Source organism: Myotis yumanensis, unplaced genomic scaffold, assembly GCF_028538775.1.
Source record: "Myotis yumanensis isolate MYYU_CA2020_CCGP unplaced genomic scaffold, mMyoYum1.0.hap1 SCAF_19, whole genome shotgun sequence".
In the NCBI taxonomy this organism is placed as follows: domain Eukaryota; kingdom Metazoa; phylum Chordata; class Mammalia; order Chiroptera; family Vespertilionidae; genus Myotis; species Myotis yumanensis.
This window is the reverse complement of record NW_027223770.1, coordinates 25,964,161-26,105,599: the sequence shown is the minus strand read 5'-3', so window position 1 is coordinate 26,105,599 and position 141,439 is coordinate 25,964,161. Positions and strand designations below refer to the sequence as shown.

The following is a 141,439-nucleotide window of genomic DNA, read 5'->3' as shown; positions in this document are numbered from 1 at the left end:
ATCGATCAGGGACCCCTGAGGGTCTTGTGTTACTACCATAGATGAGGAATTTGGGGGCCTTTCCTGGAACCTGTTGGTACCAGGACACATAGTCACCACGCCCAACGTTGGAGCTGCTTCCAGTGCAGGAGATGGTGACCCTCTGGCCCGGGGACCCCGACACTGAGGATGGCTGAGTCAGCACAGACTGGGCCCAGGATCCTGCAAGAGGGGGAGACACAGAGATGGTGAGTCTGGGTCTAGAGACCAGAGGAGGAGGCAGGGCCCATGTGTCTTCCCAAGGCCCCTTCCCCGTCCCCTCATCCAGTCACCTGTGCAGTGAGCCAGGAGGGTGAGGAGGAGAGGGGCCCAGGCCATGGTGGAGGTCATCCCTGAGTCCTGCCTCCTGTGGCCCCACAGCTGAAGCAGAGCTCCCCACACCTCTCCCTTCCCCTCTTCATAGTCTGCGGGAGGGAGGGTCCTGTTATGCAAATGAGACCCCATCTATCTGATCCCTCCCTGGGCCCTGGGCAGGGCCCTCTGCCTCAGGATGGCCATTGGTGTGGGCGGGGGAGGGGCTGTGTGGGCCCAGGTTTGGGGAAGTCACAGCTGACAGCCCTGAGCAGAGGGTCCTGGGCTTTGTCAGGGGCTGGTCCCAGCTCTGAGCACCCAGATCCTCAGGAGCAAACCCCCAGCGCCCTCTAGTGTCCAGGCCCAGACACACCATTGAGTGACATGGGGGCCAGAACCCATGAGAGGCCACCTCTGCCTTCCCACTGCTCTGTCCACTGCCCCTGCCCCAGGGCCAGGCCAGGGTCCCCTCTATGGCCTCCCCTCACCTCAGGGCACCTTCAGTCTCTACTCGGCGTCCTCAGGGCGAGTCTGACCACAGCTCCCTGGGCTGGTCCGTGGTCAGGACTCAAGTGGCGGCTCCTGCACCCACTCTTAGACCAGGGTCAGGGCTCAGGTCAGGGCCAGAGCAGGCACAGCCCCGTGGGGGTGCGTCCCCTTCTGTGAGGGACTCGGTTCTGTCTTGTGTGGGATTCACTCCTGGTGGCGGGAGGCCTCCTTCCCGTGGACCCAGGGCCCCGAGGAGAAAGGGGCCCTTCCCCAGGGCTGGGCAGGGTGGGGAGGAAGCCCTCGTGGGCTGTCCTAGTCCGGGGTCAGGGGTCACTGTTATTTCCTGTCCATATTTCCTCCTCCTGACACCATCGTTCTCCATGAGCCGTGGGCTGTGGTCACTCCTGGGATCTGTTCTCAACGCACAGTCAGACGTTGGCATTTATCTGAGAGGAAAGGGGAACATGGGGGACTTGCTTGTCAAAAAAATGTTGACGTTTTCTAATTGCTGTGATTGGGTTTATTTAAAACTTTACACTATATTAGTCAGCACTCAGCCAGCTTCACATGTATGTATGTTATTACCTGTGAAAGTCACAATAAGGCTGATTTAAATATTCTAGGATGATGCATATTGGTGGAAACTGTGGGCGGAGGAATTGATGGAAAAGCATTGGTAACGGGACGCCTTCTGCTCTGGGTTGAAAGGAGTGAATTGACGTTTTCTAACATCACTTTACATTTCAGTGGTGAGTTGGGAGCTGTGCCCTGTGGTCGGGTCCTTATGGTTGGAAATCCCCAGTCGCTGCCCAGTGACCCCCACGAGGAGTTTCTAGGAGCTTCCATCCATCCCAGGAACAGAAACTCCTGCCGCAGGCAGAGCTCCCAGGACACAGCGGTGTCAGGCTTGTCTCTGGGCGGCACAGCCACAGTCACTGCCCCTGGTGTCCAGCATCACGAGACACTTAGCATATTAGGCTTCTATTATATAGGATATTTTCATTGATTTCATGGAAGAAGCGAGAGACAGAGAGAGAATCATTGATTGGTGCCTCACTGGGGATTGAGCCCAGGCATGCACCATGACTGCGAATTGAATCTGGGACCTTTCAGTCTGCAGGCGGTCACTCTATCCACTGAGCCAAGCCAGCCAGGGCTCAGGGCGTATGTAAGGGGATGGGCTTCTCCACCAGGCAGGCCCCCAGGTTGTCGGATGGGCGTGGCCTGCCCACCTGGAGACTGGGTTGCCCAGGCGATGGACAGTTTGCAGAGCTGGCGGGGGCCTGGCTGATTCTGTGTGGTGTGATTGTGAACATGTGTGTGTGAGTTGTGTGTGTGTGTGTGTGTTTCCCCAGGAGTTATTCTTCCTTATCATCACACAGCTGCTTCTGAAATGGAACCCATGACAATCGCAGGCTTTCTTGAAATGAACTCCGACAGCGCACACCCCAGCATCCCCTGGGGCTGTGTTCCCCCCACCCCCACCCCTCACGCTCAGCAGCTGGAGAGACAGAGTCACTGGCGTCAATGGCCCCGGCCTGGGGTCCTGATGTGGAGCCGCCAATGGGTGGGCCAGGCAAGTCTGATGCTCTGAAGCTCTGACTGCAGGAGTCACTCAGCTGTGGGGTCGGCGATCACCGTGGGAGCGTCGAGCACGCCTGGAGGCCCGGCTGCACTCCCTGCACTTGGCATGGAGCAGGAAGACCGTGACGTTGAGGGGGTCCCAGGAGACCAGCCACGTGCTGGACGCCAGCAGGTGTGGTGAGCGCCGTGCAAGATGTTCCCCCGGCCTCGCACGCTCAGTGCGCCCCGGGGAGAGGACTCGGAGCCGTGCGGGATGGGGGATTGCGAACTACGGGCGTTCACTCCATAAGGATCCAATGGAGAGGCTGGCTGGCACCTCCGTGGCCTTCAGAAGTGCTGAGTCCCAACTCACCGCTGAGCTTTCCGAGCTGCCAGGCTTGTCCGGGAGACAAGAGCCGAGGCTGCTACCCTCGCTGCAGGTCGGCCCATCCGGCCCACGTGGACACTTCAGAGACCAGACTGTATCTCTGGACCTTCTCTTCCCCCAGCCCCCGGCCCCTACACACCGCTCTTCTTTATCTGACATGTTCATAGGGAGGGGAGGGGATGATTGTAATTCCCTGAGCTTGTTTCTCCCAAATTTTGTAGGAAAGCTGTACCCAGATGTTCTGCTGGTTGCAGCGTCTGGCCCGGGCCCAGGCTGTGCATTCTGCAGATTGAGAGCACGCACTGATGTAGTATTTGGACTCAATCAGAAAACTGACGTAGGAAACACACATATGAGAATTGTCAAGGTGACCCCAGTAGCAATTCATGATTAAACATGGATCTGCGTGGACGAACGTGCAGAAACTGTGCCTGACCTTCATACAGGCATGGCATGGCCTGACATTTCAGAAGGAAGTGTGTATGTGTGTGTGTGTGTGTGTGTGTGTATGTGTGTATTTAAAATATATTTGTATTGATTTTAGAGAGAGGCAGGGGAGAGAGACATGGAAACATCAATGATGAGAGAGAATCCTTGATCGGCTGCCTCCTGTACATCCCCACTGGGGATCAAGCCCACACCCGGGCATGTGCCCTGACTGGGAATCTAACCGTGACCTCCTGGTTCCTAGGTCGATGCTCAACCACTGAGCCACACCGATCAGGCGAATGTTTGTCTTTATACGTTTTTGATGAAATACTGGTAGAGCATTTTTTCCATGTGGTAAAGGGAAAAACAACCAAGAGGGAGAAATTGCGAGTTTGGTGAACTATAAGAAGAGAAAAACGACAAATATGACACATCATCTCTCCCTCATAATAAATGTAACGGTGAACGAGGGAGACAGTAGAAAAACTGTAATCTAATTGGGCACATTGATGTCATGTTTTTCAATGACAGAATAGAACAACCACTTGCTACTTTTACATGAAAATGAATAATTCAATGATATACAAGTGAAAAGACGTGAGAGAAAAGTTTAAAATGCAAATATATAAATATGGACCTTGATTGAAAAATAGATAAAACGCAGATTTTCTTAGAAAAATAGAAATTAGAAATATTAGAGAAAACTAAATAAATGGACCAATATCCTTAGAAAAAACTAGAAAACATAATTATGGAATGAATCCACAAACATGCATAAAATACAGGTAGTTTCACAGAGAACACTGAGACGTCAGACACATGGAGAAGAAGATGAAGAGTAGCCACATTCTGCACAGGAAGGTGCTGCCAAGTACGGCTTGTACATGAACAGCTCATCTTACAATGGGCATCGGTCATGAGGCCCGTGGGGAGGCCGAGGTTTTTGTTCCACTTCCCCATCTGTGTGTGTCACTGTGGGAATCAGTATTTTCTCCAATCTGACAGTAATAGTCGGCCTCGTCCTCAGGCTGCAGCCCCGAGATGTGCAGGAGCCCCGCATTGGCCGAGGCGTCTTTGGATCCAGAGAAGCGGCTGGGGACCCCGGAGCCCTGTTTCTTACTTGAGTCTGAATGATAGCCCAGGAGGTACCGGGGACGGCTCCCTGGCTTCTGCTGGTACCAGTTTATCCAGAAAGCACTGAGAGGATAGGAAGCACCACTCAGGGTGCAGGTGAGTCTGGCTGTGGCTCCCGGAGATGAAGAGAGGGAGGGCGGCTGAGTCAGCACAGGCTGGGAGAGGGACCCTGCGGACACAGACACTTGTCAGTGATGGGCAGGGACCAGGGGACCTTTCCCAGGAGACTGAGCAGGAAGGGAAGGAGCCTGATCCCAGGCCTGTCCCTACCTGTGCAGTGAGAGAGGAGCGCCAGGAGCAGAGGAGTCCAGGCCATGGTGCTCACAGCCCTGAGCCCACAGTGGGGCTGGGCTGACTAGGCCTCCTTTTCTCCCCCACCCTCTGCCAGGGGAGGGGCTGCCATGCAAATGGGGGTCCCTCCAGGGACTGCCCAGCCCCTCCCTGGGCCCTGGGGCTGGAGCTCAGCTCACACCCCAGACTGAGGAGCATGGAGGTGGGCTCACCCCTGGGGGGGCCCTGGGAGGAAGCACCTGCTGAGACCACACACAGGGACCTGCTCAGAGGGCGCTGCCAGGCCTGAGAGGACACAGCTGCTGAGTCCCCTGCAGGTACCACAGGGCTCAGCCTCTGAGTGAATGGTCCTCCCTAAGCTGCAGTGTGAGGCCCACAGAGCGGTCCCCCAGCGCCCCCTGCTGGTCACAGGTCACTCAGCTTCAGGTCACTCTCTGTGCACATGTGTGAGGGCTCCTTCCCAGCTGCTGTCACCCTGACACACTGCAGTGATGACTGTGGTGGTTCAGTCCCGGGTCCTCTTGTGGGAAAGGTGCAAAGTGCACGTAAATAAAAAATAATTGGGTCTCACTTTCCATGAGGCTGTTGCAAAGCTAATGCACAGTGAGCTTCTCCCCCAGCAGCACAGGGAAGGGGCGGTGGGGCCGGTGTGAAGGGCTCACAGGGGCTGCTCACTGCGTTAGGAGCCGGGACCTGTGGCGGGAGAGGCCTCTGTCCCCTTTCATCCCTGCGGGGACACGACCCTCGGCTGCGGGGCCTTCAGGCCTCAGGAAGCACAGGGCAGGGTGAGCACCAGCCCCCCTGTTTCTGCGCTGACAGCACAGCCTGACCCCCAGCTCCCTGTGGCCCCCAGATCCTCCCTGGGGGTGGCAGGAGAGTGGGTACATTTACAGGAAAAGGGCTACTGCATGGGCTTCGCTAATCTGAGCGAAATGTGTGTGTGGGGACTTGGTCCTGACGATCTTAGAAAAGAGTGTTCTCAGGAACAAGACAATAGCTGCGTGCACCCCAAAGGGGGCAGGTAGGGCCTCGGGACGCGGGAGGAGGAGACAATTACATTAGTAGCTCCCGTGTGCAAACAGGCAAAGGAAATCGGACTCATCCTCTTTGGAAAAATCAGTAATTGTCCTGTCACATTGAAGAGACTGGCTGAGGCTGTGAGGAGCGGACAACCTCAGGTGGGAGGTGAGAGAGGGAACAGGACTCTGAAGGGAGTCGATGCTGATTAACTCCTGTGACTCTCCCTCCCTAGAGACGGAGGCCTGGGGACGGAACTGGAGCAGGAACTTGTCCCTTTTCCCTGAAACCCTCATGTGAGGATGGAGTGAAGAGCTGAGGAGCCCGAGGGAGAGGAAGGGATGAGGGAGGCAGCAGCAGAGGAGGGAAGAGGAGGAGGGAGGGTGTCACTGAGAGTCTGTGCTGGTTGTGACCAACCTTCTGTGGGTTTGATCAGAGAAGGAGAAGGTGGTGCCCATGACCAGGGTGAACACTAACATATCAGACATGATGGGTCAGTGGTGACACAGGGTTCACACACATGACATTAACCTGTGGGGAGCATGGCTGTCTGGGTGACCATGTGCAGGTGCAGACACAGGATGTGAGCTGATAGGAAACATACGCTGGTCTCGGCCCCTGGCCCCGGCACAGGCTCCTGGAGCCTTGTCACTCCCTGGGGGATGGGCGGGCCTTTGCTGATGAGGGGACGCTGGGTGGGCTCCTGGGTGAGGTCGGGCCACTGGAGAGGCTGGGGAGGATTAGAAGCTTGGAAGCCTCACACCTGCCCCCATTCGCTTGGAGAAGGGAGGGTTCAGGTGCTGTTAGCAAATTCATCAAACCCAAGGGAGGGATCCTGGGAACCTTCACTGTATCGCCAAGAAGTTGTGTGAAACCTGGGACCTCCCACCTGTGAGTGGCACCTGACCTGCGGGCAGTCAGGGGGACTGGCCCTTTAACTGTGGGTCTGACACCGTCTCTGGGCAGATGGTGTAAGGACTGAGTGCTGCTGTGGGACATCAGCTGGTGTCAGAGAACTGCTGTCGGGAAATCTTCACACATCGGGGACCAAAGGGGTCAGGAGGGAAGTTTTCTTGAGGAGAAAACAAGATACACATTAGAAAAGAACGTGAGTGAATGTTTAAAAATATTCACTGAGCCCGGCCAGTGTGGCTCAGTGGTTGAGCTTCGATCTGTGAACCAGGAGTTCAGGGTTGGGTTCCCGGTCAGAGCACAGGCCCGGGTTGCGGGCTGGATCCTCAGTGTGGGGCGTGCAGGGGGCAGCTGATCAATGATTGCCTCTCTTCATTGGTGTTTCTATCTCTCTCTTCTTTCCCTTCCTCTCTGAAAGCAGTGAAAATATATTTTTAAAATGTTTTAATAAAATTATTCACTCGGTTTCTTTAGCAATAAATGCGCTCCTGACAATGCCTATGAAATAGGGCTGTGCTGAGAAGGAAGCTCCGATGTAGAGTGAGCACATAGGAAGCTCTCAGTAGGTGCTTGTCCTCAGGATAATGATGAAGTTATTGCTTCTTTCAGTGGCATCTTAGGTCACCATAAAGGTCGAAGAGGATTCTGGGGTTTGGCTTTGATCTGTCCTGATTCCAAAGAAGATGAGCTGCAGCAACATAATTATATTCCTTCTTTTTGACTTCCTCAGATGCGGTGGGTGGCCTGGGCTCCATGACAACCCGCGTGTGCCCCTGGGACGCCTGTGCTGCTGCCACATCATGTGCGACCTCCCTCCTCCCGGGGACACAGGTCCCTGCAGAGGAGCCCACCTGACAGAGGCCCCCACGGACGCTCCTCGCTGAACTGAGGCTCAGAGCCACCACCTCGGGGCCCAGGGGTTTTTGTCTCACTTCCTCGTCATCTGAGACACTGTGAGTAATGAACTCTGCCCCCACTACTATAGTACACTGCACAGTAATAGTCGGCCTCGTCCTCAGGCTGCAGCCCCGAGATGGTCAGGAGCCCCGCATTGGCCGAGGCGTCTTTGGATCCAGAGAAGCGGCTGGGGACCCCGGAGCCCTGGCCCTTAATGGAGTCTGTGTGGTAGTACAGGAGGTACCGGGGACGGCTCCCTGGCTTCTGCTGGTACCAGGATATAACATGGCTGCCAACACTGAAGCCACTGCTCAGGGTGCAGGTTATTCTGGCTGTGGCTCCCAGAGATGCAGAGAGGGAGGGAGGCTGAGTCACCTCAGGCTGCTGGGAGAGGGACCCTGCAGACACAGACACTTGTCAGTGATGGGCAGGGACCAGGGGACGTTTCCCAGGAGAATGAGCAGGAAGGGAAGAAGCCTGGTCCCAGGCCTGTCCCTACCTGTGCAGTGAGAGAGGAGCGCGAGGAGCAGAGGAGTCCAGGCCATGGTGCTCACAGCCCTGAGCCCACAGTGGGGCTGGGCTGCCCAGGCCTCCTTTTCTCCCCACCCTCTGCCAGAGGAGGGGCTGCCATGCAAATGGGGGTCCCTCCAGGGACTGCCCAGCCCCTCCCTCGGACCTGGGGCTGGAGCTCAGCTCACACCCCAGACTGAGGAGCATGGAGGTGGGCTCACCCCTTGGGGGCCCTGGGAGGAAGCACCAGCTGAGACCACACACAGGTGCCTGCTCAGGGGGCTTTACCAGGCAGAGAGGACACAGCTGCTGAGTCTCCAGGGGGAAGTACAGGGCTCAGTCCTCAGGCCCAGTTGCCTCTGAGTGAAATGTCCTGCTGAGCAGCCACCCCATGGCCTTCTCACAGCGCCCCCTGCTGGTGGAGGGTCACACTGCCCCTGGTCCATGCCCTGAGAGCCCAGCTGGTGTCTGCAGCCCAGTGGGGAGGGGTAAAAGGAGAGAGGGGATATTCCTCTGCTGTGGGCACATGACCAATGGAAGCCAGGAGGGCCCTGGGGGAGGTTTGTGCTGTAAGAGCCAAGGTGGTGACCACAGAGGCCTGTCAGTCTCTCCTGGGGAAAGGATCCGATTGGCCATGGGAGACAGAGCTCCAGAAGAAGTAGCAAATGGGGTGTTGAGGGGGAGGACCCAGCTCCAACTTGGGGAGGACTGGGTGGTGAATGGTTGGTTTGAAAAGGGCTCACAGTGGGGAATGGTAAGGGGCATCCGTAATACTTCCAACAATAAAGATAAGTTTTTTTAAAAATGCCCAGCCCTTCTCCAGCCCGAGGTAATATAACCAGACCCTAACAACGGAGCTCTCTCTCACCCGGGAACATGTGCCCCTCACTTGTTCAGGGGGTCGCGAGCGGCTTTGCAGACCACAGGGGGGTCCCCCACCCCGGGCCTGGGCACAGGCGCCAGTGGAGAGCCTTCTGGAACACGACGGAGCTGCCAGGTGGGCGCAGGGGCGGAAGTGGATGCAGCTGTGACGTGGGCTCGACCACTGGCCGGAATGTCTGGACGCGGCCTGTGTCCTGGGCTTCGGGGCGGGCAGGCTGGACTCCTCCGGGGACAGATGGTGCCGACACGCCCAAGCGGAGCCAGGACGGTGCTGCGGTTTTGCTTCTACAGTAAACCTCACCCCTCACCCTTGTCCTCTCATATGGGGGTCCCGGGCTGCTCTCCTGCCACCCCAGGATGGAGCCCCACTTCCCCGGCCCCCATCAGACCCACAGGAGCCATTGGCTGCGCACCGGCTGCACCCAGAGGCGGCCGGGTAGGCGGCGTTGAATTAGAGGCACCGTGGATGGAGCCAGAGAGCTGATGGGCACACACAGGGCCTTTGCTTATTTCACGGGCCGGGGGGTGGGCACAGGGCCCGCGGCTGCTGGTACCAGCACACAGTCCCCCCAGGGCTGCCGCTGCCGTGGCTTCAGGAGACCGTGGCCTTCTGCCCCGAGGCCCGCCCAGCACGGGGCTGCGTCAGCACAGCCTCTGCCCAGGACCAGGGTAAAAGGAGTAACACGGAGATCAGCCCAGACCCCTCGCCCAGGGACGGGGGAGAGGTCCTGCTCCCGGTGACAAACAGGAGCCCCCCCAGGCCCCCCTCAGGCACCACCTGTGCCGAGAGCCAGGAGGGCGGGGAGGAGGGGAGCCCCATCCATGGTGGACAGGCCCCCCGACCCTGATTCCTGAGCCCCCCAGCCAGGCCGGAGCCCTCACCTTCTTATACGCCCCCCCTCTATGCACAGCTCTCCCTTAGGGAGGCGTGTAAGCCCCTCCTTGGACCCACCCAGGGCTCCAGCTGAGAAAATGAGAGCGTAGGGTGAGGGGCTTCAGCCCAGGGCCACCCATGGAGCCTGCAAGAGGGAGGGGGAGGGCGCAGGAAAGAGGAAGGAGGAGCAGGGCACCTCCTGGGGATGCAGGGGACAGGCAGCCCCAGGCAGGAGCGGGTGCTCAGGGCCCCTGCCCCCCTCCTTCCTCCCTCAGCTCCAGCCTTTGCAGATGGGCTCCTGTCACTCAGAAACAGGAGTGTCATGTTCCCCCATTAATCGCCGAGTCACTTTCGATGGTAGAGATGCGCACTGTTGGTTTATTCCTTCACCGGACAGAGGACATGTCTGTTGTGTTTAAGTTTTAACAAACAAATAAGAAGCTATAAACGTTACGTGGATGATCTTGTGTGAACACAGTTAAGTGATTTGGGTGAATACCTGTGAGTGTGGGTTCTGTACGGCACTACAGAAGAGGCCGTTGCCCAGCGGTGTGGCTCAGTGGTTGAGCGTTGACCTCTGAACCAAGGGGTCACAGTTCAATTCCTGGTCAGGGCACAGGCCCAGGGTGCTGGCTTGATCCCCAGTGAGAGGTGTGCAGGAAGCAGCCGGTCCATGATTCTCTCTCATCAGTGATGCTTCTATCTCCCTCTCCTTCTCCCTTTCTCTCTGAAATCAATAAAATATATTTTTAAGAACATAAAATAAAATTGAACCACATTTATTCTCCTCACCTTCTAAGGCTCTAGGAAATTTAAATTTTTATTAATGGTCTGTTTCAAGATGGTCTCAAAGAGCAAGGACATAGAGTTTCTAAGGCAAAAGGTGGTGCAAAGGTCTGTAAAAAACAAAACACAACAACAACAGCATTTAGAAACCTCCGCTTTTATTTCACAAGAAAAGGTTCACACCCATTGGACTGGGCCAGCGGAATTCTGGGACCCACGTGGGCAGCTTCCGTGACTATGAAGTAAAACAAAAGCAAAGAACAGCAAAATCTAAAGGCTGCGTGAGCGCCAGCGGCCGGGCGCCGGGGCCTGGTATAGGGGGGACCCAGTGACAACATCTGGGGGTGAAGGCAGGCCGTTCAGAGGCCACCGCTGGGCCCTGGCGCTAGCAGAGTGTCTGGTGCCCTCACTCCTGGCAGAGAGCCCTGGCATCAGGGTTAGCCTCTTAGTTCCTTTTCTTGTGTGGAGGCCAACAGTGCCCCCTGGAGGCTGGGAGAGGCTTGGGTTGCTCTCTTTCCTGAAAAAGTACATATTCACCTCTATGTCCTCTCACTCCCCTCTCCAGGTCTCACCTTCTGGTCTACAAAGCCTTTGTTGTAGAAACTTGTTAATATTTGTTAACATTGGCACCAATATTTGCTATAACCTGTTAGAGTCTCCATGGGCACCATGTGTAAAAATGAAAAGAATTCTAGTTTGGCACCATTTTCATCCAGAATGCCCAGGGCCTACGATCTCTCGTGATTATCAGTAGGATAATTAACGGCCTCTATATGGGTCAGAAGCTTGTAGAGTACTTGTCCAAGGGGTTTTTGTCCCACTTCCCCATCTGTGTGTGTCACTGTGGGGACCACTACTGTGTGAGATCATACAGTAATAGTCAGCCTCGTCCTCAGGCTGCAGCCCTGAGATGAGCAGATGCGCTGTGTTGGTGGAGGCGTCTTTTGATCCAGAGACTCGACTGGGGACCCCAGGTCCCAATTTCTTGTCTGAGTCTGAGTAGTAGTACAAAAAAAACCGGGGAGCGCTCCCAGGCTTCTGCTGGTACCAGTACATGTTATAGCTGCCAACACTGATGTCACTGCTCAGGGTGCAGGTGAGTCTGGCTGTGGCTCCAGGAGATGCAGAGAGGGAGGGCGGCTGAGTCAGCACAGGCTGGGAGAGGGACCCTGCAGACACAGACACTTGTCAGTGATGGGCAGGGACCAGGGGACATTTCCCAGGAGACTGAGCAGGAAGGGAAGAAGCCTGGTCCCAGGCCTGTCCCTACCTGTGCAGTGAGAGAGGAGCGCCAGGAGCAGAGGAGTCCAGGCCATGGTGCTCACAGCCCTGAGCCCACAGTGGGGCTGGGCTGCCCAGGCCTCCTTTTCTCCCCACCCTCTGCCAGAGGAGGGGCTGCCATGCAAATGGGGGTCCCTCCAGGGACTGCCCAGCCCCTCCCTGGGCCCTGGGGCTGGAGCTCAGCTCACACCCGACTGAGGAGCATGGAAGTGGGCTCACACCTTAGGGGGCCCTGGGAGGAAGCACCTGCTGAGACCACACACAGGTGCCTGCTCAGGGGGCGCTGCCAGGCCTGAGAGGACACAGCTGCTGAGTCCCCTGCAGGTGCCACAGGGCTCAGCCTCTGAGTGAATGGTCCTCCCTAAGCTGCAGTGTGAGGCCCACAGAGCGGTCCCCCAGCGCCCCCTGCTGGTCACAGGTCACTCAGCTTCAGGTCACTCTGTGCACATGTGTGAGGGCTCCTTCCCAGCTGCTGTCACCCTGACACACTGCAGTGATGACTGTGGTGTTTCAGTCCCGGGTCCTCTTGTGGGAAAGGTGCAAAGTGCACGTAAATAAAAAATAATTGGGTCTCACTCTCCATGAGGCTGTTGCAAAGCTAATGCACAGTGAGCTTCTCACCCAGCAGCACAGGGAAGGGGCGGTGGGGCCGGTGTGAAGGGCTCACAGGGGCTGCTCAGTACGTGAGGAGCCCGGTCCTGTGGCGGGAGAGGCCTCTGTCCCCTTTCATTCCTGCGGGGACACGACCCTCGGCTGCGGGGCCTTCGGGCCTCAGGAAGCACAGGGCAGGGTGAGCACCAGCCCCCCTGTTTCTGTGCTGACAGCACAGCCTGCCCCCCAGCTCCCTGCGGCCCCCAGATCCTCCCTGGGGGTGGCCAGGAGAGTGGGTACATTTACAGGAAAAGGACTACTGCATGGGCTTCGCTAATCTGAGCGAAATGTGTGTGAGGGGACTTGGTCCTGACGTTCTTAGAAAAGAGTGTTCTCAGGAACAAGACAATAGCTGCGTGCACCCCAGAGGGGGCAGGTAGGGCCTCGGGACGCGGGGGGAGGAGACAACTACATTAATAGCTCCCGTGCGCAAACAGGCAAAGGAGATCGGACTCTTCCTCTTTGGAAAAATCAGAAATTGTCCTGTCACATTGAAGAGACTGGCTGAGGCTGTGAGGAGCGGACAACCTCAGGTGGGAGGTGAGAGAGGGAACAGGACTCTGAAGGGAGTCGATGCTGATTAACTCCTGTGACTCTCCCTCCCTAGAGACGGAGGCCTGGGGACGGAACTGCAGCAGGAACTTGTCACTTTTCCCTGAGACCCTCATGTGAGGATGGAGTTAAGAGCTGAGGAGCCGAGGGAGAGGAGGAGGTGAGGGAGAGGAGGAGGTGAGGGAGGCAGCAGTAGAGGAGGGAAGAGGGGGAGGAAGGGTGTCACTGAGAGTCTGTGCTGGTTGTGACCAACCTTCTGTGGGTTTGATCAGAGAAGGAGAAGGTTGTGCCCATGACCAGGGTGGACACTAACATATCAGACATGAGGGGTCAGTGGTGACACAGGGTTCACACACATGACATTAATCTGTGGGGAGCATGGCTGTCTGGGTGACCATGTGCAGTTGCAGACACAGGATGTGAGCTGATAGGAAACATACGCTGGTCTCGGCCCCTGGCCCCGGCACAGGCTCCTGAACCCTTGTCACTCCCTGGGGGACGGGCGGCCTTTGCTGATGAGGGGACGCTGGGTGGGCTCCTGGGTGAGGACGGGCCACTGGAGAGGCCGGGGAGGATTAGAAGCTTGGTTTCCCCAGCAATAAATGGGCTCACACCTGCCCCCATTCGCTTAAAGGGGAGGAGGCTCAGGTGCTGTTAGCAAATTCATAGAACCCAAAGGAGGGATCCTGGGAACCTTTGCTGTGAAGCCAAGGGGTTGTGTGAAACCTGGGCCCTCCCTCCTGTGAGTGGCACCTGACCTGTGGGCAGTCAGGGGGACTGGCCCTTTAACTGTGGGTCTGACACCGTCTCTGGGTAGATGGTGTGAGGACTGAGTGCTGCTGTGGGACATCAGCTGGTGTCAGAGAACTGCTGTCGGGAAGAGAAATCCTCACACATCGGGGACCAGAGGGGTCAGGAGTGAAGTTTTCTTGAGGAGAAAACAAGATAAACATTAGAAAAGAAGTGAGTGAAAGTTTCAAAATATTCACTGAGCCCGGCCAGTGTGGCTCAGTGGTTGAGCGTCGATCTGTGAACCAGGAGTTCAGGGTTGGGTTCCCGGTCAGAGCACAGGCCCGGGTTGCGGGCTGGATCCTCAGTGTGGGGCGTGCAGGGGGCAGCTGATCAATGGTTGCTTCTCTTCATTGGTGTTTCTCTCTCTCTCTTCTTTTCCCTTCCTCTCTGAAAGCAGTGAAAATATATTTTAAAAATGTTTTAATAAAATTATTCACTCGGTTTCTTTAGCAATAAATGCGCTCATGACAATGCCTATGAAATAGGGCTGTGCTGAGAAGGAAGCTCTGACGTAGAGTGAGCACATAGGAAGCTCTCAGTAGGTGCTTGTCCTCAGGATAATGATGAATTATTGCTTATTTCAGTGGCACCTTTGGTCGCCATAAAGGACGAAGAGGATTCTGGGGTTTGGCTTTGATCTGTCCTGATTCCAAAGAAGATGAGCTGCAGCAACATAATTATATTCCTTCTATTTAGAACTTCCCCAGATGCGGGGGGTGGGCTGGGCTCCATGACCACCCGCGTGTGCCCCTGGGACACCTGTGCTGCTGCCACCTCATGTGCGACCTCCCTCCTCCCAGGGACACAGGTCCCTGCAGAGGAGCCCACCTGACAGAGGCCCCACAGACACTCCTCGCTGAAGGGAGGCTCAGAGCCACCACCTCGGGGCCCAGGGGTTTTTGTCTCACTTCCTCGTCATCTGAGACACTGTGTGTAACTGTAGCTTCCCCCACTGCTATAGTACACAGCACAGTAATAGTCGGCCTCGTCCTCAGGCTGCAGCCCCGAGATGGTCAGGAGCCCCGCATTGGCTGAGGCGTCTTTGGATCCAGAGAAGCGGCTGGGGACCCCGGAGCCCAAACTTGTACTTGAGTAGTAGTACAGGAGGTACCGAGGACGGCTCCCTGGCTTCTGCTGGTACCAGTATATGGTATAGCTGCCAACACTGGCGTCACTGCTCAGGGTGCAGGTGAGTCTGGCTGTGGCTCCCGGAGATGCAGAGAGGGAGGGCGGCTGAGTCAGCACAGGCTGGGAGAGGGACCCTGCAGACACAGACACTTGTCAGTGATGGGCAGGGACCAGGGGACCTTTCCCAGGAGACTGAGCCGGAAGGGAAGAAGCCTGGTCCCACGCCTGTCCCTACCTGTGCAGTGAGAGAGGAGAGCGAGGAGCAGAGGAGTCCAGGCCATGGTGCTCACAGCCCTGAGCCCACAGTGGGGCTGGGCTGCCCAGGCCTCCTTTTCTCCCCCACCCTCTGCCAGGGGAGGGGCTGCCATGCAAATGGGGGTCCCTCCAGGGACTGCCCAGCCCCTCCCTGGGCCCTGGGGCTGGAGCTCAGCTCACACCCCAGACTGAGGAGCATGGAGGTGGGCTAACCCCTTGGGGGGCCCTGGGAGGAAGCACCAGCTGAGACCACACGAGGGTCCCTGCTCAGGGGGCTTTACCAGCCAGAGAGGACACAGCTGCTGAGTATCCAGGGGGAAGTACAGGGCTCAGTCTTCAGGCCCAGTTGCCTCTGAGTGAAATGTCCTGCTGAGCAGCCACCCCATGGCCTGCTCACAGCGCCCCCTGCTGGTGGAGGGTCACACTGCCCCTGGTCCATGCCCTGAGAGCCCAGCTGGTGTCTGCAGCCCAGTGGGGAGGGATAAAAGGAAACAGGGGACATTCCTCTGCTGTGGGCACATGACCAATGGAAGCCAGGAGGGCCCTGGGGGAGGTTTGTGCTGTAAGAGCCAAGGTGGTGACCACGGAGGCCTGTCAGTCTCTCCTGGGGAAAGGATCCGATTGGCCATGGGAGACAGAGCTCCAGAAGAACTAGCAAATGGGGTGTTGAGGGGGAGGACCCAGCTCCAACTTGGGGAGGACTGGGTGGTGAATGGTTGGTTTGAAAAGTGCTCACAGTGGGGAATGGTAAGGGGCATCCGTAATACTTCCAACAATAAAGATAAGTTTTTTTAAAAAATGCCCAGCCCTTCTCCAGCCCGAGGTAATATAACCAGACCCTGACAACGGAGCCCTCTCTCACCCGGTAACATGTGCCCCTCACTTGTTCAGGGGGTCGCGGGCGGCTTTGCAGACCACAGGGGGGTCCCCCACCCCGGGCCTGGGCACAGGCGCCAGTGGAGAGCCTCCGGGAACACGACGGAGCTGCCAGGTGGGCGCAGGGCAGAAGTGGATTCAGCTGTGACGTGGGCTCGACCACTGGCCGGAATGTCTGGACGCGGCCTGTGTCCTGGGCTTCGGGGCGGGCAGGCTGGACTCCTCCGGGGGCAGATGGTGCCGACACGCCCAAGCGGAGCCAGGACGGTCCTGCGGTTTTGCTTCTACAGTAAACCTCACCCCTCCCCCTTGTCCTCTCATATGGGGATCCCGGGCTGCTCTCCTGCCACCCCAGGATGGAGCCCCATTTCCCCGGCCCCCATCAGACCCACAGGAGCCATTGGCTGCGCACCGGCTGCACCCAGAGGCGGCCGGGTAGGCGGCGTTGAATTAGAGGCACCGTGGATGGAGCCAGAGAACTGATGGGCACACACAGGGCCTTTGCTTATTTCACGGGCCGGGGGGTGGGCACAGGGCCCGCGGCTGCTGGTACCAGCACACAGTCCCCCCAGGGCTGCCGCTGCCGTGGCTTCAGGAGACTGTGGCCTTCTGCCCGGGAGACCCGCCCAGCACGGGGCTGCGTCAGCACAGCCTCTGCCCAGGACCCGGGAAAAAGGAGTAACACGGAGATCCGCACAGACCCCTGGCCCAGGGACGGGGGAGAGATCCTGCTCCCGGTGACAAACAGGAGCCCCCCCAGGCCCTCCTCAGGCACCACCTGTGCAGAGAGCCAGGAGGGCAAGGGGATGGGAGCCCCGTCCATGGTGGACAGGCCCCCGACCCTGATTCCTGAGCCCCCCAGCCAGGCCGGAGCCCTCACCTTCGTATACGCCACCGCCCCCCCCCCCATCTCTATGCACAGCTCTCCCTTAGGGAGGCGTGTAAGCCCCTCCTTGGACACACCCAGGGCTCCAGCTGAGAAAATGAGAGCATAGGGTGAGGGGCTTCAGCCCAGGGCCACCCATGAAGCCTGCAAGAGGGAGGGGGAGGGCTCAGGAAAGAGGAAGGGGGAGCAGGGCACCTCCTGGGGATGCAGGGAACAGGCAACCCCAGGCAGGAGCAGGAGCTCAGGGCCCTGCCCCCCTCCCTCCTCCCTCAGCTCCAGCCTTTGCAGATGGGCTCCTGTCACTCAGAAACAGGAGTGTCATGTTCCCCCATTAATCGCTGAGTCACTTTCGATGGTAGAGATGCGCACTGTTGGTTTATTCCTTCACCGGACAGAGGACATGTCTGCTGTGTTTAAGTTTTAACAAACAAATAAGAAGCTATAAACGTTACGTGGATGATCTTGTGTGAACACAGTTAAGTGATTTGGGTGAATACCTGGGCGTATGGGTTCTGTACGGCGCCACAGAAGAGCCTGAACAGAAACCTAGTTTGACACCATTTTCATCCAGAATCCCCAGGACCTATGGTCTCTCCTGATTATCAATGCGATTATTAACGGCCTCTTTATCTGTAGAAGCTTGTAGAGTACGTGTCCGAGGGTTTTTGTCCCACTTCCCCATCTGTGTGTTTCACTGTGAGGAGCATTATTGTGCCAGGTCGAACAATAATAGTCGGCCTCGTCCTCAGGCTGCAGCCCCGAGATGGTCAGGAGCCCCGCATTGGCCGAGGCGTCTTTGGATCCAGAGAAGCGGCTGGGCACCCCGGAGCCCAAATTTATACCTGTGTGGTAGTACAGGAGAAACCGGGGAGGGCTCCCGGGCTTCTGCTGGTGCCAGTGTATGGTTTTACCACCAACACTGACGTCACTGCTCAGGGTGCAGGTGAGTCTGGCTGTGGCTCCCGGAGATGCAGAGAGGGAGGGCGGCTGAGTCAGCACAGGCTGGGAGAGGGACCCTGCAGACACAGACACTTGTCAGTGATGGGCAGGGACCAGGGGACATTTCCCAGGAGCCTGAGCAGAAAGGGAAGAAGCCTGGACCCAGGCCTGTCCCAACCTGTGCAGTGAGAGAGGAGCGCCAGGAGCAGAGGAGTCCAGGCCATGGTGCTCACAGCCCTGAGCCCACAGTGGGGCTGGGCTGCCCAGGCCTCCTTTTCTCCCCCACCCTCTGCCAGAGGAGGGGCCTCCATGCAAATGAGAGTCCCTCCAGGGACTGCCCAGCCCCTCCCTGGGCCCTGGGGCTGGAGCTCAGCTCACACCCCAGACTGAGGAGCATGGAGGTGGGCTCACCCCTTGGAGGGCCCTGGGAGGAAGCACCTGCTGAGACCACACACAGGGACCTGCTCAGGGGGCACTGTCAGGCCTGAGAGGACACAGCTGCTGAGTGCCCTGCAGCCAGCACAGGGCTCTGCCTCTGAGTGAATGGTCCTCCCTAAGCTGCAGAGTGAGGCCCACAGAGCAGTCCCCCAGCGCCCCTTGCTGGTCACAGGTCACACAGCTTCAGGTCACACTGTGCACATGTGTGAGGGCTCCTTCCCAGCTGCTGTTACCCTGACAGACTGGAGTGATGACTGTGGTGGTTCAGTCCCGGGTCCTCTTGTGGGAAATGAGCAAAGTGCATGTAAATAACATAATAATTGGGTCTCACTCTCCATGAGGCCGTTGCAAAGCTAATGCACAGTGAGCTTCTCACCCTCCCTAGAGACGGAGGCCTGGGGGAGGGAACTGCAGCAGGAACTTGTCACTTTTCCCTGAAACCCTCACGTGAGGATGAACCCTGACCTAGGACCTGAGGAGCCCGAGGGAGAGGAGGAGGTGAGGGAGGCAGCAGCAGAGGAGGGAAGAGGAGGAGGGAGGGTGTCTCTGAGAGTCTGAGGATTTGATCAGAGAAGGAGAAGATTGTGTCCATGGCCAGGGTGGACACTAACATATCAGACATGAGGGGTCAGTGGTGACACAGGGTTCACACGTATGACATTAACCTGTGGGGAGCATGGCTGTCTGGGTGACCATGTGCAGGTGCAGACACAGGATGTGAGCTGATAGGAAACATACGCTGGTCTCGGCCCCTGGCCCCGGCACAGGCTCCTGAACCCTTGTCACTCCCTGGGGGGCGGGCGGCCTTTGCTGATGAAGGGACGCTGGGTGGGTCCTGGGTGAGGACGGGCCACTGGGGAGACCAGGAAGGATTAGAAGCTTGGAAACCTCACACCTGCCCCCATTCGCTTGAAGGGGAGAGGGCTCAGGTCAGTTAGCAAATTAATTCAGCAACGTAATCGCAATCACGGGAGTTTTCCTGGGAAACTTTGATTTATAGCCAAGAAGTTGTGTGAAACCTGGGACCTCCCACCTGTGAGTGGCACCTGACCTGCGGGCAGTCAGGGGGACGGGCCCTTTAACTGTGGGTCTGACGCCGTCTCTGGGCAGATGGTGTGAGGACTGAGTGCTGCTGTGGGACATCAGCTGGTGTCAGAGAACTGCTGTCGGGAACCATGTCCCCACACATCGGGGACCAGAGGGGTCAGGAGTGAAGTCTCTGGGTGAGGAGCAAACAAGACTCACAATAGTAAAGAAGGGGATTTTTATTTAAAAATATTAGAGCTCCAGTGGCGCAATCGGTTAGCGCGCGGTACTTACAAAAATATTCACTCAGTCCAGCCTGTATGGCTCAGTGGTTGAGCGTCGACCTATGAACCAGGAGGTCACAGTTGGATTCCCGGTCAGGGCACATGCCCGGCTTGCATCCTCAATCCCCAGTGGGGGGCAGTCAGGGGGCAGCTGATCAATGATTATCTCTCTTCATTGGTGTTTCTATCTCTCCTTTACTCTTCTCTCTGAAATCAATAAAAATATTTTTTTAAGTTATTTTCCTAAATATCTTCACTCAGTTTCCTCAGCTATCGATGTGCTCATGACAACATGAAGGATGGCTGTGGCGAGGATTAAACGCTCACGTACAGTGAGCACACGGTCAGCTCTCAGTGGGTGTTAGTCCTCAGGTTAATGAGATGTTATTGCTTATTTCCGTGGCATCTTAGGTCGCCATAAAGGACGAAGGGCATTCTGGGGTGTGGCTTTATTTATCTAATAAGATAAGCTGAACCCCAATCCCCTGCCCCAGATTTCAGTCTCGTTAGAATTTCTCCCGAGACAAGGTGGTCAGCTGGGCTCTGCGACCACCCGCGTGTGCCCCTGGGACGCCTGTGCTGCTGCCACATCGTGTGGGACCTCCCTCCTCCCGGGGACACAGGTCCCTGCAGAGGAGCCCCCCTGACAGAGGCCCCCACGGACGTTCCTCGCTGAAGGGAGGCTCAGGGCCACCACCTCTGGGCCCAGGGGTTTTGGTCTCACTTCCTCGTCATCTGAGACACTGTGAGTAACGAAAGCTGCTCCCACTGGCATGATCTGTAACGCAGTAATAGACAGCCTCATCCTCAGGCTGCAGCCCCGAGATGGTCAGGAGCCCCGCATTGGCCGAGGCGTCTTTGGATCCAGAGAAGCGGCTGGGCACCTCGGAGCCCTGGTCCTTATGGGAGTCTGTGTGGTAGTACAGCAGGTACCGGGGAGGGCTCCCAGGCTTCTGCTGGATCCAGCTTATGCCATAGCCGCCAACATTGAAGCCACTGCTCAGGGTGCAGGTGAGTCTGGCCGTGGCTCCCAGAGATGCAGAGAGGGAGGGCGGCTGAGTCAGCACAGGCTGGGAGAGGGACCCTGTGGACACAGACACATGGGGGTGAGAAGAAGGGTCGGGGGGCAGGTGCTCCGGGTCCCCAAGGCCTGTGGCTACCTGTGCAGTGAGTGAGGAGCACGAGGAGCACAGGGGTCCAGGCCATGGTGAGCGCAGCCCGTTCCCAGGACACGGAGCTGGGGCTGGTCTTCCCAGACCTCTTATCCCGCCCTGGCCACAGAGAAGGGGCTGCTCATGCAAATGTGCCCCCCCCACCCTCCCAAGGGGCGCTCACAGGGTCTGGGCCTTGTGCAGGGAGGCCAGCCCGGTGCACTGGTTGCCTGTGGGTGGGGCTGGGAGGAAGCAGCTGCTGGAGGCGCCCACAGACACGGGCAGGGGAGCCCACACTCCCAGAGAGGATGCAGGCCTCACAGGAACCCCAGAGCCAGCCCTGGGGCCTCTGGCACAGACCAGGTCCAGGCAAACCCCAGAGACGGTCTCACACCGCCCCGTGCTGGTCCCGGCGGGAACCACTCCTTCCTTGAAGCCACTCCAGCTCCTCCCCTTCACGTGTTTACTGGAGAACCCATGCTGAAGGGGGTCGCGACCCACGGGTTGAGAACCGCTGCATTACATGAAGGGAACCGTTTGCACAGGACCCACGTGCATGGCACCTGGAAACTCCGGGGAGTCCGGTCGCTGGGGCTCGGGGGGCGGGGTGCGCAGACGGCCTCCCAGCCCAGCTCCGGTCAGAGCACCGGAGAGGGACCGTGCAGCCCCCTGCAGGCGCTGAGTCTCGCTAAGCGGGAAGGGAAGACAGCGCGAGGCTGGCCTGTGCCGGGGAGAGGAACAGGGGACAGAGGAGGTGCTCGGTGACCATCTGCGGGATCCTCAGCCCCCACTTGTGCAAAGAGAAGGGGAGAAGGAGGGGACCCCAGGCCCGGCCTCGAGTGTCCTCAGAGTTGGGTTCCTACAACTTCCTGCACCTTCACAGTCCCCTGTCACAGCTTTGTGGGCTGGACCTTCATCATCAGAATGTTCCTGAACTTTACACGTCCCAGCTTCATGGGCACCTTGGCCCGACCCTTAGGCCACCCTAAGATGAAGAAGGCCCTGGCCGGCTTGGCTCCGTGGATGGAGCGTCGGCCTGCAGACTGAAGGGTCCCGGGTTCGATTCCGGTCAGGGGCACGTACGTACCTTGGTTGCAGGCTCCCGGCCCTGGTCGGGTCATGTGGGGGGCAACCAGTCAATGTGTCTCTCTCCCGTCAGTGTTTCTCTCTCCCTCTCCCTCTCCCTCCCACTCTCTCTAACGATCAATGGAATAAATTTCCTTGAGTGAGGGTAAAAAATAACAAAAAGATGAAGAAGAGAGGTGGCTCTTCCAGGACCTGCCTCGGGCGGGGAAGCCGCCCCGGCGACCCTGGCGCACAAGGAGGTCACACAGGCACCTCCCCCTCTGGAAAGGACTCTTTGCTTCCTCTCGGCGTCCCTGGAGCCCAGACACCTGCTTCCTCTGAGCCTCGGGAGGGAAGGAGCAGGACCCCCAGCCTGGCGCAGGGAGCAGAGGGAGAGGGAGGGCACTGTGCTGGGTGCTGGTCCCGGGAGATGAGTGAGGAGTCAGCGGGCCCACTGACCCACCAGGCGCTCAGACTGCCATGGTGGAGAGAGCTCCTCGGCCCCGCCGGTTCCTGGTGGCAGGGAGTGTCTTGGGTGCCACTGGATTGAGGATTGGGGTGCCCCGTGGGAGAATGCGGTGTGACAGAAGGTTTTATTCCCTTGGAATCAAACCCCTGGTCCCCAAGGCCCCATTCCCCTTCGTCCCGCCAAGAACCAAGGTCCACGTCCGGTTCAGCGGGGCCGGGTCTACGCCAGGGCCCGGATTCCCATCCACGTTGGCCACAGGCCCGGCCCAGCATCAGGCCGGCTTAGGCTGCTCCCCGCCGTGGGCCGTCCATTCCCTGCCTGTGGGTCTGCAGGGCCACGTGGATGGGGAGGGACGGGCAGGGGCAACGCCAAAGGAACAAGAGAGCCAAGAGCCGAGAGAGAGAGAGAGAGAGAGAGAGAGAGAGAGAGAGAGCTCCTTGGTCCAGGGGACTGTGTGCTCCCCAGTTTCTCGGGCTTGCATTGGCCCTGCCCCCTCTGGCCAATGGTTTCTGTTCCCAGGTTTGACAGACAGGCACCTTTGCTATGTCCCCCCAACATCCCTATCCCTATGTAGGTCTTTATCTCCTCTTTGCCCAGACACCGTCCCAGCCCCTCTCCCCGCCCCCCTTGGTCTGCAGGGAATGTGGGAGGTGCCCTGTGGAGGGCCAATGGCAGCCTCCTGGTGAAGGGCCTGAGTGACCGTGTCTGCTATGTCTGGCCTTCCCTTTGCTCCTTTCCCATGATTAATCGCCACCGAGTTGCCATGGTAGCAAGACCACCCACATCTCTGAGTCAGACTTGGACCCTGGGTGAAGCCCATGTTCACTCTACACATGGGTTGACACCAATATCATTGGGCTGGGTGAGGCCTCACATCCCCCTTCCGCATCCATCACCCCCAAGGGCGGGTGCAGAGCCCCGAGACCGGACTTGGGCCTGCGGGGACATGATGAGGGGGACAAGGTCTTAGCAACCAACGAATGGACATTGTGGAGGAAAATGGGAAGACGTTGTCACACCCACGGGTACAAGCCAAAGAGGTGCTGGCTGAAGGGGCGACAGCACATGTCACCCTGGGTGAGGCCGGGTCGCCGGGAGGAAGCTTGACGGCCCAGGCTGGGAGGGCACAGAGAAGTTTTAGTCTCACTTCCCCGTGACCCTGCAGCGCCGTGTGAGTGTTGGGGTCCTCATGCCACACAGCACAGTAATAGTCGGCCTCGTCCTCAGGCTGCAGCCCCGAGATGAGCAGGAGCCCCGCATTGGCCGAGGCGTCTTTGGATCCAGAGAAGCGGCTGGGGACCCCGGAGCCCTGGTTCTTATCTGACTCTGATGTATATCTCAGGAGATACCAGGGAGGGTGATCTGGTTTCTGCTGGAACCAGCGTATGTTATAGCCGCCAACACTGAAGCCACTGCTCAGGGTGCAGGTGAGTGTTGCTGTGGCTCCCGGAGATGCAGAGAGGGAGGGCGGCTGAGTCAGCACAGGCTGGGAGAGGGACCCTGCAGACACAGACACTTGTCAGTGATGGGCAGGGACCAGGGGACATTTCCCAGGAGACTGAGCAGGAAGGGAAGAAGCCTGGTCCCAGGCCTGTCCCTACCTGTGCAGTGAGAGAGGAGCACGAGGAGTAGAGGAGTCCAGGCCATGGTGCTCATAGCCCTGAGCCCACAGTGGGGCTGGGCTGCCCAGGCCTCCTTTTCTCCCCACCCTCTGCCGGAGGAGGGGCTGCCATGCAAATGAGGGTCCCTCCAGAAACTGCCCAGCCCCTCCCTGAGCCCTGGGGCTGGAGCTCAGCTCACACCCCAGACTGAGGGGCATGGAGGTGGGCTCACCCCTTGGGGGGCCCTGGGAGGAAGCACCTGCTGAGACAGCACAACTGTCCCCACTCAGGCGACTCTGCCATCCAGAGTGGACTCAGCTGCTGAGTCTCCAGCAGTGAGCACAGGGCCCAGCCTTGAGGCCCAGGTGTTTTGAGTGAACAGTCTTCACTGAGCTGCTGTGCAGGGATCACAGGGCAACCCAACAGTGCCCCCTGCTGGTCATGTAGAAATGGAAACTTGTAAAAACTGAGTTATAAAGTCTAGTAAAAATAGATAAAATATACACTTTCCTTGGAAGATACAAAATTGGTTCTGAAAGAAGTAAAGTAATTAAATGGACAAATTTTAGTAGAAAAATTAAAAATGTAATGTAACCACTCCACTGAAGAGCATAAGATACAGACATTTCAAAGGGAACTCTACCAAACCCTCACAGATCAGGATGTCATAGATCATTTGTTTTAATATTGATAAACGCAGCTTACACATAAATTATACAAAATGGGAAATTACAGACCAATAGTATTAAATATTCCTACACATGTTTAAAATGAAATATTAACAGATGGCCCAGTGCTATTATGAAGTATGATTTATCCCAATGATACCAGTTTTTCTTCATATTAATAAAATTTCAAATATAACACAACATACTAACCCATCAGTAAATATGATCATACTAGAGGCCCAGTGCACGAAATTCCTGCACCAGGGGTAGGTGAGGGTACCTTAGCCCTGCCTGCACTCTCTCCCAGTCTGGGACCCCTCGGGGGATGTCTGACTGCCAGCTTAGGCCCAATATCAGGGGATTGGCCTAAGCCAGCAGTCAGACATCCCTCTTATAGTCCGGGATCCCACTTGCAGTCTGGGACCCATCGCTCCTTACCACCCGCCTGCTCGCTGCTCCTTAGCACTTCTGCAGAGGCGGGGAGGCTCCTGTCACTGCCACTGAGCTCACCAGCTGTGAGCCCAGCTTCTGGCTGAGCAGTGTTCCACCCATGGGAGCGCATTGACCAGCAGGCACCAGCTGACTGGGACAGCTCCTGCCTTCAGCGCCTACCCCAAGGTGGTCAGTTCACATCATAAGTACTGGCTGGTCAGACAGTCCTTAGCCTTTTATATATATACTAGTGGCCTGGTGCACAAAATTCATGCATGGAGGGTCTCTCAGCCAGGCCTGCACCATCTCCAAACTGGGACCTCTTGGGGGATAACTGGCAGTTAGACATGCCTCTCGCAATCCGGGACCACTGGTTGCTAACCACTCATCTGCCCGCCTGCCTGATCATCTCTAACCACTCTGCCTGCCGGCCTGCTCAACCCCAACTGCCCCCCTTGCCATCCTGCTCACCCCCAACCGTGCCCCCGCCATGCTGCTCACACCCAATTGCCCTCCCATCTGGCCTGATCACCCCTAACCGCCTCTGCCTCAACCCTGCCACCATGGCTTTGTCCAGAAGGACATCCGGAAGGTCTGCTGGTCTAATTAGCATATTACCCTTTTATTAGTATAGACTAGAGGACAGAAGCACAAAATTCGTGCACTCGGGGGCTCCCTCAGTCCAGCCTGCACCCTCTCGCAGAAAAGGAGCCCTTAGGGCCTAAGCCGGCAGTTGGACATCCTTAGCACTACTATGAAAGTGGGTGAGGCTCCCACCACCTGCGCTGCACTCACCAGCTAAGAGCCCGGCTTCTGGCTGAGCCACACTCCCCCTGTGGGAATGCAATGACCACCAGAGGGCAGCTCCTGCGTTGAGTGTCTGCCCCCTGGTGTTCACTGGGCCTCATAGCGAAGAGTCATTCCACCGTTTGGTCAATTGCATATTAGCTTTTATTATATAGGAGAGATAGATCATATTATTACATCAACAGACAAACTCATATTATTTCATTCAAAATAATGACAGAGCCATTCACCAAATGTAAAACATATTTCTAATAAAAACACATACGGATGGAAATGGAGACGTTTACAATATGGAAACTTCACTCGCTCCACAGACATGAGACTTCGTCCTACAGCAGCTCTTAGCTAATGGGAGGGAGGAGGGCATCACCACAACCATCAGGAACAGGCCGTGTGACTCTCACTCCATTCTGAGTCAGCGTGACTCTGCACGTTTAGACAATGAAGGAAACGGGAAGGGATCAGTGGTTAGACCTCAGCATGGATGGGAATGGACAGGAGTCATTCCCACAGCCACAAGGGTCTGATACAGTAACCGGACAATCCATGGGCAGCGCGGCCTGTCCCTGCTGGAGCCAATTCAGCAGAGACAGGGAGGAATCATATGAGCGTTGATTCCCATCCTGCCGCAGCCTGGGAGAGCAGCGGGTCACCCACAGAAACCTGCTCTGCCCCCCATAAGCCCGCTGCTTGTATTGGGGAGAAGGACAAGGATTACAGGGACGTAGACCAAGGGTGTCCCAAATGGGCGGTTCACAGGTAATTCGCAAAGGCCTGTGGGTGTGCAAAGGGCTGGCAGCTCTGGGTTCTGCAACCAGGCTGGTCATCTTTCCATGATCACAGGCAGCTCCCTGATGGGGAGAACGGGTCACATTCCCAGGTGAGCTCCCAGGTCCCAGGTGCAACTCCCAGCCAGGTGAGAAGGTGCGTCCTTTAATCAGAACAAAGCAGTCACGGTGAACCGAGCAGGATTCCTATTTCTTAGAATTCCAGCTGGTCCCCTACATTCCATTTGGGCCCCTGTCAGTACAGCCTGGGACCTAGTGGACACTATGGATGTGCTCGACTCAGACACAGCTGGACCCTGGGGCCCTGGTCCTGCCCTGACCCATCGTGGACTCTGACCCAGGGCAGCTGCCCCAGCATCCGGGAGTTTCTGCTCCATTTGAGGAAATCCAGGCTGGAGGGGAGGGGGCGGAATGGAAAGAATGGGGACAGGTTTTCTAAACCAAGTTCCCTGAAGTGGGTCTCAGGCCCCGGTGTCTGGTCAAGCACAGGAAGCAGCTGGCTTGTCGGGGGAGTGGGGTCTGCTAGGGGAGCCCTGTTTATAGAGGGACAGCGGGTTTTTGTCTCAGTTCCTCACAGGCCTGGAGCACTGTGTAACCATTAAGAGTCTTGTCCCATGCTAAGCAGTAATAGTCGGCCTCGTCCTCAGCCTGCAGCCCCGTGATGGTCAGGGAGGCAGAGGTGCCTGACTTGGAGCCAGAGAATCGGTCCGGGACCCCTGAGAATCGACTGCTATCCTTACAGATGATGTATTTGGGGGTCTTTCCTGGGAGCTGTTGGTACCAGGACACAACATGACTCCCAACGTTGGAGCTGCTTCCAGTGCAGGAGATAGTGACCCTCTGGCCCGGGGACCCCGACACTGAGGATGGCTGAGTCAGCACAGACTGGGCCCAGGATCCTGCAAGAGGGGGAGACACAGAGATGGTGAGTCTGGGTGTAGAGACCAGAGGAGGAAGCAGGGCCCCTTCCCCGTCCCCTTGTCCAGTCACCTGTGCAGTGAGCCAGGAGGGTGAGGAGGAGAGGGGCCCAGGCCATGGTGGAGGTCATCCCTGAGTCCTGCTCCTGAGGCCCCACAGCTGAAGCAGAGCTCCCCACACCTCTCCCTTCCCCTCTTCATAGTCTGCGGGAGGGAGGGTCCAATAATGCAAATGAGACCCCAACTCCCTGATTCCTCCTGGGGCCCTGTGGCAGGTGCCTCTGCCTGAGGATGGCCCTGGGTGTGTGCAGGGCGGGTGTGTGGGTCCCGTTGCTAAGGGAACCACAGCTGTGAGCCCTGCGAAAGGACACCAGGTGGAGCCAGGAGGTTGGCCCCAGTCAAACCCTGCAGGTCCCTCAGGAGCAAGCCCAGGGCGCCCTCTAGTGTCAAGGCCCAGACACGCCATGGTGAGCCATGGTCACAGACCCAGGCAAAGGGACCCTTCCCTCCATTAGATTCACTCCATCCTACAAGTTTGAGCCAATGATGCAGGGACTAGTGTCAGGGACCATCGGGGACAGAGCCTGATGGGAGGAGCAAGAGGCCCCCCAGGTCCTGATGCAACAACCTGCCCGGCACTCAGGCCGAATCACATGGAGGGGGCTCCCGCCTCAGAGTCAGCAACACCCACAGGCAGAGGCTTCGGGGGCAGAGAGCCAGGGAGACCCTGAGGGTGAGTCGGGGCTGCCCCAGGTGAGGGGTGGGGGCAGCCTGAGGAGCTGTGGGTGCCAGTTGACATGAACCTTCTTCTTTCTTATAAGTATGCCATTCATGCAAACCAGTCCCTCCCACGGACTCTCCCAGTAACATCCTCTCTGCTGTGTCCTGGTCCTTGGGTGGGGGGATGGAGGGATGAGGAGCTGGGATAGGCCTGGTCTGGGGCTCCCTCGGGGAACCCAGGAACCACCCGGCAGAGGTCACCGACTACAGACAGACGTGGATTTCCAGCTGAGGGAGCCCCTGGGGACCCTGTCCAGTGCTGTCTGACAGCGCCCCCTGCTGTCCCAGGCAGGGCTTCCTCCACCCGGGAGAGGGGCTGCGAGGCTCCTGCACAGAGGAACCACCTTCCTCACACTCTGCCCAGAGGCCCGGCCCCAAAGGGAACCCATTAGAGCCTCCCCTCCAGCTGCAGCCACATCCCCGCCTCAGCTTCTGTGGAAGGAAAAGGTAAGACCCACTTCAGGGACCTCTGTGTGGGTGGCATCGCCCAATTAGACAAGAGGAGGGAAGATCTCCTTTTTAAATTTAAATATGTTTTTATTGATTTTAGAGAGAGAGGACGGGAGAGGGAGAGAGAGAGAGAGAGAGAGAGAGAGAGAGACATCAATTGGGCTGGCAGGTGTGATATATTACAGTCTTCCAAGGTGGGCTCCCTATTGATCAGCCGTTAATATCCTATATCATATTATTAGCTCAACAGATAAATTCATGTTATCTCAATAGATATTCTGTCAGAGCCTTTCACCGAATCTGAAACATATTTCTAATAAAAACACATACGGATAGAAACAGAGACGTTTACAATATGGAAACTTCACTCGCTCCACAGACATGAGACTTCGTCCTACAGCAGCTCTTGGCTAATGGGTGGGAGGAGGGCATTGCCACAACCATCAGGAACAGGCCGTGTGACTCTCACTCCGTTATGAGTCAGCTTGACTCTGCACCTTTAGACAATGAAGGAAACAGAAAGGGATCAGTGGTTAGACCTCAGCATGGATGGGAATGGACAGGAGTCAATCCCACAGCCCCGAGGCTCTGACCCAGCCCGGGCCACTGGTCCCGGCCCAGCAGCGACGGAGGAGCCTCCGGGTGAGCTCAGACAACGGCTCCATGGAGACCAATGGGAGGATGAGGCAGCTCCGGAGGCTCTGGGACTAGGGAACTGGCCAAGGATGGAGACGCTGGATTCGTTGGTCACAGCCCAGGGCTGAGATGACCACAGGGAGCCACACCTCAGGCCCCGGCTGCTGTGCAGAGACCCTGTGTCCCTGTGTCCGCAGCTGACAGGGCCACGGGCCACCTGTTCCTCTGGGTCCCTTGGTCTGGGAGGAGCTGTGGTGGGTCACTGTGAGGACAAAGGGAGGGGAGGAGCCTTCACCTCCAGGTGAGGCCCCCACATGAACCTGGACCAGAGTGGCCGCAGCCCCAGCAACAGCAGAAGTCACGACTGAGCCCGAGCGGGCAGCTGCGGGGCCCCATCCCAGCAGAGCGGCAGGAGGCACTGGGGTGGGCTCCCCGCAGGCCTGCCGCTCGGCGGGCACATTGAGAAGCAGCCTCGCTCTCAGGCCTCAGCCCAGTGATGGACAGGAAGCTCCCTCCCCAGACTTGAGCCCGAGGGTCCATCTGAGACCCCAGGGTCCACCTCCACAGAGGAGCTGAGGATGGGGGGGCTGTTCCTGGGAACTGGTGGCCCCTCTAGTGGACACTATGAATGTGCTCGACTCAGACACAGGTGGACACTGGGGCCCTGGTCCTACCCTGACCCATCGTGGACTCTGACCCAGGGCAGCCGGCCCCGGCATCCGGGAGTTTCTGCTCCATTTGAGGAAATCCAGGCTGGAGGGGAGGGGGGCGGAATGGAAAGAAAGGGGACAGGTTTTCTGAACCAAGTTCCCTGAAGTGGGTCTCAGGCCCCGGTGTCGGGCAAGCACAGGAAGCAGCTGGCTTGTCGGGGGAGTGGGGTCTGCTAGGGGAGCCCCGTTGCAAGAGGGACAGCAGGTTTTTGTCTCAGTTCCTAATAAGACTGGAGCACTGTGGGACCACTCAGACTATTGTCCCATGCTGAGCAGTAATAATCGGCCTCGTCCTCAGCCAGCAGCCCCGTGATGGTCAGGGAGGCTGAGTTGCCAGACCTGGAGCCAGAGAATCGGTCAGGGACCCCTGAGGGTCTACCGTTAGTACCATAGATGATGAGTTTGGGGGCCTTTCCTGGGAGCTGCTGGTACCACTGTACACCATTACCACTCCCAACATTGGTGCTGCTTCCAGTGCAGGAGATGGTGACCCTCTCGCCCGGGGACCCCGACACTGAGGATGGCTGAGTCAGCACAGACTGGGCCCAGGATCCTGCAAGAGGGGGAGACACAGAGATGGTGAGTCTGGGTCTAGAGACAAGAGGAGGAAGCAGGGCCCATGTGTCTTCCCAAGGCCCCTTCCCTGTCCCCTTATCCAGTCACCTGTGCAGTGAGCCAGGAGGGTGAGGAGGAGAGGGGCCCAGGCCATGGTGGAGGTCATCCCTGAGTCCTGCTCCTGAGGCCCCACAGCTGAAGCAGAGCTCCCCACACCTCTCCCTTCCCCTCTTCATAGTCTGGGAGAGGGAGGGTCCTTTTATGCAAATAAGACCCCATCTATCTGATTCCTCCCAGGGTCCTGGGGTAGGTGCCTCTGCCTGAGGATGGCCCTGGGTGTGTGCAGGGCGGGGCTGTGTGGGGCCTGTTGCTAAGGGAATCACAGCTGTGAGCCCTGAGATGGGGCACCAGGTGGTTCCAGGAGGTTGGCCCCAGGGCACAGCACAGGCCCCTCACCAGTGAGCCCAGGGCGCCCTCTAGTGTCCAGGCACAGACACGCCATGGTGAGCCATGGTCACAGACCCAGGCAAATGGGACCTTTCCCTCCATTAGATTCACTCCATCCTACAAGTATGAGCCAATGATGCTGGGACTAGTGTCTGGGACCATATTGGACAGAGCCTGATGGGAGGAGCAAGAGGCAAGGGGGGGTGGGGGGGAAGGTCTTGGCTCGCTGGCCAGGGGGGAAGGGCAGCTGGAAAGACCTGAGCCTTCCCCCCAGGTCCTAATGCAACAACCTGCCCGGCACTCAGGCCGCATCACATGGAGGGGGCTCCCGCCTCAGAGTCAGACTCACCCACAGGCAGAGGCTTCCGGGGCAGAGAGCCAGGGAGACCCTGAGGGTGAGTCGGGGCTGCCCCAGGTGAGGGGTGGGGGCAGCCTGAGGAGCTGTGGGTGCCAGTTGGCATGAACCTTCTTCTATCTTATAAGTATGCCATGGCATGCCTCTAAGCCTTTTTATTCTTTTAATATATTCATATTGGATTCAGAGAGGAAGGGAGAGGGAGAGAAAGATAGAAACATCAATGAGAGAGAATCATTCATTTTGGGCATCTTGCAGGCCCCCACTAAGAGTCAGGCAGGGTCACCATCACTCTAACACGGAGGTTTCCTGTGCAGTCCAGGCTGTGTGGGCTCAGGCCCCTGGAATGAAGGGGAGAAAGACACCAGGATTGTGAGTCTCTGGGTCTAACAACAGGCTGGGCCCAGGGGGCAGGGCAGAGCCTGTGTCTTCCTGGGACCTGTTCCCAGATGTGAAGACTCAGGCACCTTGTAGTGAGGGAGGAGGGCCGAGGTGAGAGGGGTGCAGGCCATGGTGGGCTTCTCCAGGGTTCCCCCTTCTAAGGACCTGAGCTGGGAGGGAGCATCCCCTTCTCTCTTACCCTCCCCAGGCCCCAGGGATTGAAGGTCCGTTCATGCGAACCTGTCCTTCCCATGGAGTCTCCCAGAAATGTCCTCTCTGCTGTGTCCTGGTCCTGGGATGGGTGAGGCTGGGACAGGCCTGGTCTGCGGCTCCCTAGGGACTCCATGGCCACCAGGCAGAGGGCCCTGACTACAGACAGATGTGTGGGTTTCCAGCTGAGGGCGCCCCTGGGGACCCTGTCCAGTGCTGTGTGGCAGCGCCCCCTGCTGTCCAGGCAGGGCTTCCTCACCCGGGAGAGGGGCTGCCAGGCCCTGCACAGAGGAACCACCTTCCTCACACTCTGCCCAGAGGCCCCTCCCCAAAGGGAACCCATCAGAGCCTCCCCTCCAGCTGCAGCCACATTCCCGCCTCAGCTTCTGTAAAAGGAAAAGGTAAGACCCACTTCAGGGCCTCTGTGTGGGTGGCATCACCAACTTAGACAAGAGGAGGGAAGATCTCCTTTTTAAATTTATATATGTTTTTATTGATTTTAGAGAGAGAGGACAGGAGAGGGAAAGAGAAATATCAATTGGGCTGGCAGGTGTGATATATTACAGTCTCCCACGGTGGGCTCCATATTGATCGGCCCTTAATATCCTATATCATATTATTAGATCAACAGATAAATTCATGTTATCTCAATAGATATTCTGTCAGAGCCTTTCACCGAATCTGAAACATATTTCTAATAAAAACACATACGGGTGGAAACAGAGACGTTTACAATATGGAAACTTCACTCGCTCAACATGAGACTTCGTCCTACAGCAGCTCGTAGCTAAGGGTGAGAGGAGGACATCGCCACAACCACCAGGAACAGGCCCCTGTGACTCTCACTCCGTTATGGGTCAGCTTGACTCTGCACCTTTAGACAATGAAGGAAACAGGAAGGGATCAGTGGTTAGACCTCAGCATGGATGGGAATGGACAGGACTCATTCCCGCAGCCCCGAGGCTCTGACCCAGCCCCGGCCACTGGTCCCGGCCCAGCAGCGATGGAGGAGCCTCCCTTGAGCACAGAGATCGGCTCCATGGAGACCAATGGGAGGATGAGGCAGCTCCGGAGGCTCTGGGACTAGGGAACTGGCCGAGGATGGAGACGCTGGATTCGTTGGTCACAGCCCAGGGCTGAGATGACCACAGGGAGCCGCCCCTCAGGCCCCGCCTGCTGTGCAGAGACCCTGTGTCCCTGTATCCGCAGCTGACAGGGCCACGGGCCTCCTGTTCCTCTGGGTCCCATGGTCTGGGATGAGCTGTGGTGGGTCACTGTGAGGACAAAGGGAGGGGAGGGGTGACGCCCCCACATGAACCTGGACCAGAGTGGCTGCAGCCCCAGCAGCAGCAGCAAATGTCACGGCTGAGCCCAAGGGTTCGGCTGCGGGGCCCCATCCCAGCAGAGCGGCAGGAGGCACTGGGGTGGGCTCCCCGCAGGCCTGCCGCTTGGCGGGCACATTGAGAAGCAGCCTCGCTCTCAGGCCTCAGCCCAGCGATGGACAGGAAGCTCCTTCCCCAGACTTGAGCCCGAGGGTCCATCCGAGACCCCAGGGTCCACCTCCACAGAGGAGCTGAGGATCGGGGGGGTTGTTCCTGGGAACTGGTGGTCCCTCTAGTGGACACAATGGATGTGCTCGACTCAGACACAGCTGGACCCTGGGGCCCTCGTCCTGCCCTGACCCATCGTGGACTCTGACCCAGGGCAGCTGCCCCCGCATCCGGGAGTTTCTGCTCCATTTGAGGAAATCCAGGCTGGAGGGGAGGGGGCGCAATGGAAAGAAAGGGGACAGGTTTTCTGAACCAAGTTCACTCAAGTGGGTCTCAGGCTGCGGTGTCAGGCAAGCACAGGAAGCAGCTGGCTTGTCGGGGGAGTGGGGTCTGCTAGGGGAGCCCCGTTTCAAGAGGGACAGCGGGTTTTTGTCTCACTTCCCCACAGGCCTGGAGCACTGTGCGACTGTTAAGACTCTTGTCCCACACTGAGCAGTAATAGTCGGCCTCGTCCTCAGCCTGCAGCCCCGTGATGGTCAGGGTGGCTGAAATGCCAGACCTGGAGCCAGAGAATCGGTCCGGAATCCCTGTGGGTCTATTGCTATTACCATAGATGATGCATTTGGGGCCCTTTCCTGGGAGCTGCTGGTGCCAGGACACACCGTAACCATCCCCAATGTTGGAGCTGCTTCCAGTGCAGGAGATGGTGACCCTCTGGCCTGGGGACCCCGACACTGAGGATGGCTGAGTCACCGCAGACTGGGCCCAGGATCCTGCAAGAGGGGGAGACACAGAGATGGTGAGTCTGGGTCTAGAGACAAGAGGAGGAAGCAGGGCCCACGTGTCTTCCCAAGGCCCCTTCCCCGTCCCCTTATCCAGTCACCTGTGCAGTGAGCCAGGAGGGTGAGGAGGAGAGGGGCCCAGGCCATGGTGGAGGTCATCCCTGAGTCCTGTTCCTGAGGCCCCACAGCTGAAGCAGAGCTCCCCACACCTCTCCCTTCCCCTCTTCATAGTCTGAGGGAGGGAGGGCCCATTCATGCAAATGAGACCCCATTTTTCTGATTTCTCCCGGGGCCCTGGGGCTGGTGCCTCTGCCTGAGGATGGCCATGGGTGTGTGCAGGGCGGGGCTGTGTGGGTACTGTTGCTAAGGGAACCACAGCTGTGAGCCTTGAAGCAGCACCAGATGGTGCCAGGAGGTTGACACCAGGAGCTTGGCCCCAGTCTAACCCTGCAGGTCCCTCAGGAGCGAGCCCAGGGCGTCCTCTAGTGTCCCGGCCCAGGCACGCCATGGTGAGCCATGGTCACAGGCCCAGGCAAAGGGGACCTTTCCCTCCATTAGATTCACTCCATCCTACAAGTATGAGCCAATGATGCCAGGTCTAGTGTCAGGGACCATCGGGGACAGAGCATGATGGGAGGAGCAAGAGGCGTGGGGGGAGGTCTTGGCCCTCTGGCCAGGCGGGAAGAGCAGCTGGAAAGACCTGAGGCACCCCCCCAGGTCCTGATGCAACAACCTGCCGGTCACTCAGGCCGCATCACATGGAGGGGGCTCCCCCTCAGAGTCAGACTCACCCACAGACAGAGGCTTCGGGGGCAGAGAGCCAGGGAGACCCTGAGGGTGAGTCGGGGCTGCCCCAGGTGAGGGGTGGGGGCAGCCTGAGGAGCTGTGGGTGCCAGTTGGCATGAACCTTCTTCTTTCTTATAAGTATGCCATGGCATGCCTCTGACCTTTTTATTCTTTTAATATATTTTTATTGGTTTCAGAGAAGGAGAGAGAGGAAAGAGATAGAAACATCAATGGGAGAGAATCATTCATCAGGGGCCTCTTTGCACCCCCACTGGGAATCAAGCCCGAGACCCAGGCATATGCCCTGACTGGGAATCAACCTTGACCTCCCTGTTCATAGGTCGATGCTCAATTCCTGAGCCGTGTCAGCCAGGTGGTGGGAAACGTCTTGATGATGTTGCTGTCTCTGGTGCAGGTGATGGTGACCCTCTGACGCAGGGACCCCCCACCCTAACATGGAGGTTTCCGGTGAAGCCAAGGCTGCGTGGGCCCAGGCCCCTGGAATGAAGGGGAGAAAGACACCAGGATTGTGAGTCTCTGGGTCTAACAACAGGCTGGGCCCAGGGGGCAGGGCAGAGCCTGTGTCTTCCTGGGACCTGTTCCCAGATGTGAAGACTCAGGCACCTTGTAGTGAGGGAGGAGGGCCGAGGTGAGAGGGGTGCAGGCCATGGTGGGCGTGCTCCAGGGCTCCCCCTTCTAAGGCCCTGAGCGGGGAGGGAGCACCCCATCTCTCTTACCCTCCCCAGGCCCCAGGAATAGAAGGTCCCTTCATGCAAACCTGTCCCTTCCACGCACTCTTCCATAAACGCCCTCTCTGCTGTGTTCAGGTCCTGGGATGCGGGGGCTGGGACAGGCCTGTTCTGAGGCTCCCTAGGGACTCCAGGCCCCCTGGCAGAGGGCCCCGACTACAGACACACATGTGGGTTTTCAGCTGAGGGCGACCAGCAGACCCTGTCCAGTGCTGTGTGGCAGCGCCCCCTGCTGTCCAGGCTCGGCTTCCTCCACCCAGGAGAGGGGCTGCGAGGCCCCTGCACAGAGGAACCACCTTCCTCACACTCTGCCCAGAGGCCCGGCCCCAAAGAGAACCCATCAGAGCCTCCCCTCCAGCTGCAGCCACATTCCCGCCTCAGCTTCCTGTGGAAGGAAAAGGTAAGACCCACTCCAGGCCCTCTGTGCGGGTGGCATCGCCCAATTAGACAAGAGGAGGGAAGATCTCCTTTTTAAATTTAAATATGTTTTTATTGATTTTAGAGAGAGAGACGGGAGAGGGAGAGAGAGAGAAACATCAACTGGGCTGGCAGGTGTGATATATTACAGTCTGCCAAGGTGGGCTCCCTATTGATCAGCCCTTAATATCCTATAACATATTATTAGCTCAACAGATAAACTCAGATGATCTCAATCGATATTCTGACAAAGACTTTCATAGAATCTAAAACACATTTCTAATAAAAACTCATCAGGTAGAAGCAGAGACGTTTACAATATGGAAACTTCACTCGCTCAACCGACATGAGACTTCGTCCTACAGCAGCTCTTGGCTAATGGGTGGGAGGAGGGCATCACAACCACCAGGAACAGGCCGTGTGACTCTCACTCCGTTATGAGTCAGCGTGACTCTGCACCTTTAGACAATGAAGGAAACAGGAAGGGATCAGTGGTTAGACCTCAGCATGGATGGGAATGGACAGGACTCATTCCCACAGCCCCGAGGCTCTGACCCAGCCCCGGCCACTGGTCCCGGCCCAGCAGCGACGGAGGAGCCTCCCTTGAGCACAGAGATCTGCTCCGTGGAGACCAATGGGAGGATGAGGCAGCTCCGGAGCCTCTGGGACTAGGGAACTGGCCGAGGATGGAGACTCTGGATTCGTCGGTCACAGCCCAGGGCTGAGATGACCACAGGGAGCCAGACCTCAGGCCCCGCCTGCTGTGCAGAGACCCTGTGTCTGCAGCTACAGGGCCACGGGCCTCCTGTTCCTCTGGGTCCCATGTTCTGGGATGAGTTGTGGTGGGTCACTGTGAGGACAAAGGGACGGGAGGGCCTTCACTCCCGGGTGATGCCCCCGCATGAGCCTGGACCCAGGTGGCCGCAGCCACAGCAGCAGCAGAAGTCAAGGCTGAGCCCCTGCGGGCCGCTGCGGGGCCCCATCCCAGCAGAGGGGGGCAGGAGGCACTGGGGTGGGCTCCCCGCAGGCCTGCCGCTCCGCGGGCACATTGAGAAGCAGCCTTGCTCTCAGGCCTCAGCCCAGCGATGGACAGGAGCTCCCTCCCCAGACTTGAGCCCAAGGGTCCATCCGAGACCCCAGGGTCCACCTCCACAGAGGAGCTGAGGATTGGGGGGCTGTTCCTGGGAACTGGTGGACCCCTCTAGTGGACACTGTGGATGTGCTCGACTAAGACACAGCTGGACCCTGGGGCCCTGGTCCTGCCCTGACCCATCGTGACCTCTGACCCAGGGCAGCTGCTGCCGCATCCGGGAGTTTCTGCTCCATTTGAGGAAATCCAGGCTGGAGGGGAGGGGGCGCAATGGAAAGAAAGGGGACAGGTTTTCTGAACCAATTTCACTCAAGTGGGTCTCAGGCCCCGGTGCTGGGCAAGCACAGGAAGCAGCTGGCTTGTTGGAGGAGTGGGGTCTGCTAGGGGAGCCCCGTTTCAAGAGGGACAGCGGGTTTTTGTCTCAGTTCCCCACAGGCCTGCAGCACTGTGGGAGCACTGAGACTGAGGTCAAAGGACTGGCAGTAATAGTTGGCCTCGTCCTCAGCCTGCAGCCCCGTGATGGTCAGGGTGCCTGAGTTTCCAGACTTGGAGCCAGAGAATCGGTCCGGGACCCCTGAGGGTCGTTTGCTATCCTCATAGATGATGAGTTTCGGGGCCTTTCCTGGAACCTGTTGGTACCAGTGCACATAACCAAACCCAACGTTGGTGCTGCTTCCAGTGCAGGAGATGGTGACCCTCTGGCCCGGGGACCCCGACACTGAGGACGGCTGAGTCAGCCCAGACTGGGCCCAGGATCCTGCAAGAGGGGGAGACACAGAGATGGTGAGTCTGGGTCTACAGACAAGAGGAGGAAGCAGGGCCCATGTGTCTTCCCAAGGCCCCTTCCCCGTCCCCTTATCCAGTCACCTGTGCAGTGAGCCAGGAGGGTGAGGAGGAGAGGGGCCCAGGCCATGGTGGAGGTCATCCCTGAGTCCAGCTTCCTGAGGCCCCACAGCTGAAGCAGAGCACCCCACACCTCTTCCTTCCCCTCTTCATAGTCTGAGGGAGGGAGGGCCCATTCATGCAAATGAGACCCCATTTTTCTGATTTCTCCCGGGGCCCTGGGGCAGGTGCCTCTGCCTGAGGATGGCCCTGGATGTGTGCAGGGCGGGGCTGTGTGGGGCCTGTTGCTAAGGGAACCACAGCTGTGAGCCCTGAAGCAGCACCAGATGGTGCCAGGAGGTTTACACCAGGTGGTTGGCCCCACTCTAACCCTGCAGGTCCCTCAGGAGCGAGCCCAGGGCGCCCTCTAGTGTCCAGGCCTGGACACGCCATGGTGAGCCATGGTCACAGATCCAGACAAAGGGGACCTTTCCCTCCATTAGATTCACTCCATCCTACAAGTATGAGCCAATGATGCCAGGTCTAGTGTCAGGGACCTGCCCTGACTCATCGTGGATTCTGACCCAGGGCGGCTGCCCCAGCATCCGGGAGTTTCTGCTCCATTTGAGGAAATCCAGGCTGGAGGGGAGGGGGCGGAATGGAAAGAATGGGGACAGGTTTTCTGAACCAAGTTCACTGAAGTGGATCTCAGGCCCCGGTGTCTGGGCAAGCACAGGATGGCCCTGGGTGTGTGCAGGGAGGGGCTGTGTGGGGCCTGTTGCTAAGGGAACCACAGCTGTGAGCCTTGAAGCAGCACCAGATGGTGCCAGGAGGTTGGCCCCAGTCTAACGCTGCAGGTCCCTCAGGAGAGAGCCCAGGGCGCCCTCTAGTGTCCAGGCCTGGACATGCCATGGTGAGCCATGGTCACAGATCCAGACAAAGGGGACCTTTCCTTCCATTAGATTCACTCCATCCTACAAGTATGAGCCAATGATGCTGGGACTAGTGTCAGGGATCATCGGGGACAGAGCATGATGGGAGGAGCAAGAGGCGTGGGGGAGGGGGGGAGGTCTTGGCCCTCTGGCCAGGGGGGAAGGGCAGCTGGAAAGACCTGAGGCGTCCCCCCAGGTCCTGATGCAACAATCTGCCCGGCACTCAGGCCGCATCACATGGAGGGGGCTCCCCCTCAGAGTCAGAGTCACCCACAGGCAGAGGCTTCGGGGGCAGAGAGCCAGGGAGACCCTGAGGGTCAGTCGGGGCTGCCCCAGGTGAGGGGTGGGAGCAGCCTGAGGAGCTGTGGGTGCCAGTTGGCATGAACCTTCTTCTTTCTTATAAGTATGCCATTGCATGCCTCTGACCTTTTTATTCTTTTAATATATTTATATTGGTTTCAGAGAATAAGGGAGAGGGAGAGAGAGCGAAACATCAATGGGAGAGAATCATTCATCAGGGGCCTATTTGCGCCCCACACTGGGGATCAAGACCACAACCTGGGCATGTGCCCTGACTGGGAATGGAACCGTGACCTACTGGTTCATAGATCAACCCTCACTTCCTGAGCCACGCCAGCCAGGTGGTGGGAAACGTCTTGATGATGTTGCTGTCTCTGGTGTAGGTGATGGTGACCCTCTGACCCTGGGCCCCGACAAGGAGGTTTCCTGCGCAGCCCAGGCTGCATAGACTCAGGCCCCTGGAATGAAGGGGAGAAAGACACCAGGATTGTGAGTCTCTGGGTCTAACAACAGGCTGGGCCCAGGGGGCAGGGCAGAGCCTGTGTCTTCCTGGGACCTGTTCCCAGATGTGAGGACTCAGGAGCCTGTGCAGTGAGGGCGGAGGGCCGAGATGAGAGGGGTGCAAGTCATGGTGGGCGTGCTCCAGGGTTCCCCCTTCTAAGGCCCTGAGCTGGGAGGGAGCACCCCATTTCTCTTACCCTCCCCAGAACCCAGGGATAGAAGGTCCATTCATGCAAACCTGTCCCTCCCACGGACTCACCCAGTAACATCCTCTCTGCTGTGTCCCCGTCCTGTAATGAGTGAGGCTGGGACAGGCCTGGTCTGCAGCTACTTCCGGGACCCCTGGGGCCACCCGGCAGAGGGCACCGACTACAGACAGACATGTGGGTTTCCAGCTGAGGGCGACCAGCAGACCCTGTCCAGTGCTTATGGCAGCGCCCCCTGCTGTCCAGGCAGAGCTTCCTCCACCCAGGAGAGGGGCTGCCAGGCTCCTGCACAGAGGAACCACCTTCCTCACACTCTGCCCCGAGGCCCGCCCCAAAGGAAACCCATCAGAACCTCCCCTCCAGCTGCAGCCACATTCCCGCCTCAGCTTCTGTAAAAGGAAAAGTAAGACCCACTTTAGGGACCTCTGTGTGGGTGGCATCGCCCAATTAGACAAGAGGAGGGAAGATCTCTTTTTTTTTAATTTTCAAATATTTTTTTATTGATTTTAGAGAGAGAGGACGGGAGAAGGAGAGAGAGAGAGACCCAGAGGTCTGATACAGGAGCCAGACCGTCCTTGGGCTGCCTGTCCCCACAGGAGCCAGTTCAGCAGAGACAGGGAGGAATCATATGAGCGTTGATTCCCATCCTGCCCGCAGCCTGGGAGAGCAGCATATCACCCACAGAAACCTGCTCTGCCCCCCATAAGCCCGCTGCTTGTATTGGGGAGAAGGACAAGGATTACAGGGGACGTAGGCAATGGGTGTGCCAAATGGGCGGTTCACAGGTAATGGGGGCAGGAGATTTGCAAAGGCCTGTGGGTGTGCAAAGGCCTTGGGTGTGCAAAGGCTGAGGGCCTACTAAGGGCTGGCGGCTCTAGTTTCTGCAACCAGAAACGAGATGCTAGTCATCTTTCCATGATCACAGGCAGCTCCCTGATGGGGAGAACGGGTCACATTCCCAGGTGAGCTCCCAGGTCCCAGGTGCAACTCCCAGCCAGGTGAGCAGGTGCCTCCTTTAATCAGAACAAAGCAGTCACGGTGAACCGAGCAGGATTCCTATTTCTTAGAATTCCAGCTGGTCCCCTACATTCCATTTGGGCCCCTGTCAGTACAGCCTGGGACCTAGTGGACACTATGGATGTGCTCGACTCAGACACAGCTGGACCCTGGGGCCCTGGTCCTGCCCTGACCCATCGTGGACTCTGACCCAGGGCAGCTGCCCCAGCATCCGGGAGTTTCTGCTCCATTTGAGGAAATCCAGGTTGGAGGGGAGGGGGCGCAATGGAAAGAATGGGGACAGGTTTTCTGAACCAAGTTCACTGAAGTGGGTCTCAGGCCCCGGTGTCTGGTCAAGCACAGGAAGCAGCTGGCTTGTCAGAGGAGTGGGGTCTGCTAGGGGAGCCCCGTTTCAAGAGGGACAGCGGGTTTTTGTCTCAGTTCCTCACAGGCCTGGAGCACTGTGGCAGCATTAAGAGTCTTATCCCATGTTAAGCAGTAATAGTCGGCCTCGTCCTCAGCCTGTAGCCCCGTGATGGTCAGGGAGGCAGAGGTGCCAGACTTGGAGCCAGAGAACCGTTCAGGGACCCCTGAGGGTCGGTTGCTATTACCATAGATGATGAGTTTGGGAGCCTTTCCTGGGAGCTGTTGGAGCCAGTCCACAGTATAACTCCCAATGTTGGAGCTGCTTCCAGTGCAGGAGATGGTGACCCTCTCGCCCGGGGACCCCGACACTGAGGATGGCTGAGTCAGCACAGACTGGGCCCAGGATCCTGCAAGAGGGGGAGACACAGAGATGGTGAGTCTGGGTCTAGAGACCAGAGGAGGAAGCAGGGCCCATGTGTCTTCCCAAGGCCCCTTCCCGGTCCCCTCATCCAGTCACCTGTGCAGTGAGCCAGGAGGGTGAGGAGGAGAGGGGCCCAGGCCATGGTGGAGGTCATCCCTGAGTCCAGCTTCGTGAGGCCCCACAGCTGAAGCAGAGCTCCCCACACCTCTCCCTTCCCCTCTTCATAGTCTGCGGGAGGGAGGGCCCACTCATGCAAATGAGACCCCATCTATCTGATTCCTCCCGGGGCCCTGGGACAGGTGCCTCTGCCTGAGGATGGCCCTGGGTGTGTGCAGGGCAAGGCCTTGTGGGACCCGTTGCTAAGGGAACCACAGCTGTGAGCCCTGAGAAGGGGCACCAGGTGGAGCCAGGAGGTTGGCCCCAGGTCACACCACAGGCCCCTCAGGGACGAGCCCAGGGCGCCCTCTACTGTCCAGGCCCAGACACACCATGGTGAGCCATGGTCACAGATCCAGACAAAGGGGACCTTTCCCTCCATTAGATTCACTCCATCCTACAAGTTTGAGCCAATGATGCTGGGACTAGTGTCAGGCACCATCGGGGACAGAGCATGATGGGAGGAGCAAGAGGCATGGGGGGAGGTCTTGGCCCCCTGGCCAGGGCAGAAGGGCAGCTGGAAAGACCTAAGGCGTCCCCCCAGGTCCTGTCGCAACAACCTGCCCGGCACTCAGGCCGCATCACTTGGAGGGGGCTCCCGCCTCAGAGTCAGAGTCACCCAAGGCAGAGGCTTCGGGGGCAGAGAGCCAGGGAGGCCCTGAGGGTGAGTCGGGGCTGCCCCAGGTGAGGGGTGGGGGCAGCCTGAGGAGCTGTGGGTGCCAGTTGGCATGAACTTTCTTCTTTCTTATAAGTATGCCATTGCATGCCTCTAAGCCTTTTTAAAATATATTTTCTATTGGTTTCAGTGAGGCAGGAAGAGGGAGAGAAAGATAGAAACATCAAAAGTGAGAGAGAATCATGGATCGGCAGCCTCCCGGATGCCCCCTGCTGGGGATCGAATACACAACCTGGGCCTGTAACCTGACTGGGAATCGAGCCATAACCTCCTGGTTCAGAGGTCGAAGCTCAACCCCTGAGCCACGCCGGCCAGGTGGTGGGAAACGTCTTGATGATGTTGCTGTCTCCGGTGCAGGAGATGGTGACCCTCTGACCCAGGGACCCCCGACACGGAGGTTTCTATACCATATTATTAGGGCAACATTTGAACTCATATTATCTCAATCGATATTCTGACAGAGCCTTTCACCGAATCTAAAACATATTTCTAATAAGAACCCCTCAGATAGAAGCAGAGACGTTTACAATAGGGAAACTTCACTCGCTCCACAGACATGAGACTTCGTCCTACAGCAGCTCTTGGCTAATGGGTTAGGAGGACATCGCCACAACCAGCAGGAACAGGCCCGTGGGACTCTCACTCTGCTATGAGTCAGCATGACTCAGCACGTTTAGACAATGAAGAAAACAGGAAGAGATCAGTGGTTAGACCTTAGCGTGGATGGAATGGACAGGAGTCATTCCCACAGCCCCAAAGGTCTGATATACTAACCGGACAATCCATGGGCCGCGCTGCCTGTCCCTCCTGGAGCCAATTCAGCAGAGACAGGGTGGAATCATATGAGTGTTTATTCCCATCCTGCCGCAGCCTGGGAGAGGAGTGGGTCACCCACAGAAATCTGCTCTGCCCCCCATAAACCCGCTGCTTGTATTGGGGAGAAGGACAAGGATTACAGGGGACGTAGGCAAATAGTGTCCCAAATGGGCACTTCACAGGTAATGGGGCCTGGAGATTCGCAAAGGCCTGTGGGTGTGCAAAGGCCTTGCAGTTCTGGGTTCTGCAACAAGGTTGTTAATCTTTCCATGATCACAGGCAGCTCCCTGATGGGGAGAACGGGTCACATTCACAGGTGAGCTCCCAGGTCCCAGAAGCAACTCCCAGCCAGGTGAGAAGGTGCCTCCTTTAATCAGAACAAAGCAGCCACAGTGAACCGAGCAGGATTCCTATTTCTTAGAATTCCAGCCGGTCCCCTGCATTCCATTTGGGCCCCTGTCAGTACAGCCTGGGACCTAGTGGACACTATGGAGGTGCTCCACTCAGACACAGCTGGACCCTGGGGCCCTGGTCCTGCCCTGACCCATCGTGGACTCGGACTGGGCCTGGACAGTAGACTGGGCTTGTCAGGGAGTGGGGTCTGCTAGGGGAGCCCCGATTCAAGAGGGACAGCAGGTTTTTGTCTCAGTTCCTCACAGGCCTGCAGCACTGTGCGACTGTTAAGAGTCTTATTCCATGCTGAGCAGTAATAGTCGGCCTCGTCCTCAGCCTGTAGCCCCGTGATGGTCAGGGTGCCTGATCTGCCAGACTTGGAGGCAGAGAATCGATCAGGGACCCCTGAGGGTCGGTTGCTATCACCATAGATAATGCATTTGGGGGCCTTTCCTGGGAGCTGTTGGTACCAGGACACATATTCATCCCCGATGTTGGAGCTGCTTCCAGTGCAGGAGATGGTGACCCTCTGGCCCAAGGACCCCGACACTGAGGATGGCTGAGTCACCACAGACTCGGCCCAGGATCCTGCAAGAGGGGAAGACACAGAGTTGGTGAGTCTGGGTCTAGAGACAAGAGGAGGAAGCAGGGCCCATGTGTCTTCCCAAGGCCCCTTCCCCGTCCCCTCATCCAGTCACCTGTGCAGTGAGCCAGGAGGGTGAGGAGGAGAAGGGCCCAGGCCATGGTGGAGGTCATCCCTGAGTCCTGCTCCTGAGGCCCCACAGCTGAAGCAAAGCTCCCCACACCTCTCCCTTCCCCTCTTCATAGTCTGCGGGAGGGAGGGTCCTGTTATGCAAATGAGACCCCATCTCTCTGATTCCTCCCTGGGCCCTGGGCAGGTGCCTCTGCCTGAGGATGGCCCTGGGTGTGTGCAGGGCGGGTGTGTGGGGCCCGTTGCTAAGGGAACCACAGCTGTGAGCCCTGAGAAGGGGCACCAGATGGTGTCAGGAGGTTGTCCCCAGTCAAACCCTGCAGATCCCTCAGGAGGGAGCTCAGTGCGCCCTCTAGTGTCCAGGCTCAGACACGCCATTGAGTGACATGTGGACCAGAACCCATGAGAGGCCACCTCTGCCTTCCCACTGCTCTGCCCACTGCCCCTGCCCTAGGGCCAGGCCAGGGTCCCCTCTATGGCCTCCCCTCACCTCGGGGCACCTTCAGTCTCTACTCGGCATCCTCAGGGGGAGTCTGACCACAGCTCCTGGACTGGTCAGTGGTCAGGACTGAGGTGGGGTCTCTGACATAAACTCTACACCAGTGTCGGGTCCAGAGCAGTGACCAACCCCATGGGGGCGTGTCCCCTTCTGCGCGGGACTCGGGTTCTTTCCTCTCTGGTGGCTGGAGGTCTCCTTCCTATGCCTTCCCAGCCGAAGTGAGGGCATGGGGCCCTTCCCTAGGTTTGGGGAGGTGGCAGAGAGAAAGCCCTCATGTGCCTTCGTGGTGGGCGATGCTGGGTAAAACTTGATCACCTGTCAATATGTCCACCTGCAAGAAACCATCGCTCTCCACGAACCGTGGGCTGTGGTTCACTCCTAGGATCTGTTCTCAACTCTCAGTCAGACGTGGGCTTTTATATGAGAGAGGAAAACAGGAAATGCAGAAAATTCTAGGCAGAATTTTTAAATTTCTGTGCTAGGGCTTTATTTTAAACCTTTATATATTAGTCACCACTCACCCAACTTAAAATGCATGTATGTTATTATATGTAAAAGTCACAATAAGGCTGATTTAAAAATTCTAGGATTATGCAAATTGGAAATTGTTGTTAGAGGAATTGATGGAAAAGCATTGGTAACGGAACGCCTTCTGCTCCGGGTTGAAAGCTGTGAATTGACGTTTTCTAACATCACTTTACATCTCAGTGGTGAGTTGGGAGCTGTGCCCTGTGGTCGGGTCCTGCCGGTTGGAAATCCCCAGTCGCTGCCCAGTGACCCCCACGAGGAGTTTCTAGGAGCTTCCATCCGTCCCAGGAAGAGAAGCACCTGCCACAGTCAGAGCTCCCAGGACACAGCGGTGTTGGCTCCAGGCCTGACTCTGGGCGGCACAGCCACAGTCACTGCCCCTGGCGTCCAGCACCCGCAGGACAGAACGTGTCCTCTCAGCCCCCCAGCGGCCCTCTGGTTCTGTCCCGGGAGAACCCTAACTCATACACAGCCTTTCCCGCTGGCCTTTGCACTGGCCTGTTCTGCGGAACAGTCTCTGCTAAGGGGAAGCAAAGGGAAGTCTGTGCTCTGTGTCCTACACAGTCCCTGAGGGTCACAGTCACAGGAAGCGAAGGAGCAGGAATACCACATCCCGCCATGCATCCCTGCCCCTTCTCAATGCCCCATAGGCCAGGCCCCCTGCACCCCGTCTGTCCCCGGGGAGACCCCCACTCTACCCAGGAAAAGTCCGGGCAGATCTGGAAGTGAATGGTGGTTTTTCCGAGAAAGGCCTTCGACTTTCCATCCTGGATTCACAGACGCGGGTTCCCTTGACCAGCCTTGGGAATGCAGGCAGGAACCCCGAGACCAGTTCTGAGCCACTGGGTCGCAATCCTTACTCAGCAAGATGCAGGTCACAGAGTCCTACACGGGAGTGAGGCGAAATCACACACATGTCACCGCAGGTGCACACTGCAGGCTCCGCACCCAGGGGCACCCGTCTCGGGCCTCCTGCACCCACACACTGTCCCTCGGCCCTCGGGGCAGCGTCTCCCCACCTGGTCTGTGTCTCTCCTGACACTAAAGCTGCAGGCCTTGTCTCACCTCGATGGGTTCCTGTAACTTCGCATCTGCTTCCCCCGAGGCCCCTTCCCCAGGTGCCGGCAGGTCACGTGGAGCCAGAGGGTTACTCCCAGGACCATTGTTTAATTTATAGCTTTTCTTACAGCTTTCATGTCCCCGCTGAAATGTTCTACCTCATTCTTCACTGAAAGTGTGTTCTACCTGAAGACCTTGCAGTTATTATTTATTCAGTTTGGGGGGAACTGTTATCGTAACTACACTGAGTATATTGAACCACAAAGTGGGATGTCTACTTAAGTTTAATGTTCTTGCCCCGGCTGGTGTTCTCAATGGTTAGAGCATTAGCCCAAGCACTCAAGGGTCGCAGGTTCAATTCCTGATCAAGGGCATGTACCAGTGTTGTAGGCTCAATCCCTGGCCTGGTTGGGGTGCATGCGGAAGGCAACCAATGGATGTTTTTCTCTCTCTCTCCCTCTTTCTCTCTCCCCCTCCTTCCCACCATTACAATTACACTCTCTCTGAAAACCAATGGAAAAAATATTCTTGGGTGAGAGTTAACAAACAAAACATAGTTTAATTTCCTTGTCATGTTTTACACTTTTCATTATATAAGACGCCGTCCCCCACTCCCATATTTTATGTTGTTACAAATCACACTGTAACAAAACAAGCAGGTTCTCCTTCTGGTCACAACAAAAGCCAAACTAGGAGACAGGTGATGGTGCAAAAGGAAAGTGGCTTATTCAGGTGATGTGCAACCTGGGAGAATGGCAGGCTCCTGTCTCAAAAATCACCTCCACTTCCTGCTCAAGCCTGCCGTTCATCTATATATATAAAAGCCCAAGCCATCAGACTACCGGTAGCTATGACACGCACAGACCACCAGGGGGCACACGCTCAACGCAGGAGCTGCCAAGCTACAGTGACTTGGCAGCTGCGGTTTCGGGTTATGCAGCCAGAACCAGAGAGGAGGGAGCCTGATTCCGGGGTGGGTCACCCGAGAACTGCCCCCTCACAATATGGGACCCCCCGGGGGATGTCGGAGAGCCAGTTTCGGCCCAATCCCCACAGGCCAGGCCAAGAGATTACACCAGTGCATGAGTCCGTGCACTGGGCCTCTAGTATAGTGATAAGGAGGGGAAGTTGTGTGTTTTTTTGCTATCCAATTATCTTGCTTGCTTTCAGTGCACTGGGGGATGTCCATTCATGTTTCTAGCTCTTGGCATGCTCAGTGTAAGAACCTCTCCCGGAGCCATCTTGGCCAATGTGGGAGACTCCCTGGTGCTCCCTGTCTATGGTTGTGGGGAGGAGAGGGCTGCAGGAACCACCTCCAGAAGCTTGGAGATGCCATATCCCTCATCCCACCTCTAGACCCGGGACACGGCGCCTGCATAACCGTGGAGCCAGTTAGAGTCCATGGGGCACTCCTGGTGCTTCGTTGAGTCTGAGTAGTAGGACAGCAGGTACCAGGGAGGGCTCCCTGGCTTCTGCCTCGTGGAGGGAGAGAACTCTGTCCACTTTCATCCCACGAGCACACGCACCACAGCAGTGGGGTGCTCGGGTTCCGGAACCACAGGGCACGCGGCGGGCACACAGCCCCCTTCTTCCTGCAACTCCCACCACAGCCACCATCCGGAGTGGCGCCTGAGAGTGGCGCCTGACAGCCACCATCCGGAGTGGTGCCTGGTCCGGGCGTTTCCCTGGGGGTCATCAGGCTCACTGTCATTTCAAGAGAAAATGGGCAGCTCTGAGGTGTGATCACAGATGGATGAACAGGCAACATTTCAGCGTCGTCATGATTTTTTGTTGTTGTTGTATTTCTTTTTTTTTTTTTTTTAATGTATTTTATTGATTTTTTACAGAGAGGAAGGGAGAGAGATAGAGAGTTAGAAACATCGATCAGCTGCCTCCTGCACATCTCCTACTGGGGATGTGCCTGCAACCCAGGTACATGCCCTTGACCGGAATTGAACCTGGGACCTTTCAGTCCGCAGGCCGACGCTCTATCCACTGAGCCAAACCGGTTTCGGCTGTTGTTGTTGTATTTCTGTTTCATTTGTCCTTAGGCTTCAGAAACGGGCATGGAGAAATGGGAGTGGGCCCATCAGACGCAAACCATGCGTGGGTTAATAGAGTGTGCACACATGCGAGCTACTGTTAAATGTTTACGTGGTCACGAGACAAGCAGGCCGCAGTTTTTGTCCCACTTCCCCATCTGGGTGGGTCACCGTGGGAAGCGCCACCGTGGGAGATCAGACAGTAATAGTCGGCCTCGTCCTCGGGCTGCAGCCCCGAGATGAGCAGGAGCCCCGCATTGGCCGAGGCGTCCTTGGACCCAGAGAAGCGGCTGGGGACCCCGGAGCCCAAACTTGGACTTGAGGAGTAAGACAAGAGGTACCGGGGACGGCTCCCTGGCTCCTGCTGGAACCAGAGTATGGTTTTATTAACAGCACTGACGTCACTTTTCAAGGTGCAGGGGAGTCTGGCCGTGGCTCCCAGAGATGCAGAGAGGGAGGGCGGCTGAGTCAGCACAGGCTGGGAGAGGGACCCTGTGGAAGCAGACACATGGGGGTGAGAAGAAGGGTCGGGGGGCAGGTGCTCTGGGTCCCCGAGGCCTGTCCCTACCTGTGCAGTGAGCGAGGAGCATGAGGAGCACAGGGGTCCAGGCCATGGTGAGCGCAGCCCGTTCCCAGGACACTGAGCTGGGGCTGGTCTTCCCAGACCTCTCTTATCCCCTCCCAGCTGGTCTCCCAGAGGAGGAGCTTCTCATGAAAATGTGCCCCCAGGCCGCACCCCTCTGTCAGAGGAGGTGCTTCTCATGTAAATGTGCCCCAGGCCCCGCCCCTCTGTCAGAGGAGGAGCTTCTCATGAAAATGTGCCCCCGGGCCCCGCCCCTCTGTCAGAGGAGGGGCTTCTCATGCAAATGTGCCCCGGGCCCCGCCCCTCTCCCAGGGTCACTGCCATTTATGACACAGGAACAGCCTGGCCTGTGTCTTCCTGCCTAGACCCCAGTGCCCACAGCGTATCTCCCAACCTGAACGTACAAGGAGGGTGGAGGGCAGAGTGAGGAATATGAGAGACAGTGGGTCACATTTCCATCCTTTTCTGGTCCTATTTGGACCCCACATCTCCCAGCCATGGGGTGACATTGTGACCAAGCCCAGTTCCCACTGGACAGGCCCTGTTACCTAAACCAGCAGACAACCCCCTTCCATAGACCATGATGGTGGCGGGGAGGCGGTGTGAGTTATGGGGTCCAGTCACCTTGACAGCAGGGGCTCCTGGTCAATGGGTCCGGAAAGAGCCTCTCTTCCTGGGGGTTCGTTGTGTATGTGCGGTGCCCGCGACTGCAGAGACATGAGGTTCTTGTGCAGAAAGCCAGCGTGTACGGCCTGGCATCTCACCCGGGACCACTTGGCCCACTTCCTCTGGAGCAGGCTCAGCATTTCCCCAGCAACTGGGGAGCATCCCCCACCATCCCGCGGCCCCAGAAGGGATTTCCCGGGCTCAGGCCCCCCTTTTCCCCTTAGAGAAACCCCTTCTCCCTGAGCGCACGACTGGACACTCAGGTGCCCGGCAAGGTTACAGGTGAGCTCTGGTCCGGGAGGTCATCCATCCGGGGCCCAGTCCTCACTCAGCATCTCCCATCCGGGTTACCTGGCTCTGCAGCGCGGTGCTCCCCGGGCAGCCGGCCCGCATCGGCGAGAAGGGGGAGCCGGGCTCAGGTGCAGTGAGCAAAGGACTCCAGCAAACGAATGGAATCAAGGGAGGGACCAGGGGAACCTTCAATTTACAGCGAAACTAGCAAGAAACCTGGGACCTCCCACCTGTGAGTGGCACCTGACCTGCGGGCAGTCAGGGGGACTGGCCCTTTAACTGTGGGTCTGACACCGTCTCTGGGCAGATGGTGTGAGGACTGAGTGCTGCTGTGGGACATCAGCTGGTGTCAGAGAACTGCTGTCGGGAAGAGAAATCCTCACACATCGGGGACCAGAGGGGTCAGGAGTGAAGTGCTCTGGGTGAGGAGCAAACAAGACTCAACAGGAGAAAGGAGCTGAGATTCTGACTCAGAAATGGTCCTTCTTGAGAGAATTTCCCCCAGACAGGGAAGGTGGGCTGGGCTCCATGACCACCCGCGTGTGCCCCTGGGACGCCTGTGCTGCTGCCACATCGTGTGTGACCTCCCTCCTCCCGGGGACACAGGACCCTGCAGAGGAGCCCAATGACAGAGGCCCCCACGGACGCTCCTCGCTGAAGGGAGGCTCAGAGCCACCACCTCGGGGCCCAGGGGTTTTTATCTCACTTCCTCGTCATCTGAGACACTGTGTGTGACTAAAGCTGCTCCCACTGCCATGATCTGCATTGCAATAATAGTCAGCCTCGTCCTCAGGCTGCAGCCCCGAGATGAGCAGAAACCCCACGTTGGCCGACGTGTCTTTGGATCCAGAGAAGCGTCTGGGGACCCCAGAAAAGTGGTACTTATCTGAGTCCGACTTATATCTCAGGAGAAATCTGGGAGGGCTCCCTGGCTTCTGCTGGAACCAGCGTATATGGTAGTCGCCAAAATTGGAGCCACTGCTGAGGGTGCAGGTGAGTATGGCGGTGGCTCCCGGAGATGCAGAGAGGGAGGGTGGCTGAGTCAGCACAGGCTGGGAGAGGGACCCTGCAGACACAGACACTCATGGGTGAAGGGACAGGGACCCAAGTAAATATTCTCAGAATTATTGACAACAGTAGAGTGGGTTTGGGGCCCAGTGTCTCCCAGGCCTGTCCCTACCTGTGCAGTGAGAGAGGAGCACAAGGAGCAGAGGAGTCCAGGCCATGGTGCTCACAGCCCTGAGTCCACAGTGGGGCTGGGCTGCCCAGGCCTCCTTTTCTCCCCCACCCTCTGCCAGAGGAGGGGCTGCCATGCAAATGAGGGTCCCTCCAGGGACTGCCCAGCCCCTCCCTGGGCCCTGGGGCTGGAGCTCAGCTCACACCCCAGACTGAGGAGCCTGGATATAGGCTCACCCCTTGGGGGGCCCTGGGAGGAAGCACCTGCTGAGACAGCACATCACTGAGCACAGGGCCCAGCCACAGGCCCAGGCTCCTATTAGTTAAGGTCCTTAAATTGCAGCTGCATTGGGACCACAGGGCGGTCCCACAGCGCCCCCTGCTGGTGGCAGCACACACCTGCCCTTGGCCCAAAGCCCTAGGGCCCAGCTGCACCTGCAGCTCAGAGGAGACTGTCTCTGGCCACACATCCTGGCCTGGTCCCAGGGCCTGTGACTCTGATGCACTGGAGCCTCCCTGCAGCGCCTCACTCCCAGGAGGAGTCCCGTCTGTGGGAGGAGCCATCATGGACACAAAGGACAGATTGATTAGGTTTCCCCTCCAGTGAAGATGGTGCAAAAGTCAGTGCACAGTGACCCTCATGTCCAATGTCTCAGACCAGGGACACCTTCCTCTGGTTACTGGGACTCACAGGGCTGTTCAGGGAATTTCCCGGAAACACACTCAGGGGCAAGTTCAAAGGAGGACTTTCCACCAGACCTTTCACATCATGAGATGCATGTGCAGGTTCACAGAGATCTGATGCAATGGACTTAGACACATCATGGCTTTTGCAGGCCTCACATTGGCCAGTGGCAGGTGTCACGGCTCATTCATTTCAGGAACTGACTTTTTATCACGTGTGTGGTGATCTGCATTTCTGTGTCCTGTGTTTCTTGTTAGGATTTTCTTAGTTGTCCTAAAATGTTTTATATTTAAATAAATCTTTCCCTGCTGTACTTCCTGACTGATTGTCCTCTTTCAGTGACAAATGTGAGATTGTGCTGGGTGTGCAAACTCTGGGACTGTCTGGGCAGTTTACCGCAGAAACCTCACTGAATGAAAACCTCCGCAGTAACTTGTCACTTTCTTCTGAAACCCTCACCTTAGGGCCCACGGGTTTTGGTCTCACTTCCTCCACATCTGAGACACTGTGTGTAACGATAGCTGCTCCCACTGCCATGACCTATAGTGCAGTAATAGTCAGCCTCGTCCTCAGGCTGCAGCCCCGAGATGAGCAGGAGCATCGCATTGGCGGACGTGTCTTTGGAACCAGAGAAGCGTTTGGGGTCCGCATAGCCATAATACTTCTCTGAGTCTGATTTATATACCAGGAGATAACGGGGAGAGCTCCCTGGCTTCTGCTGGTGCCAGGCTATCCAGTAACCACCAACACTGAAGCCACTGCTCAGGGTGCAGGTTAGTCTGGCTGTGGATCCCAGAGATGCAGAGACGGAGGGCGGCTGAGTCAGCACAGGCTGGGAGAGGGACCCTGCAGACACAGACACTTGTCAGTGATGGGCAGGGACCAGGGGACGGTTCCCAGGAGACTTAGCAGGAAGGGAAGAAGCCTGGTCCCAGGCCTGTCCCTACCTGTGCAGTGAGAGAGGAGCACGAGGAGCAGAGGAGTCCAGGCCATGGTGCTCACAGCCCTGAGCCCACAGTGGGGCTGGGCTGCCCAGGCCTCCTTTTCTCCCCACCCTCTGCCAGAGGAGGGGCTGCCATGCAAATCGGAGTCCCTTTAGGGACTGCCCAGCCTCTCCCTGTGCCCTGGGGCTGGAGCTCAACTCACACCCCAGACTGAGGGGCCTGGAGGTGGGCTCACCCCTTGGGGGGCCCTGGGAGGAAGCACCTGCTGAGACAGCACATCACTGAGCACAGGGCCCAGCCACAGGCCCAGCCACTGGCTCCGGTTCCTATTAGTTAAAGTCCTTAATGTGCAGCTGCATTGGGACGACAGGGCAGTCCCAAGGTGCCCCCTGTTGGTGGCAGCACACACCTGCCCTTGACCCAAAGCCCTGAGAGCCCAGCTGCACCTGCAGCTCAGAGGGGACTGTCTCTGGCCACACATCCTGGCCTGGTCCCAGGTCCTGTGACTCTGATGCACTGGAGCCTCCCTGCAGCGCCTCACTCCCAGGAGGAGTCCCGTCTGTGGGAGGAGCCATCATGGACACAAAGGACAGATTGATTAGGTCTCCCCTCCAGTGAAGATGGTGCAACAGTCAGTGCACAGTGACCCTCATGTCCGACGTCACAGCCCGGGGACACCTTCCTCTGGTTACTGGGACTCACAGGGCTGTTCAGGGAATTTCCGGGAACACACTCAGGGGCAAGTTCAAAGGAGGACTTTCCACCAGACCTTTCAGGTCATGAGATGCATGTGCAGGTTCACAGAGATCTGATGCGATGGACTCAGACACATTATGGCTTTTGCAGGCCTCACATTGGCCAGTGGAAGGTGACACAGCTCATTCATTTCAGGAACTGACTTTTTACCACATGTGTGGTGATCTGCATTTCTGTGTCCTGTGTTTCTTGTAAGGATTTTCTTAGTTGTCCTAAAAATTTTTTATATGTAAATAAATCTTTACCTACTGTACTTCTGACTCATTGTCCTATTTAGTGACAAATGTGAGATTGTGAAGTGTTTGCAGACTCCGTGACTGTCTGGGCAGTTGACCGCAGAACCCTCACTGAATGAAAACCTCAGCAGAACTTGTCACTTTTCTCTGAATCCCTCACGTGAGGATGAACCCTGACCTATGACCTGAGGAGCCCGAGGGAGAGGAGGAGGTGAGGGAGGCAGCAGCAGAGGAGGGAAGAGGAGGAGGGAGGGTGTCACTGAGAGTCTGTGCTGGTTGTGACCAACCTTCTGTGGGTTTGATCAGAGAAGGAGAAGGTTGTGCCCAAGACCAGGGTGAACACTAACATGTCAGACATGATGGGTCAGTGGTGACACAGGCTTCACACACATGACATTAATCTGTGGGGAGCATGGCTGTCCGGGTGACCATGTGCAGTTGCAGACACAGGATGTGAGCTGATAGGAAACATATGCTGGTCTCAGCTTCTGGCCCCGGCACAGGCTCCTGAACCCTTGTCACTCCCTGGGGGACCGGCGGGCCTTTTGCTGATGAGGGGACGCTGGGTGGGCTCCTGGGTGAGGTCAGGCCACTCGGGAGACCAGGGAGGATTAGAAGCTTGGAAGCCTCACACCTGCTCCCCATTCACTTGAAGAAGAGAGGGCTCAGGTCAGTTAGCAAATTCATCAAACCCAAGGGAGGAATTAAGGGAACCTTCGATGGATAGCCAAGAAGTTGTGTGAAACCTGGGCCCTCCCTCCTGTGAGCGGCACCTGACCTGCGGGCAGTCAGGGGGACTGGCCCTTTAACTGTGGGTCTGACACCGTCTCTGGGCAGATGGTGTGAGGACTGAGTGCTGCTGTGGGACATCAGCTGGTGTCAGAGAACTGCTGTCGGGAAGAGAAATCCTCACACACTGGGGTCCAGAGGGGTCAGGAGTGAAGGGCTCTGGGTGAAGAGCAAACAAGACACAAGAGGAGGAAGGAGCTGAGATTCTGACTCAGAAATGGTCCTTCTTGTTAGAATTTCCCCAGACCCAGGAGGGAGGGCGGGGCTCCATGACCACCCGCGTGTGCCCCTGGGACACCTGTGCTGCTTCCACATCCTGTGTGACCTCCCTCCTCCTGGGGACACAGGTTCCTGGAGAGGAGCCCAATGACACAGGCCCCCACAGACCCTCCTCGCTGAAGGGAGGCTCAGAGTCACCACCTCGGGGCCCAGGGGTTTTTGTCTCACTTCCTCGTCATCTGAGTCACTGTGCTGCACGGTAGCTGCTCCAACCGCCCTCATCTGTAGCGCAGTAATAGTCGGCCTCGTCTTCAGGCTGCAGCCCCGAGATGGTCAGGAGCCCCCCATTGGCCGAGGTATTTTTGGATCCAGAGAAGCGACTGGGAAGCCCTGAGCGATGCAGCTTTTCTAAGTCTGAATTGAAAGTCAGGAGAAACTGGGGATGGCTCCCAGGCTTCTGCTGGAACCAGGCTATCCAGTAATCGCCAACACTGAAGCCACTGCTCAGGGTGCAGGTGAGTGTTGCTGTGGCTCCCGGAGATGCAGAGAGGGAGGGCGGCTGAGTCAGCACAGGCTGGGAGAGGGACCCTGCAGACACAGACACTTGTCAGTGATGGGCAGGGACCAGGGGACGTTTCCCAGGAGACTGAGCAGGAAGGGAAGAAGCCTGGTCCCAGGCCTGTCCCTACCTGTGCAGTGAGAGAGGAGCACGAGGAGCAGAGGAATCCAGGCCATGGTGCTCACAGTCCTGAGCCCACAGTGGGGCTGGGCCGCCCAGGCATCCTTTTCTCCCCCACCCTCTGCCAGAGGAGGGGCTGCCATGCAAATAGGAGTCCCTCCAGGGACTGCCCAGCCCCTCCCTGGGCCCTGGGACTAGAGCTCAGCTCACACCCCAGACTGAGGGGCCTGGAGGTGGGCTCACCCCTTGGGGGCCCTGGGAGGAAGCACCTGCTGAGACAGCACATCACTGAGCACAGGGCCCAGCCACAGGCCCAGACTCCTATTAGTTAAGGTCCTGAATGTGCAGCTACATTGGGACCACAGGGCGGTCCCACAGCGCCCCTGCTGGTGGCAGCACACACCTGCCCTTGAACCAAAGCCCTGAGAGCCCAGCTGCACCTGCAGCTCAGAAGGGACTGTCTCTGGCCACACATCCTGGCCTGGTCCCAGGGCCTGTGACTCTGATGCACTGGAGCCTCCCTGCAGCGCCTCACTCCCAGGAGGAGTCCCGTCTGTGGGAGGAGCCAGCATGGACACAAAGGACAGATTGATTAGGTTTCCCCTCCAGTGAAGATGGTGCAAAAGTCAGTGCACAGTGACCCTCATGTCCGACGCCACAGCCCAGGGACACCTTCCTCTGGTTACTGGGACTCACAGGGCTGTTCAGGGAATTTCCCGGGAACACACTCAGGGGCAAGTTCAAAGGAGGACTTTCCACCAGACCTTTCAGGTCATGAGATGCATGTGCAGGTTCATGGAGCTCTGATGCGATTGACTCAGACACATCATGGCTTTTGCAGGCCTCACATTGGCCAGTGGAAGGTGTCACAGCTCCTTCATTTCAGGAACTGACTTTTTATCACGTGTGTGGTGATCTGCATATCTGTGTCCTATGTTTCTAGTTACGATTTTCTTACTTGTCCTAACATTTATATATATATATATATATATATATATATATATATATCGAGAGAGAGAGAGAGAGAGGTAATATGCTAATTAGCCCGGACGCCTTAACAGTCACGACAGGTCATGTAAAGACTGCCTGTGCAGGAGAGGCCCACAGTGGACACTGACATGGGCCGGGGGCTGCTCCAGCCGCGGGGCACCAGCAGTTACACTTCTGCACATGAGCTGTAGAGGAAACACCTTTTTTGAAAGCTCATTGGTTAGCTCCCTGTACACCACTCGCAGTGTCTTCGTAACTTGGGTAATAAGAATACAAGAAGATGATCTAGGGTTTATCCACCCCACTCCTGGAGGAAAAAACGAAGGTCCGCTGCTGGAGGGGCTAAGAAATGTCATATCCTGACATTTTCATAGCCAGTATGGCTCAGTGAATAGAGCCTCAGCCTGCGGACCGCAGGGTGCAGATTCGATTCTGACAAAGGGCATGTGCCTAGGTTGCAGGCTCCTCCCTGGCCGGGGCCCAGGTCAGGGCTCATGCAGGAGGCAACCAATCGAAGTGTCCCTCTCACATTGATGTTTTTCTCTGTCTTTCCCTCTCTCTTCCATGCTCTCTAAAAATCAATGGGAAAATATCCTCAGATGAGGATAAAAAAAAAGAAGGAAAGAAATGTCATAGCCTATGAAAGAGAAATCTTGAAAATGTCTAAAGAAAGTTGTTATTTTTTCATGGTGAAGGGACTGGAGTCTGTGTTGATGAAAACACCTCGGCAGCTGTGGCAGCCGGAAGTGGCAGCGGCAGCAGGGTGATGAGGGTGGCACCTTCCCCTGATCAGCCGGTCACCTCCCACAGAGGGAGGCCACACTCTGGCTTAAGCCGTCAGTAGGACATTCCCTGAGGGCTCCAGGACTGTGAGAAGGGACAAGCTGGGATGAGGGACAACCCTCCAGTGCACAAATTTCGTGCACCGGGCCTCTAGTTTTAAATAAAACTTTACCTGCTGTACTTTCTGACTCATTGTCCTGTTTTACTGACAAATGTGAGATTGTGATGTGTGTGCAGATGTGGTGGACATCTGGGCAGTTGAACGCAGAAACCCTCTCATCCTCACTGAATGGGAAACACAGCAGGAACTTGTCTCTTTGCCATGAAACCACGTAAGGTGAACATGGAGTTAAGACCAGAAGAGCCCAAGGGAGAGATGAGGAGGTGAGGGAGGCAGCAGCAGAGGAGAGAAGAGGGGAAGGAGGGTGTCACTGAGAGTCTGTGCTGGTTGTGACCAACCTTCTGTGGGTTTGTTCAGAGAAGGAGAAGGTTGTGTCCATGACCAGGGTGAACACTAGCAAATCATATATGTGGAATCATTAGTAACACAAGGTTCACACACATGTAATTAATTTGTGGGTGAGCATGACTATCTGGGTACCATGTGCAGGTGCAGACACAGGATGTGAGCTGATAGGAAACATACGCTGGTCTCGGCCCCTGGCCCCGGCACAGGCTCCTGAACCCTTGTCACTCCCTGGGGGACGGGCGGGCCTTTTGCTGATGAGGGGACGCTGGGTGGGCTCCTCGGTGAGGATGGGCCACTGGAGAGGCCGGGGAGGATTAGAAGCTTGGAAGCCTCACACCTGCCCCCCATTCTCTTGAAGGAGAGAGGGCTCAGGTGTAGTTAGCAAATTCAACGAACCCAAGGGAAGAATTGTGGGAAACTTTGCTGTATCACCAAGAAGTTGTGTGATAGTTGGGACCCCCCCCCCCCCACCTGTGATTACCACCTTGTGGAACTGGCCCTTTAACTGTGGGACCGACACAATCTCCAGGAAGAGGCCCCCATAGACTCTCCTCGCTGAAGGGAGGCTCAGAGCCAGCACCTCTGGGCCCAGGGGTTTTGGTCTCACTTCCTCGTCATCTGAGACACTGTGTGTAACTGTAGCTGCTCCCACTGCCAATGGGTACAGCACAGTAATAGACAGCGTCGTCCTCAGGCTGCAGCCCCGAGATGGTCAGGAGCCCCGCATTGGCCGAGGCGTCTTTGGATCCAGAGAAGCGGCTGGGGACCCCGGGGCCCTGGTCCTTATTTGAGTCTGAGTAGTAGGCCAGGAGGTACCGGGGAGGGCTCTCTGGCTTCTGCTGGTACCAGTGTATCCTGATATCAACAACATTGAAGCCACTGCTCAGGGTGCAGGTGAGTCTGGCTGTGGCTCCCAGAGATGCAGAGAGGGAGGGTGGCTGAGTCACCTCAGGCAGCTGGGAGAGGGACCCTGCGGACACAGACACTTGTCAGTGATGGGCAGGGACCAGGGGACGTTTCCCAGGAGACTGAGCAGGAAGGGAAGAAGCCTGGTCCCAGGCCTGTCCCTACCTGTGCAGTGAGAGAGGAGCACGAGGAGCAGAGGAGTCCAGGCCATGGTGCTCACAGCCCTGAGCCCACAGTGGGGCTGGGCTGCCCAGGCCTCCTTTTCTCCCCTACCCTCTGCCAGAGGAGGGGCTGCCATGCAAATAGGAGTCCCTCCAGGGACTGGCCAGCCCCTCCCTGGGCCCTGGGGCTGGAGCTCAGCTCACACCCCAGACTGAGGGGCATGGAGGTGGGCTCACCCCTTGGGTGGCCCTGGGAGGAAGCACCTGCTGAGGCCACACACAGGTCCCCACTCAGCTGACTTTTTTAAGCCACAGAAGACACAGCGGCTGATTCCCCATCAGTGAGCTCAGGGCCCAACTGCCAGGCCCAGGCTCGTGAATGGTCCTCAATGAGCAGCTGGTGGAAGGCCCACAGCGCCTCCTGCTGGTCACAGGACACACACCTTCTCATGGACCATAACCCAGAGAGCCCAGCTGGTGAGTTCAACTCACCAGGTCATTGCCTCTATCCACACACCCATGGTTTGATTTCCAGGTACTTTGATTTTAATACATTGTCGGTGTATACTTCCTCTTATGTATTACTGAACTCTATTTTCTAATAGTATCTTCAGAGATTTTATGTCTTTATTTGTGAATAATATCTTGTTATTTTCATGTTTTTGTATCAGGAAGTGGTGGGCACCAGCTCTTGATCAATACATTTAAGAAGAATCAATATTGTAACGAAATTCAGTGTTTCTATCCACAGATTAGGAATACCTGTTTATTTATTCGAGTTTTCTTTCCTTTCTCTTGCAACGTTTTATAGCTTTCCATGTTTAACACTTTATTTTTCTCAGACGCACCCTGTAGCATTTCTCAGTTATATAACTATGAACGGTGTTGTTTTGTTTTTTAAAGCTGCAGTCAGCTCTTCTGGGGGTGTCTCTTCCTGTGCAGAAGCTTTTTAGTTTGATGTAGCCCAGTCTTATATTTTTGCCTTTCCTTCCCCTGCCTATGGGTTGAATTAATAAAATCTTCTCTGAGATCCATAAGCTTAGCATCTATGTTTTGCTCTATGCAGTTTATTGTTTCCGGCTTTATTTCAGGTCTGTGTGAGGTCATCTTTCAACATGAGGACAGCGGTAATCTGGCTTCATCCTCTGGCCTGTGGCTTTCCCGTTTTCCCAGCACCGTTGGTGGGAGAGGCTTTCTTTTCTCTCTTGTATGTGTTTTGCTCCTTTGTCAAGAAGCATTTGCCCGTAAACATGTGCGTTTATTATTCTGGGCTCTCCGCTCTGTTCCCTTGGTCTGTGTGTCTGTTTCTTTTCTTTTCTTTTTTGGTCAATACCGTGTTGTTCTGATGATCGTCGCCGTGTAGTGTAATTGGAAGTCAGTGTAATTTGTGAATGACAGCTCTGGCTTTGTTCTTTGTTTATCCCGATGGCATCGGCTCTTTGGGGTCCTGTGAAGGGAGGAGGCTGAGACCAACCTGGTCTGGGACTCCCTAAGGTCACAGGGGGCGCCTGGCAGAGGAACCCAGACTAGGAACAGGTGGCTGGGTTTGCAGCTCAGAGAATACCCTGCAGATCCTCTCCAGACCTGTCTTGCAGCGCCCCCTGCTGCCCCAGGCGGGGATTCCTCCAGGTGAGAGAGGAGAGGCCAGGAGCCCAGAGAGGAACCAGCCTTCCTCACACCTTGTCCACAGAGACCCCACCCCGACCCCAGCAAGGGGAACCAATCAACTCCTCATCTCTATGCTGCCTCCTCATTGCCACACCTTAGCCCAGCGGTTCTCAACCTGTGGGTCGCGACCCCTTTGGCGATCGAACGACCCTTTCACAGGGGTCGCCTAAGACCATCCTGCATATCAGATATTTATGTGACGATTCATAACAGTAGCAACATGACAGTGATGAAGTAGCAACGAAAATAATTTTATGGTTGGGTCACAACATGAGGAACGGTATTTAAAGGGCCAGAGGGTTGAGAACCACTGCCTTAGCTCGTCCTTCAAAGTGCTATTCCCTGAGCAGGCAAGCTTCCGGGCAGCAACTCTATCAGTTCACAGGCTGTGGGGTGAGCCATAGAACCTGCCCTGAGTGGGAATTTGCCCCCCTCCTGCATAGAAGAAGGAGACGGGATGGAGTCAGGCTGTTCCAGGCTCCAGGGGTTGGTTGGCCGGCACTCACCTGAGCTGCTGTTCTTTGGGCCTCACACCCGTCTGCAATGGGAACGGAGAGAGTGTAGAACTTTGTCATGGTTTTCTTCCTCTTTGCATCCCACGCTTGAAAAACCCCTCACGGAGGGAAGCAGTGAGAGGAGGTCTCTTATAGGTTCATGGGCTTTGTTAAAGGTTAAACATATTAACTGCACACCTGGTCTGGACAGAAAGTGTGCTCCACACTCTGGTCAGAGGAGAGTCTGTGTAGTGGGGTCCCGGGTTCTCTGACCTCACGCCAGTTCGATGTGGTTGTTTGTCTGACAGATGGGAGGACAGAGCACAGAGAGAAGCCACCTCGTCCCCTTTGTCCAGCTCAATGGCGTGAACAGGAGTCAAAGCCACAGGCCTCCTAGTCGCTGAGCACTTGGCGGTTCTCAGACCCAGGTGGTTCCCCTGCCCCGGGGGTCACTGGGCGATGTCTGCAGGAGTACGTGTCCGCCATGGCTTAGAGAAGAGGGTGCTACTGGATCCTGAGCCGGGGAGCACAAAGGATGTTTCTAGATGCCACACATGCACCTGACAGCTTCCCCCACAGGAGTGAGGGCTAAGAAACCCCGTTCTCACTAACTCAGCTCCGTGAAGTGAGCGCAAAGCCATCAGAAGACCGTCCATCAACACATGGAAGGACATGTTCACATTATGGAACTAAAATAGGGGAACTCATGAAAATTCACACTCTAGCATGGCGGCAGAGACAGGAGAGAGCCCGCTCCTTGTGGGTGTGGGAGGAGTGCAGCCCAGGACAGCAGGCTCTGAGGAGTTTTTGTCTCACTTCCCCAGGGGCCTGAATCACTGTGCTCATAACCAGACTGACAGTAATAGTCAGCCTCGTCCTCGGGCTGCAGCCCCGAGATGGTCAGGTGGGCGGCATTGGAGGAGCTGTCGATGGAGCCAGAGAACCGATCGGGGACCCCCGAGGGTCTTTGGTTATCTCTGTAGATCACCATGGTGGGCGCCCTGCCCGAGCGCTGCTGGTACCAGTGCAGATAGTTGTCCCCGATGCTGCCGCTGCTGCGGGTGCAGGAGATGACGGCCTTCTGTCCCGGAGACCCCGACACAGACGGGGGCTGAGTCAGCACAAACTGGGCCCAGGACCCTGCAAGGAGGGGGCGACACACACATCAGAGGGGACAGCACAGACCCCTGGCCCAGGGAGGGAGGGAGAGGTCATGCTCCTGGGTGACAGTCAGGTGCCCACCCAGAACCCCCTCAGGCACCACCTGTGCAGTGAGCCAGGAGGGCGAGGAGAAGGGGAGCCCAATCCATGGTGCACACGCCCCCACACTCTGCTTCCTGAGCCGCACAGCCAGGCTGAGCCCTCACCTTCTTATGAGCCCTGATCCCCAGGGGGAGGCTCCATGCAAATCTCCCCCTGTCTGCAGGCTGCTCAGCTCCTCCTTCACACTTGGCCTTGGTCCCACCAGAGAGAAAAGCCTGAGATGGGGCCTTATTCCCACAGAAGACCTGCCTGAGGCGGGGGGCGGGGCGGGGAGGTGACACAGCTCAGCTACTGGGGAGCAGCCAGCAGGGGAGTCTACCACAGCGCCCCCTGGGGGACACAGGGCGCAGGTCAGCCCTTGGGGAGTGAGAGGGAAGCATGAGGAGGAGAGGGTGCAGGCCAGGGGCACACATCTGGGTGAAGGGTGGACTCGGGCAGCCCTGCGCCCCCCTGGCAGCCTTGCCCAGGAAAGGGCTGGGCGTGGAGGTCTGGCCCCACTTCCCTCTGGCCGCCCCTCTCCCTGCGCAATAATAAGGCCCTGGGCTCCCTCTGTGGTTGGAGGAGGCTGACAGCTGGTCCCGCTGTCCCCTGGGAGCAGCCTGGAGAGGCCGCTGCTGGGCAGCCCCTGTCGGGAGGTGGGAGCAGGAGCTTCTGCTCAGAAGCCTCTGGGACCGCATGTCCCTCTGTGAGCACAGAGCTCAGTCCCGGGCTGGGCGGTGCCTGACCTACCCGCACGGGGCCTCCCTCAGACCCCAGATGGCCCCGCGGCTCCTGCCCCTCCTGCCGCGGTCACGCTCTGGCCTGTCCCATGGCTCTGACTTCCTGTCCTCTGCCCTGGCCGCGGGCTGGTCACAGGGATTTAGAAGCCTGTGTGGCCAGAGCTGCCACCACTTCCAATGGGCCTCAGATTTGTGTGTGTTTGTTGATCCTCACCCGAGGGTCTGTTCCCATTGATGTTTAGGGAGAGTGGAAGGGAGAGGGAGGGACAGAGAAACATCGAGGTGAGAGAGACACGTCGATTGCTTGCCTCCTCCAGGTGGACCAACCAGGCCCAGGCAGGGAGGAGCCTGCAATGGAGGTACATGCCCTTGACCTGAATCAAACCAGGGGCCCTTTGGTCATAGCCTGATGTTCTACCCACTGAGCAATCTGGCCAAGACCTAATGTGCGTAATGTTAATACAGTCAGTGTGCTGTAGACACTGACACCTTATAGGGGAATAACTCAGTAAATAAATCAGAAGCAAGTGGAACGATGCTGGAGAAGTGAGCTGTTGCCTGAGAAACCCTCCATTTAGGATGGACAGGGAGTTAAAAGAGCGGATTATTCCAGACAATGTTACCTCTTCTTGTTTTTTTACATTAAATATTTCTTAATTATTGAATTACAGCAGGAACTTGTCCCTTTTCCCTGAAACCCTCATGTGAGGATGGAGTCAAGAGCTGGGGATTCTGAGGGAGAGGAGGCAGTGAGGAGGCAGCAGCAGAGGAGGGAAGAGGAGGAGGGAGGGTGTCACTGAGAGTCGGTGCTGGTTGTGACCAGCCTTCTGTGGGTTTGACCAGAGAAGGAGAAGGTTGTGTCCATGACCAGGGTGGACACTAACATATCAGACATGATGGGTCAGTAGTGACACAGGATTCGTACACATGACATTAATCTGTGGGGAGCATGGCTGTCTGGGTGACCATGTGCAGGTGCAGACACAGGATGTGAGCTGATAGGAAACATACGCTGGTCTCGGCCCCTGGCTCCAGCACAGGCTCCTGAACCCTTGTCACTCCCTGGGGACGGGAGGGCATTTGCTGATGAGGGGACGCTGGGTGGGCTCCTGGGTGAGGACGGGCCAGTGGAGAGGCCGGGGAGGATTAGAAGCTTGGAAACCCCTCACCTGCCCCCATTCGCTTGAAAGGGAGAAGGTTCAGGTGCAGTTAGCAAATTCACTGAACTGAATGGAGGGATGGTGGGAACGTTTGCTGTATCGCCAAGATAGTGGTTCTCAACCTTGGCTGCACATTAGAATCACCTGGGAATCTTTAAAATTCTGATTTCTGGGCCTCGTCCTCTGGAAATTCTGTTTCTCTGTTACTAATGTTGTGGCCCCACCCCATAACAAAGAAACAGAATTTCTGGAGGATGAGGCCCAGAAATCAGGATTTTAAAAAGATTCCCAGGTGATTCTAATATGCAGCCAAGGTTGAGAACCATTGAGCCAAGAGGTTGTGTGATTCTTAACCCCTCTACCTGTGATTGGCACCTTGAGGGACTGGCCCTTTAACTGTGGGTCCAACACCGTCTACAGCAGAGGACTCCACAGAAGCTTCTTGCTAATGGAGGTTCAGAGCCACCACCTCTGGGCCCACGGTTTTTGTCTCACTTCCTCGACATCTGAGACACTGTGCGTAACGGTAGCTGCTCCCACTGCCAACAGGTATATTACAGTAATAGTCGGCCTCGTCCTCAGGCTGCAGCCCCGAGATGGTCAGGAGCCCCGCACTGGCCGAGGCATCTTTGGATCCAGAGAAGCGGCTGGGGACCCCGGAGCCTTGGCCCTTATCTGAGTCTGATTTATACCATAGGAGAAACCGGGGAGGGCTCCCTGGCTTCTGCTGGTACCAGTATATCCAGTAATCACTGATAGGATTGGAAGCACCACTCAGGGTGCAGGTGAGTCTGGCTGAGGCTCCCGGAGATGCAGAGACAGAGGGCGGTTGAGTCACCACAGCCTGGGAGAGGGACCCTGCAGACACAGACACTTGTCAGTGATGGGCAGGGACCAGGGGGCATTTCCCAGGAGACTGAGCAGGAAGGGAGGAAGCCTGGTCCCAGGCCTGTCCCTACCTGTGCAGTGAGAGAGGAGCACGAGGAGCAGAGGAGTCCAGGCCATGGTGCTCACAGCCCTGAGCCCACAGTGGGGCTGGGCTGCCCAGGCCTCCTTTTCTCCCCCACCCTCTGCCAGGGGAGGGGCTGCCATGCAAATGGGAGTCCCTCCAGGGACTACCCAGCCCCTCCCTGAGCCCTGGGGCTGGAGCTCAGCTCACACTCCAGACTGAGGGGCATGGAGGTGGGCTCACCCCTTGGGTGGCCCTGGGAGGAAGCACCTGCTGAGACAGCACATCACTGAGCACAAGGCCCAGCTACAGGCCCAGGCTCCTATTAGTTAAGGTCCTTAATGTGCAGCATTGGAACCACAGGGCAGTTCCACAGCGCCCCGTGCTGGTGCCAGCACACACCTGCCCTTGGCCCAAAGCCCTGAGAGCCCAGCTGCACCTGCAGCTCAGAGGGGACTGTCTCTGGCCACACATCCTGGTCTGGTCCCAGGTCCTGTGACTCTGATGCACTGGAGCCTCCCTGCAGTGCCTCACTCCCAGGAGGAGTCCCGTCTGTGGGAGGAGCCATCATGGACACAAAGGACAGATTGATTAGGTTTCCCGTCCAGTGAAGGTGGTGCAAAAGTCAGTGCACAGTTACCCTCATGTCAATGTCACAGACCAGGGACACCTTCCTCTGGCTACTAGGACTCATAAAGCTGTTCAGGGAATTTCCCAGGAACACACTCAGGGCCAAGTTCAAAGCAGGACTTTCCACCAGACCTTTCATGTCATGAGATGCATGTGCAAGTTCACAGAGATCTGATGGGATTGACTCAGACACATCATGGCTTCTGCAGGCCTCACATTGGCCAGCGGAAGCTGTCACAGCTCCTTCATTCCAGGAATTGACTTTTTACGACGTGTGTGGTGATCTGCATATCTGTGTCCTGTGTTTCCTGTTAGGATTTTCTCAGGTGTCCTAACTTTTTTTTATATTTTAAATAAAACTTTACTACTGTACTTTCTCACTCATTGTCCTATTTTTCTGAGAAATGTGAGAATGTGCTGTGTGTGCAGACTTAGTGAACGTCTGGACAGTTGAACGCAGAAACCACCACATCCTCACTGAATGGAAACTACAGCAAGAATTGTCACTTTTCCCTCAAACCCGCCTTTGAGGATGGAGTTAGACCTAAGGAGCCAGAGGGAGAGGCAGCAGCAGAGGAGTTAAGAGGAAGGGGGAGGGGTGTGCTGTCATTGAGAGTCTGTACTGGTTGTGAACAACTTTAAATAGGTTTGTTCAGAGTAGAAAATGGTGTCTGTGACCAGCATGAATATTAACATCCTATATGATAAAAACCTAAGATGCTAAGTGCCCAGTCACCAGGGCGGCCATTCAACCAATCAAAGTGTAATATCCTTATGATATGCTCAGGCCCTCAACCACTCGCTATGACACACACTGATCCCTAGGGGGCAGACGCTCAATGCAGAATTGCCCCCTGGTGGTCGTGAGTTCCCACAGTGGGAGCATGGCTCAGCCGGAAGCCAGGCTCAGGGGAGCAGGCCTAAGCCGTCAGTAGAACATTCCCTGAGTGCTCCCAGACTGTGAGAGGGGACAAGCTGGGCTGAGGGACACCCCCTCCAGTGCACGATTTTCCTGCACCAGGCCTCTAGTTTTAAATAGAACTGTACCTACTGTACTTTCTGACTCATTATCCTATTTTAGTGACAACTTTGAAATTGTGATGTGTGTGCAGATGTGGTGGACGTCCTTGCAGTTGAACGCAGAAACCATCACATCCTCACTGAATGGACACCACAGCAGGAACTTGTCCCTATGCCATGAAACCCTCACATGAGGATGGAGTTGAGATGAGGAGTCGAGGGAGAGGAGGAGGTGAGGGAGGCAGCAGCAGAGCAGGGAAGAGGAGGAGGGAGGGTGTCACTGAGAGTCTGAGCTGTTTGTGAGCAACCTTCTGTGGGTTTGTTCAGGGAAGGAATTGGTTGTGTGTATGAACAAATTGAACATGAACATCTCAGATATGTTGGGTCAGTAGTGACAAGGGTTCACACACATGACATTAATCTGTGGGGAGCATAGCTGTTGGGTGACCATGTGTACTTGCAGACACAGCATGTGAGCTGATAGGAAACACACGCTGGTCTCGGTTCTGGTCCCGGCACAGGCTCCTGAACCCTTGTCACTCCCTGGGGGACGGGCAGGCCTTTTGCTCTGAAGAGTTGACTCTGCATGGGCTCCTGGGATTGACACCCAAGAGCAGACAGTCATCACCTCTGGGCCCAGGGGTTTTGATCTCACTTCCTCGTCATCTGAATCACTGTGAGCACCGCTATGATATGCAGCACAGAAATACTCAGCCTCGTCCTCAGGCTGCAGCCCCGAGATGGTCAGGAGCCCCGCATTGGCCGAGGTGTCTTTGGATCCAGAGAAGCGGCTGGGGACCCCGGAGCCCTGGTTCTTATTTGAGTCTGAGTAGTAGGCCAGGAGGTACCGGGGACGGCTCCCTGGCTTCTGCTGGTACCAGGATATCCAGTAACCACCAACACTGAAGCCACTGCTCAGGGTGCAGGTGAGTCTGGCTGTGGCTCCCGGAGAAGCAGAGAGGGAGGGCGGCTGAGTCAGCACAGGCTGCTGGGAGAGGGACCCTGCAGACACAGACACTTGTCAGTGATGGGCAGGGACCAGGGGGCATTTCCCAGGAGACTGAGCATGAAGGGAAGAAGCCTGGTCCCAGGCCTGTCCCTACCTGTGCAGTGAGAGAGGAACGCGAGGAGCAGAGCAGTCCATGCCATGGTGCTCACAGCCCTGAGCCCACAGTGGGGCTGGGCTGCCCAGGCCTCCTTTTCTCCCCCACCCTCTGCCAGGGGAGGGGCTGCCATGCAAATGGGGGTCCCTCCAGAGACTGCCCAGCCCCTCCCTAGGCCCTGGGGCCAGAGCTCAGCTCACACCCCAGACTGAGGGGCATGGAGGTGGGTTCAGCCCTTGGGGGCCCTGGGAGGAAGCACCTGCTGAGACAGCACATCACTGAGCACAGGGCCCAGCCACAGGCCCAGACTCCTATTAGTTAAGGTCCTTAATGTTCAGCTGCATTGAGACCATAGGGCGGTCCCACAGCGCCCCCTGCTGGTGGCAGCACACACCTGCCCTTGGCCCAAAGAGAGCCCAGCTGCACCTGCAGCTCAGAGGGGACTGTCTCTGGCCACACATCCTGGCCTGATCCCAGGTCCAGTGCCTCTGATGCACTGGAGCCTCCCTGCAGCGCCTCACTCCCAGGAGGAGTCCTGTCTGTGGGAGGAGCCATCATGGACACACAGGACAGATTGATTAGGTTTCCCCTCCAGTGAAGATGGTGCAAAAGTCAGTGCACAGTGACCCTCATGTCCGACATCACAGCCCAGGGACACCTTCCTCTGGTTACTGGGACTCACAGGGCTGTTCAGGGAATTTCCCGGGAACACACTCAGGGGCAAGTTCAAAGGAGGACTTTCCACCAGACCTTTCATGTCATGAGATGCATGTGTAGGTTCATGGAGATCTGATCGGATGGACTCAGACACATCATGGCTTCTGCAGGCCTCACATTGGCCAGTGGAAGGTGTCACAGCTCATTCATTTCAGGAACTGACTTTTTATCATGTGTGTGGTGATCTGCATACCTCTGTCCTGTGTTTCTCCTTAGGATTTTCTTAGGTGTCCTAACATTTGTTCATATTTTAAATGAAACTTTACCTACTGTACTTTCTGACTCATTGCCCTATTTTCGTGACAAATGTGAGATTGTGATGTGTGTGTAGATGCGGTGAAATCGTGGGCGGTTGACTGTGGGTTGTCATCTCAGAATGGATAGGAAACTGGTGGTAGTGATGATGGAAGCGTGAAGGAGGAACAGGGCATCCTATGTGTGGAGATGTGAGGGGCATGGGTGACATGTTGGAGCAGAATAAAGGCTAGACCAGCCCATATGCCCTCAGACAATCATTTCCCAGTTTCCTTCCCTCACCTCACAGTGTGCAATCTTGTGTTCATTCACACAGAGAATCAAACCCTTCGTTTTTCCTTCATGAACTCCCCCCCACCCCCTGCCCAGGCTCCTCTGTGGGACTTGGGGCTCAAGAAATGAATATTAACCTTTATTGTTCCCATGGTGGACCTTAAGCATGTATGAGTGTCATGTGACACCCGGTGACCTCACAGACTGTACGTTCAGTGAAATGTGAGCAGACAGTCGATTGTCGGCCTTGTGTTCGGCAGGTCATGTGCCCGAGGAGGGCGTCCTGGCTCCCGCCCTCATTGTTGGCTCCTCACCAGCCTGCCCCTCCTGTCTGCTCTTGGGACCACCAGGAACATGGGGACTCGCAGGTGGGAGGCCTGGTCATGGGTTCATTCATCCTTTATCTCATGTGTGACCTTCTCCCGAGAGAATAAAGGAGGATGGAGCGGGGTCAGGGATGTGCATTGGGTAAGTTTTAACTATTAAGTGTGCTCCTAGTTTGGCCAGAAATGGGCGCCACACTCTGGATGAGAGGAGATTCCACGTGCCTGGGTCACAGCTCTCTGACCTCAGGTGAGTTTGTGTCACTGTTTGGTCTGACGGGTGGGAACACAGAGGCACAAGGTGATGCCACATCTAGTCTCCATCCAGCTGATGGGCATGAACAGGCCTGAAGGTCAAAGGCTGCCTAATAGCTGAGAACATGTGCTTTTAACAAGGTGGTTCTCAAACTGGGGTGATTTGGCACCCTCAGGGGCTATTTGGAAACGTCAGGTGTTTTCCTAAGTGAGAACCTAGAGAAGAGGCGCTACTGCATCTTCTGTGTGGAGCCCACTGGAAGCTTCCAGATGCCATGCACGCGCAGAGAAGCCCCCTCCAAAGACCTCGCCCCCACCCCATTGTCAGATGTGCGGAGGCCCAGAAACCCTGTTCTGAACTAGCCCGCCCCTGGGGAGTGACTGCACAGCACACAGGGCATATCCATCAAGTCAAGGGGAGACCTGAGTGGCAGAGGGACTAAGAGCCTCCAGTCTGAACACAGAGGTTCCAGGAGGGGGCAGCAGAGAGCACCCCCTGGTGGGGCAGGTGAAGGCAGCCCCAGGACCCAGGCTCTGGGGAGCTTTCGTCTCACTTCCCCGTTTGCCTGGAGCCCTGTGTGCTTATAGCCACCACCATAGGACTGACAGTAATAGTCGGCCTCGTCCTCGGGCTGCAGCCCAGAGATGGTCAGGTGGGCGGCATTGGAGGAGCTGTCGATGGAGCCAGAGAACCGATCGGGGACCCCCTAGGGTCTTTGGTTATCTCTGTAGATCACCATGGTGGGGGCCCTGCCCGGGCGCTGCTGGTACCAGGACACATAGTTGTTCCCAATGCTGCCGCTGCTGCGGGTGCAGGAGATGACGGCCTTCGTCCCGGAGACCCCGACACAGACGGGGGCTGAGTAAACACAACCTCCGCCCAGGACCCTGCAAGGAGGGGGCGACACAGACATCAGAGGGGACAGCACAGACTCCTGGCCCAGGGAGGGAGGGAGAGGTCATGCTCCCGGGTGACAGTCAGGTGCCCCCCAGGATCCCCTCAGGCAGCACCTGTGCAGTGAGCCAGGAGGGCGAGGAGAAGGGGAGCCCAATCCATGGTGCACAGGCCCCCACACTCTCTCCCTGAGCCGCACAGCCAGGCTGAGCCCTCACCTTCTTATGAGCCCTGATCCCCAGGGGGAGGCTCCATGCAAATCTCCCCCTGTCTGCAGGCTGCTCAGCTCCTCCTTCACACTTGGCCTTGGTCCCACCAGAGAGAAAAGCCTGAGATGGGGCCTTATTCCCACAGAAGACCTGCCTGAGGCTGGGGGCGGGGCGGGGAGGGGGCACAGCTGAGCTACTGGGGAGCAGCCAGCAGGGACTTCTACCACAGCGCCCATGGGGGACACAGGGCGCAGGTCAGCCCTTGGGGAGTGAGAGGGAAGCAGGAGGAGGAGAGGGTGCAGGCCAGGGGCACACAGCTGGGCAGAGGGTGGACTCGGGCAGCCCTGCGCCCCCCTGGCAGCCTTGCCCAGGAAAGGGCTGGGCGTGGAGGTCTGGCCCCACTTCCTTCTGGCCGCCCCTCTCCCTGCGCAGTAATAAGGCCCTGGGCTCCCTCTGTGGTTGGAGGAGGCGGACAGCTGGTCCCCCTGTCCCCTGGGAGCAGCCTGGAGAGGCCGCTGCTGGGCAGCCCCTGTTGGGAGTTGGGAGCAGGAGCTTCTGCTCAGAAGCCTCAGGGCCGGCATGTCCCTCTGTGAGCACAGAGCTCAGTCCCGGGCTGGGCGGTGCCTGACCTTCCCGCACGGGGCCTCCCTCAGCCCCTAGAGGGCCCCGCGGCTCCTGCCCCTCCTGTTGCGGTCACGCTCTGGCCTGTCCCATGGCTCTGACTTCCTGTCCTCTGCCCTGGCCGCTGGCTGGTCACAGGGATTTAGAAGCCTGTGTGGCCAGAGCTGCCACCACTTCCCATGTGACTCAGATTTGTGTGTGTTTGTTGATCCTCACCCGAGGGTCTGTTCCCATTGATGTTTAGGGAGAGTGGATGGGAGAGGGAGGGACAGAGAGAAACATCGAGGTGAGAGAAATACATTGATTGGTTGCCTCCTTCAGGTGCCAACCAGAATCAGAGACTGCAACGGATGTACCTGCCCTTGACCAGAATCAAACCCAGGAACCTTTGGTCCACGGGCCGACACTCTAACCACTGAGCGACACTGGCTAGGGGCTAATGTGACTAATGTCAATATATTCAGTGTGTTGTAGACACTGATATCTTAAGGAGAATAATTCAGTAAATAAATAAGAAAAAAGTGGAACGATGCTGGAGAAGTGAGCTGGTGCCTGAGAAACCCTCCATTTAGGGTGGAAAGGGAGTTTAAAAAGCAGATTTTTCCAGGCAACGTTGCATCTCCTTCTTTTCTGTTTTACCTTAAATATTTCTTAATTTTTCAATGACAGCTGGAATTTGTCGCTTTTCCCTGAAACCCTCACATGAGGATGGAGTTAAGAGCTAAGGAGCCTGAGGGAGAGGAGGGGGTGAGTGAGGGAGGCAGCAGCAGAGGAGGGAAGAGGAGGAGGGAGGGAGGGTGTCACTGAGAGTCTGTGCTGGTTGTGACCAACCTTCTGTGGTTTGATCAGAGAAGGAGAAGGCTGTGCCCATGACCAGGGTGGACACTAACATATCAGACAAGATGGGTCAGTGGTGACACAGGGTTCACACACATGACATTAATCTGTGGGTGAGCATGACTTCCTGGGTGTCCATGTGCAGTTGCAGACACAGGATGTGAGAAGATAGGAAACATAGGCTGGTCTCGGCCTGTGGCTCCAGCACAGGCTCCTGAACCCTTGTCACTCTCTGTGATTGACAACTCAGGGCAGACTGTCATCACCTCTGGGCCCAGGAGTTTTGGTCTCAGTTCCTCATCATCTGAATCACTGTGAGCTCCTCTATGATGTACAGTACAGTAATAGTCAGCCTCGTCCTCAGGCTGCAGCCCCGAGATGGTCAGGAGCCCCGCATTGGCCAAGGCATCTTTGGATCCAGAGAAGCGGTTGGGGACCCCGGAGCCCTGGTGCTTCTCTGAGTCTGATTTATATTCTAGGAGGTACCGGGGAGGGTTCCCTGGGTTCTGCTGGTACCAGGATATGTAGTAGCCGCCAACATTGAGGCCACCGCTCACTGTGCAGGTGAGTCTGGCTGTGGATCCCAGAGATGCAGAGAGGGAGGGCGGCTGAGTCAGCACAGGCTGGGAGAGGGACCCTGCAGACACAGACACTTGTCAGTGATGGGCAGGGACCAGGGGACCTTTCCCAGGAGACTGAGCAGGAAGGGAAGAAGCCTGGTCCCAGGCCTGTCCCTACCTGTGCAGTGAGAGAGGAGCGCCAGGAGCAGAGGAGTCCAGGCCATGGTGCTCACAGCCCTGAGCCCACAGTGGGGCTGGGCTGCCCAGGCCTCCTTTTCTCCCCACCCTCTGCCAGAGGAGGGGCTGCCATGCAAATGGGAGTCCCTCCAGGGACTGCCCAGCCCTTCCCTGGGCCCTGGAGCTGGAGCTCAGCTCACACCCCAGACTGAGGACCATGGAGGTGGGATCAGCCCTTGGGGGGCCCTGGGAGGAAGCACCTGCTGGGACAGCACATCACTGAGCACAGGCCCAGCCACAGGCCCAGGCTCTTATTAGTTAAGGTCATTAATGTGTAGCTGCATTGGGACCACAGGGCGGTCCCACAGCACTCCTTGCTGGAGGCAACACACACCTGCCCTTGGCCCAAAGCCCTGAGAGCCCAGCTGCACCTGCAGCTCAGAGGGGACTGCCTCTGGCCACACATCCTGGCCTGGTCCCAGGTCCTGTGACTCTGATGCTCTGGAGCCTCCCTGCAGCGCCTCACTCTCAGGAGGAGTCCCGTCTGTGGGAGGATCCATCATGGACACAAAGGACAGAGTGATTAGGTCTCCCCTCCAGTGAAGATGGTGCAAAAGTCAGTGCACAGTGACCCTCATGTCTGATGCCACAGCCCAGGGACACCTTCCTCTGGTTACCGGGACTCACAGGGTTGTTCAGGGAACTTCCCGGGAACACACTCAGGGGCAAGTTCAAAGCAGGACTTTCCACCAGACCTTTCAGGTCATGAGATGCATGTGTAGGTTCATGGAGATCTGATCGGATGGACTCAGACACATCATGGCTTCTGCAGGCCTCACATTGGCCAGTGGAAGGTGTCACAGCTCCTTCATTTCAGAAATTGACTTTTTATCACGTGTGTGGTGATCTGCATTGCTGTGTCCTGTGTTTCTTGTTAGGATTCCCTTAGTTGATCTAAAATTTTTTATGTTTATATAAAACTTTACCTACTGTACTTTCTGACTCATTGTCCTATTTTAGTGACAAATGTGAGAATGTGCTGTGTGTACAGATGTAGTGATCGTCTCGGCAGTTGACCACAGAAACCTCACTGAATGGAAACCACAGCAGGAACTTGTCACTTTTCCGTGAAACCCGCACATGAGGATGAACCCTGACCTAGGACCTGAGGAGCCCGATTGAGAGGAGGAGGTGAGGGAAGCAGCAGAGGAGGGAAGAGGGGGAAGGAGGGAGGGTGTCACTGAGAGTCTGTGCTGGTTGTGACCAACCTTCTGTGGTTTGATCAGAGAAGAAGAAGGTTGTGTCTATGACCAGGGTGGACACTAACATATCACACATGATGGGTCAGTAGTGACACAGGGTTCACACACATGACATTAATAGGGGGGGAGGATGGCTGTCTGGGTGACCATGTGCAGTTGCAGACACAGGATGTGAGCTGATAGGAAACATACGCTGGTCTCGGCCCCTGGCCCCGGCACAGGCTCCTGAACCCTTGTCACTCCCTGGGGGGCGGGCGGCCTTTGCTGATGAGGGGACGCTGGGTGAGTCCTGGGTGAGGACGGGCCACTGGGGAGACCAGGGAGGATCAGAAGCTTGGAAGCCTCACACCTGGCCCCCCATTCACTTGAAGGGGAGAGGGCTCAGGTAGAGTTTGCAAATTCATCAAAACCAAGGGAGGGATCCTGGGAACCTTTGCTGTATCGCCAAGAAGTTATATGATACTTTGGACCCCTCACCTGTGAATGGCACCTTGTGGGACTGGTCCTTTAATTGTGGGTCCATCACCATCTCCAGGCGGAGGCCTCCACAGAAGCCTCTCTCTAATGGAGGCTCAGAAGCACCACCTCTGGGCCCGGGGGTTTTGTTCTCACTTCCTCATCATATGGGACACTGTGTGCAAGCATAGTCGCTTCCACTGCCGTGTTCTGCAGCACAGACATACTCAGCATCGTCCTCAGGCTGCAGCCCCGAGATGGTCAGGAACCCCACGTTGGCTGAGGTGTCTTTGGATCCAGAGAAGCGGTTGGGGACCCCGGAGCCCTGGTGTTTGTCAGAGTCTGATTTATATCTCAGGAGATACCGGGGACGGCTCCCAGGCTTCTGTTGGTACCAGATTATGTTATAGACGCCAACATTGGAACCACCTTTCAAGGTGCAGGTGAATGTGGCTGAGGCTCCCGGAGATGCAGAGAGGGAGGGCGGCTGAGTCAGCACAGGCTGGGAGAGGGACCCTGCAGACACAGACACTTGTCAGTGATGGGCAGGGACCAGGGGACATTTCCCAGGAGACTGAGCAGGAAGGGAAGAAGCCTGGTCCCAGGCCTGTCCCTACCTGTGCAGTGAGAGAGGAGCGCGAGGAGCAGAGGAGTCCATGCCATGGTGCTCACAGCCCTGAGCCCACAGGGGGCTGGGCTGCCCAGGCCTCCTTTTCTCCCCCATCCTCTGCCAGAGGAGGGGCTGCCATGCAAATGGGAGTCCCTCCAGGGACTGCTCAGCCCCTCCCTGGGCCCTGGGGCTGGAGCTCAGCTCACACCCCAGACTGTGGAGCACGGAGGTGGGCTCAGCCCTTGGGGGGCCCTGAGAGGAAGCACCTGCTGAGATAGCACATCACTGAGCACAAGGCCCAGCCACAGGCCCAGGCTCCTATTAGTTAAGGTCCTTAATGTGCAGCTACATTGGGACCACAGGGCGGTCCAACAGCGCCCCTTGCTGGAAGCAGCACACACCTGCCCTTGGCCCAAAGCCCTGAGAGCCCAGCTGCACCTGCAGCTCAGAGGGGACTGTCTCTGGCCACACATCCTGGCCTGGTCCCAGGGCCTGTGACTCTGATGCACTGGAGCCTCCCTGAAGCGCCTCACTCCCAGGAGGAGTCCCGACTGTGGGAGGAGCCATCATGGACACACAGGACAGATTGATTAGGTTTCCCCTCCAGTGAAGATGTTGCAAAAGTAAGTTCACGTGAGCTGCAGAGGAAACACCTTTTTTGACCGCTCATAGGCTAAGCTCCCTGTTCACCACTCACAGTGTTCTTGGTATTTCTGGTAATAAGAATCCAAGAAGGTGATCTAGGGTTTTTCCACCCCACTCCTCTAGGAAAAAACGAAGGTCCGCTACTTGAGGGGCTAATAAATGTCATATCCTGCCCTAGCCAGTATGGCTCAGTGGATAGAGCCTCGACCTGTGGACCGCAGGGTCCAGATTTGATTCTGATAAAGGGCATGTGCCTAGGTTGCAGGCTCCTCCCTGGCCGGGGCCCAGGTCAGGGTTCATATAGGAGGCAACCAATCGAAGTGTCCCTCTCACATTGATGTTTTTCTCTGTCTTTCCTTCTCTCTTCCATGACCTCTAAATATCAATGGAAAAGTATCCTCAGGTGAGGATAAAAAAAAAAAAAAAACAGAAGGAAAGAAATGTTATATCCCATGAAAGACACATCTTGAAAATGCCCAAAGAAAGTTGCCATTTTTTCATGATGAAGGGACTAGAATCCGTGTTGATGAAAACACCTTGGCTGCTGTGGCAGCTGGCAGTGGCAGCAGCAGTGGGATGAATGAGGTGGTTCATTCCCCTGATCAGCAAGTCACCTCCCGCAAAGGGAGGCCAGACTGTGGCCTAGGCCTGCTCCCCGTGGGGAGCGGGTCTAAGCCGTCAGTAGGACATTTTCTGAAGATTCCCAGACTGTGAGAGGGGACAAGCTGGGCTGAGGGGCCCTCCTCCAGTGCACAAATTTCGTGCTCCAGGCCTCTAGATTTAAATAAAACTTTACCTACTGTACTTCTGACTCATTGTCCTATTTTAGTGACAAATGTGATGTGTGTGCAGATGTGGTGAATGTCTGCGCTGTTAAACAAAGAACCCATCACATCCTCAGTGAATGGTAACCACAGCAGGAACTTGTCACTTTGCCATGAAACCCTCACGTGAGCATGGAGTTAAGAGCTGAGGATCCCGAGGGAGAGGAGGAGGTGAGGGAGGCAGCAGCAGAGGAGGGAAGAGGGGGACGGAGGGTGTCACTGAGAGTCTGTGCTGGTAGTGACCAACCTTCTGTGGGTTTGATCAGAGAAGGAGAAGGTTGTGCCCATGATCAGGGTGGACACTAACATATCAGACATGATGGGTCAGTGGTGACACAGGGTTCACGCACATGACATTAATGTGGGGAGCATGACTGTCTGGGTGATCATGTGCAGGTGCAGACACAGGATGTGAGCTGATAGGAAACATACGCTGGTCTCGGCCCCTGGCCCCGGCACAGGCTCCTGAACCCTTGTCACTCCCTGGGGACGGGCGGGCCTTTTCTGATGAGGGGACGCTGGGTGGGCTCCTGTGATTAGAATCTAAGAACAGACAGTCATCACTTCTGGTCCCAGGGGTTTTGGTCTCACTTCCTCGTCATCTGAATCACTGTGACCATTGCTATGATATGAAGCACAGTAATAGTCAGCCTCGTCCTCAGGCTGCAGCCCCGAGATGAGCAGGAGCCCCGCATTGGCCGAGGTGTCTTTGGATCCAGAGAAGCGGCTGGGCACCCCGGATCCTTGGCCCTTATCTGAGTCTGAGTAGTAGTTCAGGAGGTACCGGGGAGGGCTGCCTGGCTTCTGCTGGTGCCAGGTTATCCTGTATATACCAACATTGAAGCCACTGCTCAGGGTGCAGGTGAGTCTGGCTGTGGCTCCCAGAGATGCAGAGAGGGAGGGCGGCTGAGTCAGCACAGGCTGGGAGAGGGACCCTGCAGACAGAGACACTTGTCAGTGACGGGCAGGAAACAGGGGACGGTTCCCAGGAGACTGAGCAGGAAGGGAAGAAGCCTGGTCCCAGGCCTGTCCCTACCTGTGCAGTGAGAGAGGAGCACGAGGAGCAGAGGAGTCCAGGCCATGGTGCTCACAGCCCTGAGCCCACAGTGGGGCTGGGCTGCCCAGGCCTCCTTTTCTCCCCACCCTCTGCCAGGGGAGGGGCTGCCATGCAAATGGGGGTCCCTCCAGGGATTGCCCAGCCCCTCCCTGGGCCCTGGGGGTGGAGCTCAGCTCACACCCCAGACAGGGGCATGGAAGTGGGCTCAGCCCTTGGGGGGCCCTGGGAGGAAGCACCTGCTGAGACAGCACATCACTGAGCACAGAGCCCAGCCATAGGCCCAGTCTCCTGGGATGGATGTGGCCCAATGAGCAGCTGTGCAGGACCACAGGGCGGTCCCACAGCGCTCCTGCTGGTGGCCGCACACACCTGCCCTTGGCCCAAAGCCCTGAGAGCCCAGCTGCACCTGCAGCTCAGAGGGGACTGTCTCTGGCCACACATCCTGGCCTGGTCCCAGGGCCTGTGACTCTGATGCTCTGGAGCCTCCCTGCAGCGCCTCACTCCCAGGAGGAGTCCCGTCTGTGGGAGGAGCCATCATGGACACAAAGGACAGATTGATTAGGTTTCCCCTCCAGTGAAGATGGTGCAAAAGTCAGTGCACAGTGACCCTCATGTCCGACATCACAGCCCAGGGACACCTTCCTCTGGTTACTGGGACTCACAGGGCTGTTCAGGGAATTTCCTGGGAACACACTCAGGGGCAAGTTCAAAGGAGGACTTTCCACCAGACCTTTCACGTCAGGAGATGCATGTGCAGGTTCACAGAGATCTGATGGGATGGACTCAGACACATCATGGCTTCTGCAGGCCTCACATTGGCCAGTGGAAGGTGTCACAGCTCCTTCATTTCAGGAACTGACTTTTTATCTGCATTTCTGTGTCCTGTGTTCTTGTTAGGATTTTCTTAGTTGTCCTTAAAATTTTTATATTTAAATAAATCTTTACCTGCTGTACTTTCTGACTGATTGTCCTATTTCAGTGACAAATGGGAGATTGTGACGTATTTGCAGACTCTGTGACTGTCTGGGCGATTGACCGCAGAACCCTCACTGAATGAAAATCTCAGTAGGAACTGGTGACTTTCCTCTGAATCCCTCACGTGAGGATAAACCCTGTCCTAGGACCTGAGGAGCCCGAGGGAGAGGAGTGGGTGAGGAGGCAGCAGCAGAGGAGGGAGGGTGTCTCTGAGAGTCTGTGCTGGTTGTGACCAACCTTCTGTGGGTTCGATCAGAGAAGGAGAAGGTTGTGTCCATGACCAGGGTGGACACTAACATATCAGACATGATGGGTCAGTAGTGACACAGGATTCACACGTATGACATTAATTTCTGAGGGAGCATGACTGTCTGGGTGACCATGTGCAGGTGCAGACACAGGATGTGAGCTGATAGGAAACATACGCTGGTCTCGGCCCCTGGCCCCGGCACAGGCTCCTGAACCCTTGTCACTCCCTGGGGGACGGGCGGGCCTTTTGCTGATGAGGGGACGCTGGGTGGGCTCCTGGGTGAGGACGGGCCACAGGAGAGACCCGGAAGGATTAGAAGCTTGGAAGCCTCACACCTGCCCCATTCGCTTGAAGGGGAGAGGGCTCAGGGGGAGTTTGCAAATTCACTGAACACAAGGGAGGGATCCTGGGAACCTTTGCTGTATCGCCAAGAGGTTGTGTGATACTTTAGACCCCTCACCTGTGAATGGCACCTTGTGGGACTGGCCCTTTAACTGTGGGTCCGACACCGTCTCCAGCAGAGGCCTCCAGAGAAGCTTCTCACTGAAGGGAGGCTCAGAGGCACCACCTCTGGGCCCAGGGATTTTGGTCTCACTTCCTCGTCATATGGGACACTGTGGGTAACGGTAGTTGCTTCCACTACCAACGGATGTAGCACAGTAATAGTCGGCCTCGTCCTCAGGCTGCAGCCCCGAGATGAGCAGGAGCCCCGCTTTGGCCGAGGCATCATTGGATCCAGAGAAGCGGCTGGGGACCCCAGAGCCCTGGCCCTTATCCGAGTCTGTGTGGTAGAACAGGAGGTACCGGGGAGGGCTCCCTGGCTTCTGCTGGTACCAGTATATCCAGTAATCAGTAATAGGATAAGTAGTACCACTCAGGGTGCAGGTGAGTCTGGCTGTGGCTCCCGGAGATGCAGAGAGGGAGGGCGGCTGAGTAACAGCAAACTGGGAGAGGGACCCTGCAGACACAGACACTTGTCAGTGATGGGCAGGGACCAGGGGACGTTTCCCAGGAGACTGAGCAGGAAGGGAAGGAGCCTGGTCCCAGGCCTGTCCCTACCTGTGCAGTGAGAGAGGAGAGCGAGGAGCAGAGGAGTCCAGGCCATGGTGCTCACAGCCCTGAGCCCACAGTGGGGCTGGGCTGCCCAGGCCTCCTTTTCTCCCCCACCCTCTGCCAGAGGAGGGGCTGCCATGCAAATGGGGGTCCCTCCAGGGACTGCCCAGCCCCTCCCTGGGCCCTGGGGCTGGAGCTCAGCTCACACCCCAGACTGAGGAGAATGGAAGTGGGCTCACCCCTTGGGGGGCCCTGGGAGGAAGCACCTGCTGAGACAGCACATCACTGAGCACAGGCCCAGCCACAGGCCCTGGCTCCTATTAGTTAAGGTCCTTAATGTGCAGCTACATTGGGACCACAGGGCGGTCCCACAGCGCCCACTGCTGGTGGCAGCACACACCTGCCCTTGGCCCAAAGCCCTGAGAGCTCAGCTGCACCTGCAGCTCAGAGGGGACTGTCTCTGGCCACACATCCTGGCCTGGTCCCAGGTCCTGTGACTCTGATGCACTGGAGCCTCCCTGCAGCGCCTCACTCCCAGGAGGAGTCCCGTCTGTGGGAGGAGCCATCATGGACACAAAGGACAGATTGATTAGGTCTCCCCTCCAGTGAAGATGGTGCAAAAGTCAGTGCACAGTGACCCTCATGTCCGACGTCACAGCCCAGGGTCACCTTCCTCTGGTTACTGGGACTCACAGGGCTGTTCAGGGAATTTCCTGGGAACACACTCAGGGTCAAGTTCAAAGCAGGACTTTCCACCAGACCTTTCAGGTCATGAGATGCATGTGCAGGTTCATGGAGATCTGATGTGATGGACTCAGACACATCATGGCTTCTGCAGGCCTCACATTGGCCAGTGGAATGTGTCACAGCTCACTCATTTCAGGAACTGACTTTTTATCTCATTTCTGTATCCCTTGTTTCTTGTAGGATTTTCTTAGTTGTCCTAAAAATTTTTTATATTTAAATAAATCTTTACCTGCTGTACTTTCTGACTCATTGTCTTATTTTAGTGACAAATGTGAGATTGTGATGTGTGTGATGACTCAGTGAAATTCTGGGCAGTTGACCGCAGAAATCATCACATCCTTACTGAATGGAAACCACAATAGGAAATTGTCACTTTTCTCTTAATCCCTCACATGGGGATGAACCCTGACCTAGGACCTGAGGAGCCCGAGGGAGAGGAGGATGTGAGGGAGGCAGCAGCAGAGGAGGGAAGAGGGGGAGGGAGGGTGTCACTGAGAGTGTGCTGGTTGTGACCAACCTTCTGTGGGTTTGTTCAGAGAAGGAGAAGGTTGTGCCCATGACCAGGGTGGACACTAACATATTAGACATGATGGGTCAGTGGTGACACAGGGTTCACACACATGACATTAATCTGTGGGGAGCATGGCTGTCTGGGTGACCATGTGCAGTTGCAGACAGAGGATGTGAGCTGATAGGAAACATATGCTGGTCTCGGGCCCAGGCTCCGGCACAAGCTCCTGAACCCTTGTCACTCCCGGTGGGAAGGGTGGGCCTTTTGCTGAAGAGTGTGGGCTCCTGTGATTGACACCCGAAGTTTAGGAAGCCCTCACCTCTGGGCCCAGTGGTTTTGGTCTCACTTCCTCGTCATCTGAGACACTGTGTGTAATGAAAGCTGCTCCCACTGACATGAGTTGTAGCGCAGTGATAGTCGGCCTCGTCCTCAGGCTGCAGCCCCGAGATGAGCAGGAGCCCTGCTTTGGCCGAGGCGTCTTTGGATCCAGAGAAGCGGCTGGGGACCCCGGAGCCCTGGTTCTTACTTGAGTCTGATTTATATTCCAGGAGAAACCGGGGAGGGCTCCCTGGCTTCTGCTGGAACCAGAGTATCCAGTTATCACTAATATCGGAAACACCACTCAGGGTGCAGGTGAGTCTGGCTGTGGCTCCCGGAGAAGCAGAGAGAGAGGGCGGCTGAGTCAGCACAGGCTGGGAGAGGGACCCTGCAGACACAGACACTTGTCAGTGATGGGCAGGGACCAGGGGACGGTTCCCAGGAGCTTGAGCAAAAAGGGAAGAAGCCTGGTCCCAGGCCTGTCCCTACCTGTGCAGTGAGAGAGGAGCGCGAGGAGCAGAGGAGTCCAGGCCATGGTGCTCACAGCCCTGAGCCCACAGTGGTGCTGGGCTGCCCAGGCCTCCTTTTCTCCCCACCCTCTGCCAGAGGAGGGGCTGCCATGCAAATGAGGGTCCCTCCAGACACTGCCCAGCCCCTCCCTGGGCCCTTGGGCTGGAGCTCAGCTCACACCCCAGACTGAGGGGCATGGAGGTGGGCTCACCCCTTGGGGACCCTGGAGGAAGCACCTGCTGAGACAGCACATCACTGAGCACAGGGCCCAGCCACAGGCCCAGGCTCCTATTAGTTAAGGTCCTTAATGTGCAGCTACATTTGGACACAGGGCAGACCCACAGCTCCCCCTACTGGTGGCAGCACACACCTGCCCTTGGTCCGAAGCCCTGAGAGCCCAGCTGCACCTGCAGCTCAGAGGGGACTGTCTCTGGCCACACATCCTGGCCTGGTCCCAGGTCCTGTGACTCTGATGCACTGGAGCCTCCCTGCAGCACCTCACTCCCAGGAGGAGTCCCGTCTGTGGGAGGAGCCATCATGGACACAAAGGACAGATTGATTAGGTTTCCCCTCCAGTGAAGATGGTGCAAAAGTCAGTTCACAGTGACCCTCATGTCCGATGTCTCAGACCAGGGACACCTTCCTCTGGTTACTGGGACTCACAGGGCTGTTCAGGGAATTTCCCAGGAACACACTCAGGGGCAAGTTCAAAGGAGGACTTTCCACCAGACCTTTCACTTCCTGAGTTGCATGTGCAGGTTCATAGGGATGTGCCCGCAACCAAGGTACATGCCCCCGACGGGAATCAAACCTGGGACCCTTCCGTCTGCAGGCCAAAGCTCTATCCACTGAGCCGAACCAGTTAGGGCCAAAGAATGTATACGCCTGGGGTATGACTACCCACCAGCAGCCGCTGAGTCGGGGAGTTATGCTCAGATCACCTGGTGAGGTTACTTTTTTCCCATCCACATTTCTCAGATTTCTGGGTTTCACATTTCTTGGAGGCTGTTGTTGTGGGGCCACACCACGTTTCTTTGTTGCTGCTCCTCCTCATACAGAAGATGTTGTCCCTGACACCCTGACACCCCTGTTACACCTGCCATGAGTCAGCCCATCCTGGGCAAAGGGTCCTAACAGGTCAGCCTAATGACCACTTCTCATCCTGTTAGCACAGGCAGCCAGATATTCATAAAGGAGGGGAGCAGAGGGGAGCAGGCATCAAGTCTAATAAACCAACGAGCTGAAGGGGACAGTAAGCCCGCGTCACAGGATGTTGCAGCATTTGAAGGCTCCTCAAGGGACCGCTGCTTTAGGGCCTAATCTCAGAAGTGGGCAGGAGGGTCCTTACAGGTTGTCGCCAGGGGAGAAATAAAAACAGCTGGGGAAATGCCTCTGCCAGGCTCACGCCCAGTCGAAACCAAGAGGGCACAGGCGAGGTGCTTCTGCTGGTAGGCATATCGGCAGTGCCCACAGAGGCCTGCCAGCTCTTCCCTCGGTTCATCTCTTTCCTTACACCTTTCCCTGCTGTGTCATATCAAGCCAATTTAGATGACTTGTTCCAGAAGAATATGGGGCCTTGGGACCCATGGATTGCATAATTCACTTCACTTTCTTTTTTTAAAAAATATTTTTTAATTTATCTCAGAGAGGAAGGGAGAGAAAGAAAGAGAGAGAGCTAGAAACATCAATGATGAGAGAGAATCATGGATCGGCTGCCTCCTGCAGGCCCCCTACGGGGGGGGGTCGAGCCCGCAACCTGGGCACGTGCCCTGACCGGGAACGGAACCGTGACCTCCTGGTTCATAGGTGGATGCTCAAGCTCTGAGCGGCGCCGGCCGGGCAGTTTCACTTTCGAAGTTGGAACACCTTGGTCAGGAGTCTTATCTGATCCGTAAGGGACTCTTACCCCTGTCCCTGCGGATTCTTTTCTGGCCCTTTCACCTCTGTCCTCCTCCTCCTTGTCCCCTGTCATCGCTCCCTAATCCTCACCCAACCTGACCACACCTTACAGACCCTGTCTTTCCACGCAGGGACACCCCACTCTGCACCTCCAGTTCTCACCCTCATTCCCACACGCCGTCAGCCCAGCACTGCCCACTGGGGGGCCGGGGTCTCGGGGCATCAGAGAAGGTTTAAAGGTTCCGTGCCCAGGAGCCGGGCCTGATAGCGCGCCCCACCTGCTCGAGGCTGATCATTAACCCAGAGCTCATATAAGGAGAGGGCCCCTCCTGGGCATGGGGACAGCGCCGCCCGCAGCCATGGCCAGCACCGTGAGCCCCAGCACCGTGACCGGGACCCCGGGCCCCCCCGAGATGTCAGAGCGCATCCGAAACGCCGCCGACATCTCCGTCATCGTCATCTACTTCGTGGTCGTGATGGCTGTCGGGCTGTGGGTACGTAGGAGCCCAGAGCGGGTTTGGGGTGGGCGCATGGCTTGGGGTAAAACATCGAAGGGAGGGAAAAGTGACGAAGCTGAGAACATTCACAGCTGTCACTGATGTCATTGTCCTCCTCTCAGAATCATTTTCTTCTTCTTCTTTTTAAATATATTTTTATTGATTTCACAGAGGAAGGGAGAGGGAGAGGGAGATAGAAACATCAATGATGAGAGAGGATCATGGATTGGCTGCCTCCTGCACAACCCCTACTGGGGATCGAACCCGAAACCCAAGCACATGCCCTTGACCGGAATTGAACCTGGGACCCTTCAGTCCAAAGGCCAAGGCTTTATCCACTGAGCAAACCAACCAGGGCAACATCAATAAGGCTGACACTGGCTTACTGTCTTCTCCTAACCACCCCATCCTGTGCACGGGGCCAGCCCTGGGGACTCCAGGCTTCATCTGTTCAGCATCTCCAGCTTGTGGCAAATTGAATAAGGGCATTATTTTTTAAAAATATATCTTTTTATTGATTTCAGAGAGGAAGGGAGATGGAGAGAGAGATAGAAACATCAATGAGGAAAGAGAATCATGGATGGGCTGCCTCCTGCATGCCCCACACTGGGGATCGAGCCCACAACCCGGGTATGTGCCCTGACTGGGAATTGAACCGTGACCTTCTGGTTCATAGGTCGACGCTCAACCACTGAGCCACGCTGGCTGGGCGACATTGTTTTTCTTATCTCACTTCTCTTATTTCCCTTTGTTATTTTCTCACTTTCTACCACAGTTGAGTTGGATGCTTAATTCACTGATGCCCCTTCTTTCTTTTGGTAACGGATTGAAGGCTACCGATTTCCTTCCACACACAGCTTCAGAGACACCTCACTCACAGCGTTTTCCTGTTTCGTATTGTGGGCAGTATTACAGACATCTCCTCCATTGTCTTCCTAAATGAAACTAACCAGAGCGGTTAGGACAAACGTTGAGGAATGTAATCCCTGAAGTCCCCGGGATTCTGCTTTGGTCCTTTAAAAATCAGTGCTACGTCGCAGTCTCCAGGAGAACGTTTCTCTCTTCGGGGAGCTGCAAAGGGTCCGTTTCATCGGTACTGTGACCCGGCCCCGGGGGCACCTTGGTGCGGCGGCTGTGGTCTGACCCCCCCACGTCTTCCCTCCGCACAGGCCATGCTGAAGACCAACCGGGGCACCGTTGGGGGCTTCTTCCTGGCTGGCCGGGACATGGTCTGGTGGCCGGTGAGTGGGCAGAGCTTCTGGGAGATGAACTGTGTGTGTGTATGTGTGTGTATGCATGTGTATGTGTGTGTATGTGTGTGTATGCGTGTGTATGTGTGTATCTGTGTGTGTGTGTGTGTGTGTGTGTGAAAATAAAGAAAACATTGGGTGTGCTCATCTTTTTTTTTTTTCAGAGAGGGAGGGAGAGGAAGGAGAGAGAGAGGGAGAGGGAGAGAGAGAGAAACATCAATGATGAGAGAGAATCGTTGATCAGCTGCCTCCTGCACGCCTCCTACTGGAGATCGAGCCCACAACCCGGGCATGTGTCTTGACCGGCGGAAATCGAACCGTGACCTCCTGGTTCATAGGTCGACGCTCAACCACTGAGCCACGCCCGCTGGGCTAGCTTTTTTGTCAACCATTCAGAAACGGAAGAAATACTCTGGGTGCACCAACCCTACGGACACCGGGTTCCGCCCACGGGCTGTAGTTGGCGGGCTCCTGGCCCAAGGGGTAGCGACGGGAACATCGCCGCGTGTCCCTGCAGTTCGGAAGCCTGACTGGAGTCTGTTAACTCTGACCCGCGTCTGTGCTCTTGGATTCCAGATGGGCGCCTCCCTCTTCGCCAGCAACATCGGCAGCGGCCACTTCGTGGGGCTGGCGGGCACCGGGGCGGCTTCGGGCATCGCCACCGCAGTCTTTGAGTGGAACGTGAGTGACATCATGGGCGACGACAGTCAGGGAGGACTGGCTGCCTTTTCAGACTCCGAGGCCGTGAGACGGCACGGCCCCCGGCCAGGCCTCTCTGACGCCTCCCTCTCTGCTTGGTTTCCTGCAGGCCCTGGTGCTGCTGCTGGTGCTTGGCTGGTTCTTTGTCCCCATTTACATCAAGGCAGGCGTGAGTACCCGCGGGACTGTGGGCACGCCTGGTCGGCATCCATTGACACGCTCATTCTCCCTGCTCAGCCGGGAGACCTGGGTGAGACCGTTTGTTGCAGGGTCTCTGGGCTTACAATGACCCAGAGCCACTGCGTGCTGCCGGGCTGCTCCTGCGAATGGCTCAGCCACCTGCTCCCAGGCCTTCCCCGCCGTGAGGGCTCCACTCGCCCACGTCCTCCCCAACTCGGGGCATTTTCCTTCCTCCTGATCAGTGCTATTCTGACACTTGTAAAGCGGTTTCATTTGTGATGAGGGTTAGGATGTACCGCAGCTGTGGTGGCTTCCCTTCTGCCTGCTCTGTCTCTCTGGGCCTTTTTTTTTGTTTTTTAACATATTTTTATTGACCTCAGAGAGGAAGGGAGAGAGAGAGAGAGAAACATCAATGATGAGAGAGAACCATGGATTGGCTGGGTCCTGCAGGCCCCACACTGGGGATCGAGCCCGCAACCCGGGCCTGTGCCCTGACCGGGAATCGAACTGGTGACCTCCTGGTATCTGGGTCGACGCTCAGCCGCTGAGCTGCACCCGGCTAGGCTGCAAGTAACATTTTAACTAGACTGTCACAGTTTGGGTGAAAATCATAAAAATTATCCATTGAGCGTTCACCGGGCATTTGGCGGTGGCGCGGGTATTTTACATACCGTCCCATGAAAACCCTACTTTACAGATGAGAAGCGTGGAGTCCAGGGAGAGGGTCACTCGCAAATGTTACATTTCTAGTCAGTGTCGGAGCTGGGAGCCCGTCCCAAGACTGTCCGATCCCAGCGCCTGTGTCCACCCGGCTTTGCTGCTTTCTGGAGAGACGATGCCTCCCTCCCCTCGGTTCCCCGAGGCGCCCCAGGCCTGCCCGCCCCCGTGCTCGGTGAGCGTGGAGGGACCGGATGTGCTGGGCCAGTGAGCCCCTGCTGTCTCCGCAGGTGATGACCATGCCCGAGTACCTCAAGAAGCGCTTCGGGGGGAAGCGGCTGCAGATCTACCTCTCCGTCCTCTCCCTCTTCATCTGCGTGGCTTTGAGGATCTCGGTGAGTTCATGCTCCTGGCCTGTTAAGCTTTGCAAGACTGCTTTTAAATAATATATCCTTGTATTGCTTTCTGAGAGGAAGGGAGAGGGAGAGAGAGAGAAACAACAATGATGAGAGAGAATCATGGATCAGCTGCCTCCTACACGCCCCACACTGGGGATCGAACCCGCAACCCAGGCTTGTGCCCTTGACCAAGAATCGAATCGGCAGGGGTGCACAGGATGGCACCCAACCAACAGCACCACACCAGCCAGGGCCCTTAATTTTTTCTTTTTTAATCTAAGGCTGCCCCTACACAATAGATTTCACAAATACGTGTTGAAAGAACTCTAAAGCTGTGTGTGTGTGTTTAATTAAATTCCTTGGAGATAATCGTGGAGGAAAGCAGAGAGGAGTTGGAAGAGTCAGCAGCACGTGTAAAAAACACAGACAGAGTAACGGCTTGCTGCTGGCACATCAGTGACTCATGAGGTTATGGCCCGGGGTGCAGAGTCTAGGCCGCTCCTGAGGGCGGAAGTTGACTCCCCAATCGCTCTGCTGTTGAGCCGAGTCGTGGCTGGAAGTGAGCCAGCTGCTCGGATGAGGGGCTGAGCCCGCCTGGCAAAGCGTGAGCATCTCCCAGCGCTTCCTGGGCATGTGGCGCTCCGAGCCCGGGGAAGCGAGGATCCCTCTGCGCTCGGAGTCCACCACATGGTTAAGGAGTTAAGAATTTAACCAGAGCCAGAGCCAGTGTGGCTCATCGGCCCGTGGACCACAGGGTCCCAGGTTCGAATCCAGTCAAGGGCACCATACCTCAGTTGCAGACTCCTTCCCTGGCCCCGGTTGGGGCATGTACAGGAGGCAACCAATCGATGTGTGTATCTCTCTCTGTGTCTCTCCCCCTCCCTTCTGCTCTCTCCTAAAAAATCAATGGAAAGCCCTGGCCGGTTTGGCTCAGTGCATAGAATATCAGCCTGCGGCTTGAAGGGTCCCGCGTTCGATCCCCAGTCAGGGCACATGCCTGGGTTGCAGGCTCGATCCCCAATACGGGGTGTGCAGGAGACAGCCAATCAATGATTCTCTCTCATCATTGATGTTTCTCTCTCTCTCTCCCTCTCTGAAATCAATAAAAAAATATTTTTAAAAATAAAATAAAAATTAATAGAAAAATATCCTTCGGTGGGGATTAACATAAAAAACGCACTTAAATAAAAACAATTTAACCATAAGATTGTCAGTACTTTATGACAATGGCTGCAGATATAGTCAGTGTGAGCCTGAGTGGAGTGTGTGGACAAGCACAGAAGACATGCTGTGGATGCTCAGGAAAGCAGGTGGGAATGGAAGTCTCCGCTTGGGGTGTTGGGGGATTACACAACCCCCAGGCCAGGAAAGAGGAGGGGCCGAGGAAAGTGAGGGGCTCGCCATGTTCCCCAGTGGGCAGGGCTCAGCGACCTCCCAGGTCTTCCCTGCCTCTGACCTCTACAGCTTTGCGGTCCTCCAGGGCATGAACCAGGTGCTGGGGCAGAATGCGAGTGGCCAAAGGGGCCCACGGGATGCAGCCTCCAGTGGCAGAAGGATCCGGTTGCGGGGGTCGGGGGGGGAGGGTGGGGGCGTGATGGAATGATGGGAGCTGAATGGAGGAGCACGAAGGTCAAGGGCACGTGTGTGACTGACTGTGCAGGGGCTGTGGTCGGCTGAGAAGGTACAGTAGCAGGAGTCCATCCTTACCAAAAAGGTCGTGTTTTAAGTGCTATTAATAATGATTAGCCGAAACCGGTTTGGCTCAGTGGATAGAGCGTCGGCCTGTGGACTGGAGGGTCCCAGGTTCGATTCCGGTCAGGGGCATGTGCCTGGGTTGCGGGCACATCCCCAGTGGGAGATGTGCAGGAGGCAGCTGATCGATGTTTCTCTCTCATCGATGTTTCTAGCTCTCTATTTCTCTCCCTTCCTCTCTGTAGAAAAATCAATAAAATATATTTTTTTAAAAAAAGATAATGATTAATCTTGCGCACAACCTTCTGTGCACTGTTGCTATTGCACTCTGATAACAGATTGGGTCCTGGTTACTGGTTAAACCGATCACGATGAGGAGTGAGGACAGGACAGCCTCCCCAGTCCTCCTGCCCCAGGTTTCATTTCAAATCTTAGAGAGGAAAACATCTACCATCTCCTGTGACACCCCTCCGAACCCGGGTTCTCCAAAGGAACCTGCCTCTAACGCTTTGGATCCTGAATCCTGCCCCCGTATCCCTTCCCCTCACTCGAAACCAAAACATAACAAAAACATGGGAAATGGCATGTAAGCATGTTAGTTAGAAACACAGAAGAAACATCCCTAGGTGCGGGCACAGAGTAAGTGGGAAACTGGATTTAGCCAGGGTTGGAGTTGGGCTAGAGGAGTTCAACAGAAGGAGAGATAGGCAAAGAGATCGAAGCTAAGGGCCCGGCCAGTGATGCTCAGTGGTTGAGTGTCGACCTATGAACCAGGAGGTCAGGGTTCGATTCCCAGACAAGGCACATGCCCTGGTTGGGGGCTCAATCCCCAGTGTGGGGCGTGCAGGTGGCAGCCGATCAGTGATTCTTTCTCATCGTTGATGCTTCTCTCTCTCTCTCCCTCTCCCTTCCTCTCTGAGATCAATAAAAATAAACTTTAAAAAAAGAGAGAGAGATTGAGGCTATGGGCTGATGGCCCTGCCTGTCCATTATAGTCAGACATATTCTCTGGAGCCATATTCATCAAGCTGGCCCTGGGACTGGACCTCTACCTGGCAATCTTCATCCTCTTGGCTATCACCGCCATCTACACGATCACTGGTGAGTCCTCCGCGTGCTTAGCTCGGCCATGCTACCTTCTGCTCGCGTCACCTGAGCATTAGCCTTGTCGCCGCCAAGGTAAGGCTACCCCTTTATTCCGCTCAGAGTCAGGTGCAGCCTAGAAACACAGCCAGAGCGTAGGAAAGCGGGTCCTCGGTGTTAGTTATGATCACCTTGATCCAGGTTAACGATGTGATGGGTGGGACAGGGAGACGCTATTTGGGCTCAACGACATTGCCGCAAAACGCAGGTCAACAGTAATACACGGTATTCCACTAAGGAAACAATGGTATGTTCCAACGCTGGAACAGAAATGGCTTCGCCCAGTTCTTCAGAGCAGGTATCCTGTGCTAAAGAGAGCGAACTGAGGGATTGTTATGGGAGATTTTCATGATATTATAACATGGACTTTCCCCCTACTTAATATTCAAAAGCACACACAAAGGTAGAACTCCACCATAATTCATAGAAACGTTGAGTGGAGGCAAGGCGAGGAAGACAGGAGGACCAATGAGAGACACACCTTCCAAGGAGATGATGATGCCACCGGGAGCTTCTGATCTGTTTTCTGCTGAGTCATTTCCGGGGTTTGGGTAGAAGAGAACCTAAAGGCAAAGGCGAGTAGGGGAGGGCACCTGAGTCAAACATCCTGGCTCTTTTCTTCTCTCCACAGGGGGCTTGGCCTCGGTTATTTACACCGACACCCTCCAGACCATCATCATGCTGATCGGCTCGTTCATCCTCATGGGGTTTGGTAAGCGATGGCCGTGTGAACGGGGCCGTGGGGTGGAAGTCATGGGACTGTGGATCCCGAGAGAAGGGTCCTGAGAATACAACCAGGCCGATGGGAGGTGCCGGAGTGCCTCCCACCACGGAGGGGTCGTTAGGGAAATGGTGTCTCACGTTTCTGTGGAACACTGTCTTGTATCCGATGCCGTTGCAGCATTTGCCGAAGTCGGAGGCTATGAGAGTTTTACGGAGAAGTATATGAACGCCATCCCATCCATAGTCGAAGGGGACAACCTGACAATTAGCCCCGCGTGCTACACTCCTCGGCCAGACTCCTTCCACATTTTCCGAGACGCTGTCACCGGGGACATTCCGTGGCCGGGAATGATCATAGGAATGACCATCGTGGCTGCGTGGTACTGGTGCACAGATCAGGTAAAGCGTGTGCATGTGCGTGTGTGTGTGTGTGCGTGTGTGTGTGTGTCTGAGTGTGTGTGTGAGTGTGTGTGACTGTGTGTGTGACTGAGTGTGTTTGCATGTGGGTGTGCATGTGTGTGTGTGAGTGTGTGTGTGTGTGTGTGCGTGAGTGTATGTGTGAATACCTTTATGTTGTTCTTTTTCTTCTCCTAGAAAACCATCTAGTTTCACCATTTAAAAAGTCAAATACTTTGCCCTAGCCAGTTTGGCTCAGTGGATAGAGTGTCAGCCTGCAGACTGAAGGGTCCCGGGTTCGGTTCCGGGTCAGAGCACATGTCCGGGTTGCAGGCTCAATCCCCAGTAGGGGGCGTGCAGGAGGCAGCTGATCCATGAGTCTCTCTCATCATTGACGTTTCTATCTCTCTCTCCCGCTCCCTTCCTCTCTGTAGTCAATATCAATATACTTTTTTACAAAAAAGAAAGAAAGAATCCTATTTACAGATGAGAAACCTGAAACTCACAGAAGTCAAATGCTCATGTGGGAGGAGCAGGGATCCAAATCCACATTTTACTCCGAAGCTCAATCTTCCCTCGTCGCCATCCCACTTCTCATTGGCACGCTAGTCCCTGAGGAGGCGCCCCCGTGACGCGCCCTCCGGCTGCCTCATGACTAGGCGTGTTCTCCCGGCAGGTCATCGTGCAGCGCTGCCTCTCCGGCAAGGACATGTCCCACGTGAAGGCCGCCTGCATCATGTGTGGGTACCTGAAGCTGCTGCCCATGTTCCTCATGGTGATGCCAGGAATGATCAGCCGCATCCTGTACACAGGCAAGTCCTGAGCCAGAAGTTCCCATCATTTATGCTTGAATTACGAATCGTGTTTTATAAGATGTTTTAAGTCAGCTAAGAGTAACTGCTAATGTTGAAAATCTCCCTTAAAAATCTTTATTATGCCCTCGCCAGTGTGGCTCAGTGGATAGAGCGTTGGCCTGCAGACCAAAGGGTCCCGGGTTCGATCCTGGTCAAGGGCATGTACTTTGGTTGCAGGCTCCTCCCCAGCCCGGGCCCTGGACGGGGCACGTGCAGGAGGCAGCCCATCGATGTGTTTCTCTCACATCGATGTTTCTCTCTGTCTTTCTGTCTATCTTCCACACTCCCTAAAAATCAATGGGAAAATACCCTCAGGTGAGGATTTAAAAAATAAATAAATAAAAATAAACTGCCATCTTTTCTTTAAAAAAAAATGTATTATGAGGAGTCAAGAAAACATAGAATATTTCTTACCTAATCCAAGACCACTGGTGTTTATGGAGGCAATCCATCAGATAGCACTAACCTCTCACTTCATGTTTTCGCAACTGGGCCTGGAGAAAACGTGTTTATTTTCCTGAAAACCTGTTAAGGGGAGCATCAAGTGAGCAACATTCCTGCATATTGCAACATTATGGTGTTGTCTACAGCAATAAAGAACGGATAGATAGCCAGGGAGTAGCCAAAGATAGGATTGTTCACTATCTCAAAACTTGGGGCCATGCTGACATCATCATCTTGGATGTAAACAGCAGACTATAAAATATCACCGCAACAATGACCATAGTTGTGCCATAAACACATTTCTCTCCAGAAAAGGATTAGAAAGGAATAATAAACTAAGAGAAGCTCATGTGCGAAGGTGTTAGTATTCTGGGTGACTTTTTATATCCCATTTTTCTATCTGTTTGCATAATGTCATTTTAGCTAAAATATCAGCAAGGTATTGTGCAACAACCACAGTGAATGAGGCATCATCCCACCAGGGGCAGTCACCCCAGCATCACACGTGGCACCTCCTCTTAGATGTGGGAGAAAGACACTGGCTGAATGATTGCACACAGGACCAGCTGCCTGAGTGCTGTGTTGCTGCTGTTTGATCTGTGGAGTTCTGTGCTCCTGGGAGGACGTATGCTCTTGCAGCTTTCCTGGAGGGGGAATCGCTCTCTCTAATGCTCTAGCTGGGCCACATCCCAAGGCAGAGCCTGTCCCACAGGCCAGTGCCAGGGGAGCTACAGCTGTGACACTTGGAAAGGTGTATTCTAGCCAAAGAGGAAGCAGATCGATTGCAGGCAGTTCAAAGTTGAGCCTCAATTTCCAGGCTAACGTCTTTCCTCTAACTCATGACCTTACCACTTGTCTCTGCGGCCAATGGTTGTAGGTCTTACCTGTTTGGGCCCCACTCACTGAACCCACTTATCTGACTTCCTCTTCAGAGAAGGTGGCCTGTGTGGTCCCCTCTGAGTGTGTGAAACACTGTGGCACGGAAGTCGGCTGCACTAACTATGCCTACCCAATGCTGGTGATGGAGCTGATGCCTGACGGTAAGAAAATGTCCTGCTCAGGTAAATGGGGAAAGAAAGTGTGATGAGCCCTGGCTGGTGTGTCTCAATGGTTAGAGCATCGGCCTATGAACCAGAGGGTCTCAGGTTTGAGTCCCAGTTTAGGGCCCGTGCCTGGGTTGCAGGTTCCATCCCTGCCCCCAGTCACTGCTCCCAGTGCGTGTGGGAGGCAACCAATCGATGTGTCTCTCTCAAAGACAAATACTGCATGATGTCACTTATATGTGGAATCTAAAGAAATAGAGGAGTGGAATGGTGGTTGCCAGGGGATGGGGAATGGGGAAATAGGAAGATATTGGTCAAAGGGTACACACGTTCAGTTATAATATGGATAAGTCCTGGAGACCACAGCATAAAGACTACAGTTAATAATGATGTCTTGTGTACTTGAAATTTACTAAGAAAATAGATCTCAAGTATTCTCACAACAAAACAAGGTATTAGTTACTAGGTGAGGTGATGACTGGGTTAATTAGTTTGATTGTGGTAACCATTCACATGATGTATCTATCAAAACATCATGTCGCACACCTTAAATACATGCAATTTTTACTTGTCAATAATTCTGAGAATCACCAGGAAATATGCAGAAAATGCCACACGATGACATGTATCCATGGGCACATCAGTTAGTAAACAGTCCGCGTGACATTTTACCTTTGAATGGTCCTCTGGTTGGCAAGGTGATCACAGCTCACGGCGTCCAGTTCCTAACTCGTGGTTGCCTCCTCTTCCGGCCGCAGGGCTGCGAGGCCTGATGCTGTCAGTCATGTTGGCGTCTCTCATGAGCTCCCTGACCTCCATCTTCAACAGCGCCAGCACCCTCTTCACCATGGACCTCTACACGAAGATCCGGAAGCAGGCCTCGGAGAGGGAGCTCCTGATCGCTGGGCGGTGAGAGAACCCTGGTTTCTGTCTTAAATTTCTCTGCAAAGGTAGAGACATCAAAGTGAAATAGAGCCTCCTCATTTGGGGGTTCAGAGAAACTACTCATAGAGTTCTGAAGTGGGTAAAGGAACATTAGAGGATATTTAACCCAACTCTATCTCTTTCCAGATACGAAATTTGGGGCCATACGTACCAAGGAAATAGTTTCTTTTTCAGATTTCCAAATGCCTCTGATTGTCTCTTTATTCCTCCCCTCACACCACTCCCAACCACATCTTCGTGAAACCCCATCAATGTCTTTCATGGGGCCTAAAGTTTCCATCTACTCTCACAGGTTAAGGCATCATCCCTAGACGTTTCCATGCATATCACAGGCAGGAAGTAACAGATGAGGGACCTCCACACGCTACCACAGATGAGTTTACCAACTGCATTCATTAAAAACGGGGAGTCAAGAGAAACTAACCACCTCTTTAAAAGATGATGCGTTGCTGAAGATGGTAACAATCGCTTTGGTAAATGAAGCACTTGGAGAAATTCCGAGGGCTCAGTTGGTCCAGATCGTGACTCTGGATAAATGCTGCAGGACAGGAAGACCATAGGCCTCTGGGTTTCTGTGGTAGAAAAGTGTTGGGCTAGAATTCAGTAGGTCCAAGATGCAGTAGTCCACGGATGGGTCAACGATCTTGGTTATGAGTCCCCTCTAAGTCTCAATGATCAGTTAATGAGTTTCTCTTTTCCTCTCTTTCTTATTAAATGCCTACTATCACCCGGAATACAAATGTGAAAAAAATGGCATATATATGAAAAATAAGTTCATGCTTCATGGGATTTATGCCTTGGTGGGGAAGATAGATCATAAATATATTCTATATCTGGTGACAAAAAAATGCTAGGAAGATGCCCAGCCGGTGTGGCTCAGTGGTTGAGCATCCACCTATGAACCAGGAAGTCACAGGTTTGATTCCCAGTCAGGGCACAGACCCGGGTTGTGGGCTCGATCCCCAGTGGAGGGCGTGCAGGAGGTAGTTGATCAATGGTTCTCTCTCATCATTGATGTCTCTCTCTCTCTCTCTCTCTCTCTCCCTCTTCCTTCCTCTCTGAAATCAATAAAAATATATTTTTAAAAACGCTAGGAAGAAAATTAGAGCAGGATTAAAGGATGGGGACTAACTTAACACGGTGCTCAGGGGGTCCTCACGGAAGAAGTGGCATTTGAGCTCTGGGGAGAATGTGGGGGGAGCCCCGAGGCTCCGTGTGGAGGAGCAGTCAGTGCTGCCTGCAGTCCTCCACAGTCACGTGTGGGGTGCGTGTGAGGACAGCAAGAGGTGAGGCTGGCCCGTGAGAGCGATAGGAAACAAAATCAGAAAGGTGGGGGTCGGGAGATCACACAGGGCTGTTCCGGCCATAAGAGGACTTTGGATTTTATTCTGCGTGTGACTGCAAACAGCTGAAAACAGCTGAAGATAAGAGAGCACGGGACACACACCGTTTGCTTTCGGGTGATGACGACAATGGCGGTAGGAGGTGTTATTTCTTGAATCTTTACTGTGTTCTGGACCCTGTGCTCGGACGGCCCGTGGTTTATCACGCTTAGTCATTGCAAGGCTGCAGAGGTTTTGTAGAGCTTAAATGAGGCCCTGTGCCTCAGTCTCCCGCCCAAATGCTTGTCCCCGGTTCCCCCAACTCCCACCTTTCTGTTTCCGGTGAGCACAGACAAGCCATGGCCTTTTACAGAGAGTCCCGTAAATTATTATTATCTGTTTATTCATATCACAAGCACAGAAGAATATTGCAAAGTTTTAAAAAGTGAACCTATTTGGTTTTGCTCCTGACCCCCAGGAGCAAAACCGAATAGATTTTTGCTGCATCTCAATATTTTAACCAATTCCTTCTACCCGCCAAAGTACTCAAGCAGCAAAAACACACAAATTAGCCTTTCTGGCCAGTTCATTCAGCATTCTGGGACAGAGGATATTTTAATTCTAAAGCATCCTGACTCAGTTTCTCTCAAGCTAGGAAAAAAGACCAAAACAGGAGTCTGCTTTCTGTGTCCTACAAATAATTACTTAGACTTAGTGCTATGTGTTTTTTTTCCTAATTGCTATAGTGCATGAACTGCATTAGAGAATTATTAACTGAACGCTGACATTGGAACTGTTTTTATAAATGAATACTTAATCTCATCGTTGAAGCTATTATGACTGATTATAGGCTAGCAATTGCTTTATTGGAATTTTACTCATAGATAGTCCTACACAGTGGCCTGGCATGAAATTTCAAGGAGCTTGAATTTCTTTGGGGGGAAAAAAATCAATGAATGGCCCCAAGAATGCATTCAAGAACTCAAGCACAGTGGACGTATCAGTGATGCTTCTGCTTAATCATCCCTTCCTTTTGTTTGCTTCCCAGGCTGTTCATCATCCTGTTAATTATCATCAGCATTTTGTGGGTCCCGTTGGTACAAGTGTCTCAAAACGGACAGCTGTTTCATTACATAGAATCCATCTCTAGCTACCTGGGGCCGCCCATAGCCGCTGTCTTCCTGCTCGCCATCTTCTGCAAGCGAGTCAATGAACAGGTGAGTGGAAGTGCGGGGACTTCTTTTCCTGCTGGAGTGGGGAAAAACGTCTTTCTCTCGCTGGGAGGAAAATGCATCCTTTCCACCCAATTCATACATCTCAAGGCCCGTCAACTCTGCAACTTGTGTCACATAAGTCAGAGTTCTGTTCATGCTACAAAATCAGTCACAAGTGTTTGAATCTATGTACAATAGAAAAGTCACGGTAAACTTAAACTTGGGTCAAAGTAGACTGTACAAGTTTCCCCCGCTCCCCGTAAGCCGAAATGGCATAAAGTGAAGAGGCATGTACCCTTGATTTATATGGAAATTTTTTGAGAATTTCAGACCCCTCCAAAATATCCTCTCTTATGCTTTTTTAAAAAGCTATATATATATATATATATATATATATATATATATATATATATATTTTATTGATTTCAGAGAGGAAGAGAGTGGGAGAGAGAAAAACATCAATGATGAAAGAGAATCATTGATCAGCTGCCTCCTGCCCCCTACTGGGGATCGAGTCCACAACCCGGGCCTGTGCCCTTGATCAGAATCAAACCCAGGACCCTTCAGTCTGCAAGCCGACACTCTATCCACTGAGCCACACCAGCCAGGGGCCCTACCTCTCTTAGGCTTTTGATACAGTAGGACACATCTTGCTAACGGACTCACAGAACACATCAAGATGAAGCAGAGATGCTCACAGGCACAGCGCAAAGCTAGGCGGCCTGACGCTGAGCTGCTGGGTGTGGTTCCGGGGAAGGAGCTTGGCGGGGTCACTCTCATGGCTCCCCTGCATTTTGCCTCTTTTCGACTTTTTTTCATAAAAGTAAAAACCCTCTTGGAATTCCTTTCGTTCAGCGAAAACAGGTACTAAGGTAGGTCTTTCGCGAAAGCAAAGTGGAGAATGAACAGTGCCATCATGGCGTTTCAAGGCCACGGAGGGAAACATGCACCAGCAACCACACGCATTGGCATCTTTCCCTGCTTCGGTGGCCTTGCCCTCAAGGTTAGCCATGGATTGGTTCTTTGTTGTTGTTGTTAATCCTTATCCGAGGATACCTTTCCATCGATTTTTAGAGAGAGTGGAAAGGAGGGGGAGAGACAGAGAGAAACATCGATGTGAGAGAGACACGTTAATTGGTGACCTCCCGTAGGCACCCCAACCAGGGCTGGGGATCAAGCCACAACCGGTACATGCTCTTGACTGGAATCGAACCCGGGACCCTTCAGTCCAGAGGCCGATGCTCTATCCACAGAGCCACACCAGCCAGGGTCCTGTGTAGTGCTTAGTGGAGAAAGCAGGAAGGGTGGTAATTATGACCTCCTAGAATGAGCTGCTCCTCTCCTCTAAATCCCCTGGTTTTGTTCTTGCTTCTTGTGCAGGGAGCCTTCTGGGGTCTCATCGTCGGACTGCTGATCGGCCTATTTCGTATGATTGCAGAGTTTGCCTACGGAACAGGGACCTGCTTGGCTGCCAGTAACTGTCCCAAAATCATCTGTGGCGTGCACTACCTGTACTTCGCCATGATTCTCTTTGTCGTTTCCATCGTGGTCATCCTGGGAGTTTCCCTGCTAACAAAACCCATTCCTGATGTGCATGTGAGTGAGGAGTCACAGCTATATGCTCCTTTTATTCTTTTAAATATATTTTTATTGATTTCTGAGAGGAAGAGAGAGAGAGAGAAAAACATCAATGATGAGAGAGAATCACTGATCGGCTGCCTCCTGCACACCCCACACTGGGGATGGAGCCCGCAACCCGGGTATGTGCCCTGACGGGGAATCGAACCCTGACCTCCTGGTTCATAGCTCAATGCTCAACCACTGAGCCACGCCGGCCGGGCCAGAAATAATGTAAAATAGTGTGCTTTGGTGAATGAGTGTGGTAGAACACCTCTTCTTTGTTGTGTATGTCTTCCCACGCTGTGGGATTTTTTGCACTGTACAGTAAATGTGCTGTTATGTTATTGTAAACACTTGCTCATCACTCATGGGCCTGTCTGTGCTCTCTGGGCAGCTGTATCGCCTGTGCTGGGCTCTTCGGAACCGGACAGAGGAGCGAATCGATTTAGACGCAGAAGAGCAGAGACAGGAAGAAGCTGATGATGATGCTGATGAAGGTAATGTCTGGTTTGCCTTTGGCTTGAGAACTCTCTCTCTCGCTTTGAACTGTTGATTCATCGCTCTAGCGTGTTTACATGGAGTTGTTTGTAGGATGTTCTCTATTTCAAGAAACTCATTACTACAAGGATATCACACCCTGTGTGTTATAAGATGCAAATGTTTTCCCCAGCTTGGCGTTTGTTTGACTTTGTTTATTGGGCTCTATGCTATGCAAAAGTTTTTTATTTTTCTCTTAATATATTTTTATTGATTTCAGAGAGGAAGGGAGTGGTAGAGAGAGAAACATCAATGATGAGAGAGGATCATTGATCAGCTGCCTCCTGCACGCCCCCTACTGGGGATCGAGCCTGCAACCTGGGCATGTGCCCTGACCGAGAATCGAACCGTGACTTCCAGGTTCACAGGTAAACACTCAGCCACTGAGTCACGCTGGCCGGGCTCCATTTTTCTATGACTGGAGTTATCTGTGTTTTCGCAGGGATATTCCTCTAAGGCATAGAAGTAAGTTGTCGTCATTCTTTGCCGTCATCCGCACGACCTTGACGGGAGTCGGATTTCCCGAGCTTTGTGATCATTTGTTTATCTTTCTTTGGTTCAGATGATCCCGGGGAAACGCCGGGGTGTTTCAGGAGAGCATATGAGGCGTTCTGCGGTTTGCAGAGGAAAGGCCCCAAGCTGAGCAAGGAGGAGGAAGAAGCCCTGAGGAGGAAGCTGACAGACACATCCGAGAAGCCCCTCTGGAGGACTGTGGTGAACGTCAACGCCATCCTGCTGCTGGCCGTGGCCGTCTTTGCTCACGGCTATTTCGCCTGAACCCCACCGGGGCCACTAGAGGATGTATGAAGCAGAGGACAGCATTGATCTTTCACCTGTAGAGTTTGTTGTGATGCAAAAGGGAGCTATGCAGTTGCTAATTTTATCCAATAACTCTAGGCATGACTTTTAGCGTTTGCTGTTCCTTTGTGTCAGTGGAGAAAGAGTTGATCATTTAGAAAGCCAGTGAGCTGACTCCCTATGTGTGTGTGTAAACTAGGAGAGTTTGGGAATAAATTATTTTTGTATGGAGCTCATCAGATAGATTTCCCTGCGTCAAACTTGCTTCCTGCTCTTTCCAGAGATTTCCATGTAGACGGACTACCTCCCCCTACTCTGCCTCGCTTAGGACCCCCTCATCGGAAAAACAGCAACATCGTCCTCCCGAATTCGCCTCGCTGATCTCAGGGGCTTGAAAAATAGGAATGGTTCCAAGTAGTTGAGGGGAAGAGAGCTGGACATGCCCGTGGTGACTATTTATATGAACTTTTTAGAAATTATTCGTTTCTGCCTTCAATAAACTCATCTCCCACTAAAATTTAGCATATCGAGCATTGATTTTCTTAAACCACTTTATTAAAATATAATTTGCATATCATAAAATGTATCTATTTCAAGTGTACAGTTCAAACAGACTCAGGTACATAAAACAGACTAACAGCAGTCAGAGGGGAGGGTGTTAGGGGGCTGGGTGAAAAAAAGGTGAATGGTTATACAAAAACAATATATATATATATATATATATATATATACACACATATATATATACATACACACACACACATACATACATACATACATATAACACATAGACACAGACAACAGTGTGGTGATAGCCAGAGGGAAAGGGAGATTGTGAAATAGAAGTCCTTCCCGAACTTGCCTACCTTTTGTTCAAGTTGCTCTATTCTGTTCTCTGCTGCCTCAGCGCCTGCTTCCTAATCTATATCTTACCCCAACCACAGCTCCCCACAGACACGGTCGGTATTTGTCTAGAGAACAGGAAACCTGGAAGTCATGGTTTTGGGTGTGTTTATTTTTATCAAAGTAATACATTTTCATTAGGGGACCAAATGCGGTTTAATAGGACACCCGTACGGCATCTCTCCTGGATGTATCTCCCATTCCCATTTCCACGCGACCGCGTCGCACCCAGAGGAGGTAGGTAGATACTATAAGCACCAAGGTTCCTGTTTTTCCAAAGAGAAAAAAATACACAGTCGAGACAAAATAATTTATCACAACAGACACGATGAATCATTAGCAAAGCCAGACTCGGGATCCAAGACAATCGAGCTGCTTTGTGCCCACGCCGTCTACCAGCCGTCCACCCTGGCCCTGTATCCAACCTCAACAGTACCGCACACTCCACACAAAGCCGAGGGCGCCGAGCAATGCCAGCCACGTGGAACTCTCCACGCTTCCCTCTCCCCTTCCTAGCTTTAGGGGAACAGAAGGGCTCAGCAAACAGTGACCTCTGGGGTTCCTTCCACACGCGCAAGCCACTCCTTCGCCTGCTGAGCCGTTTTACACCCAGGGACCACTCTCAGCTCCGTGCAGCCCCAGATCCCAGCTCTTCTCTAAGCTCGCCTGAGATCCGTCCATGCTAACTAACATCCTGACCTTTTCTGCACGTTCATGAGCCTCTATTACCATATCGTTGAGATTTCACAGGTGGAATGGAAAGAATCCTATTTAAAGTCATTGCATTTTAAAACCTTCTCCCTGGGACACAAACACGTTCAACAAGAAATACACTCCGCTTAGCGAAATGTGTGGAGCACGCCCACCCGAACGGAGACCACCTGCCCTAACCTTGGTCAACGGGTGATGGCCGGTCTAGACAACTGGAAAGAGTAAGAGCTGTGGTCACGTGAACTCATGGGGAGGAGAATTTCAGGCTAATTGTCTCAATAGTTCAGGACAGCATGGTGGTTTTGAGATGACGGACCCCCCGCCCCCCAAGAGGCACATTTGCTCTGGGATATGACACAGAGTCAACTTCTCAGTCAATATGTCAACACCCACATCATGAGGAAGAGTGGCCCCTGGAAATGCATGATAGTCGCTCCAGAGTGTACTTTGTGCAGCCACAGAAAAAGGTTAACCCCAAAACAAAGCATGTGTTCATAAATAATGCCCTTATTAGCCATTCAGCCCACACACGCGTTGCCGAGGGGCTAGAACATTCCAGGCACCGTGAATGCCAACGTGAGGGAAATCCCAAACACGTGGCACCCCCACTGGACATTTTTAAGGAGACCAGAAAATCCTCTTGACTCAAGATTATCTCCCTCCCCCCGCCCCCCCACCCCGCCCCCTACACACACACACACACACACACACACACACACACACACACACACACGGGCCTTGAGAGCTGTGGATGGTTTGCTCAGCATCATTATTCTTGACTGACTGCTTTTGAAAGGTTGCCTTGCTGACGGTCGCCGGTTTGTGGTCTTTCCTCTGAACTTCCAAAATGGTAAAAAAATGCCTCCGTTGTGACAGCAATACTTCCATCTGGCTTTGTGCCACTTTGGGGTAAGTGCTAATCTCAGCCCCACCCCCACCGCTTCCGTTCTCTCCTTCAAAGAACAAGCACCAAGGATAGGAACCAGCAAGCTCCCACCCTCAGCTTCCATAAGTGATCAGTTTACCAGATTGATTTTTCTTGTGCCAAGAAAATAACTTGCCAGAGGTATGATGAAGAGTGAAATCTTTCTTTAAAAAAAAAAAAAAAAGGATAAGGGGGATCCAATAGAGAAAGTGGCAGGAACCAGGGAGGCCAGAACTCTGGACACTAATCGTCAAGGGTCACAAACAATGTGGACACGCCCAATCGCCCTGAGACAAACGTGCCCCCAGCATCAAGAGGGTTCTGTTTCTCAGTCTGCATTCCCATCAATGAGCAGGCTTTTCTCCCGTGGCTCTGACATGCTATGTACAGCTGACTGTCTCACACTGGCCTCAAATACCTAAGTTCACAGCAAACTCGCTACCTTGGTCCGGCTCTCCTATAATAACACATGTACACATTTATCAACTGGGCAAAATTTACAACCGGCTAGTTCCCCCTCAACACCCCAGGAGGGACTAGCGGGGGGCAGAGTAAACAGTCTGGCCTTTGTGAGAGCGGTCGGCGGCCAAAGGCAGGACTCAGGCGAAAAACGCGTGGCAGAAGACGGCCACGGCCAGCAAGATGATGCCGTTGATGTTCACCACTGTCCTCCACAGAGGCTTCTCGGATGTGTCGGTCAGCTTCAGCTTCATGGCTGCCTCCTCTTCCTTTGTCATCTTGGGGCCCTTCTGCTGGTCCAGGCCACAAAACATGTCGTAGGCCCTCCTGCAGCATCCTTTTTTCTCCTCAGCCACTTCTGTGTTGGGGAAAAGGAATAAAAGAATTGTTGGCTACAGAAGCAGGAGAAACTAAAAGGTGTGACTCAGTGGTTGAGCATCGACCTATGAACCAGGAGGTCACGGTTCAATTCCCGGTCAGGGCACATGCCCGGGTTGCGGGTTCACTCTCCAGTGTGGGGCGTGTAGGAGGTAGCGGATCCATGATTCTCTCTCATCATTGATGTTTCTCTCTCTCTCTCCCTCCCTCTCTCTCTTCCTCTCTAGAATCAATAAAAATATATTTTTAAAAATTCTCTTGGGGACAAAAAAACTCTCAATGGTGGTCACCTCTGGGTCAAGTAATGGAAATGGGTCCATTTTTACTTTTTAATGTAGAACTTTCTGTGTTGTTTGTTTTTAAACCATATTTTATTTTTTTTAATTTGGATTGTAAAAGACCTTGCCTTCTGCAGAAAATATTCCAGAAAGTCTCTATGTCTCATTTTATTCATCTGTAAAATTGGAAGAATTATACTTGTATTATCTGTTTTTTAAAAAAGGATGATGTGGGGCCAAAATGAAACACTAGAGTAAGATATTCACAATTAAAATACATTGTGGTCATACCATTATCTGCCATGATGCTGGTGGTGGTGGTAACAATGATATAGGGGTGACTTCTCATACTGCTGTTTCTTGGAGAATGATGAGGGGACACCCCTTGTTTATAAAAGCCCTCTAGAGATCTTAGTTCATTGTACTTTAGGGCAGGACATTCCGTATGATTTCGCCATAGGTTCACCAAGAAACGACAGAATTCAAGTACTGCCACGAACCTCAGAAGTCACTAAGCTCAAATTCTCCAGCCGGCGTGGGAGTCCCCTCTAAGCATCCCTGATGGATGCACACTGGCTGCTCCCGCCTTTCCAGATAAACTTGGAAACCTTTCCCTCCGTGGCCATCACAACGGTATGATTATGCCCGATTCTGTTGTGGAGCATGATTTCACTCAAGGTTTCCAACAGCGCTGTGAAGCCTAGGCTACCGCTGAGAATACTTGCGTGTAAGGAGCCTGAGCTTTAGGAAAAAACGGAATCACTCACCCAAGGGAGTGAGTAGAGAAGTCAGGATTCAACCTCAGTGCTTCCTGAATCCCACTACCATAGGCTGTCTCTACACGAGCTTGCCTCTTTGGGTTAAAACTGGGTGAGTTCTTTCCAACCAGGTCTTAACCCTGTCCTCTGGTGCAAAAACAAATCTATACTAATAAAAGGGTAATATGCTAATTAGACCAGATAGACCGGACATCTTCTGGACGTCCTTCCGAACAAAGCCACGGTGGTGGGCGCGGAGAGAGAGGCGATTAGGGGCGATCAGGCAGGCAGGCAGAGGGGTTAGAGGCAATCAGGCAGGCAGGCAGGTGAGCAGTTAGGAGTCAGCGGTCCTGGATTGCGAGAGGGATGATTGACTACCGGTTGTGGGATCGAGCCTAAACCGGCAGTTATACATCTCCCAAGGGGTCCTGGATTGGAGAAGGTGCAGGCCGGGCTGAGGGACCCCTCCATGCACGAATTTCGCGCACTGGGCCTCTAGTAAATTAATAATAATCTTTTGCCTGCATGAAAACATTCAAAATACTCCTCATTGCATGGTGAGTATTTTAAAGTCTATGGTGTTCTCCCTCAATGTGGGGACATTTCTGGAGGTGGGAGAAGTGGGGGCCATGCCAGCTCCTGGGAAGCAGGAAGGGGCTGCCTTAGAGGGAAGGTAGGGATCAACCAAAGGTGGGAATGACCGGGGATAGGTCAATGGGGGGAAAAAGGAGACATATGTAATACTTTGAACAATAAAGAATTAAGTAAAAAAGAAAAAAAAAAGGGGGGGCTGCATTTCCCAGCACCAGAATCAGCTGCACTACGGCTGAGGCTCCTTTGGCACTTCTTGTGTAGCCACAGGTGTCAGACAGAAAAGTCTTTCGAGATCAAAGGCAGATTGTGTCAGAGCTGGGGCCATTGGCAAAGCCTCTCTATTCCGGGGTCTCCATGTATATGCTTTCAAAATGAGGCGATAAGACCAACTGGTCTCCGGGCCCTTTCCAGAGCTAGGGTTCTCGGATATTCCTGACGGCCAGATGCAGGACCTGTTCTGCTATATGTGCGCTCCCTTCAGGTGGCAGGATGAGACCTTCTGCCCAACACCAGGTAAAGAGCACATGACCTTGCTCTAGCCCATTTGACTCTGTGGATAGAGCATAGGCCTACGGACCGAAGGGTTCCGGGTTCCTTTCTGGTCAAGGGCATGTACCTTCGTTGCAGGCTCCTCCCAGGCCCGGGCCCTGGTTGGGGTGCATGCAGGAGGCAACCAATCAATGTGTTTCTCTCACATCCTTAGATAAGAATTAAGAAGAAGAAGAAGAAGAAGAAGGAGAAGGAGAAGGAGAAGGAGAAGGAGAAGGAGAAGGAGAAGGAGAAGGAGAAGGAGAAGGAGAAGGAGAAGGAGAAGGAGAAGGAGAAGAAGAAGAAGAAGAAGAAGAAGAAGAAGAAGAAGAAGAAGAGGAGGAAGAGGAAGAAGGTGGAGGAGGAGGAGGAGAAACATACGCCCTTGAGCTCCCACACCTGTGTATACCACACATTAACACAACCATTCTCCGTGGAGGAGAAGAACATAGAAGTTGAAGAAAGCATTTCTCCATGATCAGGATGAGTGTCTGAACGTTTGACCAAGAATGATCTCAATGGACTGCCTTAGAAACTTGGTTCTCTAAATCTTAGGCAGGTAAGACATAAGATCCTGAGCTTCTATTCCATCCTGCTGATGTCATTCGGATGAACCATAGTTGTGATTCCATCTGCTTTCAGTTCACAGGCTATGTCAGAAGAGCTCTGACTCTTTCCTTGGCCCTGGCCATGCCCCAGATCAAGTCAGGGTGGCAAGTTCCGCACCCACCCTTCATCACTGAAGGCTGTACACTGTGAGGGCTGAGGGAGCTGCAATGATTCTGTACCTCCCTCCTCCCCTTCTGTACCTCCTCCGCTGTACCCACAATCTTTGAGCGGATGTCCCAAACCTCGTTTCCTCCTCTCACACCTCCCTAGCCCACTCCCATCCTCCCTCTAGAAGAGAGATCTGGGCTTTGATGAAGGCACTCACCTATTTCAAAGGTCTCCTCTGGGGCTTCATTGACGTCCTCCTCGGTGGCATCCAGGTCGATCCGCTCCTCTTTGCTGTTGCGCAGGCTCCAACACAGGCGGTAGAGCTGTGGAGGAAGCAGAACAGGTCAACAGGGAGATCCCAACAGGGCCTTGGGCCAAGGAGCTGGGAGGACAAGGAGCTATGCATCAAGAAAGAAACAGGAATGTGGCCTCTCAGTACCAATAAGAACATAGATAACAGTTCCCATCCACAGCATTATATCTAAATATGTCAGGAACTTAGGTGTCAATCACAGACGTGTACACATTAGCCCCTGTGACGTGTGCATATTCGGAGGCTAAGAAGATGCCTTGAATGCAGAAATAAGTGGTTTGAATGAATGAACTCTTGCTACCTAGGAGAAATGAATTCGTTCCTTTTAGCACTGGTTCTGAGAAACAAGACTAGACACCTATCTGTCCAGACCAACCGCATAAGATCACATTGTTGTACTGTGTGTGTTTGCCATAGTATGGGGAGAAGCTGTAGAATCAAGAGCCATTTAGAATTGGGAAGAACTGGAGGCACCATCTCTATTGACATGAGTTAACAAAACCCTTTGTCTTTCTCTATGGACGAATATGATCTTGCTCTGTTCCTTGGGAACCTGGAAAAGGTGGAATGCCAGCTGGATTGGGTTACCAGACTATATTGCTTACGGTGAAAATGGCCTGTCATTGGTCATCTTCATCTGCATTGGGAGGGCTGTGAATATACCCTAAACCAAGGGCGACATCTAGAGTTAAAGAAGAGTACTTGCCATTTTTGAAGTCTTAAATCAATTGGACTTTAGTATTGTTTGAAATTTCTTTTGAATTCTACGGGCAACTGTTTAGAGGCTTGATTAGGAAAAAAATAAAGGGTATCATACTTCAGATTTCCCTGAGTGTAGTGATTTTTGTAACCAGGGATGTCCCTTGCTTGGATCCCTGGAAGTTCTGACCGTGGAACTATTACGAGAAATATAAGTTCCTATCTGGGGCCTGGGCATCTAAGCCAGTGTAGCCCTGAACCTGCCCTAGTGACCTCATACCCTTACACCTGAGCTGTCCCTTGGGGAGCATGAGTCAGAGAAGATGCACTGGATGGAAATGTAGCGCGCTTGAGGACTCCTGCTGAAGAAACATGCCTGAGACTGTGCAGCCGGCACGCTGAGCTTCCTGTCCTGTATGCTTCTGCACGACACCAATGGCAAGGGTGCACTATGTAGTCATGTGAGCGTGAGATGTCTCACTGAGCCGAGGGCCGGCAAGATGGGCATTGCAGCCTGAACATGGGAGACAAGGAAAGGACAGGTTTCCTAAGTGGGTACTCACGTGCACATCAGGAATGGGCTTGGTGCAGAGGGAGACGACAAGGATGATGATGACAGAAATGGCAAACAGGATGATGGCGAAGTACAGGTAGTGCACACCACAGATAATCGTGGGGCAGTTGCTAGGCTCCATGCAGCTCCCGGTTCCATAAGCAAACTCGGCGATCATACGGGACAACCCAATCAGAAATCCTATGATCAGTCCCCAAAAGGCTCCCTGGGAAAGAAAACCTTGGGTTACCAACTGCTGAACACACAAGACAGCTGTGCACGCCGGAGGGGCAGAGGCAGGAGAAGAAAGGTGAGAGAAAAGATAGCTCCAGGCCATCTGAAGCCGGAGCATGGGAGTGCGGAACATGGGAGCACTGCCATCCAAACCCTCAGCAGCGCACCCATTCCTGCTGGAGAGCGCTGGGAAACAGAATCCCTCCCACAGAGAGCAGGCACATCCAGGTGGGGATTTCTGCACCAGAAAGGGCCTTTCCGGCTGCACACAAATGCTACCTACGTGCTCATTGACTCTCTTGCAGAAAACAGCAAGCAGGAAGACAGCTGCAATGGGGGGTCCCAAGTAACTGGTGATGGACTGGATGTAATCGAAGAGCTGCCCACTTTGTGCTGACTGTACGATGGGCACCCAGGCGATGCTGATGCCAATCAGCACCAGGATGAACACTCTGAAAGCAAAGCCCCCGCAATAGTGTCAATAATTGGCTCTACATGAATAAATCTATATATATATAAGCCTAATATGCAAAGTGTCCCCTCAGGAGTTCGACTGCTTGCTATGACCTGCACTGACCACCAAGGGGCAGCGCGGAACGAAGGAAGGCCCCAGCAGGCAGCCGTTAGCGACCCTACTTGTGCACAAATTTTGTGCACTGGGCCTCTAGGATATATATAAAATGAGCAAGTATGTATACACATACACACACACACACACACACACACACACACAATGTGACCATAGCAAGGAAACATAATTAGCAAATTCATTCTTGAAGCTTTTGTTCTCCCATATTCTGCCTCCCTGAGAAAGTCATCTGTACCTATAAGTGAAATGCTCTTGACTTTCAGTAGTCACCTAAACCAGCCGCTACCACAAGAGATGGTAACTTTGAGAGGCAGCCGAGTGTAGGAACAAAGGGGTGTGGACTTTGGATCCAGGCAGCTCTGGATTCAAATTGTTCTTCTCTCTTTGTGACATAGGATACCTTGCCTGACCTCTGAGAGTCTCAATTTCTCTCACTGCACGCTGGGAATGATATCACTGACCTTGCAAGGTTGGGATGAGGATTAGCTATAGTCAAACCAATAGTGGGCAAATAGATGAGCAAATAGTAAGCACTCATTTTGCTCATTGATAAATTGGGAGTTAGATTAGATGGTCCCTAATGTCCCTTCTCACTCCAAAAGGGCATTTCAAAGCCGATGCCACTGGAAGGAAAATATAACTGGCCACAGAGGCTATTCCCACGCTACCTAAGCATCCGCCGTCTTCCCTAGCTGGAGGGAACCCTATACAGTAATTATTCAAGCTTCCTGGTGGGGGAAGGTGGGAGCTTCATGTACCTTCCTGCAAGCATGAGCTCTTTCTCCGTTGCTGTCTTCCGGATCTTGGTGTAGATGTCCATGGTGAAGAGGGTGCTGGCGCTGTTGAAGATGGAGGTCAGGGAGCTCATGAGAGACGCCAACATGACTGACAGCATCAGGCCTCGCAGCCCTGAAAGAGAAGGTGGTTCTGAGTTGTACCCACCGCACCTCAGCTCTTCTGCACTTGGAACATGGGAGGACCCAATGTTTGTTTGCTTTCTGAAATCATGCCATGGTTGGCCTTTGATGTATCTCTCCAGAAAAACTAGACATTTTACGGAATGGACTGTGGCTTTACATTATATTGCAATCCCACAGCAGTCAACAAAGAGGTAAGAATAAAATATATATGAGGTTAACACTTTGCAGTTGGATGATGGTGGTGATGGTGTGTGTGTGTGTGTGTGTATGTGTGTGTGTGTGTGTGTGTGTGTGTTTCCATCTGAGCGGCCTTTTATAAGATCTCTAATTCAAAAGATCCATGATATAGCAGAAATATTTAAACTAGGATTTGCCCTAGCCAGTTAGGCTCAGTGGATAAAGGGTTGACCCGCAGACCAAAGGGTCCCAGGTTCGATTTCGATCAAGGCACATGCCTTGGTTGCAGGCTCCTTCTTAGCCCAGGTCCTAGTCAGGGCTTATGCAGGAGGCAACCAATCGATGTGTTTCTCTCACATCGATGTTTCTGTCTTTCCCTCTCTCTTCCACTCTCCCTAAAAATCAATGGAGAAATATCCTCTGGCAAGGATTAACAAAAAAAATTAAAAAGTAAAATAAAAGAGCCATGTGATTCTTACTAATTGCAACCTTAATTAATAAGCAGCCCAGCTAAGTGGAATAGTTAACTATTACTCCCATATTTATAGAATTTGAATCCAAATGGTTTGCCCAAGGTGATGCATCCAATCTTTTTTATTTTTTTAAGACCATCTCAAATTCCTCTATTCCAGCCTTGAGCAGAATTATACAAGCCAGACGCTGAGTTGCTGTGTGGCTTGGAAAAGTCACTTTCCTTCTGCGGGCCTCAGTTTCCCCAACTGCAGAATGAAGAAGTTTGATTAGATGATCTCTACATTTCCTTTCAGTGATAAAATTGTGTAGAAGTTTATTCTAAGTTTTCCTGGCCAATACCTTTGAATTTTGGATCTCCTGAGACCCCCTAACCTAACTAAATCTGCATCTCTTGAGCCAGAATTAGATTTTTCTTCCTTATGCAATATGAAAAGTAACCCCACAGGTCTACCCCAAAACTCTAACCAAAGTGGACTCTATGTTCTCAATCTTCTAGGAGAACACATTCTCTATAGTGAGAAGTTGTATCCCATCCGTCAGCTGCCTCAAACGTCCTCATGCTAGAGCTAAAACCACTCCTTGCCTTTCTCTCCATGTTTTTCATTCATTCTCCAGGTAAAACTCCACTTAGTTCAAGCCGCCATGTCAACGTCTGTGGGAGAACTTTGAAAGACCTTCCAGATGAACATGGAAAAGCCGTGTTTTTCCCTAACGCATTTTCAGATCATCTCCTTTCCGAGCCTGACTGACAACAGACCAGTGCCAAGTCTGAGAGCCAAACCTAGTCCTATGTCTGCTTGCCACAAGGTAAGACCTACTCAAAAACTGAGGACACCTGGAATGAGGCTTTCCCAACTGACCTCCAGGCATGGAAATGGCCTTGCCCAGAAGGCCCACAGAATCCATGAGAAGCCCGAGCCCAATCAGCCTCCCAAGAAAGACCCCGCCAGTGGGGACGAATCTCACCGTTGGGCATGAGCTCCACCACCATGGTCGGGTAGGCGATGTTGGTACAGCCAACCTTGGTGCCGCAATATTTCTCACATTCCGAGGGGAGGGCGCAGGCAATTTTATCTGGAGAGAGATGAAGAGCCGTGTCAGCAACAGACATCAGGGAAATACGTCCAAGATTCACTTTCTTTCTTAAAAATATGTTTTCGCTGATTTCAGAGAACGGTAGAAAGAGGGAGAGAGAGGAAGAGAGAGAGAGAGAGAGAGAGAGAGAGAGAGAGATAAAAACATCAATGATGAGAGAGAATCACTGATCAGCTGCCTTCTGCACACCCCACACTGGAGATCGAGCCTGCAACCTGGGCCTGTGCCCTGACCAGGAATTGAACCGTGACCTCCTGGTTCAGAGAATTTGCAAAAACCAGGGGAGGCAATTCTGTGGCTTCTGTGACATCAAGTTGCTCACTGTCTAGAGCAGTGGTTCTCAACCTTCCTAATGCCGAGACCCTTTAATACAGTTCCTCATGTTGTGGTGACCCCCAACCATAAAATCATTTTCATTGCTACTTCATAACTGTAATTTTGCTACTGTTACGAATCGTCATGTAAATATCTGATATGCAGGATGTATTTTCATTGTTCGCGACCCACAGGTTGAGAACCGCTGGGGGAGATCAATAATACTTGGCAATGCATGGCAAGAAAAGAAAGAGGAGGAAGAGGAAAAGGAGGAGGAGGGGGAGGAGGAGGAGGAACGGAAGGAGGGGAGCGACAGGGCTTTTGAAGTGGCTCAGAGCCAGGAATGGGGGAGAGCGGCCACTGAGACCAGCAGAAGGCATCACCTGTGTACAGGATGCGGCTGATCATTCCTGGCATCACCATGAGGAACATGGGCAGCAGCTTCAGGTACCCACACATCACGCAGCCCGCCTTCACGTGGGACATGTTTTTGGCTGACAGGCAGCGCTGCACAATGACCTGGCAGGAAAGGCGGGGTGAGGTGCTGGTCCTGACGCCTCTGGCCACCCCAGCTCCCCTCCCCCACATCCTGGGTGCTTGGCCTGGCACTCCCATGTTACCAAGGCTCAGTGACCCCCGGGCCCCGTGAGCCCTGCCCTACCTTTCCCAACCCCACAAGCCACAGACAGACAGACAGACAGGAGTTCCTGCAGCACCCCGGGGGAGACCTTGTCCCCCCTGCACATCCAGTGCGGGTACCTGATCCGTGCACCAGTACCACAGGGCGAGGATGGACAGCCCAAAGATGAGCCCCGGCCACGGCAGGTCTCCCTTGAGGGGGTCTCGGAAGATGTGGAAGGAGTCATTCCTGGGCGTGTAGCATTCCTTATTGATGGTGATGTTTCCGTCAGAAACTTTGCTTGGAATGGCGTTCATGTACTTTTCCATGAAGGCCTCATACCCTCCCACTTCATTAAAAGCTGAAAAACATCAGTCACAAAAATCAGCATCCTGAAACTCTCCACTCTTCACGGCAGTTTCCCCTGTGGATGCCCGAGACACCGAGAGATCCTGCCCCACAGCCAGGGCCCTCCGTGTGGCCTCAGGCAAGTCACTCTCTGGCCTCGGCTTCGTCATCCTTACCCCTGCCCAGCCTCCTCGGGGACTACTCTGAGGCTCCAAAGCCATGACCCCTGAACGGACTCCAACCCTAAGCATCGTTACAAAGGGAAGCTACTTGACTTATTAAAAGAAAGACCTTGGTTTGGAACCAGGTTCAAAAACTCTGTTTTCCCCTCCCCCCCGCAGTAGCCTTTGGGACCCCAGACACAGACTAGAGACACAGACCAGGCCCTGCCACCCCTGATCCCAGCCAAGTGCAGGGATGAGCAGAGCATGGGTGAGGAGCCTTGGAGCCCGGGCCCCTGGTGACTGTGTCCTTGAAGAAGGCATTCCAGTCCCTGCCCTGCGGACAGCCTCCTCTGCTCTCTGCCCCCCAACCCCCCGGGGGCACCGCTGGGGAAACCCAATGGAAGCTCTTGGAAGATAGAAGGCCGATCAGAGGCTTCACAGGACACCCCAAGAACCTGGGCCCCTTCAGAATACAATGCATTTTCTATCCTCCCATATCAACTGCCTCTAGAGGGAGGGTGTCTAGTCTTCCTTTAGGGTTCCACAGACAGAAGACAGTTTACAACATTAGAGGGGAGAGGGGCCAATAGAGAGTGGCTGAGCTTTAAAAATGTTGTCAAATAAGGACATAAGCAAGCAAATAATCACTATCATCGATTCATAAAAGAAAGGACATTTGACACCAAAATGTAGATAAGCTATAACCTGAGATTTAAGACACATTTGAATATATTTAATATTAAGTCTTATCCTTTCTTTTTTCTACCCAGTTTCTCTGTGGAGAGGAGACTACATCATCACAGACTCCCAGTGGGGACCACTGGCCCCAAGTGTCTAGAGGGGGTAGCAGGGAATACAGGTGTTGTCCGGGTCAGGCCCACCCTGGGACCTCCAGGGCTGAGAAAGGTGCCCCTGCACACCCACAGTGATGGCTGCTCTGGGCTGGACCACTCCCTGGGAAAGGCAGGCAGAGACCCTGGACTTGATTTTCTCTCCCTGGGCCTCTACCTCAGCCTCCCCGCCTCCGCAGCCCCACTTACCAAACCCGGTCAGGATGAAAGACCCCACGAGCATGATGGCCGTCTGCAAGGTGTCCGTGTAAATCACAGCCGCCAGGCCCCCTACGCGGACAAGGAGACAATGTATCTGACCTCACGCAGGAGAGCAACCAGGCAGTCTGCCTCCTGACCCACTGCTGCCCCTCTCGCTCTGCACACCGTGTGAACACACCCCTCAGTCGCCCGCCTTCCCTTCCTTCCTCCTATTGTCCTGTGACAACAGTCTGCCACCCAGCATGATCCAACAACTCCACTCGTCACAGCAATGCTGGGAAGACCTTGAGGAAAGGAGAAATGTTTCTCCCTCTTGGAGGAGGAAGAGCTCGAAGTGATCCTTCTAAGCCAGGAGATGGCTCCTCTGTAGTAAGAAAAAGCATCTAGGCCAGCCGGTGTGGCTCAGCAGTTGAGCATCGACCTAAGAACCAGGAGGTCATGGTTCGATTCCCAGTCAGGGCACATGCCCGGGTTGCGGGCTTGATCCCCTGTGTGGGGCGTGCAGGAGGCAGCTGGTCAATGATTCTCTCTTATCATTGATGTTTCTATCTCTCTCTCTCTCCCTCTCCCTTCCTCTCTGAATGCAATAAAAATATATTTAAAAAAAATAAAGAAAGAAAAGAAAAGCATCTGCCACAAATGAAGGCAGGAAGAGCAAAGAGCTGACACTCTACAAAATATCTGGGGACATTACCAAATGGACGCATTTAAAGGGCTACTTGTATGCTGACTCTATTCTCAGACCCTCTAAGTACTTCTTGTCCCCAAAGCTCATATGAAGTTCCAGCTGAGCAGCAAATTTCGTCACTGAGCCTGGCCCCTGGACTGGGCAGAGCAACACCTCCTCAGAGGTGTCCCCAGTTGCTACTCATGTCATCAGCTTCTCCTGTCACCTCTTGAGTCTTCCTCTAAAATCTCTTTGCATGTGTCACTCCCTTCTTTCTTCCCCACAGTGCCTCCCAGTCCTGGTCACATCAATTCCAAGACCTCTGTTTGGCTTCTAAGGCCCCTGCCCTGTGACCTCTTTTGAATGATCAGGCGCTGTCATACCCCGCCCCCCACACACACACACCTAACCTCCCATTGACCACCCTCCTCCAACTAAATGCATCTGCTCTCACCCTGCCTCTGCCCTGCGTCATGCCCATTCCTGCCTCCATTCCTTGCTCTCACCTGTCCCTGCACCTGACATTCCCTCCCCAACTCTCCCAACTTAGCCAAGTTCTCTCTTCACAACCTGCAAGGGCAAGCCCTGCCCCGCCTCCTGGAAGAAGCTGTCTTGACTATTCCAGCCAACCTTGGAGTTTTCTGGGGGCAACCCGTATAACTTGTCAGGGTCTGTGATTCCCAAATCATTGTACAAGCAAATCCCCCATCCTCGATCTGTTTCGTGGGCGTATCTCTTTTCCTCGAGTGAAGACACTCGCTTTCCTCCTTCCCAAGTGCCTAACTCTGGACTGGGCTTGAGTCGAGTCATTTGAATAACTCACCTGTGATGGTGTAAATGCCAGTGATTGCCAATAAGAGAAAGATGGCCAGGTACAGATCCAGGCCCAAGGCCAAGTTGATGAAGATGGCCCCAGAGAAGATGTCTGCCTGGAAGGAGAGGAGAGGTGCATTAGGGGTGAGAGAGACCAGCTGGCTGCAGGGCCAGGAGGTGAACTTGAAGGAGCCAGCAGAAGCTGTCTTCTGGGGAATGTCGATGCCAGAGATTTCTAGGGTCTAGTATTGACCCACACTCATTTGCCCTTTGGCTGAAATACCACAATCAAAAGTTCTTCTTTTTAACCCCGGTTAAGAATATGAAAGACAAGTACTGCACAATTTCATGTCTATCTAAAATAGCCAAATTCATAAAATCAAAGACTGGAATGGTGGGTACCAGATGCTGGGGGGGCGGGGAATGGGGAGTTACTCATCAGTCGGCACAGAGTCTCAGTTACATAAGATGAACAAGTTCTCGGCGTCTGCTGCACAACATTGTACTTAGAAGCCGACAACAGTGAATGATACACTCAAAACCTGTGACGGGGACAGGTCACATGGCTGAGTGTTCCTCTCACAATGAAATAAAAATAAAAGGATACGAACACCCAAGAGTCCTGCTCTCTCCCTAAGCTTTCCACAAGCTTTATTTAAGCTCATAATAGATATTCTAGGAGGAGAAAAGGATGCTGTGGTCGAAGAGGCCTGTGAAATGCCGGATTAAACAACATTAAGGTAGTTTCTTTACCACACAACTCCTCTGAGCCTTTAATATATAGCGTGCGCTGTGAACCCCAGGAGGGAAGCATAGTAAAGGACCCTCCACGAAGATATTTAACTGTGGAACTCTGTTTGCCAAGGAACAATTATTTTTTTATATTTTTTATTTCTTTCAGAGAGGAAGGGAGAGAGAAACTTCAATGATGAGAGAGAATCATTGATCAGCTGCCTCCTGCACACCTCACACTGGAGGATGGAGCCCACAATCCAGACCTGTGCCCTGACCAGGAATCGAACCATGACCTCCTGATTCATAGGTCAACGCTCAACCACTGAGCCTCGCAGGCCAGGACAAGGAACCACTATCGATACCTTGGGGTTCCTCCCCAGGAACCTGTGGACTGCTGCTCTAAGCGATTATCCACTGTTTACACCTTTGTGTGCAAAGGTTTTTCAGATCTAGTCCCAAAAGCAAGTTGGCGTGCTGGAGAGTCCTACGGGAGGGAAACCCCAGCCCCACCCTGGAGCGGAGAGACATTCGAGCAACATCATGACTGTATCTCTCCAGCCCAGATGGAGTCCATCTTGACCCTAACACAACCAGAACCTCGCCAAGAACCTCTTGCATGGCAGGCTTGCATGGCAGGCTTGGTTTCATCTAGATTCGCTCATATAACTGGAGGGAGAATTGTTCCCTTTGCACCCCTAAATTCACCAGTTCTTGATACAGTTCTTTTTCTCCTCCCTGCTTCATTTAGCCACATATACAATCTTCTACCTGGCTGGACAGTGCAGTTGCTAATTTAAACCAACAGAGAGCGCTAGAGTCACCCAAATGGAATTTTCATGGCATCTCCAAAATACCACCAGGTGAATCTTTTCCTCTCTCTAGGTAGGAAAGAAACTAGACTGCCCCTAGATGCAATGGATGAGATGTTTTATTGCATGAGATCTAATGCATTTCAGGGCATGTAAACGGCCACCCGTTCAGAGCCCTGGGAAATGGGTGCTCTAGTCTTATCTTCCCCTCTCTGCCTCCTTCCAGCTCCTCAGGACCCTCCAGTGACTTGGGTCCCCACCAATCAAATCTCCTGTACCCTGCCTCTGCGTCATCTCCAACTCCAGGCCTATGTGTGAATACATGACCTCCTCCCCCAAGAGGACCCTATGCCTTGGGTCCCCTACAAATTCTCTAGCCCCAGGGGATCTAATGTCATTGTATTTCCTGGTGGAGGAGAAGAGGCAGAAGCAGGAGGCAGGGAGAATCATGGTGACTTAGAAAGAGGAGTCCCCATCACCATCACCACCAACAACAACCTCAGGGCCGCTGGTGAAAGGGCCTGGAATTTAACCCCAGCGCTGCCACTCTAGGCCTGAGTGACTGGATAAAACATTGTGCCTCTCCGTGTCAGAGGTTGAGCATCGACCTATGAACCAGGAGGTCAGGATTCGATTCCCAGTCAGGGCACATGCCCAGGTTCAGACTGGCTCCCCATTGTGAGGCTTGCAGGAGGCAGCCGATCCATGATTCTCTCTCATCGTTGATACTTCTCTCTCTCTCTCTCTCTCTCTCTCTCTCTCTCTCTCTCTCTCTTTCTCTCTATCTATCTATCTATCTCCTAGTTTCTTCCTCTCTGAAATCAATAAAAATATATTTTAAAAAAATAAATAAATAAACCCTCAGTGGCCGGAAGTGGGGAAGTACCGCCATTAAGGAAGATATTTCTTTCCCGGGTCCTAGACCTAGTCCACCCTGCCCTCTGCAGCAGCTGAGGAAGAAGGCTCCCCAGCTGCCCCTTAGCCGTGCTAAGGGTGAAATGGCACCAACTCTCCACACTGGGCCACTTGAAACTCTGATGAGTAATCCCAAGGCCCCTCCCGGCCCTCCCATAGCTCCGTATCTTCTCGTAGTTACTCCCACTGAAGGGCTCCGTTCACTGATTTCAGTGGAATGCTGTTAAGTATGATTCAGTAGATTAGCTAATGAGCATAGTGAGCAAAAAATGTATATATTCCAAGATTACTGCTGCCATTTAAAACACCCTTGATTGGTTTATTTTCCAGAGTAGTTAATTTGTCATGCTTTATGACAACGCATCATAGGAGACTGTGATAGCCTCATTAATATTTGCCTGGCTGTTATTAGTCACAAATAAGTAACACACAACTCCTAAGATAAGCTATAAACAAAATCTATAAACACTTATGAGAAGTGCTGGGCTAATAAAAACCTTGGTTTTTATAATACGTACTCTACTTCCAGCGAACAGGGCACATAACGAATCCTAAGGAAAACTCCCTGATAAATAGGAAAAAAACCTAAGACAAATTCTCCCTCCCATGAGTCACTCCTAGCTTCAGGGAGGAATGCCTTCTGCCCTTAGACCCCGAACGCCACCAGGAGCGCCTGGGGGACCACAGCCGCGCCCACGTTAGCCTGGGTGCTCTGACATTAGTCTTTGGATCTCCTGGGTGCCCATTGGGTATCGTGCTTCATAGAGTATTTTTTCCTTCATATCCGGGTGACTTTACACTTTACCAAGAGCGTTTAGACACACGCATTGTTTGGATCCCCAAAATAAGGTGATGGAACAGGTAAACAGCTCTGCTTTTCAGATGAGAGAAACAAAGTCAGTGACTTGCTCACGGGCTAAAATCCAGACTACCTGTCACCAAGTCCAGTGACCTTCCCCCAACAGCTTTGAAAGATGAGGGTCCTTTTTTCTGGGATATTTTCTGCAGAGGGCAAGGTCTTTTTTAATCCAAAAATAATTTTTTAAGTAAAATAACTTATGTATATGGTTTAAAAATAAACAACACAGAAAGTTCGACATTGAAAAGTAAAAGTGGACCCACTTCTATGACTTGGACCAGGGGTGACCATTATTGAGAGCATTTAGTTCCCCAGAGAATTTTTAAAATTTCATTTTCCATTTCCTGGAAGAGAAAACTGAGTCTCAGAGAAGTTTGTCCCAAATCACAGGTGGTGTGTGGCAAAGCCAGGATAGAATCTTGGGTGTCCCTGGTCCCAGAGTCTGTGTTCTCCGCACCGTCCTGCTCTGTCTTGGATGGCATGGAGGCAGAGGATGACAGGATGGGATAGGCCATCTAGTCCCCTGTTCCCCTCTTGACCTATTTCCTTTCTTCTTAAAAGGTAGACACTGTCTTGAACTTGGTATGTATTCTTCTGGTCTATGATTTTATATTTTTCTACATATATGTATATCCCTAGATCCATAAAGAATACATTGTGTTTTAAAATTCCTTCTCCCCCAACTTTTAAAACTGTAAAAAGAAAAGTAACGACGGTATTTAAGGAAATCTGGGGGGGGCACCCATCGTTCAGTAGATTGGCCCTCAATAAAGAGCAGCTATCGTCCGTCCTGTGCACTTTTCAAGGGAATGCTGGGGATGGGAAGCAGGTGGAGTAGGTAGGACACAGGGCAAGGCCTCCACGAAGGAGCCCCAGAAATCACCCAGAGCGGGAACATCCCACACGAAGCCCCATTAAAAAGCAGAATTCCGGAAAAGCTGACTGCTAGGGAATGGGCTCCATCAGGACCTGAGCCGAGGGAGGCTGCCCCTCAGCTACCTGGGGGCCCCCATGTCCTGGGCGGTTTAATCAGTAACCTGAGCAACAGGTGAGTTGGTCGGGAAGGCAGGGAGTGGGGCTGGCTACTCCGTGTCTTTATATGACTACCCCTCTACTCGCTGGGAGGGCAAAAAGTGCCCTTTCCATAGCAACTGTAGCCAACAGACTTTCACCCGCCTGAACTGTGGACTTGGAGAAGTCGTGCTTCTGAGGAGGGGAGGCCAAGTGCCGCGCTCTACGTGTTCATTAAACAGGTGACAGCTCACAGGCTGAGCCGAGGAACTGTTCCCTACCAACTGCCCCCAAGTTCAGGGTGACCTCCCCGCCCTCCCCGCTTACATTTCTTTTCCTCCTCTCACATTGCTGCCCCTCTCCCCTCAGGAAGGCTGGTTTCTCTAGGCCCCCCGCCCCCAGTACTTCCCAGGGCAGTGTCCGCACATTGATCTCTAATGGAATAGGACTGTAACTAAAAGCTAAGTGGAAGAGGTGGAATCATCACTTTGGCAGGGAGAGCACAGGGCTACCAGTCAGGGGCGTAGCAGTTTGAAGTAGGAAGCTGGGCAGGGAGGGCGCAGTAATCTTGGGCATCAGTTCCAACTCCAAGACAAAACCCTATGGGCCAGAGCAGGTTTTCAATGAGTTGTGTGAAAAACATATGTGCAAGACCATTCCATGGGGAAATTATAGTCTCTAATAAAAAAAAAAAAATGGTGCTGGTAGAACTGGATATCCACATGCAAAAGAATGAAGTTGGACCCCTACCTCACATCATACACAAAAATTAACTCACAATGGATCAAAGACCTAAATGGAAGAGCTAAGACTATAAAACTTCATGACCTCGGCTCTGTCAATGGATTTTTTTGGTGTCACACAATCAGTGAATTCGGTGACGACTTAAGCATGAGCAACAAAAGTAAAAGTAGATAAAATGAACTCCATCAAGATTTAAAACTTTTGTGCATCAAAGGACACTATCAAGAAAGTGAAAAGGCAATCTACAGAACAGGAGAAAATATTTGCAAATCATACATCTGAATGGGGTCTACTATCCAGAATATATAAAAACTCTTTCAACTCAACAGCATAAAAAAAAGACAACCTGTGAAGAAAAGGGAATCCCTTGTGCACTGTTGGTGGGAATGCAGATTGGTACAGCCACTGTGGAACACAGTATGGAAGCTCATCAAAAATTAAATATAGAACTTCCTAATGACCCATGGATTCCACTTCTGGGTATCTATTCAAAGAAATCCAAAACTCTGAACTTCAGCGGTTTCCTGAGTCTTTTGCTTTGTTTTGCTTTGCCAACCAAAGAAGTTGATTTGCACACTTTTGAGGAAGGAAAAGTGAAGAAGGAATACATGTCTTGCTCCAGTGGGTCGGCCCAGAGCGCTGTCCAGTTCTTAAATACACCCCCATGGCCAGCCAACCCCTGAGGAGTCTCAGCTCTGGAAATCGGTGCCTGCAGCTCTAGGTTGGCAGGGAGACGGGCTAAATGATAGGGAAGCAGTGGACTCACCGAGATCTTGGTGAAAATGTAGAGCAACAGGGACAGGACGGAGAGGTATATCTGGATTCGTTTGCCTCCAAATCGCTTCCTCAGGTACTCTGGCATCGTCACCACCTGCACGGGATGTCAGGGAGGTCACGGCCAGCCAGAGTGACCAGAAGGCCCAGAGCAAGCAGAACAGTGGCAGCCACAGTGGTGTCAGAGGTGTGATCTAGGCTTAACCCTTGTTGGTCAGAGAAGTTTGTGATGTGGCCAGGCAGCTGTCCTCCAGCCCTTTGCTCATTTCAGTCCCACATGCCTTACTGCAGAGGTAACTGTATTATCCCAGGACATAGAAGATGCCCGATAAACACATAACCAAGGAGGCAGATCTGTGCCCTGGAGGAGGTGGGGGTTGTTAGATAGATATTCCTATACAAAGCACCTACTGTGAACAAGACACCTTTTAGAGACCTTTTCAGTGCACCAAACAAGGTGGCCAGGCTGGGTGTGTGCTTCGCCCTGCTCTGCACACAGGCCTTGCCAAGGGTTGTGGTTGCGGGCCTGCTCAGCTCTTCTCCAAGTTCCTTTCTGCAAATGCCAACCACACTCTGTCTTGGTCCCTCAACCCTGAGCCTGCTGTCTCCTGGGATCACACAGCTGTCACGGACGGCCTGCAGAAGTTGCATCGTCCGCCCAGTGTTTCTTCCATATCGCTTTCAATGGACTTACACGTAGTAGGTGCTCATTATATCTCACTGAAGAGATGACACTAAAGCTGCCTGAGGTAAAATGGCAGTGCTTTCTTCGAGAGTCGGGGCATGCATTTGATGGCTGAGTGCCAGTTGCACGCTCAGCAAATGAACCTGCGGGCGGACGTGAATGAAGGGGAAGTGTGATCCTTTGCTCATGCTGCTTCCCTTCCGGGGCAGAGGCACACACCACAGATCATGCGCAAAGGCAGGGCAGTGCCTTGTAAATACACACCCGGCCTGAGAGGGCGGGATGCTGCAGAGGGCTCTGCCTAGAGTGAGGCTGCTGAGGAAGGCTTCCTACAGGCACGCGGCATGACTCAGTGGATCTAATTAGTGTCCCTACCGAGGCACAGGCTTTCTCTGCCGTTTATCCTGCATAGTCTCCTCTGTCTTCTAGGAGGATTGAGCTCGTGTGTGCGTGTGTGTGTGTGTGTGTGTTTATGTGTGTGAATGTGTTTATGTGTGTGTTTGTGTGTGTATTTGTGTTTGTGTGTGTGTTTATGTATGTGTATGTGTGTGTTTATGTGTGTGTATGTGTGTGTTTATGTATGTGTATGTGTGTGTTTATGTATGTGTGTGTGTGTGTGTGTGTGTGCACACGCACGCAGTAGGTACTTACCCCAGCCTTGATGTAAATAGGGACAAATATCCAGCCCAGCACAACCACAAAAATCAGGGCCTAAAACCAAAAAAGAAATGGAGTCAGATCATGCCGCCTGGGGGCCCCCAGCCACTGCAGAGCAATCCCCCAGCGGTTTCTCTTTGGGCTCTGAGGACAACTCCCTGTGTGGCCATCGGGAGCTGGTGGGGTCTTTGCTGCCTGACTGGCCCAAGGGAATGGTAGTTGAGCAACAGTGAAGGGGACCCCTGGTGACTGCCCAGTGACATCGCAACTCCTTTTTCCTCTTCCCTGGTTTACAGGGAGAAAAATACCATTTAGAGACCTTTTAAAAAAATAAATAATAATAATAATAATAATAATAACAATAATGGGGATCTGGTGATAAGCATTTCCAAACCTCCAATATGGCTGAAAGGGTAGAGGAGTGCTTGGCTTTTTAAGAGAAGAAAGAACCACTGTAGCCTTCATATCAGTGGTTTTCTCATGCTACTCTGGTGGAAGGTGGGGAGGACCCTGGGCCCTGAAGGCTGCTCCTTCATCTGCACCGCAAGGTGGCGGGGAGAGGTTCCCTAACACCTACAGCATCTACCTCTGAGCATAGGTTCAACCGGCTGACTGACTGCTAGAGCTCCATTCAGCGCCAGGACACGGAGTCTCTGATGTTACTCACATTCCATTCAAAGCCCCCGGTGGCAATGCCTGCAGCTGCTCCCGTCCCGGCCAGCCCCACAAAGTGGCCACTTCCGATGTTACTGGCGAAGAGAGAAGCTCCAATCTGGAAACACAAAGGTAAAGGAGGGTGAGGACGCCATCCCCATCGGGACACTCAGGGGCGAGCCAAGGAGAGAAGAGACGTGCCAGGCAAGAGGAGGACAGGAAAGAGCAGAGAGGGGCCAGGAACCTGACTGTGCTGGAGGTGACTGTGGGGACTTGGGTAATAAGAGTGAAGATGAAAAGGAAAGGATTGGAGGAAGGACAGGTAGGCTGTATCCCCAAATCAGATCGTCCGTGAGTCCTTTGTGAGCCCAATGCACAATAGTGAAGAAGACCTGGGAAGCCCCACAGCCCATCAGGCCTCCCCTAGAAGTCAGCCACTCTGAGATCAGAGGGAAAGCAACGACCCCTGAGCGGGAAGGTCATCATGGTGGAGAAGCAGGACCAAGGTCAGAGTGGCTGGAGTGTGGTGGACAAGGAGCAGGGTGGTGTGAGATGAGGCTGGAAAGCTAGGTGGGGATACATCCCATAGGTCTTAGCAAGCCAGGATAGCAAGTGTAGATTTTATTCCAAGTGTGATGGTTTTCAAGCAAGGCAGAGACAAGATCTAATTTGCTTTTTATTTATTTTTTAAAATATATTTTTATTGATTTCAGAGAGGAAGGGAGAGGGAGAGAGAGATAGAAACATCAATGATGAGAGAGAAACATTGGTCGGCTGCCTCCTGCACACCCCCTCCTAGGGATCAAGCCCGCAACCCGGGCACGTGCCCTTGACCGGAATCGAACCTGGGACCCTTCAGTCCGCAGGCCAGCCCTCTATCCACGGACCCAAACCAAGTAGGGCTAATTTTCTTTTGAAAGATTGCTCTTGAGCCTGTGGAAAGTGTAGTGTTGGGGACAAGGGAGAAAAGAGAAACCATACGGGAGGCTATTGTTGCCTCTGGATGAGAGTGGCAGCAGGAGAGATGAAGACAATCGCAGAGATCAGGGTCTGCTTTAGAAACAAAGCTGAGGGGCCTTGTGGATGGGTCAACTGTGGGAAGTGATGGAAAGAGTCATTAAGGGTCACTCCTAGATTCAGGATTTGAGTAACTGGGCGGACACCATTCATTAAGAAGGGGAAACTGTGTACTTTGGTTAGTGCCACTGAAGACTTTTAATCTTTGGTCATCTGTACTTTACAGTGTGTTGTACAATGTAGGCACGCTTGCCTTTGCTAAAAGAATAGGACCGGCTAAAATTTGCACAAGAAATAAATTACTATTGCCTCTGCCTGTAAGTGGAATTCTCAGGGTGTGAAAAGTTCCATTGTCCCAGACTGCATCTCGTCCTCCTTGTAACACAGACATTAAAATGTTTTGTATGTTCAGAGAAAAAGAAGAAACAGAGAGAGGAGGAGGAGGAAGAGGAGGAGGGAAGGGAGAAAAAAGAGGAGGAGGAAGAAGAGAAGAAGGAGAGACTGGGAGGAAAGCAGGCTATTTAGAGATCCACCTTTTTCTCCTCAAAGCTTCATGGGGATAACAGTCCACTTTAATCAAAGTTCTCTCAGGCCTGCAGCCTGCCCGTCCTGACCCATTATCTCTTCATTTATCACTTAATGAATTATTAAGCCTAATGTACTATTAAGTGCATAATTACCAGTAATGATTAACTGCATAGATTAACCTTAAGTTCAAGAATCCTCTCCAACATCCCCCAAAGGGGTGCACGACTCTAAGCAGTTACAGGCTTCCTTGAGGTACCTCCTCACCACCTGATGGAATGGGGCCCGGGAGAGCTTTGGGGGTACCCGATGGATTGGGTACCCCCAAACTCATTTCATTTCCATCAGGGGTGCTGTTGTCCTCCCAGTTGCTCTCCTTGGCCTCTTCCTGGACTCCCTCCCTTTGCCCATGGCCTGCACTCAATCATTTACCAAAGCCTGACTCTGACCTCACAATGTCATGGGAATCTGCACTTTTTATATCGCCCTTGCTGGCTGTCATTATCTCTCAACAGTGTCGTGGCAACAGGTTCTAGATGATCACCAGTCACCCACACCCACACGCCCACACATGGCCAGTTACCTCCCCAAAGCACAACTCTGATCACGTCTCTTCCCTATTCGGAGACCCTCCCCAGGCCCCCAAATGGACCTGCCAAGCAGGCTTCTTGGCAACTCCAAGTTTAAAGACATAGTCCCTAGGAATTCAGCAAGGTTTCAGTGGAAGTCCCCTCCCTGAGATGGTAGCATGAGCTTATAAATTAGAGTTTGAATGCTTTCTTGACCTCTTACTACCTGGGTGATCCTAACAACTCTGAGCTTCAATCTTCTCTCATGACAGGGTTGTACAGGAGCCAAATAAAGTCACGAATCAGTCATGACTGACAATCAGCTGGCCCTCCATCAGTTCCGTCCTCCCCTCCAAGGGGACAATCATTTCACCCTCAAAGGCCATTTACAAGAACTGCAATGAACACTATTTTGGTCTGAATTATGCTCCTCCAAGATGGATATGTTGAAGCCCTAATCCCCAATGTGTCTCTATTTGGATATAGGGCCTTTAGGAGGGCAATTAAGGTTAAAGTGGGTCATAAGGGTGGGTCTCTAATCTCATAGGACAGATCGATGCTTTCTTCGAGGCCAGGTGAGTCCCGAGAGAGAAGGCAGGCATCTACAAGCCAGAAAGAGACGTGTCACCAGAAACCCACCCTAACAACACCTTGATCATGGATTAATAACCTCCAAATTGTGAAAAAAAAAATACATTTCTGTTGTTTAGGCCACCCAGTCTGTGATGTTTTGTTATGGCAGCGCATGCAAGCTAATACAGATAGACACCATGGCTTTATCATCTGCTCTCCCACGCCAGGTCTGCACACTGCCCTCCCTCTGACGGGAGCTCATTAACAATGCTTTCATCACCCTGATTTCCCAAAACACTCTCCGAGCCCACTCCTCACCCACGTTCGTGCCCATCCGGGAATCATGCCCCAGCCAGGGAGTCACCCAGTGGCGTGTTCTTCTCTGTAATCTCCTCCCACATTCCTTCTGAACACAGGATTGCAGATTGGATCTAAAATTTGCCCAGCTTGACCTTGCTTCTGACTAACTTCTCTGCCAGCCTTTCTCATCCCCTGTGGGGCTCAGGCATTGCAAGCATTCAGGTGGTTTTGCTGTCGCTGTGCAAGATGAGCCAAGTCTCACCAAACCCAACAGGGTTGTTTGATAGCGTGGTAACCGGCGGATAACATGATGTCACATCGCAAAAGGCGAAAAGACTGCGTTTGCCTTTGACTTTAGGGAATTCACAACCACATTTTACTGCCTCCATTTCCTATCAGGACACAATTTTTTAAAATCTTTAACAAGAAAGGGCAACAATGCCAGAGCTGTGTCAGAGTCACTCACACAGCCTGAGACCTGGGAATAAATCATGCAGGGAAGTCACCTGTTTCTTTGCAGGGGGAGAGGTTTATAGAAAAAGACATGAAAATGTCATTGAATGCTAATTAAAATTGTGTTTTGTGTGACAGGAAACAGAAAATAGACATCTTAGCCCAGGCATCTTATGTTAGAATTATCTTGGAAATGATTAAGGTCAACCTTTCATTTTCAAGTGAAAACAAAGCAATAGCCCAGAGGGAGAAAGTAATTCAAGTTTACACATTAATTTTACTTTTACTTCCATACCCTCAGGAAAGTAACAGCATGTGTATACTCAACCACTAGCCCACGAGTCAAGAATTGCCTACCTCACGTTGGCTGACCTTGGCCTGAAATTCCCAGGAGGCCCCAGGGCCAGCACACCATGTGGACAGATTCAGTCCACAATAAAGCACCACCCCACCACCTCTACAAGCAACACACTCAAGAGGCAGACTCAGCAGCCACCAAAGCCCCGCTGAAGTAAGTCCTCCTCCATGGTGATCCTCCATGGTGGGCGCAGCCAGTCCTTGTAGTCACTCAGCCTTGGGAGTAAATCCCATTGATGTACCAACAGCAATCAAGGCTTAACTACAACAGGAGGATGTACCCAGCTCACACGGGGGGCGAGGGGGGGGGGGGGGAACCACCTGGATTGCCCAGCTCAAGGAACAGAGCAGTTGTTCCACTGGCCCTACAGGACACCTACTACATAAGGCCACTCTCGCAAGGCCAGGAGACACAGCAGCTCTACCTAATACATAGAAACAAATACAGGGAGGCTGCCAGAATGAGGAGACCAAGAAACGTGTCCCAAATGAAAGAACAGAATAAAACTCCAGAAAAAGAACTCAACACAATGGAGACAAGCAATCTACTAGATGGCAGAGTTCAAAACACTGGTTATAACGATACTCAATGAATTTAGGAGAAGAGTCGATGAACTTAGTGGGAAGTTCAACAAAAAGATAGGAAACAGAAAAACAGAGCTAGAAAGCCCTGGCCAGTGTGACTCAATTGGTTGGAGCATGGCCTTCACACCAGAAGGTTACAAGTTCGATTCCCAGTCAGGGCACATACCCAGGTTGTGGGTTCAATCCCTAGTCGGGGCATGTGAGGGAGGCAACCAATTGATATTCACTCTCACATCAATGTTTCTCTCTCTCTCCATCTCTCTCTCTCTAAAATCAATAAAAACATGTCCTCTGGTAAAGATTAAAAAGACAGAACTAGAAAACATTAAAAAGAAGCAGTCAGAAATGAATACATTAACTGAAATATTCAAAGTGATGAAAAGCAAGGACCTACAACCATGATTACTCTACCCAGCAAAGCTTCATTTAGAATTGAAAGACATATAAAGACTTTTCCCACACAAGAAAAAGTTCAACCAAACCAGTAATACATGAAATGTTGAAGGGTCTTCTTGAAGAAGAAAAAGATTACAAATATTAATAATAAAATGGCAATAAATACATTTCTATCAACAACTGAATCTAAAAAACAAAATAAATGAACAAACAGAACAGAAGCAGACTCATAGATACAGAGAACATTTTGACAATTGCCAGATGGGCAGGAAGTTGGGGGAATGAGTGGAAAAGGTGACGGGATTAAGAAGTTCAAATTGGTAGTTACAGGATGTAAAGTACAGCATAAGGAATATAGTCAATAATATTGTAATAACTATGGATGATATCAAATGGTGCAAGATTTATCGGATGACCACTTAGTAAGCTGTATAATGTCTAATCACTGGATTGTACACCTGAAACTAATGTAATATTTTATGTCAACTGTAACTGAAAAATAAAAATTATTTAAAGTAAAAAATAATAATAATTGCCTCCGTCAACGAACAACATGTGTGTGTGCCTTCCTAGCATCAGAGGCTGCCAATGGATTTGATAAGAGCGCCCTGTATCACACTTGAAAACACAAGTAATGGTGTGGACCCCCTCTTCTTCCCTTCTGACCTGGTTCTCATCTTGATTCTACCAGAGCAAATCATGTGACCGTGAACCAATCACCCCACTGCCTTGTGCCTCAGTTTCCTTCACTGAAAACCCAGGATGAGAATCCTTCTTAACCAACCTCAAACGGATAGTCCCAGGCTGAAATGAATTGATAAAATAAGAAACTTTTGCCCCACATATGTATGTGATGCTGAAGAAATATTCTTGATGCTTTGACACAGCCCCTGTTTTCATGGAGCTCCCTGGATTTCCTGAAGGGGTCAGAATGGTCATTTTCTCTTGGAGGGAGCAAGACCTTCACAGTTCTAATGGCAAATGCACTCCGCTGATTTCAGGGAACTGCTTTCTTTGTTCGTGGACCATGTAATAGCCAGAATGGCCAGAGCTCTAGAGATGGTTTCTGTTCCCAGCTTCTGCCTTCCCTTTTAAGAAAGGGAAAGAGGGTGGCTAACTCTAACAGAGCCTCCTGTAAGCCAAGTGTGGGGCCAGGCACTTCCTTCACGTTATCTTATTTCAATCACACAACAGCCTGGAGGTAGGTATTATTCTCATCTTAATTTTACATATGAGGAAGCTGGGGGCCAGAGCAATGGCATGATTTCCACAAGGTCTTACAGGCCAACGTGACCGACAGCCAAGGGACAGAAGGGGAGGCCAAAGGACCATGTCGACGTTCACCCTTCCCCAGGCATCCTCCTCTTGACTTCTACGAAGGGCACCGTAGAGTCAGACACTCTAACGCTCTCACTGTAAACTCAGGAGCAGCACATGCCTGCCTGCATGTCTGCCATGTCCGCCATCTCTCACAGAATCACACTTCCTGGCTTGGGACAGAGGAGAAGGTGAGGCTTGTCCACTATTTTATTTCTGGGATTCGGGTAAATATTTAGACACAGGCCCTGTTCCAGACACATCATAATCTCTGTTTACTCTACATCAGCTCCCATCCCTCCCTGGCCCCCCATGGACAATGGGTACCTTTCACTCATTATCTTCACCAACATCTCTCCTTGCTCCAAGAACCAAAGAGGCAAGAAATCAGGAAACCACGGCCATAGTGGTATTTTCCCACAGGTTATTTTCACAAAAGGCAGATAAGGGTTTCTGTTGGCATTACAGGTCAAGGAGGTGGGAGACCATCCTTCTTATCAATTCAGATGAGCTCACCTTTGCAGTCATCAAGAACTTGAGGCCCCTAATCCATACGCATGGTCTCTCCCCCACACTGGCCCCTTTCAGTTCCTCCAGTATCCCAAACTCCTTTTCACCTCAGGCCTCTGACCATTCTGTTCCTAACAGGGTTGCTGGCTCCATCCCCAGTGGGGGGGTGTGCGGGAGGCAGCCGATCAATGATTCTCTCTCATCGATGAAGTTTCTGTCTCTCTCTCTCTCTCCCTCTCCCTTCCTCTCTGAGATCAATAAAAATATTTTTAGAGAGAGAAAGAGAGAGAAACACAGGCTCAGCCCTGGGGTAAAGGAATGCATACACAGCTACCTGCAAATGGAAAGCAAGCAAAGCCAGAAGAGAGGGCCACCAGGGCTTGGCACGCACCTCCACCCAGGCTCATGAAGGCCAAGTACTTGTCTGCCTTATGCCTTCCTGAGCCTGGCTCCACAGTGAGCTCACTGCCTCTTCTATGACCATTTGCCTCATTCCCATTCTTCCTCTCTCCTCTGTGAGTTCCCACCGAGTTCTCAGGCCTGCTAGGCTCTTCCAGGACGGCCGGTGGCCACTCTGGTAGCATCTGATGTGGCTGAACTTTGATGCGATCATTAGATGTTAGAGACTTACAGCTACAATGAGATGCATGTTACTCAAGAGAGTTTGAGAAGCGTGAGAGGTTGTCCTCTTTCCTCAGAGAAAACTTCCATCGGGGTCTCTGGTCAGCCCGAAATGAAAGAATTTCTTGGTTTTCAGACAAAGCTTTAGACCAGGGTTCCTCAAACTACGGCCCGCGGGCCACATGCAAATACAAATATTGTATTTGTTCCCGTTTTGTTTTGTTTTTTTACTTCAAAATAAGATATGTGCAGTGTGCATAGGAATTTGTTCATAGTTTTTTTTAAAACTATAGTCCGGCCCTCCAACGGTCTGAGGGACAGTGAACTGGCCCCCTGATTAAAAAGTTTGAGGACCCCTGCTTTAGACCATACCTATTGGTCTCATAGATCTCCATCTCAAAGGATAAGGAGAAAGGGGCCTGAATAACCAGAAGAACAGAGAGAGCCCTAGCTCTGGCGTTAACCGTGTGTGAACTTGGGTCACCCCTGGGGTTAATCATCATTCTTGCTGGATTCAATCAGATAGGTGATGTGACAGTCCTTCAAAGACAAGAGCTAAACCAGAGAGTCTGCTGTGTGCCAGGCACTGTTCTGAGACTGTGCATGCATCCTCACAACTTCAAGTAGGCACTAGTATCCCTGTTGCAGAGATGACCAATGTAAGGCACAGAGATGTTTAGCAGCTCACCAGGATCACACAGCTAGTTAAACGGCAGAGGCTGGATTCGAACCCAACGAGCATGACTCCAGAGCCCAGGACTGAGCAAGGGGTCAACGAATGAGGGTCTACGGGCCAAACCTAGCCCTCTACCTGTTTTTGTAAATAAAGTCTTATTTGAACATGGCCCTGCTGTCCATTTATGTATTAAGATGGCTGCTTTCAGGCTAGCAGCAGAGTTGAGTCGTTGTGATAGAAATCACACGGCCTCCAAAAATAGTTACAGCCGGGCCCTTTACAGAGAAAGTTTTCCATTCCTACCCGAGACCATTTGATACACTCCTCTATGACGACTGTCTAACAATAAAAGAAGGAAAGAAACTGGGCTATTGGGAGACACGGGCATTCCGTTTTCAAGACCCTCCCTGGTGATGGACTGGCCAGCCTGCCCACACCCATTTCCCTCGTGCTCGTCCCCTCCTCTGTGGTGTGGAGTCTTAGAATTTTATTCCTGGGAGAGGAATAATTGCACTGAGCAAGGGCCTGCGTTTATCTTCATCCTTCGCTTGATACAGCACTGTCTTATTCTTTTGAGACCCTCAATCTGACTGTCTCCCCCTGGAGAGGAGACCCCCTGAGGTTCAGAGTGGCTAATGACTTGCCTGACATCACAAAGCCGGGACAAGCCACGTCCTTTGGTTCCTGCGAGGTCCCCACTCCCTTTGGAGAGCTTCCTTATGTGTTGAAGGGGGTGTGGCAAGGTTGGCTCAACCCCATTGCACCCGCCGCTCCCGCGGAGCTGCCTCTGGTATGTATAACCAAATCTCCTCCAAAACAAGAGTCCTCCATTGGCTTGTGTCCCTGGGGCCCTGTAATTTCTGGCACCACTAGCCAAGGACGGGGGAATTTCCCCTTCCAAGCTCGCACTCTGCTTTCACCTCTCTCACATCTCCAAATAATCGATACAACACAGCTCACAGGCAGCTGTTTGTTAAAGGTGCCATCAACGAGGGAATCCTGGACCGCAAACCAGCCCACAGCGATGACAGGTATAGCTTCGTGGTTTCATGTTACTCGGTTGGCTTGGCTAGCCTCATGTGTGACTCAGGCTACTGTGGGCCTGCCTGCCTGGCTCCCTGTGTAAGCTGACTCCTGCAGTAACCCAGCCCTGGAGGTCTTGCTCCTCCTCTCCAATTGTCTCCAATTGCCCAGGCCAAGGCGCCAGCCATTTCTCTCTCTGGGCCTTCTCCGTGTTTTAGGAACAGGGTCTTTACCCAGAGCTCCTGGATCTTCACCTGTTGCAGGTCACAACCGCTCCTTTCAAAGTCCCCAAAGCTCCCCAACTGGCCTATCCTCTGTCCAATCTCTTTTCAGATTTTAGGATCTATGATTTCCTCCTGCCTTTTTTCATGGCTGACGACCCAAGCCTTCCAGGCCTGGGATGTATCAACCCAAGGTCAACTCAGGTCCTTCCTTCCTAAAATTCCCCAAGGATTCTCTTTCCAATGCTCCTCTGGTTGCTAACTCTTCCTCTAGCACATAGTAGGGGGCAAAGCAGATGAAGGGGGCAAAGTGTCCCACTGAGGGCCTTTCTTCCATATCCTACTGATCCCATTTATTGAGCACTTGCCAAGCACAGTGCTGAATGATGTACATGCAAGGTCTCATTTAATCCTGATAAGAACCTTTTTTAATATTTTTTTTAATTTTGAGAGAGAGAAGGAGAGAGAGAAACATCAATGTGAGAGGGCTGCCTCCCCCATGCACACCCACTGGGGATCAAACCCGCAGCCCAGGTATGTGCCTGGACTGGGAATTGAACCGGCAACTTTTCAGTGCACAGGACAATGCTCAACCAACTGAGCCATACCAGCCAGGGCATTATTCTCCTCTTTTCTAGAAGTAGAAATGGAATCTCAGGGAAATTCAGCAACTTGCCCAAGTCGCACCACTAGTAAATGTGGCAGGTCAGATTTGCTGACTTCAAAGCCCATGTCGCTCTACTTTCTAAAATATTCTAGAAAATTCTAGAGTTGGGAGAGACTTAGAGGTCACGGCTTCCCCATTTAAGAATCTCCCTTCCCAGCATTCCTAACAGATGGTGATGTTTTCAGTAAGTCTGACCAGATAGAGAAGAATCTACCCAAACAAGTGATTGTCAAACCTGCCTGGTCATCAAAAGCATCTAGGATGCTTTAAAAAAGTGCAGATACCTAGGACTATCTTGTAAGCTGTGTTTTTTCCTGAGTAGGTCTGGGATGCAGCCCAGGGATCTTCATCTTTAGAAAACACACCCAAGTGATTCCGATACATGGGCAGGTTTAGAAACCATGAATGCCACCTCCTGACCCCTTACGTAGATGCAAATTATCGTTGGGAGAAGAAAAGTTGAATTTCAGCCTCATCAAGGAAGCAGTGACTTCTGCACACAAAAAGAATGACGCAACGTTTCTCCGTTGGTTAGAATCACTTGATACTGAGACATGAGTAAGGAAAACACCATTCACAGGAAACCCCACAAGAACCCTTGAACCCTGCCTGCCTTGGGTGAGGCTCATTCCTCTTACCAAACAACTCTCAGCCCAGACCCACTCCTGGGCACTATCGGGAAGTCATCATTGCCGGTGAAGGTGTGGGGTGGCCCCAGGCCTAGCCCAAAATGCCCGTCTCCTAAAGGGGTTCTGCCCCATGCTTCCCCCTCATTGGCTTCCCCCAAGAGATTGGAAGCTAAGATCTTATCCCCAATAATTCTGTCATTATGGGGGGAGGGGGTCAGGAGGAGAAAAGGGGGACTGGATGAGCACTTGGCAGGTTTACTGCAGGGAGGACACTGAAGAATTTGATGGGGTGGGGGTATGCTGTTTTCAAAATAATTAAAGTAAACTTCAAGGTTCTCTTTAGCTATCTAACTCAGCAAACCTCCAGCCCTCCAGGATTTCATGCCAGCCTTGGCTCTGACACATGTAGAGTGCCTCTGTCAATAGAACTTTCTACCACGATGGAGGTATTCTAGATCTGCGCTGTCCGCTGTGGTCAGGGATAGACCATCCATGAGGGACCCACCACGGAAATCAGCCTCTATCCACACGCACCTATTAAGCACTTGAAATATGGCAAGTGTGATTTAGGGAAAAAATGTTTAATTTTATCTCATTGTAATTTCAATTTAAATAGCCATCCAGGCCAGTGTAGCTCAGTGGTTGAGCGTCGACCTATGAACCAGAAGGTCACGGTTCGATTCTGGGTCGGGCACTGCAAGGGAGTGAGGGTGAGCCAGACACCCATTATCAGGGGTCTAAGGCGGGAAGGAGGAATGACCGGGAAGGAGGAATGACCGACACCCCAACCCAAGGAGAATACGGCCTCCTACAGGGAATATCGCAGTTAAGCGAAGAGTATTTCAGAGAAAACTTACCGGCCACCACACCATACTTCGTCCTGCCAGGAAGAAGCCTCCAACGGTCCCACGATTAGTAGAAAACATAGCCTGAGGAGGAAAAGGTCAAAAGTTTAATAGAAAACTAGAACAGAGTGACCTTGCCAGCCAAAAGGACACACCTCCCCATAAGCTCGCACTTTCTTCTACCCACTTCACTTTCTGAAATACTTCCACATTCCTCGCCCCCTGGGGCTCCAGTATACTCAGACGAAGGAGGGAAGGACTTACATTTGACAGACAAGGACACTGAGGCTCAGCTTGCCCTGGTGCTAACTCTGCAGTGAGCTTATGGTGTGGCTTCGAGCAACCCATTCCACCTGGGTCTGTTTGTTTCCGTTAGATAAGGGGACACGGACATGTTTATGGCCGTTTTACAAACATACTGAAGGTGCATGATGAAGTGTCATGTTTTAAAAGCACCATTTGGTATGTGAATTCTACCTCAATAACAGTGGGCGGGGGAGAGAGAGAGAGAGAGAGAGAGAGAGAGAGAGAGAGAGAGAGAGAGAAAGAAGAAGAAGAAGAAGAAGAAGAAGAAGAAGAAGAAGAAGAAGAAGAAGAAGAAGAAGAAGAAGGAGGAGGAGGAGAAGGAGGGAGAGGAGAAAGGGAAAGGGATGGGGAAGGGGAAAGGGGGAGGAAGAGGAAGAAGAGAAGAAGGAGGAGGAAGGGAGGGAGGGAGGGGGAGAGAGGGAAGAGGGAAGGAGGGAAGAAAAGAAGTTATAAGAATGCACAGTTTGTACTTAGTATTACATAAAAGACTGGGGCGTGGGGGAAATGGAGAGATGTTGGTCAAAGGCACAGAGTCTCAGTTATAAGATGATTAAGTTCTGAGAGCTCATGTACATCATGGTGACTATAGTTCATAATACTGCATGGCATCGTTAAATTTGCTAAGCGAGTACATTCTAAGTGCTCTCGCCACATAAAAATACTGTAACCACGTGAGGGGATGGATGTGTTCATTAGCTTGATTGTGGTCATCATTTTACAAATGATGACCCTCCATAGCGCTTAATGCCTTGTGCATGATGCATGGTCAGTAAAAGTTAAATGAATGGGATTCTCGGTTCCCTCAGGTTCCACTCCTCCCCTCTCTCCAACACACACACACACACACACACACACACACACACACACACACAGATGTTCTGCAGTCAGCAGCGGCATTTGGTAGGTGTTTCTTGGCACATGCATAGTAGCTCATGTCCCCTGCCTCCCTTCTCCCCGCTGGTCACTCCCTACGAATAGGAAGACACCGTCTCCATGAGCACAGGATGCTCAACAGCAAGCTCGAATATTCCAGACCCCACTCTGTAAACCACGGCAATCAATTGACCTGTGTACTCGCCCCTAGAAGAGAAAGATCTCACTACGGCAAGCCGCGGGAGCCAAAGAAGCACAATTGCTGACCCACATGCTTTTTTCTCAATGGAATAAAAACATCATTGAGCAAAAGGAAGGCGCTTCAGACCTCCAAAGCTTAAAAAACCAGGGATGCTGGGCCCGGAGAAGAGAAGACTCGGGTGGGGCCTGTGGCCTTCTGATACGTGAAGTGGGACAGATTCACTCAGTGGCCCGACCAGGCACAACCAGACCCAACGGAAGACGCCCCGGGACATGGGATCTGAGCTCAGAACAAGGAAGAACGTCCTTGCTGTCAGAGAAGCCGGAGATGGAGCTGGTGGCACCGGGGAGAGTTTTGCTGCAAGTATTCTAATGAGGCGTTGGCAACCTGTCAAGATGACTTTGTCAAGCCGTTTAGGGGGGAGACTCAAGCGTAGGATGAAGATAAACGCAGGCCCTCGCTTTGTGAAAATATGTGAGGAAAGAAGGAAATCAGCATCCCGAGGACACTGCCACAGCAATGCACGCGGTGGTAAGAGCCCTGGAGAGGATATTCCCAGAAGGAAAAAAAAAAGGATCTTAGGAAGGGGGAAAGGCCAGGTCATGCAGAGAGCATTGCCTTGGGAATCTTAAGACCTGAGTTCTAATCCCCGCTCTGATACTCGTGCATCTGAGCGACTCCTGGTCACCCTCTCTGACCCTCATCTGTGAAATGAAAATGCCGGGCTCCCCCAGGGCCCATTGCTACTCAGGCACCCAATGATGCCATTCGTGCAAACGATCCCATAAGCCAGGGGTCAGCACATGTTTTCTGCTCATAAAAAGGGTCAGATAGTACATGGGTTTTGTGGGAAACATATGATTTCCATCACACATCCTCCTTGTTGTGTTTTGTATTTTATACCCGCTTAAAAGTGTAAAGACCATTCTTAACTTGTGAGCCACACAAAACAGGCTCTGAGCCAGATGTGGCCCATGGGCCATAGGGAACAACCCTAGGCTTAAAGGGTTTGAGGACAGCTTAATGAAATCTTCCAGAAAGAATAAGTTAAGAGCTTGGGCCTAAAAGGATACAAAATCTCCCAAGAAGCAAATTGGAATATATAGTTGATTCGTGAGCAACATGGGGGTTAGAGGTGCTGACCCCCACAAAATTGAAAATCCACGTATAACTTTTGGCTCCTCAAACACTTAACTACAGTGGCCCCTCGGGATCCACGGATTGGCCCCAGGACCCCCGTGGGTACCAAATCCACAGGTGTCCAAGTCCCTTATACAAAATGGTGTAGAACCATGTGTACAGTCAGCCCCTTTGTATTTGTGAATTCCCAACCGAGGATTGAAAACAGTTTTCTAAAGCCAAACTGAGAAAGACAAATATCACATGATCTCACTTATTTGTGGAATGTAATGAACAAAATGAATCGACCAACAAAATAAGACCCGAAGCAGGGAACAGAGTAACAAGCCTCCATGTGGGGTTGCGGGGACGAGAAGAGATAAACCAAGGAACTTATACGCTTATATGCACAGCCCATGGACACGGGCAATAGGGTAATGAAGACTTGGGGGTGGGTAGGGGCTGGGAGGAAGGGGGAGAAGCGGGGGAAATGAGAGATATCTATAATACTATCAACAATAAAAAATATATTTTAAAATGGGGGAAAAAGAAGAATATAGTGTCCTATCTGCGGTTGGTTGAATTCACGATGTGAAACCCCAGGATACAGAGGGTCGAGCAAATATTTATTGAAAAAAAAATTTACGTAAAATCGGACCCACAGAGTTCACACATGTGTTGTTCAAGGGTCAACTGGACACTGAAGAATAAGCTCACGCCCCAATATGATTGGACGAAGCAGCGTTGAAAGAGGATAAAACAGGACGAAATAATGTTGGAAGAGGTGGGATGGTGACAGGGGGACAGTAGTCGTGTCTTTTCTACGGTGAGGAAGCACAGAGGAGCTGGCTCGCTCTGTCTCTGCAGCTCAGGGATCGTACAGGAGTCAGGACGCCTGTGCCTGAACCAAGCCACTCTTGATGCTCCAAGAGAAAACAAGAGGAATGTCAACGGGAAGGAATCCAGCACGTTCAGTGACCAGGGTCCGGAGGCACTGGCTGATGGGGGGAGAGTGAACGTGGACAAGTCCTGTCGGGCTCATTAAACAGCGTTTAGCAGGACAAGTGACCCTGAATGGCAGATTTGTGAGAAGTGCAAACAGCATCATCGTCAGGACTGGCGGGGCTAAATGAGATTGCTCAAGGGAACGAGATTGTCGGTGATTGCCTGGGAAACGGGCAGTACGAGGCAGCTAGCAAATGATGGGCCCTCCTCCTGGCTCCAGCGCTTCTAAGCTGAGGAGGGGCAGGGAGAGGAAGGCAGGCCAGGTAGTGAAGTACCTGGTCCCGTGGAAAAGAGGCCCGGGTTCCAGGAACAGTTCCCTGCACTGCAACCTCGGACCAATCACAACCACGTGGGGCTTCAGTTTCCTCTTCTGTGAAGTGGGGACTCACATGCCTGCCCCCCTGTCTCCTGGCCTTTTTTTTTTTTTTTTGGTCAAGTTGTCCTACCCAGCTACCCACTTGTGTCCATTTTACTTAAGAAAACAAAAGTCGCCGAAACCGGTTTGGCTCGGTGGATGGAGCGTCGGCCTGCGGACTGAAGGGTCCCAGGTTCGATTCCGGTCAAGGGCATGTACACCTGGGTTGCGGGCACATCCCCAGTGGCAGATGTGCAGGAGGCAGCTGATCGATGTTTCTCTCTCATCGATGTTTCTAGCTCTCTATCTCTCTCCCTTCCTCTCTGTAAAAAAATCAATAAAATGTATTTTTTAAAAAAAGAGAACAAAAGTCATTCAGGACCTGGGACATAGGCCCTCGAGGGCAAATAATAACAGTATTTTTAAAGATGTCTAGCACCCGTACTGAGCTTTCAGATTCCTCTCTGCCGATCTTCACAACCACCTGGGGGAGGCAGACGGATAGGTAAGAGTGTGTCCGTTTTACAGGGAAGTAAGCTGGGGCTGAGGCGGGCTACCCAAGGTCACGTGTCCGAAACCATGTCAAAGCCGTGACTAAACCCGAGAATCCCGGCGCTGGTGGCACACTCCAGAGAGGCTGAGGGTTTGGAGGAACAGTCAGCCACACCAACCCCTTGTGACACCTGGGGAGGCTTTGAGTCACCTCTGCTTTCTACGGTTCCTTTTAAAAAGAAATCTCCCTTTCATCCAAAACACACACCACACACACAAAAACCCTGTGGCCATGACAGGGTTAATGTCCACCCTCCTCTCCCCCTGGCCTGCCACCCACCACGAACACCTTTGCGAGTGGCTGCGATTTCTGCACATTTAAGAACACCTCCTTGTCTGGGTGTGCCAGACTCCGTCACAAGTGGAATTTCCATATTCCCAGCTGCTAAGAACAAGTTCCTCTGGTTTGGTGTGTCCCCACAGTCCCGAAGGGGAGCCACCGGGTTTCCTTCCCTCTTCCCGGTGCAGGTGCCGGCTACCCTCTGTCCGCGGTGTCCTCCTCCTCCTCCCCCCTCCCCTCCTCCTCCTCCTCCTCTTCCTCACCAGCTTTCCCAACTCTCACTCACTCCAGCCCCTGGGATCCCAGGGCACCAGGCCTTCAGGTGAGCCTATCCCAGGAGGGGACACCAGCCAACCCTCCCCTCGCGCACACACACCTGCAGCGGCAGAGGCTGTGTCCTGCCCCGGCTACAGTTTCTTTCCCATCGGAACTGGATGACTAAGAGGCAGGACAACAGTCACCTCCTCCCAAGCCTGGGGACCCTCCCTGCAGCTACAGGCTGGCCTTGTCCTGCCCCTCACACCACTGACCCCCATCTCCCACCCTCCTTCTATGCGCACAGGCCCCAGGCGCCCACCTTCCGTGCTGGCCAGCACCCCTCTCCCTCTGCTCATCCTCGCTAGCCCTCCTCACCTCCCCCTGTGCCCCCTGACCTCCTCCTCGGCGCCTCCAAGTCATTTCCAAGCCGCGCTCGCCCTTAAGGCCATCCTCCTTCCCCTCTGGCACTTGCACCTCCGAGTGCCCCCGCCTCATCCCTCCCGCTGGCCCTCGCTCCCCATCAGCGTCCCAGGGCCCCCACCTACCCACAGCCCGACAGCCATCACCACCACGAAGTAGATGACGATGACGGAGATGTCAGCCGCATTGCGGATGCGCTCGTGGGGCGCGAGGGGCGCCTCGGTGACGGCGGTCATGGGGCTCCAGGTAGTACTGGCCATGGCTGCGGTGGCGACCAGGTGTCCCTCCCTCCGAGGCCACTGGGTCCTTATAAGGCCTCCGGGTTAATGATCAGCCCTGGAGGAGGGCGCCCGCGAGGTCGGGGCAGCCGGGAGGTGGTGCGTCCGTCGGGGACCCCTGCGCTGTGCTGCGCTGCGCCGCCGTCGGGGAGCAGAGAGCGGGGAGCGGTCCTGGGCTCGGAGCTGGGAGCGAGGAGCACGCGGAACTGCTGGCGGGTCGGCTGCGGGCCGGCAGGTAAGGGCTTACCTGCCAGCGGGGAGGGGCGGGCCAGGGGGTGGTGCCCGCCTGGCACAAAGGCCCGCTGTGCTCCCTCCCGCAGCGGGCACGGGGCCAGGCCGCCTGGACAGCCGTCGGGCCGGCCCCTCCCCAGCTGAGCGGGAGCGGCTCCATGGAGGAAGCGGGCTGCCTGGGGCCAAGAGCCCAGGGGCTTCCGAGCACCTGGCACCTGCCCTGAGACCGGTTCCACGTCCTCTGTGGACCTGGCTGCTGCTCCACATGCCAAATGGGTGCAGGACTGGCTGTGCCCAGGAATCAGCCAAGTTCCTGGCCTCCGTGTGGAGCCTGCGGGGGAGGATGGGAAGTTGGTGAGCGCTGCTGATAAAAGTTCCGCACAATTGCA

General features: G+C 53.7%; 2 protein-coding genes and 3 gene segments (V, D, J or C); 1 reads left to right on the top strand and 4 right to left on the bottom strand.

The window, feature by feature from the left end:
- Window positions 1–14,693: 14,693 nt before the first annotated feature.
- LOC138998117 (immunoglobulin lambda variable 5-37-like) lies at window positions 14,694–15,199 on the bottom strand. The segment is given in 2 exon segments: window positions 14,694–15,040; window positions 15,142–15,199. Coding segments are annotated over 2 exon segments (393 nt in total).
- A 32,882-nt stretch (window positions 15,200–48,081) lies between these two features.
- Window positions 48,082–49,385, bottom strand: LOC138998116 (immunoglobulin lambda variable 5-39-like). The segment is given in 4 exon segments: window positions 48,082–48,201; window positions 48,335–48,414; window positions 48,943–49,263; window positions 49,340–49,385. Coding segments are annotated over 4 exon segments (567 nt in total).
- Window positions 49,386–61,659: 12,274 nt separating this feature from the next.
- Window positions 61,660–62,600, bottom strand: LOC138998115 (immunoglobulin lambda variable 6-57-like). The segment is given in 3 exon segments: window positions 61,660–61,754; window positions 62,083–62,406; window positions 62,531–62,600. Coding segments are annotated over 3 exon segments (465 nt in total).
- Window positions 62,601–84,708: 22,108 nt separating this feature from the next.
- Window positions 84,709–101,278, top strand: LOC138997925 (solute carrier family 5 member 4). Its single transcript, XM_070399881.1, has 15 exons — window positions 84,709–84,843; window positions 86,016–86,087; window positions 86,673–86,777; window positions 86,905–86,964; window positions 87,923–88,027; window positions 90,718–90,823; window positions 91,497–91,577; window positions 91,767–91,987; window positions 92,661–92,796; window positions 94,215–94,322; window positions 95,084–95,234; window positions 97,641–97,809; window positions 99,187–99,402; window positions 99,821–99,923; window positions 100,526–101,278. The coding sequence occupies exons 1-15, from the start codon at window positions 84,709–84,711 to the stop codon at window positions 100,738–100,740; spliced, it is 1,983 nt and encodes a 660-aa protein (XP_070255982.1). The 3' UTR covers window positions 100,741–101,278.
- Window positions 101,279–103,442: 2,164 nt separating this feature from the next.
- On the bottom strand, window positions 103,443–140,989 carry SLC5A1 (solute carrier family 5 member 1). Its single transcript, XM_070399880.1, has 15 exons — window positions 140,667–140,989; window positions 135,184–135,255; window positions 123,901–124,005; window positions 123,228–123,287; window positions 121,884–121,988; window positions 116,055–116,160; window positions 114,553–114,633; window positions 113,141–113,361; window positions 112,765–112,900; window positions 111,938–112,045; window positions 110,159–110,309; window positions 109,095–109,263; window positions 108,588–108,803; window positions 107,230–107,335; window positions 103,443–104,117 (listed from the first exon to the last, which is right to left on the bottom strand). The coding sequence occupies exons 1-15, from the start codon at window positions 140,799–140,801 to the stop codon at window positions 103,900–103,902; spliced, it is 1,989 nt and encodes a 662-aa protein (XP_070255981.1). The 5' UTR covers window positions 140,802–140,989; the 3' UTR covers window positions 103,443–103,899.
- Between the last annotated feature and the right edge of the window lie 450 nt (window positions 140,990–141,439).

Bases quoted from the DNA above. Each gene is read 5' to 3' on its own strand.
- SLC5A1 (XM_070399880.1), bottom strand. From the start codon at position 140,801: ATGGCCAGTACTACCTGGAGCCCCATGACCGCCGTCACCGAGGCGCCC. The intron at 124,006-135,183 runs GTAAGTTTTCTC...TTGTGTTTCCAG, and splicing joins GAAGTATGGTGTGGTGGCCG to ATTGGAGCTTCTCTCTTCGC. The intron at 107,336-108,587 runs GTGAGTACCCAC...CTTCCTCCACAG, and splicing joins AGCCCATTCCTGATGTGCAC to CTCTACCGCCTGTGTTGGAG.
- LOC138997925 (XM_070399881.1), top strand. From the start codon at position 84,709: ATGGCCAGCACCGTGAGCCCCAGCACCGTGACCGGGACCCCGGGCCCC. The intron at 86,088-86,672 runs GTGAGTGGGCAG...CTTGGATTCCAG, and splicing joins GGGACATGGTCTGGTGGCCG to ATGGGCGCCTCCCTCTTCGC. The intron at 94,323-95,083 runs GTAAGAAAATGT...TTCCGGCCGCAG, and splicing joins GATGGAGCTGATGCCTGACG to GGCTGCGAGGCCTGATGCTG.